General features: G+C 38.0%; 1 protein-coding gene and 1 long non-coding RNA gene across 6 annotated transcripts; both read left to right on the top strand.

The window, feature by feature from the left end:
• Positions 1–40,851: 40,851 nt before the first annotated feature.
• Positions 40,852–103,762, top strand: Mi-2 (chromodomain-helicase-DNA-binding protein Mi-2 homolog). Of its 5 annotated transcripts, none has more exons than XR_011701734.1 (35): positions 40,852–41,025; positions 41,775–41,902; positions 42,013–42,141; positions 42,226–42,409; positions 43,266–43,411; positions 54,128–54,577; positions 55,392–55,658; positions 57,070–57,269; positions 59,311–59,434; positions 59,812–59,997; positions 62,269–62,429; positions 62,545–62,719; positions 64,603–64,715; positions 65,353–65,522; positions 66,256–66,341; positions 66,875–67,186; positions 67,443–67,682; positions 68,213–68,335; positions 68,538–68,725; positions 69,058–69,358; positions 69,965–70,153; positions 70,800–70,952; positions 71,430–71,667; positions 73,054–73,199; positions 75,438–75,529; positions 76,599–76,785; positions 76,866–77,123; positions 77,937–78,587; positions 80,777–81,021; positions 81,189–81,354; positions 81,780–81,974; positions 83,852–84,200; positions 96,133–96,274; positions 97,703–97,741; positions 102,274–102,345. XR_011701734.1 is itself a non-coding variant. In XM_071590439.1 (34 exons), the coding sequence occupies exons 1-33, from the start codon at positions 40,989–40,991 to the stop codon at positions 97,714–97,716; spliced, it is 6,603 nt and encodes a 2,200-aa protein (XP_071446540.1). In that variant the 5' UTR covers positions 40,852–40,988; the 3' UTR covers positions 97,717–97,741; positions 102,274–102,376. The 5 variants fall into 5 exon arrangements, 3 of the variants coding, with proteins under 3 accessions (XP_071446540.1, XP_071446539.1, XP_071446538.1); XR_011701733.1 differs by having other exon boundaries at positions 96,133–96,303; positions 102,274–102,338; XM_071590439.1 differs by lacking the exon at positions 96,133–96,274 and having other exon boundaries at positions 102,274–102,376.
• A 12,398-nt stretch (positions 103,763–116,160) lies between these two features.
• Positions 116,161–116,937, top strand: LOC139691774 (uncharacterized). The gene is made up of 3 exons (XR_011701685.1): positions 116,161–116,327; positions 116,419–116,577; positions 116,862–116,937. It is a non-coding gene; the product is annotated as an uncharacterized lncRNA (long non-coding RNA).
• The last annotated feature ends 27,242 nt before the right edge of the window (positions 116,938–144,179 follow it).

Genomic DNA, 144,179 nt, shown 5'->3' with positions numbered 1-144,179 from the left:
AAACTTGGTTTTTCAATCTCCGTCCATAAATCTTCCCACACTAGGTCATTTTTAACTATTCTATGCATCCCACCTAACCTACTCCTTTTTATTCTATTTTTCAGTCTTTTATTTCAGAATACCCAACATCACTATTGATATTAACTTTTTTACTTACCCAAAAGGCAATAAAATTATTTATTTTCGTATTGGGTGTTGAAGAAAAGATTTTGAAAAGTTCAAATTTGTTGAATGAAGTAGTCCAATGATAATATTTATCATTCTGTTTTATCACAGTGCCATACTAGCACAAACTATAGCCATTAGAATGTGACACTTAATGCTAGTATACAAGTATTGCTCATTTACCTCAATTTTAATGCTTAGTAATTTTTTATTGAAAATACAATTATTACATATACATACATATATATATATTTACATACATTTACACACACACACACACACACATATATATATATATATATATATATATATATATATATATATATATATATATATATATATATATATATATATATATATATATATATATATATATATATATATATATATGGTCCACAAGTTTGGTGTGCTTGGTGGGGGTCTGCACTCGTCTTGAAGGTAGAGGGAGAGCTGCTGAACTAACGAAAGTTTTTGGGATTAGATTGGGAAGAGGTTTTAGCTATGGTTTTATTTCCTCGCGTTTTGCTCAATAAATAGTCAAAACGATCGCTCCCAAATTAACAATACGATTTCTTACCCAAATTGTTCTCCTGTCCGCATGTTTCCTCCTTTTATAATAAGGATTAGCTAGAAGAATATTTATATTTCAAGGAATTCAATTCCTACAGTTATCTACTGACGATTTCTAAAAATTTCTCTTGGCCAAATCGGCTAATTCCATGTACGGTGTAAATTTTGTTTCGAGTCTTTTAGGAAAGGAAGCCGAAGCATCGATTTCATTTTATGGGGTTGTTGAGCGGTACGGAACGGGAGTTGACTGTTTAGCAATCGCCCTTCCCCTTCTCATTAACCCACCCTGCAAATACGCATGGGATTATCGTTTCCGTTCTCGAACCACGCGAAAACGAGTCTTCACTCATTCAGTGTATTGGGAGTGGGAAAATCAATCCGTTTTTCGATTTCGGGTAGCCACTGCTGTCGCACTCATCAGTTGTCATCAACAGGCCCGAATCCCAGACATACCTGAAGGACCAGCCTACGCGGTGGAATGTCGCAACGGAGTCCCTCGGGAACATTGACGACGCCACGTCCATACATTAATCGACTGCGGTTTAGAAAACGGACGGTAACCTAAATACTGCACTTTTGCAAAATTTAAACGTGAATGTACTAACATATCATATGCCGTTCCCTTATTAGGTAGCCGTAGAAAAGTTTGATTTTAGTTCGGATTTAGAAACACACAAAACATTGAAGAAGGAGGGAATACACTAGAGCAAGTGCGGGAGTTCATAAATTTAATCATTATTTTAGAGGAAAATGGACGTAACTGTGGAAACATTGGTAGGAGAAGCGCGCGAACGAAAGAAGTATTTACGAAAAGAAAATAAATTACCTATTCGCGGCAAAAAATAATGCGCTATTCCACTGTTAATAAAATATTTGTGAACCTAGGGTTCAACGTTCATCTTTCGGTACATGATGCTGACAGGTTCAAGGTTTTATAGTTTCCTCTAAGATAGACGAAGTAGGAGGGGGTTGGGAGTATTTGGGGAGGAGCGGGGTGAATGGGAAGGGAAGGAACAAAGCAAGGTTGGTCAAAAATTGCATAATAATATGGAATGTCGGTGCGCGTTACTGGCCCTCAGTGGTCATCAAGCAAAGCTCTACAATCAAAATAAAGTGATCATCTCTCTCCCCACGTTTGGTTGAAATTATTTCGGACACGTTAGAAGAAAAACTCTTCAATTCCTCTGACTCGACAAATTATTGAAGAAAATTTTATATAGGTACAAATACATCGACGATGTACCATGCTGTTGAATCGATTGTGATAGGGAACTGGACATATTCACGGTAATTTAAAATGCACTGCATAAATCCATCAAATTCCCCAATGAAATTAAAATTCACTGCATAAGTCAATAAAATTCACCAATGAACACAGTAATAAATTTCTTAGACTTTGCTATTCAGTTACAAGAACGAAAACATGTATTCTAAATTTATAGGAGACCCAACTTTACGGATCATGTAATTCCTTCCGGTAGTGAGGTTTATACAGGTACTTTTGTCGGCTAAGAGAGGAAGTTGCTTGGGAAAACAGAAAATCCGAGCGAAGGCAATATTGAGAGGCAGTAAACTTAAAATGAACGTACCTACGGTCGGGAGAAAATAGAAAACGAAAAAGCCAAGACCGTAAACTTGATTGGCACTGGATTTGTTTAAGGAAGTAGGTAAAAACAATGTGATAAGTCAGAGGAAAAAGGAAAACACACTCGGTCACGTGGGTGTGTTTGGGAAACACGGACTCACGTGTACCACAATAATAAACAAACGATGCAACAATAAATAAAGGAAACAGACTTACAACCACTCGATCACTAGGTGTGTTAAGGAATAACAGTCAATCTTGTGAATCGCAATCACGTACACACTGAGGGTTTGCAAGGATATCGCGTATGCCAGGGACCCGTTGATCTCACACAGGAATTAAAAGTTATCAAAAACAAAATTAAAGAAATCAAAAAGAAAGGACCCGAATTCACGTTCACAGTCACTGTCACACTCTGGTGTGTTAGACCTTTGTGAATCGGGCTCACTCACTCGCTCAGAGTTAACAAAAATTCCTCCTATGCCAGTGACCCATAATGTGACACAGATGAATACAAAAATATAAAACGGATGGACCAACGTTCTCGCTCATTCACTCAGTCACTCGGATGTGTTCGGAATCAGGGACCTATGTGAATTGCACTCACTCGCTCGTTCAGGATTAACAAGGATTTCTACTATGCCGGTAACCCCTCAATTACACAGAAAATACAAAACGAAAATGAAAATAATTTTGTTAACGCTCAATCACTCAACAACTCGGGTGTGTTAGACCTTAGTGAATCTCACTCACTCACTCGCTCAGGATTTTCAAGGATTCCTCCTATGTCAGTGACACATCAATCACACAGATTAGTTAAAAATACTCGGGAAGGTAATAGGTAGCGGGAGTAGGTAAGTGCCTGGAGAAAAACTGTCACCAGGTGTTTCGCCTGCCAAGCAGGTCTCTTCAGAGAATCAAAGAATTCAAGAATCTTACTTTCGTTTTTCATTGAGAGGCAGAACCGAAGGCTGTGATTGAAGGGAGAATGTTAGGTGAGAGGGGTAGGGGAAGGAAAATAGGAGGCTTTTTAGATAACATGAAAGCAGGAAGATGTTACCTTGTATGTACCGTACAAAGGCATGAAGTGAGTAATAATTTAGGATAAAAAAAGGAAGTTCACGTGTCGCATGAACAGTGTTCAGGGCTCATCTAAAATCAATATTTAGGAAGGACGAATACCTTTAATGAATGGAAGAAACACACTCTCGCATTTCTTCCACTCTGCTCTATAATTGCAGTCGTCATTCATCTCTACCGCATTCATACTCCAATACGCTTACACTCTTCTCGTGGCAATTTTTTAAGAAATCTAGTGGATTTTTTGTTAACCTTTTCCGATTCCTTAATTAGCGCTTTCTGTCTTGCATCCCAAAATGCTAAGACGCTTATGGTCGTCCGAGGTTTATCTCTTGACAGTAATAAGTTAATGCCATTTATGGCTTGGAAATGAAAAATAATAACTTTGTGATTCCACAGGATTTTTATTGTGATACGACCCGGGTTTCGACGTTCAACGTCATCTTCAGGAGATGACGTTGAACGTCGAAACCCGGGTCGTATCACAATAAAAATCCTGTGGAATCACAAAGTTATTATTTTTCATTTCCAAGATGAATCGATTCCATAAAGTCACGCCGGAAACCATTAACCATTAGCCATTTATGGCGTCAAAGGTCACCCGCCTTTGACTTATATACCATGCCCTGAGGCCCTGCCATCTCCCCTGGCATTCCCTGTCAACGGTTAAGTCACTCCACCGCTCATTTTTGGCACGTAGTCTGCCACAGTGCGACATGCAAAACCAAATCTGTAAGCCTACCAATGACCGCTTTCGACCAAGGGCCCCTCTCACTTTTCAAGCAAGCCAGTATCCCTTCTGGAGGTTCTGATGGACAGCACACCGCCACAGGCACTGAAACGGTCCAGGAGGCAGCGATGCTCCAACTCATTGCTCAGATTACACATTGCCCAAGGGTAAGCCGGCGACATTTAAAAGATACGAGGGCTGTCCAGAAAGTAAACTCCTCTTTTGTCTAGCGTGAGAAGAAGTGGAATTAGCCGAGTGCTCGCTGTATTGACGCACACAGTAGGTCAGTACACCTCGATCTGCAGTGGTTGGAGGGTAGTTCTTGCTCTAGTAACGCATGTCGTTTGTTTACAATATCGAGTCAAAATGAACAATACAATATAAATTCCCACCAAATGTGAAGTTTGTTCAGAGATAAGGTTTGTACTGATTAAAAAAACTTCAAAGCTGCTGAAATTCATCGGGAAGTTTGTCCTCTGTTTGGACCAAATGTGACGAGGGACAAGAGTTGTGCGTCAGTGTTGCTATTTGTTTAAGAGGAAACATACATGTGCATGATGATGATAGTTGTGGCCACCTGTCGGTGGTGAACAATGAACTGCACCTGAAAATTGATGAAAAAGTTCGCGAAAACCAGCGATTCACGATATCCCAAATCTTTAGAAAGTTTTCCACAGATTTCTGCGACTCTGTTGAATAGAAACACGGCTGAAAAGTTAGGCTACCACATGTTTTGTACCCGTTTGACGAGAAACTTCAAGATGCCGTCATCGGTTGGCTGCGATTTCAGGCGGCAGAATTTTATGCCGAAGGAAATTGGAAACTAGTTCAAAGATTTGACAGGTGTTTAAATCTGTTTGGCGAATATGCATAAAATAGTAGAGATATTTAGTTTTGAGATAAAAATAATAATCTTTCTGTATCTATTCCAGTGTATATTTTTATAGCATAACGGGGGTTACTTTCAGCCCAGCCCTTCGTATATTCATGGAATTAAAATATTTTTTTAAGTGATGCATTTATGAAGCATTCATTTTTTTTTAAATAATCCAGGGAATCTCGCTGTGGTTAATAATTACTTAATTTATAACCTCTAATGGCGAATGTCACAAATAGTATCTTCGCGGACCGGGTTGAATCGTGCCGCGGGCCGTAGTTAGGTCTCCACTGTTCCAGGACAAGGAGTTTATAAATACCAGGTTGCAATCACCACCTGCCATAACTCCTAGCGGTGCCTTGCAGAATATCATGTGGATATATAGATAGATAGTAGAATACGAAAATTACGTTTGGTCCCGCGCAATGCAATCGCCGCAGTGGTGATTGCATTGCTGTGCATTGCGCCTTACTTGACGTAGATGACCTCTTTTCACGATCTTATGATCGTGAAAAGAGGTCATCTACATCTACATAATGCCCCGAAAACCGCCGCAAGGGCGTGTGGCGGGGAGAGTTAAGTCACAAGCCATGAATGCACAATCCATCATGACACCTCTACAGAAATATTAGTTTGATCATGCACTCGAAGAATGTTAATCACACGAAAAAAATTAGTCACGCAATAATAGTAAATAACGTACATTCAAATTAGGCGGGAAAACTCTTAAATAAACAGTATACCCCTGTATACCTTACCAATGCTAATTTTCTCCTTTGTGATTACTGCGATATCTATTTTGATCTCTAATGGTACAAGGAAAAAACGGCATTTTAAATATATCCGTTCCATTATCTATTTAATTTCATTTTCTATTTGCAAATTGCAGACCACATTACGAATTTTGTAACGAAATAAACTAGCTATTTCTGGAATCTCGCAGGGAACTCCACGTGCTGTCCTTACTCTATCAAGTACTAAATAATAAAACCCCTCAGTATTTCACCAATTACTTCAATAGCCTTGAAATAATACATTAACTAAATACCAGAGGTAATCATAAACTCGTTATCCCTCATCATAGATCAACTACATACAACCAGTCATTGGCAGTCACAGCATGTCGTCAATGGAATAAGCTATCATCCATTATAACTAATGCGCTATTTCTCCTATTATTCAAGCGCGCACTTCATAAAACACTAATTTCCCATCAAACCAACCAGGAAAAATCCAGCGGTAAACAGATTTCGAGATCCTTCCTTTTTCTTTAGCAGGAGCATCATACTTTGTATTGGTGTTTGTAAATGTAACCAGGAATATGTTTTTACAAGTATTGTTAGGATGTATTGGTATGCATAGCATTTATATGTAGAGTTTTTGTATGTATTCTATATGCGTATACTGTATAAATTGTGTTATAGTTATTAATTAACTAGTCAACTAATGTATTGTGTTTCTGTATGTTAGTCCTAAGATATTGTATGTATTAATTTTATTGCTATTTATGTATAATTTGTAAAATTTATCTGCAAGTTGAATATTGTAAATGTTTGATTAGGGACTAGGTGGTAGAGGAGAGTCCATAGTATCAATCTCGCCCCAAAATAAATACGACTACCTATTTATCTCCCTGATTTTACGCACGTGATCTGATCTACAATAGTAAGTCGGGGCCCGGAATATGATTTAACATCCTCAGATTAAGTAACATGTCTCAAATTTAAGCAGAATATTTAACCTATATTTAACCCTACGATCAATTTGTGGCTCCCATCCTAATTCTTCGAATAGTGTCATGCCCCTACTACTTTGTTCATAAGCAATTTTCACAAACCTAGCTGCTCTACGTTGCACTCGTTCTAGTTCCAAAATGAAGTCTATCTCATGAGGATCCCATGCACTTGCATCACACTCAAGGTGGGGTCTAACTAATTTGAAATAACAAACCTCCTTGACCCTTCCATTACAATGTCCAAGTATTATTTATTTGAATCCTAACTTTTTATTAGCTATTCCGGAAATTTCACGCATTTATTTTCCCCAGGACATATCCATAGTTGTCGCTACACCAAAGTATTTTACCGATCCTACGTTTGCTATGATAATTCCCTGTAACGTGTGTTTTCTGGTGAAATACAAATAATTATCGAGCGAAGTCCCCAAAGTTGATGCATGAATTCGCTTGTTCTCTGGCAAAATCTGAAATAAAATGGCAAATATTAAAAGACAACATTTCGTTCGCTAAACTATTATCACACCTTTGCATTTTAAGTTTGTGACATGCACTGGATTTTGTGGAAGAATTTTTCTGAAAAGTCAAGATTGAGGTCGCGTGGGTTGCTGGTAACAAACGAATAACGTCACGAGGGAAAAGGGATTTCACGTTCCGTGACGGGCGAGGTCGGGAGAGGGAGGCTGGCTATCCGTCACGCCACTCTAGTATGTAGGTGTATTGCAGGGCTAAAAATAAATGACCGACGCTTTCCGTACTTCTAACAAAGCCTTACATCAAAGATGTTATTTTGATAAAAAAAATAGGTATATTCCCTTTACATCGTTCCCTTTCGGGGTGGGCAAAGTAAAGAGATAAATTCCAGGTTATTTCTGTAAACTTGCTCCCTGTCATTTACTAGGGTTGTCGAGACAGTAACCTCCGTTATGCTACAAAAAATGCACTGGAATAGAAACAGAAAGTCTATTATTTTCATCTCAAAACTACATACATCCACCATGACACATGTTCGCCAAACAGATGTAAACATTTGTCATGTCTCTGAACTAGTTTACAAATTCCTTCAGTATAAAACACCTGAGATCGCAGCCAACCGATGACAGATCTTGAAGTTCCTCGTCGAGACGAGCACAAAACATGTGGTAGCCTAGCTTTTCAATCGTGTTTTCATGCAACAGAGTCATAGAAATCCGTGGAAAACTTTCAAAAGATTTCAGATATCGGAAAACGCTGATTTTCACGAACTTTTTCATCAATTTTCAGCTGCAATTCATTGTTCACCACCGACGGGCAGCCACTTCTGTCATCACCATGGACATTTGTGTTCACTCTTAAACGAACGACAACACTGACGCCGCACAACTCTTGTCACTAATCACACAGAACACAGATTTCCCGATGAACGTCACCAGATTTATAGTTATTTTATCAGTATAAACCTTATCACTGAACAGACTTCATATTTTGCAGGAATTACAATTGTATTGTTCATTTTGACTCGCTATTGTAAACAAACGACAAGCGGCGCGACCTGCTAACAACTGCAGCTCGAGGCGTACTGATTTATTTAGTGCGCCCATTCAGTGACAATTCGCCTACCTCCTCTACTTCTCACGCTTTACGCAAACGTAAGTTACCTTCTGGACATCAATGGTATTTATTCCATATTGCCATGCCCTCCCGCCCTTATTTTTGTACTTTCACACTTTCGAGTATTTTTTCATGGTATTTGCCCTGCTATTCCGTCTATGAGACTTCGAATATCTCTCATTATGAGGGTCTCTCTCACCTCACGTATTAAGCCGTGATTATCTCTGTCCACCCCCTTCCTCACTTTCTCTATATTTCTCCAACCACTTACATACATATAATAAATTTGAAACTCCAATAGCCGTAAACAGTTTACCTTTCTAAACAAAGTGAAAATGAAATTAATTGGCTAGCGCCACAAGTCAAAAAGGGGTAAAGGTAAAAAAGGATAATGAGGTAGGTAAAAGGGGTAAAAGGTAAAAAAGGAGAGGATAAGAAAGGTGAATACGAATACTTACTTTACGAATACGATTACGAATACACTTACATACACTCTTCTTATCGCTCATGTTTTTATTGATTCAAATCTTATGCATTCTATCTCAGCATTCCAAAGCCAAAGCAGCACACCCCTGCCGTGCTTCTCCTTTAACCGACGAATTCACATCTCGTTATTTCATAAACTGTAATTTGCTAACCGTCCTTTTGTCTCCTGTTTTGACGTAAAACGTTGTTTCAAGTGTCCAATACCCGACCGATTTCAGTCTGTACGAGGCGTACCCTGGCAAACCCAAGTTCCACTTCCGTACGGTTATGTGAGGAGGAGTACAGTTTTATACACCGCCTCAGGCAAGCATACACGTATTAATGAACGATACATATATATAAATATATATATATATATATATATATATATATATATATATATATATATATATATATATATATATATATATATATATATATATATATATATATATATATATATATATATATATATATATATATATATATATATATATATATATATATATATATATATATATATATATATATATATATATATATATATATATATATATATATATATATATATATATATATATATATATATACACACACACACACGAGGGTCATCCGGAAAGTAGTACCCGTTCGTGAAATAAAGACACAAAAGTAAATATTAACAAACATAAAAAATTTTATTTGAAAGAGGATACTTTAAACTACTTCTCAACATAATCTCCAAGCAAATTAAGGCATTTGTCATAACGTGTGACAAGTTTCTGTATTCCTGCTGCATAGTCCTTCGCCGCCAGCTCATTGAGATACGCGAGGGACCCATCTTGCACAAATTTTTGCATAATGCAGATGGTGTTTAACAATTTCATGAACAATTTTTCGAGAAACATTGGGAAAATGCTCACAGATGTCATCAATTGTGACGCGCCGATCGTTCCTCACGAATTCGTCAACTGAGCTCACCAGTTGGTCTGTAATGACAGACGGTCTCCCCGAACGCTCATCGTCGTGTGTGTTCCCCCTCCCCATGTTGAAGTTGCGACACCACCGCCGAACAGACGACTCGTCCATTACATTGTCTCCATACACCTCCTTTAATTGGCGATGAATATCACATGGGCGAACGTTTCTTGCATTGAGGAATTTAATCACTGCCCTCACTTCACAACTGGCGGCGTTCTCAATTTTTTTAAACATTTTAAACAATCACAGAAACAACACAGGCAATGCTAGCGTCACGCAACTTGGCTCAGAGAAGGCAGACAAGCCACTGAAGCTATCTGACCTCGTCCAGCGGCTACTCGCGTCGTCAGAACTTCATGCGGCACGAACGGGTACTACTTTCCGGATGACCCTCGTATATATATATGTATATATACGAGGTGTCGATACGGTGGTGTCGCAACTTCAACATGGGGAGGGGGAACACACACGACGATGAGCGTTCGGAGAGACCGTCTGTCATTACAGACCAACTGGTGAGCTCAGTTGACGAATTCGTGAGGAACGATCGGCGCGTCACAATTGATGACATCTGTGAGCATTTTCCCAATGTTTCTCGAACAATTGTTCATGAAATTGTTAAACACCATCTGCATTATGCAAAAATTTGTGCAAGATGGGTCCCTCGCGTATCTCAATGAGCTGGCGGCGAAGGACTATGCAGCAGGAATACAGAAACTTGTCACACGTTATGACAAATGCCTTAATTTGCTTGGAGATTATGTTGAGAAGTAGTTTAAAGTATCCTCTTTCAAATAAAATTTTTTATGTTTGTTAATATTTACTTTTGTGTCTTTATTTCACGAACGGGTACTACTTTCCGGATGACCCTCGTATGTTTGCGTAGACGTAACACGGAAGTGCCGAATAGTACAATACACAGTAACACACAATGTAGAAACAAAAAAAAGAAGAACACTCACACGTTATTTCTTGATATTTCGACGGAAACAATCCGTCTTCATCTGAAGATATAGAAGTAATGAATGACTTCATTCATTACTTCTATATCTTCAGATGAAGACGGATTGTTTCCGTCGAAATATCAAGAAATAACGTGTGAGTGTTCTTCTTTTTTTTGTGTTTCTATATTGTGTGTTACTGTGTATTGCACTATATATAAATAAATAATATATATATATATATATATATATATATATATATATATATATATATATATATATATATATATATATATATATACATATACTTTATTACTTCTCTATCTTCCGATGAAGACGGAGTAGAATTCCGTCGAAATTATCAAGAACTAACGTGTGAGTGACCTTTTTTTTGTGTTTATATATTGTTTTGATATGTATATACACATATATATTTATTTATTCTATGCACTCAGAGCAGTCACTCTCCCAGAATTCGACCGTATTTTAATATTTCCATCCATCCTGCCATCTTTAGCGAGTTTAAGCCAGGAAATGCCATATAATCCATTCAGTCAACATTTGATCAACTAGCACTCACTATGCAAACATCATTTTTATTTTTGCAACGCATGGAAATATACATGTTTATTTTTAATTTCTTTTGCTCTCCAAAATAATCTTTTTGAAAATTCAATATTATTTGTAATTAAAAGATATATCGAACAGAACTAAACGCTCATAAAGATAAAAATGAATAAAAAGATAAGCGCAAAAGAAATGTCAACATTTCATATTTGATCGCCATTGATTTTTCAAGGGAAACGGTTTATGTTGATGGAAGAATGTTGCGAGAAGAAGGCTGAGAGAGAGAGAGAGAGGGAGCACAATGTTGTTGCTGAGCGATCTGAAAAGGAGCAATAAAACACTTCTGAGATGGAGAGTGGCTTAAAAAGTTATTCCTAAGCGCTCTCGAGAGGTTTCGAGATGGGATTAGGATGAGAGGCCCGTGGCCATCGTGCTACCTCTGAAAAATGAACAACCAATACCCTCCGGACGCAAAACTGATTCTCACCACGCCTAAGGGCTTGAGATTTACCCATAAATGACGTCACCCAAAATGGGGGAGGGAGTGAGGAAGAAGCTGAGGGTAAGGCGACGCCGCCTTGTAATTTGGGTCGTGTCCTCGAAAGACATCCGCAATATTGGCCCACCCATTGTCGCACCCATTATCTTCCGACTTCTATTTCGCGAATGGATTAATAGTTCTTTTGCTTTTCCATCTGAATTTTACCATCAAAATATTGTTTTATTTCAATACCCTGCCACTAATTTCATTGTTTCGATAATTTTTGTGCCTATTCTAATCTATTGAAATGTTATTTTCCACAATTATGCATTTCCATGGAATATGACTAGTGTTCGACCTCTTAAAAGAAAGGCTTGATTTCGGAGGTTTCCATTAAAAATAAAACACGGTAACGAACCCGAAGATTGATTTTGACGGGTGAGAGCGGATCTCCCGTGGACTTAAAACCCCTGTTGCATTTGAGATTCTCTCGTAACTGTATCGCCATCAAACCTTTAAAAAATTCATCATAAAATCATCTGCGAATCTCTTCCGAATTCGGGACCAAGAGATGCTGGTGGCATTAGGAAGGGGGCCCTCTCTATAGGCCACTGTCATTGAAAATGAATGAAATAATTCATTGTGGAGGAGAATAAGAACTCCTAAATATCAAGATGGTATCAGTGGCGGATGGATCCCAGTTCCGAGACGACTCCGATTCCACGAACCACGTTCAAGTGTACCATGGTTTCTAATCGCTAAAGAAAAAAACCGGGAGGATTCGTTTTTCTGGAGACAGTGGAGTGTTCAGAGGCCATAAGTTTTATCAAAGGTAATCTAGCGATAAGGCCGTCCGCTGATGGGAAATGAGGTGGAGCGAAATACAATATACATACCTAAGTCTGGTTGTTAAGTAAAAGAATGCGGCCTTAGATTAGACAAGCAGTGAACCTGCATAAAGACTGCAAGATATTAAGACATTAATATTTTCTGAGGAAGCCTTCTCTAAAATATAGTACTGAAAAATATATCTTAACATGAATAATCCGATCAATCTTTTGTGTAGTATGTACTCACATCTGATAAAGGTTTTCTTATAATAAAAAGTATCATTCACGAAGACGATAACCCCGTGATTAGTATCTTCCGTGGTAATTCTCTGGTCTTCCCTTATGGTGATCATTCTGCACATCATTTCGCTCGTCACGGCATTCACCTAAGTCTGTCTTTCTTTCCAGTTTCACTTTTTCGCCAGGCCTCCCGCTGCGATGCTCTCCCGTGAGCACTAACTGATTTCACAACCAAAAGGTTCACATGCCGTTATCATCGGGTACTCCCAATTTTATTTCATAGTCCCGATTTTAGTATCACATTCCCAGATTTAAAATATTTCGGCCCTTTTCCCCATATCGACCCTAATTTTTAATAAAAAGGATAATTCCTGACTGAGTGGACACCTTGTAGCACCTCCTGTGAAATCATCAAGTCTTTCGCCAGAGTCTTAGGGTTCAAGCTTCTTGCTCTGGTCTCGCTATATCGCCCTTGTTGGTTATAACGAGCGCCCGCTGCATCAGGAACACCGAAATGGAAAGTGTAGACTCGATTAAATACTAAGGCGTTACCCTCACTCACGATCTCTCCTGGGTGAAACACATACGCGGAAAATGTGGGCAAGCTAACAAAAAATTAGGATTTATCAGAAGAGTACTTGGTAAATGTGATGAAAAGGTCAAAGAGAAATGTTATCTTTCATGGGCTAGGTCTCGTTTAGAATATGCTGCTAGATAATGGGATTCTCACGAAGTTGGATTGATTGTCGAATTGGATCGCGTGCAGCGTAGAGGAGGTAGATTTGTAAAATGTTCTTAAAAAATGTCATGATAAACTTATTAGCATGTCCTGGCGCAGCTAGGCTGGGAATCACTCTCCAAGCGCAGGTTCAATTGCAGATTGAAGCTCTTGCATAAATTGGAAGGATGTCTCATTAGCAGTATAGTTGAAAATGTATAATTACCCCAATCGCACTACGGTAGGAGAGATCATGTCAATAAAGTTAGAAATATTAAGGGTGTAACAGATATATTTAAGATGTCATTTTTACCAAGAACGATAAGGGACCAGAATAACATTGTCCGACCGCAGTAGGGGTAAAAATTTTCCGTTCAAAATTAGTCTGGTGGGTATTCACCCTCTGCCACACACCCTACCCTAGGTGGCTTGCAGGGTAGTAAAAAATACTGTAATGGCTTGGGGCTGGCTAGTTTCCGAAAATCGGCTGCAGCACCACTTATGAAACGAGAAATGAACGAGGGTTTATATTATTGAATCCGAAGATAAGTTTCTTCACGCGTTGATGTTCCAAGTTTGCAAACAATTGGTAATGTTCAATTGTTCCCGGCTCGACCTTATGGAAATTCATTTTAATAAAATTAAAAATACAAAGTAACCTGATGATGAAGGGTACCTGATGATGACGCTTGAGCGTTGAAACCGGTTGGACGCTATTAAAGGACAGTGAAAAGTTACTTTGTATTCTTAATTTTATTAATTGGTAATGTTTTGGTAGCATATGTGGTAATAAATCTATATTGAGTCTGGAATGAATATTCGCCAAATTATGGACGTGGCGTGTAATTGCAAGTGGAAATGGAACACGATCGTCCAGTTTATTACATCTGGGGAGACTTCTGTTAAATGCGCTTCACCGCGTCATGCGTACGCTCTTCTCACGTGCGGTCGGCGTGGTAGCGTAGTGGTTGCAACGATACGCTGCCGAACATTTTCCCCAAAGCCTCTTCCCCCAAACGCCTTTTTCCTAATTTGCTTTATTCCTGAAAAATGAAAAACTCTCATTTCATTAATATTTGATAACAGTTAAATAAATAATTATTAGCTTAGAACCGGCGAATATCTCAATCGATATCACGATGGAATCAAAAGCGATGCAACCGTGAGTTCTAAGGCAATACAGACATAATTGCATTGTGATCAGCGCATAGAATTCGGCGAAAAAGTCGTTTATAAAAATTGTATTCGGGAAAAAGTTAATTCGGGAGAGTGGATTCAGTAATATGGTGGAAGGGCATTAGTTAACTCGGTAAAATTATCTTTCGGGACATTGTATTCTGGAAAATGTTGGGTAATCAAAGCAATAGCCTTCCGATGTCGCAGGGTTCCTGTTTCAAAGCCGAATGATGCCACTCGACACTTCCTTTAAACCCAAACCGTGAATGTATTTCTGGGCATTGGAATTTTAAGACAACCCTAAGTGGTACAGGGAAATCAGCTCCCCCTCCTCTCTTATCCTTCGATTAATTACAATCTTCAATTAAAACTTCGCCGGCCTCGGTGGCGGCGGGTTAACGTCCTCGCCTACCAACCCAAAGGTCGCGGGTTCGATACCCGCCTAGGTGGATTTACCTCCATCTAGGGCTTGGTTGTATGTGATTGTCTTCAATATAATGTCTGTAATGTAAGGTTAGGTAGAAGAAGTGACTATTAGTCTCAACCTCGCCCAATTAAATCGATAAATAAATAAAATAAATAAATAAATTACAATAACACGTGCATTACACGCCCCTTAGGGCTCGGGTCGATGAAACCCCTGCACTTATCTTTCACCTCGTCAGGTCATCACAAGGCAATTCTCATCATCACTCCTTCAATCAGAAGATTGTTTCAAACTGCAAACCCCCCCTCCCATTCTTCCCTACCTCATATAAGGGTTATCTGTAGTGCCCTGTTAGATCGCCTCTCTGTCCAAATCCCTATTTGGCAACTGTGCACCTGAAATCGTGGGAGCTTTCCATTCTAATATCTTCCCTTCTATTATACCCGTATTCTTCACACATTCGTTGTGCCTCAAGGCGTGTCCAATCTGTATTATTCTTCTTTTATTTAAGGTGCTCCCTCCGTCCATACTGCTGCATGCTTCTTCATTGCTTTATCTTTATTCTTCGAGGGCCAAGTATCGAAGGCCTCAATCATCCCATGGCCTGCGTTTCCTATGGCTCACGTTCCTGATTCTCCACACGAATATTTTCGCAAACTGCTTCATGTATTCAAAGACAGCATTAGAATGTAATGCCGTTGGTCGCTTTATACGACGGCTGTTCAGAAAGTAACCTCCGTTTTCGTGTAGCGTGAGAAGTAGTGGAGGGAGCCGAATGTTCGCTCTATTGAGGCACACAGTATATCAGTACGCCTCGAGTTGCAATGGTGGGAAGGTCACGGCGATTGTCTTTTGTTTACAATAGCGAGTCAAAATGATAATTACAATTGTAATCCCCGCCAAAATTAAAGTCCGTTCAGGGTTAAGGTTTTTACTGATAAAAAGAACTTCAAAGTGTGCTGACATTCATCGGAAAATTTGCGCTCTGTTCGGACCAAATTTGATGAATGAAAATAGTTGGGCGTCGGTGTTGCTGTTCGTTTAAGAGAGAATACAAATGTCCATGATGATGATGACCGAAGTGGCCGACCGTCCGCGGTAAACAATTAACTGCATCTGAAAATTGGTGAAAAAGTTCGTGAAAGCCGGCGATTTACAATATCCCAAATCTTTTTAAAGTTTTCCACAGATTTCTACGACTCTGTTGTATGGAAACACGAATGAAAAAATAGACTACTACATGTTTTGTGCTCGTCTCGACGAGGAATTCCCAGATAGCGTCATCGGTTGCCTGCGATCTCAGGCGGCAGATTTTTATGCTGCGGAAATTTGAAAATTAGTTCAAAGATGTGACAAATTTTTGCATGTGCTTGGCGATTTTTTTATCGTAGTAGCTGTATGTAGTTTTGAAATGAAAGTAAAAAAATTTCTTTATCTATTCTAGTAAATTTTTTGTAGCATAACGGATATTACTTTTTGGACAGCCCTTGTATTATGTGTCTACATGTTGTAGAATATATTGCTTCGTACATTGCTGAGAAAATAATATACCATAGAAATGACCTTAAAAGGGAGGGGACAAAAAAAGGTTTTTATGTATTCGTCCAAAATTTAAGTTTTCAATGTTGTTTGTAAATGATCCGTACGTGATGTTGATGCCCAAATATTTTTCCCACGCTAAAGTGAAATGTGAGAGTGACGAAAATTAAAATATGTTAATCGACGGGCAAATAATGAACTGTGTACCTCGAAGGGCGTGATGGACGTGCCAGTTATATATTCCTGTCAATTATTTCCCCTCTGTAACCCAGAATCGGAGGGAAATAACACGTGTCGTGGACTTATTAGGTTATGCTGGGAAATTCCCGCCTGCCTAGCCCACACTCAAACATTATTATCCGGACGATAACGACGGTTCTCTGTCCGGCGCAGTGCAGTCCGGAGTTTTTTATGACCCATGAAATTTCAATTAATAATAAAAGCACTTTTTTATTAATCACTGTTCATAGTCTATTGAGGAAACGTGCTCCTTAGTGTTGAATTCGCTTAAATGATCCATTATAAAAGTAAAACTTCGCACGTTTGCTCTTTTACGTGTTCTGCCTAACAACCTGTCTCCACGTGAAATTAAAAATGATTAGTCCAGCTTGAAGTGCTAAAAAATCATGATATTAGGACGAACATTGTATCTACTGCACTACACTACATTTGAATTAAATGTTAAATATATTTTGCATGTTGGCGTGGCATTGCCTTTGATATTTTTAACTGCCACGATGTACGTACCATCTAAGTTCCGAGTTATCTTTTTATTAAATTTACTCGAAATGAACCTATTCACTGCCGAGTGCGTGATGAACAGGACGTGATTCCACGTGCCTTCGGTATTTCGGTGTTTGCTTTATCTCTTATCTTTAGCTCAAATGCAGTGGAAGTTACTTCAGGTGTTCCCCAGGGAAGTGTCATCGGCCCTCTTTTATTCCTAGTTTAATTTAACGACACCTATTCCGTAGTCACTAGTAAGATAAGTTTATTTGCCGATTATGCAGTGGTTTACCGTGATATCCGTCATCCTAAAGAGACACTAGATTTATCAGATGACCTTAATATTATGCAAAGCTGGTGCGACACTTGGAAATCAGATTAAAACTTTAAAAAGTGCTGTGTGATGAATTTTTGGATAAAGAGCAACTTCCTCCCGAACGCCTACTGCATTGGGAACACCAAAATGTAATGTGTGGACTCAAGTAAATACCTAGGCATTACCCTCCCTCACAATCTCTCCTGGGTGAAACACATACGGGGAATATGTGGACAAGCTATCAAAAAATTAGGATTTATTAGAAGAGCACTAGGTAAATGTGATGAAAAAGTCAAAGAGAAATGTTATCTGTCGCTGGTTAAGCCTCATTTAGAATATGCTGCAAGTATATGGGATCCTCACGAAGTTGGATCATTTTCCGAACTGGATCGCGTGCAACGCAGAGGAACTAGACTTGTCAAACGTTGCTATGACAAACTGAGAAGCGTATCAAAAATATTAGAGCACCTAGGCTGGGAATCACTGACACAGCGAAGGTTAAATGACAGATTAAATCTCTTGCATAAATTGGAAGGACGTCCCTTCAGCAGTGATGTTGAAAATGCATTATTACCACCCCCATCGCACTACGGTAGGAGAGATCATGTTAGTAAATTAGAGATTAAGAGTAGCACAGGTTAAAATTAGTTTGGTGTGTATGCACCCTCTGCCGCACACCCTAGTGGTGGTGAGCAGGGTACTAAAATATCTATCTAAAATAATTATCCATGTTTTATTTTCATCTATTTTTCTAAAAATTAACCGCACTCTGCCGCACACCCTAATGGTGGTGTGCAGGGTACTAAAATATCTATCTAAAATAATTATCCATGTTTTATTTTCATCTATTTTTCTAAAAATTAACCAATGACTTGAGTAACTCGCATTTTATTGTATTATAATCTCCGTTCCCAAGTAAATAAATCCTTCTTTTAAGCTGCTAATTCCTGAACCCACGTAGGGGATAATTAGCATTTACTACACTCTTGTCGCTAATTCCTGGTACGGACTCCTGATCTTTGTGACACATGGATGAATGATTCGAGAAGAAAGCTGAGAGAGAGAGAGAACAGTGTTGTTGTTGTGCAATCTGAAAAGGAGAAATAAAATACTTCTGAGGTACAAAATTGGTTAAAAAAGTTGTCCCTAGGTGCTCTCAATAGGTTTTGGGATGGTATTCGGGTGAGAGGCCCGCGGACGTCGTGCTGCCCGTGGGAAATAAACAACCAATACCCCCTGGACCCGAAACTGACTCTCACCTTGCCTTAGGGCTTGGGAGTCGCCCATAAATGACGTCTCCCAGAAATGAGGGAGGGAGTGGGGAAGGAGCTGAGAGTAAGGCGACGCCGCTTTGTAATGCGGGCCGTGTCCTCGAAAGACATCCGCAATATTGGCCCGCCCATTGTCACACCATCTTCCGACTTCTATTTCGCGAATGGATAAATAGTTCTTTTTCTTTTCCATCTGATTTTACCATCAACATTTTTCATTTTTTCAATACATCGCCAGTAATTTCATTGTTTCAATAGTTTTAGTGCCAGTCTATTTAAAAGTTATGTAAGTTAAGTAAGTCCTTTGAATATGATTAGACTTCGACTTACCAAAATTGAAGACTTGATTTTTACTATTTCAATGTAAAAAACACGGTAGTGAAGATTGATTTTTATTGGTGAATGCGAAACTAACGGAGAGATGCATGTCAAAGTAAATTCTTGCAAAGTCTTGTAAAAAAGTAAAGCCAAGTAAAAAAGACTTGTTAAGTCCCGTCGCACGCGAGATTCCATGTTTTTTACGTTATTCTTTAGAAATGTCGGCAGGGAAATGAAAAAAAACCCAAGCGCTCCATAAGATTGAGAGGTAGAATTGAATCATAGAAATTCCAACTTAGTGATTTTTTGGGATATAAAATTTGGAAAACGGCGATAAGTACTCAATATAAGATTTGCCCAAGTAATTGGAGAACGACAAAAACTTTGGATTCATTCCTACACCAGCTACGTTACACGGAGTTCATATATCAAGAGGATATTATCGGTCACCTAGAAGTAACATCTTTTCATTATGTGAGTTAAAGTAATTTTAGTTCAGTTAGGTCTTGCGTATAAAAATATACATATTTTCAGCAGTTCCCGCTGTGAACTCTTTCTTACCTGAGGGGAACAAGACTAAAAAAGTGTTCAGGTGTCAGTGCTGAAATTTGCTTCTAAATTAAAACCCAATGCGGTTTTTCCTCCGAATTCTGGATCATTAAACTCTCTCTCGTTTCCATCCTCCAATCATTCACTCATCGCTGAATCCGCAAATTGTCCAGGACGCCGAATTCCTCTCGAAATGAACATATTTAACATGCCGGATCATTTACACCGTTGATAATATTGGCACGCATGAATAATTTATTCATTCGACGCACGAGCAATCGTAAGTACTTGACTGATTATCAGTAAATACGTGCCTCCCATTTCCATCGACATCGCGGCAATGATGGCGGTAATATTCAATAGGTCTATTTCAGAGCGTTTTCTCTTTCAATGGATGGATTCTAAAATTGGCACGAGCGAACGCGTGGGGTTGGGTTGAAAGTCGATGACAGACAATGTGCCATCATTCACAGAGGGCGGAAGGAAAATGAGTTTCAAATTAACTTGATTTTTTTTCCTGAAAATGTAACGTTTATTAACTTTTTTACATTTCGCAGAGGGTGATGAAAGAACTTCTGCGTATCATAATTATACTTTACATGAACCAATGCTGAGAATTACTGATAATCGTTGACGAATGAAATGAATTTTCATGATAAGAGAACAGGTCAAATACTCCACAGAAAGTACTTTTTAATGAACCTATTGCATTGTTTTGCGACATCGTCAATTACAAGGTATTAGATGATCCCTTTGAGTATAAACACATAAAATAGAGGGACGGGAAGCAATTTGGAACGGGAGGAATCCAATTACGTGCAAACTTTGATCAGAATTAGTGCCCAACCATCATAAAAGTTAATGCATAAATTTGTTTCGAAATACAAAATGTATAATAAATTACATGGAATGCCGTACTGTTGTTTATTTGATAGAGAAAAACTGATTAACATTAAAAAATAAAGAATTGTGACAGAAAATCGAAGGCTTCCTTTGCTGAATTTATGGATGTTATGGATCAAGGCGAAAATGTTCCTGGATCAGGGCGAAAAAATCGTGTCGAGTTTACTATGTGGGTATTAAATGTCTCTTTCGCCAATGCATTTCTTCTAACATATCCATTAAAATTCATCTTTTACTCTAAAATACCGCCCAAAATCATGAACCGCTCCAGTCAATTCCCTTCTAATTTAATATTTAACTTATCTTTGCTACTTCTCGAGAATCCCATTATTTTTGTTTCCTTGTGATTTTAATACTCATCCCATAATTTTTGTACCGTTTCTGTGAAGAACTTTTGCATTGTTCTGCTTTGAATTGTTCCTGAAAATAATGGTAACCGTATATCCCTTGGATTTCTGACTAAATATTACTTAATCATTTACAGAAATAACTGACTTAATCACACTCGCCGCCCACTTTTATTCCCAATTCCATTCCTTCCCATGCTACCTTTGACATTTCCTCAGTATACTATACATGTACGAGGTTTTTAAATTAAGCAATGAGACTGATTTTTAAAAATTTTATTCATTCAAATAGAATTACAATTTTATATTGTCACCCTCAAAATAGTTTCCTTCTGAATCCACGCAGCGCTGGAGACGGTTGTTCCACTCCTCATAGCAGTCCTGGAACTCCGATACTGGAATAGCTTTCATCTGGTCAGTTATAGCCGTTTGAATGTTTTCGACTGTTTCAAAATGAGTTCCCTTGAGGTGATTTTTCAACTTCAGGAAGAGAAAAAAGTCACAAGGGCTCAAGTCAGACGAACAAGGAGGCAGAGGGGCCACAGGAATGTTTTTACTGGCCAAAAACTACTGGTCCTTTTGGTCTTGCGAAAGGTTTTTTGGAACCATTTTTGCGCAAATTTTTCTCATCCCCAATTCATTGGTAAAAATCGGATGGACGTTGGTGTGTGTCAAATTGAACTCTTCTCCGATCATTCTGACTGTCAACTGACGACCTGAACACACAAGATCCCGGATTCTGTCGACACTTTCATCGGTTCTTGAAGATGAAGGCCTTCCTCTTCGCGGTTCATCTTCAATCGACTCTCTTCCCTCTGAAAAATGCCTTAAACCACCGAAAAACGTGGGCTCTTGACAAAATACTTTCTCCGTAGGCCTGCTGAAGTTTAGCGAGAGTTTCCGTTGCACTTTGCCCAAGTCTGAATCAAAACCTGATCGATGACACCGTATGCTCATACGTGTACCAGTGATAAGGGGGAACCCTGTCTCCCTCCCCCTGCCAATCACTGCCCATACCCATTCTCCCTCTTATACCCTTATCCACGACTGAGTCGTGTACAAGTTTCGAATATGTCGCCTACTTTCAGTCGACTGGTCCAATGCCTTCTCGAAGTCCACGAAACACACGAAGACATCCTGAATATATTAGATGTTCATTTTTACTAATGTTCTCGCCACTGGGTTGTCATTACGCGTTCCACTAACCTTTCTGTTGCCGCACCATACTCGAATTTCAGTATCCTGTTAAATCTCTCCTTGGCCTCTCATCGGTTTTCGAATCGATGATATTCTCGAATTGGGAAGGTGGACGGAAGAAAAATGGTCAGAATTGAACTTCGTATTTTCCACGCGTTCCAACTTTTCATGCAGGGTTTCACTTCTCATCGCATACTAATATGCCCGTGTTTGCTGTTAATACTACATGGCTGACACAAGTAGTTGCCCTGCCAATTAATGTCTGTCTGCACTCGAGACCCCACCTGTGGTATTTTCCCGAGTGAATGCTGGATTTACCCAGCCCCCGAACCTTGCCCGACTCGCACATCCCAGGTTTGGGAGAATGCTCGAAGGGGTGATTCATTCCCGACCCCTGCGATCGCGCCGCCGGTAGTGAATTCGAGTGGACATCCAGGTGGAAGAATGACGAACCCGGCCAGGGCGTCCGAGTGGAGGGGTCACTTCTCTTGGAAACGCACGTGAGCGGCGTCTCCGAGGACTAAGATCGGGCCGGGACCGCGACTGACCAGAAACCGTCCTGGAGACGGCGGGAATTTGGGCTGCGAATAGGAATATTGGTCGCTGAATTTTACATCGTTTCTTAAAGCAGTGTGTCCTCCTTCGGACGGATTCGACCTCCCGCCCCGTCCAGCCTGGCGGTCCCTTGTGTCGGGACCTCGTGGCAAAAGAATATGGGTCGGTGTTGGTCGGCCATGCCCCTCGGCGGGGGGAGGGAAGGAGGAGGGAGGACGAGTTGGATCCACGCGCGGCGGCGTTGCAAACGTTCCCTCAGTCCCACCCACCACAGGTGGCTAAAGACGCTTCGAGGTATCCTGTCTCTCGCACGCCACTCCAGCCGCCATCATCGCCATGGGCGGCCACCATCCGAAGATTAGCGCCCCGCGCCAACACAAGAGAATCATTAGGATAATGCATTGCATTCGAACGGATGAAATTCTTCGCATTTATTTTCAAGAATATAACGTGGAAACAAAATGTCTTAGCAAATAATGAATCCAAAATATTCTGTTTACGGTCGTCTGATACTTAACTATTTATGAAAACGCTATTAATATTATCTGAGAACCAAGTTGGTGGGATTCGGTGTAAAATCTATGAAAATAAATCACATAATGTCGTGCTCTTCAACATAGCTTAGAAAATTACACTAAATCGGCCTTCAGCTAGCGTCACACTCCCTTCATCCCACTGAAATGTTCATTCTCTTCCTCCGCCTAACTCTCGCTTGTCCATCTTTTTGAATTCTTGCAAATTTTTTCAATTCTCTTCTACATATCGGTTTTATTTTGCATCCCAATGGCTCTAAAAGTGTCTTCCATCTTATTTCCTTGCTTTCTTGGATTTCTCCAGCAACGTTTTTTTGTTTTCTCTCATGTTATTTTTGACATTTCATGAATAAATCAAGGTGCTTTAAATCATGTATTTACGAAAAACATCTTTCATTAAAATGCTAATGAGTGGACTGTCCCGTTTATACAAATTCTTGAGGAACCAACCATAAAATAATAAAGTCACCACTAAGTGACCCAGGTTCGATTCCTCCAACGATTTCTTTGTCGTGACGGAATATACCGAAATAGATTTGTGTGCATACCATCATTCTTCACGCCAAGAAAGTGGAATGAGTGATCATTAGTACTCGTGAGATCATGCTCTACATTATCCTGCTTGAGAAAATATAAAAAAAACCGTAGTTCAGCGTTTTCAACCTATTTTCATTTATTGACACAGCAGTGACAATGATGACCACATTTTTAAATGCAAGCGAGGACGTCACGATTGTCGTGCCGACGGCTTCGGAGACTCTCGATGAAAGCAGACGGGTTTCGACCGTTCACTCCACAAACTCGTATTAGATACACGACTCCGTAGATTCATAAACAACTAAGCATTACTGACATTATGAGCCTCGCTTAACATTACACACAAATATCCTAAACAGTTAATACACTAAATACTGAACAGTATTTTTCACACCATGCCATTCTTCAACTCCACATGCTTTATATCTCTTTTCAACACGTCCATAATGCCTATTCTTTTCCTCCCTCAACCTTAGCATTCTTCTCCTTTCTCTCAATCGCCGTATTCAACCTCTATCGACATCTCCTGCATCCACTTGTACCGCCTTCTTCAAATTTCTCCCAACAGCCGTCTCTCTCTTTTCCCCTCTTACAATGCCTATAACTTAATCTTTTGTTTTCCAATCCCTCCATTTTATTTTAGTCATCCTTCTCCACACACACACATCTCGAAATCCTCCGATCTACGCATACCCTCTTTCCCCAATGACCACATTTCTGAACTATGAAGCACTAAGCTCAACATAAAGTTTTCACCTAATTACCAGTATTCTCTTCGTGTTTTCAAACGAGATCCCTCTGGGTGATTTCTTCTCGATTGTTAATGCTTTCTTATCTAACATGCCTTTTTCTTACGCACGAACTTGGTACCTCGCGCATACTATATTTGTCTGAAATGGTCCCTAAATAAGCGAAGCGTTCTTCTTGCTATGAAATTATGCCATCCTCCTTTGATATTGATCTATTATTTTCAATTTCTTCGGAATCGCATTGCTATTTTTTAATCATTGATTTCCATTCTATAGTGTTAAAATTCTATAGTCGTCACATAAAATGGAGAATTTGAGTCAATACGAAAAGAGGAAACGCTTTTAGATGTCTTTTGAGGAGGATGAAAAGCATTCACGATGAAAAGGGAATTGAAGCCCGGCGATCAGATGTCTATACAGGCGCAAATATGATAGGGATGTACAGGAAGATATGAAGAAGGAGATGCCTGTAGATATGAAGAAAAATGAGTGAAGACTACTATGGTACTTCAAATAGTTGAAAACTCACCAGTGCTCAAGTTGGACGATTAAGTTTGCGGGCACTAACTAGAGCGAGTAGTATAGTACTCACACAAGGGTTCTATAAAAATTATAGGGAAAAGTTTCGGGAAAATAGATTTATTTCAGATATTGCTCCTACAACGCCTAAAAATTCTTCAATCGGTACACCCCTTGGGCGTTGACACACTCTTGCCAGCGGCCTTTCCATAACTCGAAGGGTCCCTGGTAGGTGGATTTCGGAAGGTCCGTGCAAGCTTATTTGACAGCACTTATGGCCCCATGGTGGTGTCCTATGAGGAAGGGAGGATTTCACTTTTGAGAGTAGGAAAGTCTGCTGGTGCCAAGTCGGGGCTATAATGTGGTTGGGAAATCGTCGCGATGCCATTGCAGGTCTTCACAAATAGACACTCGACTCTGTTCTTGGTCGTCCGTCCAAACACCTTTGGGACGAGTAAAGCGCAGATCTTGCTCATTGCTGAATGTTCAGTAATAATTGTGTGCACTGTCATCTTCTCATCAATGTCAATATATGATCTGCGATCTGGCGTACACTCAAACGACGGGATGAATTCAGCACTTCACGCACACGTCCGGAAAAAATTGCAACCGATACTTATTATACAAATCTTGTATTTTCGCCATGTTTTAGAAGGTTGGCAAAGTAGTAATGGTATTAAGAGAAGAATTACGCTAGGCAAAGCTTTTGCCAAGAGGAGGGAGTTGATGGTATTTTTAATTAGCAAATATGTAAAGAAAAGATTGGCGAAAACTTTAGCATACTCGACAAATCGGTCGTTGTGGCAGAAGCAAGCGTAAATGGGAGGCTTTTGAGTTGTGTGTGGGGAGATTAATTTATAAAAATGAATTGACGGAAAGGGAAACAAACGAAGAAGTGTTGCACAAAGCGGTGGAGAATGTTGATGGGAGGAATTTCAAAGAAGGCAGGGCAAGTGGATGATTGGACCTATGGAGTGGTAATGGATTGTTGAAGACTGTGATAAAGGTGAGAATCTTGAGAAAATGAGGTAGAAGGAGGGAAAATTAAAAGAAAACACTAGACATAATGAAGGAAGACAGAATATATGAGTGGTTACTTAGTTTTAATATACGTTTATTATTATTTTATTGATATATACCCAGCCAACCACCGCCAGGATGTGTGGCAGGGGGTGAATACACGCAAGACTAATTTTGATCCGAATATTTTTACCCCTACCGCGGTCGGACGTATTTCTGATTCCTTACCGTGCGTGGAAAAATGACATTTTCAATCTATCTATTCTACACTTAATCTGTCTAATTTTATTGACATAATCTCCCCTACCGTAGTACGATGGGGGCAATAATACATTTTCAACATGACTGCTGAAGAGACGTCCTTCCAATCAATGCTAGAGATTTAATTTGTCATTATCCTTCGCTCTGTGAGTGATTCCTAGACTAGCCCCTCTTATATTTTGGATACGAAACTAAGTTTATCATAGCAACGTTTTACAAATCTAGCTCCTCGACGCTGAACGCGATCCAGTTCGGCCATTAATCCAACTTCGTGAGGATCCCATATACTTATATGCTTGCAGCAGATTCTAAATGAGGCCTAACCCACGATAGATAACATTTCTCTCTGTCCTTTTCATCACATTAAACTAGTACTCTTAAATTAAATCTTATTTTTTTGCTAGCTTGTCGCAACTACACCCTGAGGCAGGCCCTCCCGCGGAAGAGAAACCTCCCCGTCAACCTTAGACCAAAGCGCAGCCACGATAGCCTCAAACGCAGCGATACGGGCACTTAGAGCCACGTACTCGCCGGCGCAGGCGTGCACCGCGACAGGAGAACCAGTAGAAGTCATCCTAATTCCATCAAAAATGCCAAATTTACATAAAGAGCAAAGCTAAAACAATGAAAGTTACAAATTTAATAAATTAAAAATATATTTGGGCTCAACGAAGGCTACTTAATCGTGCAAATTGATGTCATTGACCTGCTAAGCAAACAAAAAATCCACTAGCTATTTAAGATAATGGGAGAAGACACCAAATTTGAGATCGATTACAATGTATGTAGACGGCGCGCAATTGAGAGCGATTACAGTGAAGCGCGGGCGACGCTCGGCGCGGCGAGACTCACACGAACGACACACTTGAATACAAAGTAACACACAAAGTAAACTCTCCTCGCCGCTAGCCAGCTAATATTTCGCACATACGAATAACAAACGACTGTTATGCACTTTACTCTGTAAAATAATAATATATGAATACAATAAAATATAAAACACTTATCGCTGCAGCTACAGAACAGCCAGTAGTCAGTCACAGCCCCTACACAACTGGAAAGGGCAGGAGGGTGGGGGATGTTTAAGCCAAGCCAGAGCTCGCCCAGACTAGTCCGTTCACATCAACAGCCAAGAACAGACTGACAATTTTTTTATTCGAGGTATTTATTTACTGTCGTGTTAGGTGCAGCTTATAAATGTAGAAATTCTCAGGCATTGGATGAATCAAAGATCCACATTAACCGGCTGTCTAATCTTAATAAACCTCTTAAGAATATAGGCCCAGTTGGACAAAGAATGGAGAAGCGGATGGAGGATTTATTGAAAGAGAGTAGTGGGGATGTTGAAGGCCGTTTTTGGAGCGAGGGTGCTGGGCTCATTGGGAAGGCGGAGGAAGGTAAACAGCTTTAAGGAAATGGTAACCATGTGGGGTTGGAGAAGAAAATGACCTGCGTCAGAAGTGTTTGTACGTATCATGCAGAAAGGTTTCAGAAATCTATAAATTAACAAGAGAAATCGACAAAAGAAGGTTGATTGAATAGGTAAGTATTGAGAGCTGACCAAAAATTGAGCCCTGTGTGGCATGTGAAATTCACTTATCAACAGGGCGTTAAGGATCCCTCACTCACGATCTCTCCTTGGTGAAACACTTGCGGGGAATATGTGGGCAAGCCAACCAAAAATTAGGATTTATTAGAAGAGTACTTGGTAAATGTGATGAAAAGGTCAAAGAGAATGTTATCTGCCGTCGGTTAGGCCTCATTTAGAATAAGATGCAATTATATGAGATCTTCACGAAATTGGATCAATTGCCGAATTGGATCACGTGCAATGTAGAGGAGATAGATTTGTAAAACGTTGTAATCATAAACTTAGTAGCCTATCCGAAATATTAGAGCAGCAAGGATGGGAATCACTCACGGGGCGAAGGTTACACTACAGATTGAAGCTCTTGCGTAAATTATAAGGATGCTTCTTTAGCAATGATGTTGAAAATGTATTGTTATCCCCATCGTACTACGGCAGGAGAGATCATGCTAATAAAATTATAGGGATTAAGAGTAGAAAGAATAGATTTAAGATGCCATTTTTTCCACGAACGATAGGCGAGCATAATAACATTGTCCGACCGCGGCAGGGCCATGTTCGGGTCAAATTATTCTGGTGTGTATTCACCCCATACCACACACCCTGAAAGTCTGGTACAAATCACACAGCTAGGCCGAAGAGCAGAGGATTCCCAGGGGCGTCACCCAGTATCGAACCCGGGTGATCCTCCACCCATTTCTTTATCGACTCCATGTAATGAATTGATAAAAAGCATCCAGTGGTGTGTTTCTATAAAATTTACTAATTTGCATGTGCATTAAAAAAGGGATAGTTGACTGCATTAAAGAATCTCCTAAGTAATACGTGGTAAAAATATGAAAATAGAGAGAGAGAGCTGTTCGCACTTTTCTCAGAGACAAGGATAGTTGTAAATCCATCGATGCGAATGAAATATCTTTATTTGTAATGAATTGTTTCGTAGTCACATTTTGTGTCGTATTTTTCAGAAGTAAGTGGCGCAAGGCCGATTAAAATTCATTGTTTATTCATAATCATGTAAAATACTTTTGATGAATCGTGCAATGCTCCCGCTCATCAGCTTTTCATATCGGTGAAAACAATCGCGGTGGCGATGATCACTCTCGTCAATTCCACAAAATTACACGCATAACTCGGCACCCCTTTCACTCCCTCCCCACCCTTACCCCCTTCTCATATTTTCTATTTGGTGCGAGGAAGGCATCGCCCAGCAGGGCGGAGAAGATGAACACAATCTCTCTGCGTCCCCCTTCACCTAACGCAAGGAACACTTTTGATATAAAAAGAATCCCGTGTTCGGAGAATGTCTCGGAGAATTTTTTTGTTAAATGATTTAAAACGGTGTGAAATTATAATGCTTATCTTTATCAACACCATTCTTTAAACAGTATGATGGCGAATTAAAAGCTTTCGTTTCTCTTGATTAGAAGACGATTTGGAAGTGATAATGGTATGGAAATAATTGGAAAATATTTACGGACCACAACCGTCAAAGAGTCGAACGCACGACCCCTGGTGTCAATGCATTACTATCTGGTGAGGCATTAAAATCAACGACTGTCTTATGCAATCAGTGAGGAGGGGTGGGAAAAGAGTTCGGGAGGAATACGGGAGGTAAATGAGAAGAGAGGAGGGATTCTATTATGTGAGCGCTGCATGGATGGGGGAAAAGGCAGGATACAAGTACGTATTCTCCGGCAAGGGTCACGAATGAGCCCTTGTATCCAGCCTTTTCCACCCATACATGCACAGTCACGCGATGGAGTCCATCCCTCCCTTGCTGAGCTCATAAGAGAGTTGTTGTTTTCATGCTTGATGATGCCCATGCATTGAAACCGAGTGACGTGTGTGTGACTTTTAAACGGTGGTGAGTAAGTAAAAGTTTTCCAACTATATACATCGCATTGGAATACCATTAAGCCTCGCTAATACCAACCAAGTTTCACTCGAGCGAGTTTTGCATCATTTATTATTTTCCTCCCGTTTGCGCAAGTGCTTCGAACGTAGGATTTTAAAATTTTAAATCTACGTACGTTTGGATCGGAATGAATCCGCAAGGCCCTCATAAAAAGTAGTTTCCAGCCGCTCACCAGGAATCGGGTCGTTGGGACGTCACCGGGGATCGTGGGAATGTATCTGGAACTGAAACCACTTTGCAGATCGTTATTAATTTTGGTCGAAAACCAGCATATCGAGGAAGTCTCCGAAAAAACCCCAAAATGTTCGAATACTCCGAGATATCACTAACTTTTGGATCGCGGTCTATGTCTCCAAGCGATCCTACAGCTTGCATTTTCTAACATAATTGTTTCGTAAATGTATTTTGTTAACTTTTATAATGTTTCGCTGTAACTCCCTCTCCCCTCTTCCTCCCCATCTCGTCCCACATACAAGGTTTGCATAAAAAGTAGCGGTAACAAATTTTTCCTGTCGTATGCGTGAAATGGTGAATTCAGACCGTCGGTTAAGTGTGCGCATGATCGCAGATCGTTTTGACATTGATAAGATGACAAAGCACACACCATTATAACTCAAAATTTGGCGATTCGAAAGTTCTTCACTAAAATCGTCCCGAAGGTCTTGACGAACGGCCAAGAAGAGCAGAGTCGAATGTCTGCTTGTTAATATGCCTTCTGCGACGTCATCGCGATGATTCCCTCCCTCACAGTCCCGACTTGCACCAGCAGAGTATATCCTAAACCCAAATCGGAACTCCTCCCTCCCTCAAAGGACACTACCAGGGAACCTTAAGTGCCATCAAATAAGCTTGCACGCGTACCCTAAAGGACCTTCCGGAATCCGCCTACCAGGGAGTCTTCGAGTTATGGAAAAGCCGCTGGCAAAAGTGGTTCGACGATCAAGGGATGTACTGATTGAATAATATCGAGGCATTGCAGCAATATCTTAAATAAGTATATTTTTCCAAATATTTTCCCGATATTTATACACACCATGTACTTATATCAGATCTTCGTGTGGAACCGAATGGTGGCGTATGGTGCTAGGTCCGTTTCGGCAAGAGAGGAAGAGTACAGGCATTGAATGTAACTGATAGCAATGAGAGGTTAAAGAAAGTAATGACTGACCCCGGAATACATTTTATCATTCAGAAATGTATGATACAGGAATGTGCGAAAATAACATAGTGATCAATATGAAGTTTGGTTTGACGGGTGAGGGTCACCTTGCACTGAGCCCTATATACAGGGTTCGTCCGGGAAATAAGTGTACTGACTCCTGGGCTGGGCGCGCCGCTCCAGGCGCGCCCAGCACCGCTCTGACGGGCTGCGATTGGAGGGGGTATGTTGGCAAGCGACGCTGAAAAAGGCAGTCGGCTCTGAGCTATGGTGTAGTGAGGAGCTCTGTTAACGCGAACCTCCACGCTTCGACCCACGTCACGGAACGCGATGCCGAAGTTTTTGGAGCAGCGTTATTCCATCAAATTTGCGGTAAAGCTTGGGAAATCGTCCACCAAAACTGTCGGTATGATTAACCAGGCTTACGGGGAGTCAGCCATGTCCAGAAACATGATCTTTCGGTGGCACAAGATGTTCGTGGAGGGCAGAGAAGAGGTCGACGACGAGTCTTCGAGAGGTTCCCGATGATGCCTTCGCGGGAGCGTTCCAGGAATGGGAACGCCGCTGGAACAAGTGTATCGACTCACAAGGGTCCTATTTTGAGGAATATTAGCTTAAGATATGTAAAAGTGTAATAAATATTTTTTCCTGAGCTCAGTACACTTTTTTTCCGGACGAACCCTGTATGCGGCGTGTGACATTCACAAATGGACAGGGTATTCAGGGGGCTCAGTTCTTTATTCCCTGTACCTCCCTGGGCTTCCAGGAAGATCTGGTACACGAGGAAAATTACACGGTATAGGTCCTTCTACGCTGATGTCTGGATTTCGCTCACCTAAGCACGAGGCGAACTTTAACCTTGTATCAGGTGTATAAGCTTAAATACGCTGTTTTTAGCCAGAATTAGCACGTTTTTTCCATAGAAAGTGAAAAAATTATATATTGAAAATATTTTCTCTTACTAGCTACACGTTTTCCCGTCTTTCGGGAAATTTGTGGATACCGCGCCAAAAATATTCCTTCTCTTTCGATGCAAACCATTCGTCAAGCCATTTTCGGACGTCTGCGCAAGTATCAAAGTGCAGCTCAGCGAGCGCGTAGCCTACTGACGAAAACAGGTGGTAGTGCGAAGGAGCCAGGTCTGGTGAATAAGCGGCATGGGGTAGCACCTCCCAGTTGAGTGTTTTAAAAATAGTTATAGACCATTTTTGATCTATGGCATGGTGCGCTGTCATGGAGTAAAATCAGCTTCTCATGTCTTTGCTCGTATTCCAGTCTTTTTTCACGCCGAGCAAGGTGCAATTTGATCAATTGTTGGTAGTAACGATGGGCATTGGCAGTTTCACCAGGTTTCAACAGCTCATAATAGATGACACCCTGCTGATCCCACCAAACACACAGCATGGCCTTCCGTCCGAAGCGATTTGGTCTTGTGGACGATGTCAATGTTTGATCGGGATCAACCCACGATTTTTTGTGTTTAGGACTTTCAAAGTAAATCCACTTTTCATCGCCAGTCACAATCCGATGCAAGAACGCCTTTCTTTTTTGTGTGGAAAGCAATATTTCGCATGTGTTTTGACGTCGCTCCATCCCGCGTATCGTTCAATTCATGCGACACTCATTTTCCGATCTTTTGAGCCTTTCCACTTTTCCCATGGCACGTAGCCGCATGGAAATGCCTGGTTGAGTTACACCCAATTGCTCGGCAAGCATTTTTGACGATTGTGTATCATCTTTGTCCAAAAGAGCCTGCAATTAATGGTCCTCAACCTTCCTAGACCGATTTTCACGTTCCTTATCGCTCAGGTCAAAATGGCCGTGTTTTAACCGACAAACCAATCTCTGCACCTTGTTTCCGATCAAGCACTGACACCATAGGCCTTATTAAGCATTCGATCCGATTCGGCAGCCGATTTCTTCAAATTAAAGCAGAAAAGCAGAGCTTCCCGCATAATCTCTTTTTTGGGCAAGAAACTTGACATCATTACCATACGAAAAATTTAGATTGTTGTATGAAATGGCTGGTGATGTGCACCGATTAATTTGTTAACAGATGTCAATTTCATGAAAACAAAATAATGACGTGTCCATAGTAACTTAATACCTTACTATCACCATCTATGAGTAAACATCGGATGTAAGCTTATACACCTGATATACTCTGATTTATTATGAGGTGGTACATTCTCGTGTCCAGACAAATTCCAAGTCACACCGATTTCATTTGCATGATTACAATTTGAAAAAGTTTTTTCTCTGGACCACAAAAATTTTCTTCTGTTTTTGGATAGCAAAATCGAATGTAATGATAACATATCACTGAACAAATAAATTAAGTATGTATTTTCATAAAATCTTTAATATGCCAATACCGGTTTTGACGCATATGCGACAGCATCAGGTAGATACTACGAGATTAGGCTGAAAACTAATACACACATGCTTGTAGACCACGAATAGAAAAAATAGCAAGATCAGGCAAAAAGTATATTAAAGTGCAATTTATGAGTTTCAAATTCATATATTTATTTTTCAACACAGTCACCGTTAAGGCTAACACATTTCTCCCAAAGTGTAACAAGTTTTATCATTCCGTCACTGAAAAACTCTTCCGACTTTTCTCGAATCCAGGACTTGACAGCTGCCTTCACCTCATCGTCCGAGGTGTAATGACTACCCTTGAGGTGTCTCTTGGATTGAGGAAAAAAATGAAAACCGTAAGTGGCAAGATCGGGGGAATAAGGAGGGTGTGGAATCGGTTCAAATTTCAGGTTTCGCAGAGCCTCTCAAGTTGCGCGCGAAGTGTATGGGCGAGCGTTGTCATGTTGCAAGATTATTCGCGCCAGGCTGCATTTAATACGACTAACTCGTCTTCGGAGGTGTTTTAGAGTCTGTATATACTGAGAAGAATTTACCGTAACCCCTCGTTCCAGAAAATCGGTCACATGAACTCGGTGAGCATCCCAAAACACAGTCAAAAGAAGTTCATCAACAATTATGGTTTTGCCAGGCTCGCAACCACGGAATTTTACTACCCATCGATAAGCAGTAGACCTACCAACAGCATTGTCACTATAAACAGCCTCTAAATGACGATGAATCTCAGTAGGAGTCACTTTTCTAGCAGTTAAAAATTCGATAACAGCACGCTGTTTATTAACTCGCGTTGTCATAGTCCTAGAACACGTCTCCATACTTCCGCTTCTCGAAATACACTGGATGCAACAACCTCAAACTTGCGCATGCGTGTTGAGGGGGAAGTTACTTCCACATGCCACCAGGAGTGCTTCTGAAGGTCATTTCGTTTGTGGTCTACAAGCATTTTTGCATTAGTTTTCAGCCTACCCTCATAATAAGGTAGTGGTAATAAAGTTTTTTAGTGTGGAAATATACCAAGTTTATTTATTCAGTGATCATGAATTTTCACTAAGTAGAGCCTCAAACTATGGAATTTGTAGCAACTTCATTTTCGGCTGGTACCCCTTTCTCTTAAAATCACTCCTTTTCGAATTCTATGCACTCCTATTGACCGAACCTTGGTCGTTGGGGCAAGGGATTAAGCGAAGATTTGGGTGCTGTTGGGATGTGGGTGCGGTGTAGAACGGAACCAATATGTAGAATGGACAACAGAAGGGAAAACAATCGAAAAAGTGCCCGCGCCAAGTGGTGGTTGGGAGAAAATGGGCTATTGCCCCATCCACTGGCGGCGCTAGTTGACGGACCCAATGAGGCGTCTGTGCTTGGCGGATCGTTGAGCTGTGCGTATGGTGCCAGTTATGTTAGTTTCTGTTGTCCTTGTTTTCACTGTTTGTCGGAAATGGAAATTGACGAAATCACGGAGCGACGAATCGACATCAAGTTTTTTGGTGAAGTGCGGTAAAAGTTATCAAGAAATTACTGAAATGTTGACAGCTGTTTACGGTGATAATGCTCTGAAGAAAAGATCTGTTTTCAATTGGATTAAGCGTTTTAAAGACGCGACAAGACGCCTTGGATGATGAAAGGCGGGGACGACATTCAACCACCTGTGTTGACGACAACATTGATCGTGTGCGGTCCCTTGCCCTTACCGATCGTCAAAAAACTGTCCAAATGATAGCAAGAAATAATGAGCTCTAAGGCCTCTTAGTTAAATAAGAATGGGTAAAATGGCGAATTTGGCTGTGTGTGGTCCCTGACGCGGATTAATTTCCCTAAAACCACCACAGAGGGTATTCTGGTCGAGAGGTTGTGGTTGGTCCCTGACGTGGTTCCCGTTAAACCGACACAACAATAGGTCTGACGAGAGAGCTGCGACTAATTATTATGGCCATTGGAGTTTTTTCCCCATTCTTATTCGAATGATAGCTGATGAACTAAATTTAGGAAAATCAACAATGCACACTATTTTAACCGAACATGAAGGATGGATCCTTTACCATAACAATGCACCTGCACATTCAGCATTGATTGTTCGCCAGTTTCTGGCAAGAAATTCAATCGCCATCCTCCTTATTCGCCAGATCTTGCACCCTGCAAATTTTTTCTATTGCCTAAATGCAAAATGTGATGACGGGACATCACTGGGAAGATGTGGACACAATAAAGCAAGAAACGACAAGAAACTAAAAAGTCTAACTGCCGAGGACTTAATATAAGAGACTGTTTTAGCCGTTACTCTGTGGAATTTTTCCATCGTATAGAAAGAAAGAAAACACAGCAATTCCACATTTACACGTTAAGTGTAAATGTGGAATTGCTGTGTTTTCTTTCTTTCTATGCCGAGGACTTCCAAGCGTGCTTTAAACAGTGGAAAAGAAGATGGAATCAGTGCATAACCTACGAATGGAGAGTACTTTGAAGGGGACAAAATCGATGTGGACTAAATTTTGCAAAATAAGTTTTAATGGCCTCAGTTCGCGTACGCATTGGACAGACCTCGCATATGTACGAGGGTCATCCGGAAAGTAGTACCCGTTCGTGAAATAAAGACACAAAAGTAAATATTAACAAACATAAAAAATTTTATTTGAAAGAGGATACTTTAAACTACTTCTCAACATAATCTCCAAGCAAATTAAGGCATTTGTCATAACGTGTGACAAGTTTCTGTATTCCTGCTGCATAGTCCTTCGCCGCCAGCTCATTGAGATACGCGAGGGACCCATCTTGCACAAATTTTTGCATAATGCAGATGGTGTTTAACAATTTCATGAACAATTGTTCGAGAAACATTGGGAAAATGCTCACAGATGTCATCAATTGTGACGCGCCGATCGTTCCTCACGAATTCGTCAACTGAGCTCACCAGTTGGTCTGTAATGACAGACGGTCTCCCCGAACGCTCATCGTCGTGTGTGTTCCCCCTCCCCATGTTGAAGTTGCGACACCACCGCCGAACAGACGACTCGTCCATTACATTGTCTCCATACACCTCCTTTAATTGGCGATGAATATCACATGGGCGAACGTTTCTTGCATTGAGGAATTTAATCACTGCCCTCACTTCACAACTGGCGGCGTTCTCAATTTTTTTAAACATTGTAAACAATCACAGAAACAACACAGGCAATGCTAGCGTCACGCAACTTGGCTCAGAGAAGGCAGACAAGCCACTGAAGCTATCTGACCTCGTCCAGCGGCTACTCGCGTCGTCAGCACTTCATACGGCACGAGCGGGTACTACTTTCCGGATGACCCTCGTACATATGCTGAAGGGAGAATGTTTGAGTGAGCGAGGCAGAATGAAGGAAAAATAAAGATCATTTCGGTTGGAATTAATGGAGGTTGAAAGTAAAATGCAGAGCTGAAAAGTGATTTCTTGCTCTGAATCTAATGGGTAGTTTATGGATATTTAGTGCCATGTCAGGCATGGCTTAGAAATACAGCTTTTTGTGGTGTCTGTGTCCATCGGAAACCTTATCTAACGGATGGACTACTTCTAAAATACTTCTTCGTATACTAAGCAGGATAGAATCTTCAAAATTTAAAAAAAATCCTCTCCTCGTGAAAAAAAGAATCAGGAATAATAATTACTTATCGAATGAGAGAAAAATAATGGAGGGGTCTACCTCCAAACTACGTATCGTGTGTATAATGACCCAATGCCCTTTTCAAAATGAAATACTATATTTTCATTTAAGAACCTTCGCGACTTTACGAAAATCCGTATTTAAAGATTTTCGATGCTCATCCAACGATGCATTATTGCTAAAAGCTATGAAGATTTTAATAGCGTGATCGGAAATGGCTTATGTTTCCATGGTTTCAGGTTTTTGAGCCTCCACTCCACCTTAATACCACGCTTGTTGCTTTTTTTTAGATCCGCGTATCCCATTTCCGCTCGGCACGCAGGCTCGCCACTATTTTTTATGCGACCGGCGAGACCGCTTTTATCGATTAAAATTTTTTAAAGACATTTAAACATTTTACCGTCATTTTCGATTATCGTTTGCCAGGAATTTGACAAAAAAATGCTTAGCACCATATTCCTTCCCGAAGAATATACTATATCTTTAACGGACATTGTGATCTATCAGTTGTATCAATTTTTTACTTAAAAATAAAATACCTATTTACTTTGCCCTAAAATTTGATACTACGCTTTATATATGACACTAGATGCATTAAAGTATAATTGTCTATTTATTACATTATTTTTGCGACACTAATGGTATTTGAGTCATTTGCACATCTCAGAATTATTTCCATTGTCACCATATCCAATAAGCATTAGGTTCTTTGCATTAAACTTATTTTTTCATTTGATTGTTTTGAGTGCTTATTCAAGTCGAATGCCTAGTGACAGCCATGAAGATCATAACATCACATATCCATATTACGACTCATTGAAAAAAACTGAAAGCGATGCCCAGCTTCGAAAATCTAAGGATTCAAGCTCAAATCTTTCCCGTAAACTAACCTGATTATTTAGAATGAGCCCATCTTTACCTCTATGCATCACGGCTGAAACTGTCATCCTGTTACTAGGTAACGTCTCGAAAATTTAACACAGAGTGTAAGGTGTAAAACAAAATCCGGGGCCCCCCAGCAGATGAAAATGTTCCGAAAAAGTCTGTGAATGTGGTTTTTAATCTGCTCTTGGGGGTGATGTCCACACTTCAAAATGAATTAACTAAACGAGAAAACTTTTAGAAGACAGCCGGATGTTTTTAAACCGGAGGTTTGCCCTTTTATTTTTTAACGTGACATCAACCTAGATTAATCATTAATTAACAATCAATCATGCAACTAGTGCATTGCATAATTAGTATTATGGAAATGGGATGAGAATTAATCAGTAAAAATAAGAAAGTAATGAAATTCTCAAGAAATGGGAAGACTAAGATATATATTAAATCTGGGGGGTCACGAACTAGAACATGTAAAACCATTTGCCTATTGAAGAAATGTTTTGGGTGAGGGCGGGAAGTGTTGGAGACATTGGATAAAAGTGTTTACAAAGAGTAGGTAGTTGATGACAAGCATATTAAGTAAATATGTAAAGAAAAGGCTAATGAAAACTGAAATATGGAGCGTGGCAGGAGGACCAGCATAGATTGGAGACCTTTGAGATTTGGTTGCGGAGGAGAATTGAAAAAAAATGATGGAAAATAAAACAAGCGATGGAGCCTTAGGTATGGTTAAATGGGAAGAGAGACGGCTCCTGGGAATAATTTAATTGCGGTATAGGTGAATGCAGGAGATGCAGAGAGAAGCATTGGGATACTGAATGCGGTAGTAGAGAGAGGAATGGATGCTGGATAAGCGAGGTAGAGAGAGGAAGAGAATAGTCATTTTGGATGGAATAAAGAAAGGTTGAAAGCAATGGGAGCTAAAGAATGAGTTCCTGCAATATGTAGTACGAGGTATGAGGATATTTAGTGCGATTTTAGTTAGGACTTAATGAGCACAGAAGAGTATCAGCCCCTCGAAAGTCTACACTGAGCCGGTAGATTGCTACCATTAATAATAGTTAATTTGGATGCAAACTTCAGCGACGGGGAGAAGGAGTATGTTGTTTGTATAACAAATTAAGTGTTTGGCTCCTTTATGTTTACTTTGCGTTTTACAATGGAAACTTAAGAATGCATGTCAATAGAAAAGCATGCGTAATGAAACGTGGCTGAACAATGAAAAAAGAAAATGCATTCTCTTAAGGGGACATCGCGGTAGACTATGAAAGACAAAAACAAGGCTATTTTATTATTACTCCAAGTAGGCTTGCCTACTGTCATTTATAATTCACGGAATGGTGGGTTGGTAATAATAATGGTGAACATATGTAATTAATACAATTTTATCTTCCACCCAACGGAATTCACACGGGAGGAGAACTTTTCGGAATCATTGGTTGGAGTAGTTGGAAGTTGTGGGAAGGGAGGGTGGAGAGAAGGGTAGGTAATTATCATAAATATCGTCCTCGGAGCCCCTACGGAGCAGATTCTAACAAAATTGAAAATAAAAAAAAGGAAACAAAAGAATTTATCAAAGCGATTTTTGGATGGGAGGTAACCCCACCTGAATCCCCTCTGAGCCTCCCCCTAGAGAGGCGCCCATCCAAAGGGTCAAAGACCCCTTGGGCCATATAAGATTGAAAAAAAATGCAAAACCACAACATGCAAGTATCGAATTGCAGTGCTGCTCAGAGAAACGCAGAATTTGAATGGATCCACAACAGAATAAGGGAACAAGATACCAAAGTACTTACTTGAACCGTACTTGCAAATTCTCCCGAATGAATTTCCTTCCTCTGCGTTTGGCGCGGATGTAACTAGAAATGAATTCAAACGGCAGAATGAATCCATAAGAATTCCTTCGTGAAATAAACTCATGCATTTTATTTTAATGCATGCTCACATTAACAATGCACTTGTCTCGGGCAAATCATCATAAAATACCAACTTATTAATCAAGGTGTTGTTGATAATTTTCAGATAAAACATACATGCTTGTGAATCAGTTGAAGTTACTTATGCTCGTTCTCGGAGTCAAGCGGGTCCTAGAGAATTTCTATGAAAATCATGCAGAAAAATAGCGGCTATAAATTCGTTCATTTACTTCTTTGGGGGAATTTCATATTAGAATGAAGAAATATGCATTACTTAATATTTTGTATTTATTTTAAAGCTATTGTAATAATACTGCTTAGATGACTTAAACAACGAAAAGTTTTTGAGCAAAGTGCAACTAGCTAAGGTGAGTCTAATCTTGAGATTTCATACTTGATGAGGAATTCAATGTCACAGAATGTGAAAGTGTACTCCCATTTATTTGTGAGATTATAGAAATGCGACATTATATTTGTTTGAATTTAAGCACCAAAATTTTCCTCAGTAAAATATGTCTCTCCGAACGATATAAGCCACAGCATCCATGTTGAGTGTTTAAAGCTACCTCAAAAGTATATTTCATCCAATCAATCAATATTTGACCTGCCCTGGGAAAAACTGCAATGCTTAATTCCACCGAAATTTTACATAAAATATAACGCTCCCAGGCAAATACAGACGAATATCATCCAACTTTGGTTGAGTTTAAATTACTAAAGCATGAATTCCCAGTAAAACAATGATATCTTTGAATAAATATTACATTATTCTACTGAAAGTATAATCTTCTTTAGGCAAAGCGCACTTTTTCTTCACGCTGGTGAATTAACCCGGGTCATGCGATAACGTCACACTGCGCATGCGCTGTTCAGTCGATTTGTCGCTGGTCCGCTGGTCTTCCTGCGAGGAACTGAAGGAAGCATAGCGGTACCGTGAACCGATAATGATAAGTGGAATTGATATAGAATACTCATAGGTTTGGTATTGTTTCTGTTGTTAATAAGAATCACTGTGCGATAAAGGATACGTTACAATGGCGTCAGATGATCCTGAAGAAGAGCAGTATGCCGGTAAGTCATCACTCTAATGTTCGGAAATTGTTTCACCGTAACATCGTAGACGTTGACCGCTTGAGCGGGACTACAAATAATGTTAGTTTGTATTGTATATACCATCTGTGTTCCCAATGTGGTCCTTAATTTGTTAAATAATGCTCTCAAGTTGATTCTGGATAGAGTGACGGCCAAGTAGGCATAAATATTCTGGAAACATTTTTCTGATTTGGTTGATCATAGCAAAAAAATGAAAGTGGCGTGGTGGATGGGGAACGGTGTCATTATTTTCTGACAGCGCGGGCTTGCATTCTACAGAATGGGCCGACCCCTTGACAAAATGGATGCCATCAAATGAAGAGATTGACCCTATCTACAAAAAAACTAGTTTTTCTTTGGGTAGTTTGTCATTAATTAGTGTTATTTTATTATTTTCATTGAAATACTCCGTGTTCACTGATGTGCATTACGGCATTCGGAAATGTTCGCAAACTTGCAATTTTGGATTTATAATAATTGTTTAGGCATATTATATATTATTATTATTACTTGATATTTTTCTTGTGATCGTAATTTCTAAAGCAAACTAATGTGCATATAATTATAATTCTTCCGAAATTCTTATATCGGCCGAAACTCATGCATGGATTTTAAATGTTACTGTCGGATCTTTTCTCTCGCTTAGAATTAATGTGTTCTTGAGTATTTGTTTCCCGTGTTTGGTGGCCATTGAACATAATTTAATTCGATAATGCGATTATTAAAAGGTGAAGAAGATGATGATGAGCAAGACGAGAATGAGGAAGATGTAGCGTCCTCTGTTCAACTTCAGCAATCTTCAATAGGTGCTCCTGAAGAGGAAGAAAATTCTCCTGAATCGGAAGAAGGCCCGCCGGTATTATTTTTTTTTCTAAGTTTCTTGTTATGTTTTGTGCCAAAATTATGTAGTGGATTTTGTGTTTGTTCGGCATGCTAACGTATATTTTTGTATTGATGACAATGTAGCAAGAAGAAGATGATGAATATGAGCCTGAGGATGGTCGTAAAAAGAAAAAGGGGAAGAAAAGAAAGGCAAAAAGTGAAGACAAGAAAGGGAAAAAGAAAAAGAAGAAAAAGAAAGCTGATAGTGAGGAGGTACGGTTGAAGTTTGCTGGGAGTGCTGCGACGGAATTGTTATTTTAGATGAAATTTCACCTTGAAATTATATAATATTTATAGGAGAGCGATTTTGGATTCGAAGAAGATCAAGCTGGCAACATTTCTGGAGTCACTGGTGGGGCAGGAAATTCCAGCAATTCAGTTGGTGGTAATGACTCAGATTTTGGTAGCAGTAAGAAAGGACGAAAATCCAGGAGTACTCCAAAACACCAACCTCCTCCACCTGTTCAAGATGCTAATGCAGGTATGCTTGAAATAACCAGACCTAATGCATTTCGATGTTAAGTGAAGTGGTGAAGGTCATAATTTTAGTTTTTACTCCCCATGATTTGGTGGAGTTCAGACGGTGTGATCCATAGCATCTCTTTTGTAATATGATACAGGTTTTGTTACACCATGGATCGATTCATTCATAATTACGACATATTCATTTATTTCAAAGTCTTGGATTTGCGATTGTGTACAACTATGCTTTTAGATTTAATGTTTTAACATGACGAGTGAGCTTACAATTCTAAGAATTTGTCGTATGTTGTTTTTTGCTGAGCAGTTGCTCAGATTATTTTTGGCATTTTGGACAACTTTGGGGTAGTATGTGTGTCAACCGGTGCAATTTGGCCAAGAGTTGCAGCTGATGACAATTTATCTATTTGTCGTTCCTTTGTTCTGAAAGTCTTTTCTGAAGTAGGAAAATGTCTAATCAGTAATTCTTGTGCCCTTGACTCTTTGACTTTGGTTTTTAGTAACGTAATGTACAGAATGATCCTGTAGAGAAGTGAGTGTATTAATGTTATCACATTGTAAACTTTTATCTTTGAAAAGTAGCACACCTTCATAAGGTGTTATATCTGTTAATAATGTAATGAGTATGCATTTTGTCTGACTATTGGATTATTTTAACAACGGCATCAATTCATAATATTCAGCTTGGTGTATTTGGCTTTCAATTCTGTATATTTGAAGCCTGTGTTAGTGAAAGTATTAGTAATGATTTATCTCATGTGCATACTTCTTAAAAATTTAATTTAATTGAAAAGTTGTTTTGTTTTTAATAGTTCAATACTATTCTCTTTGACTGTTTAATTCGCTCATTTTTACAGGAATGCCAACAATTGAAGAAGTGTGTACAACATTTGGTCTTCAAGATGTTGAAATTGAATATTCTGAGTCAGATTTTCAGAATTTGACTACATACAAACTCTTTCAGCAGCATGTGAGGCCACTTCTCTCCAAAGAAAATCCTAAGGTATGTGCTTTGGAAACTGTGCTTCATGTTATCTTTTAATGGTGCCTTCTTATAGTGAGAGTATTCTTGTCATGGAAATGAAACATGTTGAGGAAATTTGTAAGGAGACTATAATCAAATTTTTAGGAATGTTATTGTGAAATAATGATAGACCTATACACCTCTGAATAGCTGAATGCTTTCCAACATTTTTATATGTGAAGTTAATTTTTAACTTTTCTGTAAGTTCTGATAATTTATTCATTTTGTTGCCACTTTGTATGTGTTAGATAGGTTATTATCAGTTTGGTGTTCTTATTAGGTTAATTATTAAGACTCAATTATATGATAGTGTAGGACTACATGCTGCCAATGGGTGATTTTCATCTGTGTTATGCTTCACAATTAGACAAGTGTAATTGTTGTGTTGTGAATTGCAGTTTGGTCTAGGTGTTATAATTCTGTGGTGCTATTAATTTCCTGAGACCACTAAATAGAGTTAGCCCATGACCTGTGACTACTCTTGTGACATGCTTTCTGTCCTTATTGTGCTCATATCATCAGCTCATCATTTTCTTTTTCCATGTGAATTATCAGAAATAACTTTTATTATCCACTATCTGCAAACTGTAGTATGTACCAAGCACTATCTACCTGTATCTGCCGTCAATTTCCATTGGACTGCCCTGTCACCTGGTTACTGCATGTGAGAGGGTGACATATTGTTATATATCAGAGGATGCAAATGTGAGGCTCAAAATTCATTTCCACCTATTTTTATTAATTTCCATGGAGCTACATCTGACTGTTGATATTATATTCCTCATTGTATCAGTATTTTGAAAAATATCATTGAGTAACAAAGATGAAGTGGCAATTGGCTTTAGGATAGGTTTAAAAAAAATCATAATATGCTCTTAATTAACTAATGCGATTAAAATTAAATTCCGATTTCATAGTAGCACATTTTCCCTGTGGCTGGTAGAAATTATAATTCACTCTAGGAGATATTCTCTTTTCAAGATGGTAGTGCAAGTATTTTCTTACTAGGCATTACTGAATTTTCAAGATAATGTAAAAATGTTCTCTTTCTAAAAATTTAGCCAGTGCCTTGTAATGGAGTATGGTAGTTGGAAATTCTGCCATAATGGGATGACAAAATTGTCCTTAATAGGGATTCTCCTGACCAGAAGCTATTTTATAAAGTGTGTTGATATCGTTTACTGAAGAGTTATCTCACATGGCAATATGTCCAAAGCTTCTTAGTACTCAATATCTATATCTGAACACTTTTAATTAAAAGAATGCATATCGTCATTCAGCACATATTTTGAAATTTCAACCTCGGACACATTCAAATGCATTAGCTTATGATTAATTCATTGTGCATTTGTCTTTTTGCAATAGTCTCTCTTTAAGGGCACAATTGGTCATGGGGATGCAATTTCATGTTTTTTTGGGTACTTAGGATTTTGACTTTAGTCAAGTGATGTGTGGCACATTAACTTCTAAACTTTTCAAAATACAAACTTATACCATGTATCATTTTGGCCTTTTATGCATTAAATCATTCTTAAGATATGGAATGTGATGCTTTTCTCATGCAGTGACCAAAGACTACTTAAAACAAGTGGTAATGAGCTGCAATCTGTCTGAAGGTGGGCATATTCAACAGTGCTCATGGGTACACCACGCATGTGCATTTAATGCTGTGTACTTCAAAACAATGCTTTTCCGTTCTTCCTCTGTATCATTAATTCCCTTTTAGTACTCTCTAGTCTAATGATAGTTGTTACTTTTAAGATACGTATGTAATGTGTTGCAATCTCTTTAACATATTTACAGGTGTAATTTTTTAAATATTGTTAAACTAGTAATCCATATCTAAAGATATCTTTTAGATATTTAGGCTAATCCTTGACAGCATCTTTTTGATTAAACAACTGGATACTTGTTTTAAAAGTTTGTGCTGTTTAAAAAATGCAAATTAAACAAATTGGTAGCTTTGATATGGATTAGGATTAAGGATGAAAGTCCTAAAAGTTAAAAAAAAATTGTGTTTTGTGATGTAAACTTGAGGTACAGACTGTGGACAAGAATGAATTACCATGCATATTTGTAAATAATTAGACCTCCCCATTTTTATTTATTTTTTTAATGTAGTTATAAAGTTGTATATAATATTTGTCAGTTAGTTCAGTTAATCAGTGATTATAATTAATGGTAAGATTTTGAGTGTGCTCATAAATTCACTGCCAGTACTGCTACAGCTGTTAGATTCAGGTAGTGTTAGTAGTTTTTGTGGTAAGAATAGTCAAAATTGTGAAGTTATTATTACCTGGTGGGTAATGGCAGTAAATTTCAGGATGAGTCCTTTAAGAAGTTTATTTCGCTTCTAAAATTACATATTTTTTAACTCACTACAAATATTTTTCTCTCTTTTGTGTGTATAGTTACATCCTTGATTTTTTCCAAAGAAATTTCATAATCAAAGGTTGCCCTCTACATTAGTGTAAATAAATGTTGGCAAGTCAAGGTACCAATGTAATTAATAACAAGAAGTCATAATGTGATAAGAATACTCTTGGGAGGATATTATAAAGTGTACACATAATGTGGTTCTTTGGGTAAATGCTTCAGGTGGTCGGACAATTTCAGAGTTATAAAAATTATTTGTCTTACCAAAGCAAATGATTTTTATACTCTGAAATTGTTACATTGTTACATTGAAACTGTTTTATTCAGATAATTAAGTGGAAACCTGGAAACAGTGCTGTCTAATTACTGTAGATTAGTATGTTGATATAAAATGATCATAACAATACTATTTTCATTGTGAAAGTCTTGGTGTGCTACTTACCATATATTTTAAAAAAATCACATCAAATATCTCATTCTCACTCATTTCTCAACTGAAAGTTATTTGTGTGGGTGATGATCAAGAAATTGTATCAGCATTAGTCCTGTTTAATGGATGGAGTATTGGTGTCAATGAAGCAAGTTTTGGCTTGTGTTTTAAATCTGATGATTAGAAATACTTTCATGGTAGGTATTCAATGGTGGTACAATATGATTCTGGTAGGTCAGTCATTGATTGTATGTCACTGTGGTAAATTATTATGAAAGAGAGATTAGATTTTGCATGCAAGGAGTTGTCTTGAAGGGTATCCTTGGCATTAAGTAAAGTGGAGATAGAACATTATTGTATTTTTTTAAATTTATTTTTCAAATTCTATTCCTATGAATGTTGTTTTAAATTTGGTATTTTGTTTCCATACATACATTGTTCCCATGTACATCATACATCTTTTGTCTTGATTCTGTTTTTTGGACAAGAGCGGTAACTCTAGCTATGAATGTCATCCATATTTCCCTAAACTGCATTGGTCACTCTTCTGGTTAACCATTATTTAAAGATTAAATATCCTTACATTGAGTCCTTTTCAGTCCTTTTGTTTCACATAATACAATACCTTACAATACTCAGGTACTCTAGTTCTGTGGAAGAGTTCTGTAAACATAATTTTAATTTGCGGTGCAGTTCAACTTGCATTTCATTTATTCCATTTGTGTATCACACACCCCAACTTTCTATCCTGGTTTAAGTAAAAAAAATCAATTAAGTGTACATACATCAATATGATATTAAGAGTTGAGCATGTAAATGTGTTGCATACACTCTGAAGGCATGCCCCCTCGCTGAGTTTTCATATTGAGGGATTTAATTTATGCAAATTGATGTGTTGATATTGGCAGATCACTAATAGTGTTACTTATATTTTATTAGTTCAATTTTTATGTGATTACTAGTAGTTAAAGAGCTGGCTATGATACAGCAGTTCTTTTTCATGTTCTCCATGGAACCTGAAAAATGGAACACTAGTTGCCCTCATTTACTGTGAAGTATGTATGGAAAAACATTTCAGTTAATTGTATGTGGTGGTTAATTTGTTTGTTGTCTTGTGGAAACTGCTATTTGTTTTAAGGTTATGATCAAAAGTGTAAAGCGGTTACACTCAAATTTTCTTATGCTCAGTGGTTACTTTGTATTTTAATATGTTTTTGTAATTGTAGCTTGTTGCATTAAATGTAATTGTCTTGCTGAGAGGATATGCTGTACATAAATATTTGAACTGCACTGTGGTGCTGTGTACTTCAATGTTGTTTTAGGGGGCTATTTGAACTCCGTATTGCTTGTGGTTCAGATCAATTTTACCGATTAGAAATAATGGAAAGTGAATCAGTCTGTTCACAGACTTTAGACAATCCTGTGCAAGAAACTACGAAAAATGTGTAATATTAGGTAAATATAATTTACCATGAATAATGTCGAGCTTTGAAAATAATAATTAATGTTAGTACTGTATAATAAAATGATAACTGAATGTACTGCACGTTAGGGAGGAGTGGTGATATCCTTAGTGACTGGTGGAGAAGTAGAGAAAGGTGATATTTAAGGGAGGGGAGTTACCTTCCATAAGAACACCAATTAACCCTGCTTCTGGTCACTTTTGCCTTCCCAATTCATGCTGGTGTTGGTGGCTTCATTGGATGTTCATAAAGTCTGCCATCACATATTCACTGAAAAAGTTAATGTTCACATTCTCTGTGATCCTGTTAGCCTACCACTTTTCAGCAGTGTCCCCCAAGTCACAATACCTTATTTTCATATCTGGAAATGGTCCTTTTGGCTCCCTCTTTCTCCTCTGCTGTAATTTTCTCTACCACTTTTCTTTGCTGCTGTTTTTAAAGGTGCTGAAGTTCTTTTACAGTTCTGTCTTGTGATATTCCAGTCTTCTCCATTCCTCATTACTCACCACCAGCCGAATGGACTTACCCAAAAGCTGGGAAGTCAATGAAGCAGGCTTAACCCATTGAATCCTCCTCTAAGCTTGAAGAATGAGCAGAAATATTGTTTATATTTATAAGAGCCTCCTGTAATAGCTTCTTTTTGGTAGTCTAAGCCTTTACACAAGCTTTACTTGTGTGCCCTAAGCACACTCTTCATAAATCCACTCTGTAAAGTACTTCCTGGTAATTTATACTTGCAAGCTTGCCCTTTGCTTAACTTTCAGCCTACTCTGTATTATGTAGTTATTCTTTTTAAATAAGCATTGGATTTGGGGAATATTACTCAAGTGAAGGCTTTATCATACAATCCCTAACAGTAGGGCTGCAAAGCAGCATGGAAAGCCTGCCATTGGGAAGGGGGCTGGCCACATAGATATACTGGTTCTTATTTGATCACTGTAGTTAAGCAATGTTGGGCTCGAATTGTAGTTGGATGGGTGGCCTCCACACCTTCATTAGTGCCCTTACCTGTCACCTGTATGTTTCAGTCAGGTTCCAGCATTGCAGCTCTCATATTGCTTCCATGTTTGTGAGAATGTTGCACTCTGTTGACTGGGACATCTTGAGCATGCCAACAGATCTGCCACTTGTGTACTGATTTCATGCTTTGCAATAAGTTCCTTTATTGCCTCAATGACTGACACTGCAACATGCTGCTTAGCCTTTGCTGATTCCATGTTCTTGGTTGCCATCATCGATACGTGGCGATTGTTTGTACATATATATGCAGAGCCAAACACACCAAAATTAAAACCAGAGAGCCTTGGAAGTAGATGAGGGTGACTAGTTGTACCCCGCAAGTGCATGTGCTCATTTAAAGGTCAATTTTAAAATACTCTTACTGTTCTAATTGGTCAATATGTTTTTCCCTGTGTGATGTATGTATACTTTATTTGTATATCCTAATCAACCTAACCATCTGTACAACGTATTACCTCAAAGTGTTCACTGAGTAGTTTGTATTAGAATACCTGAATGATGCAAGTAAGGCTCCAGATGCAGTGGTTGTATCTTTTCAGTGTGTGCATCTGGTTTTAGCAGTATCCTTCAAACTCTGGATCAAATTTCTCTTTAATTGAGCATTCAGAATGTTGAATGTTTGGAGTATTAGATACCACTGTATTAGTTGTATATTTAGTTTTATACCTCTGCATTGTATATAGGTGTACCCCATTATGCCTGAAGATGGACTCTACACATATTGTTTGTATAAAATTTGTTGGCATGTCATACTCCAATAATATTTGTTGAGGATGTGTAATTTATTTAAAAAATAATTATGCAATTTAACTCTACTATGGGAGCACTATATTGATAGTATACGTCTATATTTGTCCATTCTTCATGAAATAATTAAATTAAATTGTGGAATGGTTATTTTAGGGAATTATATTTTTACACTGCTTCCTGCAAAAGACAATAGGTCAGGGCGACCTTATATTAATGTTACCGTTTTTCTATTTTTTTGCTATTGTACTTAGGTGAGAGTGGAATATACTTGGTGAATACTGTTGCTATTATCATTATTTCAAGTTAATAATTATATGGAATTCTTGTTAAAAATCATTTTAAAAATCCACCGTACAAAGCCATGCATACCAAAAATTCACATATGTGACTAAAGTGATCATCACTTGATTTTCAGTTTTGTCTCCTTCATCAGAAAGTTTAGATACTTTCACTCATTACATCCTCTTGATAAATTTTGTTTGTGTTATGCTTTTAAACATTTTCTTTTTTTATAATATTAGACTTTTAACAGTTCAATAGCAAATGAATGTGTGAATTTCAAATAAGGGGTTAATGTCAGAATGTTATTCTTTGAGCTTTTCACCATACTCTTTATTCTCCTGTAGCAAAAGTAACCCCTTAATCTTCCCAATTATACTTATAGAAAGCATTTGAACTCCAATGGCCTTGTTGGCATTCATTTTAGTCAATTGTATGAACAAGCGGTTTGCTTTAAGAAATAGTAAATCCACAAAAGGGAAGCCGAAATTGCCTTCACATACTGTGTGCATAGTGTTTTGGCTACTAGAATAGATTTCATATTGATGTTACGTCATACTGTGTGATCAAACCTCCCTTATAATAAAAATTAATAGTATCACTTAGCCTAATATGCTATTAATTCATAGTCCCCCATGTGCAGTTTTTTTAAATGAAATCCATCGGTTAAACCTCTTTTTGATGATGGCAAAATCTAGGTTCATTTTAAATATGTACGACTGAAATTTACGTATCGTGAAAATAATATTGAGGATGACAAGCTTTCTTGATCAGCATTCTCTTGGACTTTTTCCATTTCTAAATTTCACCTTTAAATTCTAAATAATTTGTGTTAGTTTAAAATTGGTACGAAATGCAAAAACCATTTAACGAGTTAACAGATCTTGGCTGCTTGATCCTGCAAAAGTGAAAATGGCAAGAGAAATGTACTTAACCAGGTATTAACTCCATGTTAGGCATTAAAATTTTCGTGATAAGAACTCTTTTTTTAACTAGTAAATGTGTTTGGCATTAATTTTTTTAATTTGACAATTGTTAGCAAATGATTTTTGTTAAAATAATTACATATATGCGTATTAATAGAGTATTGGAGGAGTTTGGGGTTTGAACATTAATTTCAGATAGTGTAAGATGGAGTGTTAGAAATAGGAAATTAATCTTTTCTGAGAGGACGTACGCAGGATCAATGTGTGCAGTCATGGATGTGCTAACATTGAATTTAAATGAAAAATTCAGAACTTACTGAAGTGGAGCATTGGGCAGAAACCTTTCACAAAATGTACCAAATGGTCCACCATTATGTACTAACATTGGGCTCATATTCCATAGTGAGTTAGTGTAGTATAATTTCTCATGGACTTGAGTTGCTCATTTAATTGTATGCTTGATATGTGAAGTTATGAAAGATATAAAACATGGCATCATGAGCAGTACACGCTTCGTTGTGCCGCACAAGATTTATTAAACATTAACCATGCTTAGTTGTAAAATTTCAGCACAATGTGAGTCACCTTTCAGAGATTACCAAGTGTGTACAGGCTGTCTCTAGGTTATGTACCACCAGTCTTAATGGTTTTCTGTAATTACAAGCAGGTTCAAAATCTCACAAGTGTAATTTAAAAATAAATGAATAAATGGTTTATTTCAGATGTATAAATGAACCCCTCGCGGCATAATTGTTTCACACTGTCATATTCCTAATTGTTGGAGAGCATCCAGCCAGAATTCACTTTTTGAATATTAGAGCAATTTGTACAGTGATTAATTTGTTCACTAGGTTTTTCTAGTTCAGATGTTGTTTCTCTTGTGTGTGATGTGTTGTTGTTCAGGCTTGATGTATTGTGAAATGCTACTTTTATTGTATCCTTTGGCAATCTGTTGTCATCTTCATTCAATCATTTTCTGTATTAAATTTCTTAGGGAGGGACTTGGTCATCATTTGGTTGTGAAATCCTGTATACCAATGAAGTTTTTTTTCAGAGCAAACTTTTTAAATTATTAATAAGTGTATTTCCAACTAGCTGCATTTGATAACCATTCCTTAGTGCTATTTAAAAAAATTAGTATCCCCAGCATATATTCATTTTAAATATAATTTTTTCCATTGCGAGTGAAATTCCTGAAGAAAGCTTTTTACTCTTATTTTGCATGGTATTTAATGGTGAATGCAAGGGAAATGCTGTGACTCTTGTAAGGGATAACTTTCATGCAGCTCTAATAAACAAGCAGTAATTTCTCGTAAAATGAATGTACTTAAATCCCTGGCCCATGTGTTTCACTTTTTTACTCCAAAATGTGCTCTTAAATCAGCCAAATGGGTTACTCTGGTATAACTTAGATCTATAAATGCAAGCTGATTTGTTAGAAAAATACTTAACTATTGCATATTTTTTCCTGCGTCACGCGTAGAAGATAGTAGCCTTCATTACAAATGTGGATAATAATATTATTTTGAGTTAGTAGTAAGCAGCAGTGTTTTAATATTTCATTGAAAGAACTTCCTGCAAAAATTCCTACATCGTAAATATATTCAATGAAGCCCGTTTAGTTGATATCACATGTAGTGCTGATAGAGGGATGATTGTCGTAAAGCATTTCATTTAAACCTGAATTCATGAATTATGCTTCAGAACATGGAAACAAGGCATTTGAAAGGCACTTTGGACCGGTGATGAAAAATTTCTGGGATTCTACCATGAATAAATGTTGATGAGTGCATAGCTGTTAATTTTTTTACGTAACAATTTCATTTTCTTTGTATTAAGTGGTAGCATCCAAATACTTTCATCTTTTTTGTCTGATCCAAGTATTTTTGTGTAAACTCTAATCTGAAAAATCACAGTTGATTTGGTCATGCAGAGTCTGAAAAGATTAACTTCGCTGACTAACTGTGCTGTGTTGTTTGACTAGTTTTTTCTTCCCTAATGAGTAAAGATAAATATGAATGTAATTGAAATGTAAGATATTTTAGAAGACTTGAAGTGCAAAGAGGGCAAAAAAGGAACCTATTTTGTGTAACAGATTTACTGAATTGAAGGTTTTGCCATAGTGTGTACTTGTGTTTAAGTATGAAATCACTTCAGCACAAAGGGGAAATAAATATTTGAATTAAATTACTTGAGCCTGATGCTGCTTTCTCATTATGATTATTTGCTTTTTTAGTTTTTTTTTCCTAAGGGAAATTAACTTCTGGTAAATTCATGATCCTGTCACAGCTTATGTCAGGATTTCACTTTAAACGATGTATTAATTAGGTATGATAGGGAAATACAGAGTACTGCAGTATGGCGTTTGCACTGAAATGGCAGTTAAGGGAGAAGGAAGTTGATATCTGGGACTTCGTAAAGAAAAAAAATGGTAAAAACTTTGAAATGATTGTATGGCTCTGAAACAGTCCTTGAGGATTAAAGATGGGTATGTTGAACGCTTATGAGATGTTGGTATAAGAAGGATGGAAGGTCTGAAATGGACGAAAAGAAAAGCGAGTTAAATGTTGAGGTAGGGAGGAAGTTGTTGAGATAGATCTGAAGAAAGGTGGAAAGCAATGCTGTGTTAAAAACTGTGCTGCAGGGAAAATCTAGGGTACTGTGGGAAATAGGAGGAAGAGGCATTTCATGTGGGATGAACACTGTTGCGAAGCAGGACCTGAAAAATAATTTAGTTAGTACAAGTGGTGTGTAAGTTATGCAGTAAATTGAAGGGACTAAATTCTTAAGAAAATCACAGTTTTGGGTAATGCTGTTCACTTTCAGTTAAAAACATGTCTCATTAATTGACTGGTACAAAAATGTATCTAGTTAGGTGTTTATTTTAGAGCAGATTCATTGTGTAGGCATCTTTAATATGTGTTCTCATGTCATGAATGAATATTGTTGGGTTAAACTGCATCATTTTGGATAGTGAATTCTGAGAACCAACCTATCTTGTAATTTGTGTGATACTTGTCAATGTAAGTTGTGTTGAGAAAATGAAATGGTTGGCCATAAGATAACCTCTTAGGTGGTACAATGCTTTGCTGTAGGCAGAAGCACAAAAGTATAAAGGTGATTTGCTTGCAGAGTCTTTATCTTAAACATTTAATCAGACTAGTGCACTGAGATATAGTCTGGTGAAGTTGTTGTGGGGTGTTGTTGTGGAATGTTGGAAGGTGACAAGACTCCATCAGTTTGCTTTTTACAATGTTAATGGTATTGTACTTGAAGTGCAATAGGGTAACAGTGTGTCCCATAAGGATGAGCACTACTTATTTTGCTTTCCTGAATATTGAGAAAGTTTTGTTTGAATAGTTATTTTAAATAATTGGTTTCTTATTTTTTCATGTCCATGAATATATGATTGTTTTTTTTTTCAAGTGAGTGACCTTAATTCATTTTTCAGGTACCCATGTCAAAACTCATGATGTTGGTTGCAGCCAAGTGGCGTGAGTTTTCCAACATCAACCCGAACACGCAGCAGGAGTTGAACCCGGTGACAGAGCCGGTGACACCCGTGCCAGACTATCAACCCAAGGCAAGCCGTTCACGTGCCCCCAAAGAGAAGGAAGAGCCGGCATCCCCAAGTGCCGAAGCCGGTGGGGAATCCCCATCGGCTTCTGTTGGTGGTCTCTCGACCACTGCCATGACCCCGGGAGGTAGTGGTGCAGGGAGTGGGGGCGAGGGTGGGCCAGATGGCAATGAAGGGGGGAGTGGCAGTGGCACGCCAGGTGGCGCTGGTGATGACGACGACGATGACAAGTCAAAGAAGAAGAGGGGACGGAAGAAGACCGGCAAGAAGGCAAAAGTTCCGACACTGAAGATCAAGCTGGGCAAGCGGAAGAGGGGAAGCTCAGTAAGTGTCTTTTGCTTGTTGCTTTGGTTGCCCCTGGGTTGTGACTGGCATTGTGCTTTCCCCTTGAAAATCTGTGGAAGTGCAGAAATGATGTTCCTCATTTTCCTGGACTAAAATGTTCAAACTATGGTGACATACAGAGTGTTAGTGAAAGGAGGGCCTTTCCAAGCTATTAAAAACCCGTTTTATTCGTCTGATTTTTCTTAAGAAATTTCATGCCTTAGCCGGTAGCCCAAGTTCCAAATACCAAAAGTTGTGCTTTTGTGATGTCAAATAATTTGTTTTTACCATTTGCAGTAAGTTTGAGATATAATGGGCAAAATCTATTTTCGTTTAATGTGAAATAAAGGCTTTTGTTTGGCATCATGGGTTACTCGGACAAGTAAACAGGCTATTAGGAATTAATTAAAGCATTGCATATCAACTCTGAATGTGGTGGCAAACTTGTGTATGCTGTGCCAATCAAAAACTGGAATCTGACTGCATTTGTGACACGTAGTTTTGAGTAATTGGTTTAGCTTTAATAGTGAGTCAAGAAATACTTGACCTTCCAGTAAGTCCATCTCCATGGAAGTAGATTACTATAATAATTGTATTAGGTATTTAATAGCTTGGAGAAGACATCTTTTTACTGCAGGAATCTTTTAAGTCTAATTTTTGACTGAAACCAAAGTTTATGAACTGTCCATCATCAGATTTTCAGTGTCCCGCTATCAAAAATGTTTGGAATTTGACTTGTTGTTTCCATTTCTTTATGCTCTCTTACTGTGGCCACTGTATTTCTAAACTAATAATATTATGCAATTATTTACAGATAGAGTTAAGAAAGGAAATGGTTCCTATTTCTTCCCAGGAGGAGGAGCGTAGTGGTAGTGAAAGGGATTCGGACATGGAATTTGAGCAAATGCTTCAGGATGCCGAAGAGGCCTCTAAGACAACGGAAGAACCAGAGGTAGCCGCTCCTCCTGTTCCTCCACCTCGCAGGAAGGCTAAGACAAAGATTGGAAACAAGTCGAAGAAGAAAAAGAAAACCAAGACAACGTCCAAGTTCCCTGGTGGTGAAGGAGAGGATGGCTATGAGGTATGACCTCCTCTTAATCATTCTCAATTTTTATTTTAATCAGATAACATAATTGTTTTGTGCCTTAATTTGTGGACTGTTAAATTGTTTCTTGAAAGAGCCTCCAGTTTTGAAGATTGCAGGTTTCAGATATGGTTAGTGAAAGTTTCTTTAAGCATAAAAATACCTCATGCATGTTTACAAATGTCTTTTTTCATGCTAACAGATTTTTCTCCTATAAATACCGACTGTAAAATATCACGGAGGAGCATTCCAATCATGGGAAAACAGCTACACAGTCCAATTTCATTTCCCAAAGATATCAAATTTTTATTAATCATGACACTATTTCAAACAGCTTGGAGTGGAGGAAGAGGTTTAACCCGTGTTTGAATTGAAAGCAAATGTCAAAACAGGAGATGTGTAGAGAGACCGACGCTGAAACCATCGCTGGTTCATTTTATTAAAAATTGTTTGCTCTCATTCTGTAGATTTTGTGGAATGGATAACTAATGGGTGCGTAGTATGTTGAGTTCACTGTATTACCACGTATGCTCCATTGTTCAAAATAATGATTGCCTAAATGAATTCTTGTTAGATTGTGGGGTGCTGCGTAAAGGGTCTGATATTAGGTATAACTACACTCCCTGTTCGATTAGTGCCATTGTACAAGGATGTTAAAAATAATGCAGCCCTTGTAAGTTAATTGAGTTGTTTAATTTATATTTATTTATAAGCTAATTGTAATACTCCACATAAACTCTATCCAAAATTTTGGTGAATTCCTGAAATTTGTTAACAGTCATTCTTGTGAAATAAAAATGTCTGAATATCGAAATGAACCGTGAGAGTTGCATTTAAGTAGCATTATTTATTGCAAAATGGTCAATGAATGTTTGTAAGTGGGGATAGTAAGTGCATCACATTTCAGTTGCTATTATTTTAGCTTAAGCTCTAAATAGTAGTTTGTTAGGTAGTGGAAGGATAAAAGTCATCATTGAATATTAAACAGCATGTCATGGGAACACAGTGGCTTTGCAAGTGATGATTAATGGAAGTAAAAGCCATGGTGAAAGCTGATCGGTAGTGGACCAAGAGCATTGTTTCTTCAATTGGCCCTTGTTATAATCACTTAGGTTTAAAAGCATAGAATATCCAGTGAATGTCAAAGCTGAGTTAAGCAGAGAAAGACGAATTAGTGTGAGAAAGCTTTTTTTTTAATAAATACAGGTAACATTCCTGTGTAGTATATAGAAAGTCATCATGCACTTGTGTGCATGTTTGGGCCCATGCTGGTGGTAGGTAGTTACTTCAAAGAGGGCTGGCTCACTTGTATTGGGTGTGTTTGGTGTATATAAATGATTTGAATCCCTTCTATCCCTCAATTTACTCTATCTCTCATAATTTTCTTGTGTGTGGTTGGGTATTATAGCAGACGGACCATCAAGATTACTGTGAGGTTTGCCAGCAAGGTGGTGAGATCATTCTGTGTGACACTTGCCCCAGAGCATACCATCTGGTGTGCTTGGATCCAGAGTTGGAAGAGACGCCAGAGGGGAAGTGGTCATGTCCCCACTGCGAGGGTGAAGGTGTGCAGGAGCAAGAGGAGGATGAGCACATGGAATTCTGCAGGTGGGGCCATGGTGAAGTGTATTGGGACCATTAGGATTGTCTGTAAAAATTACTTTCCCTATCATAATCATTATATGCTATTAGATATGACATAGTTCGTGGCGTTACTCTGTGGAATGTCTCCATTATTTGGAAAATAAACAGAGCAATTATGATACACACACATATAGCGAAGTGGTATGTCAGAAACCTAATAATGCCACATAGTGGCCAAACCATGGCTGGCAATAAATATTAATGATGGATTGCTGGGTGTCTATTTTCTATATAATGTCTCATTAGATGGGGACATACCCCAATAGATGTTGCCAATATTATTAAAGGTAAAAAATAGAGCACCTGTATACATATTTATTTACAATTTACTTCAATTCCATGTCACTGGCGTGTTGCAAAAAATTCATTAATGGAGTAAAAAGACTTGGTTGATAGCCAATAATAGTTTTTTTTGTGTTAGATTGTTTGTGCTCCATGCAGTCGCTGGTAGTTGATTAAATGATGTGATGCCCATGCATTTCAATGAGTTATGGCTCTTAACCAAACGAAAATATGATTTATGTATATAGTGTTTCTTTTTCCATGATTATGTACATTGGATCTAAGGAATATGGGCTTAAGTTGCAATCTTTTAGTATGAAGGGCTGATTCTGTCTAGATCAAGTGATAGCTAGATGATACAGTTAAACACTCCTTTAAAAAAGTGTATTCCTAGTGTTGATGGAGTCATCTCAGATTTTTGCATTTCTGAATGCAAATACATGTGGTGATTTCATAATGGACTAGAGTAAGGCAATGATTTTTATGTTTGTTAGCTGCTTTTGATCTTGAGTAGCCACTTCTGGCCAGCAATCACATATTCCTGGAGTCAAAACCACCAAAGTGGAAAGGGCACATCTGTGCCTGACTTTCGGCTTGCCGGGGGGTATGCTACCTACCACATTGATGTCCAACGTTAATCATGATGTTACTTAGTTGTATTTAGAAAAATTTTTTGGCTACTGAAAATATGAATATAAATGCACTTCATTCCTTATATCTAAGCTTCTTTTCAGTCAAGTCTTTTTAGTGTTTTGTTTCATTTCATTAAATAAAATAGTTTCTGGTGTCACTTGGTGGAAACTCTTCATATTGAAATTGAAACTAGACAGCTTTGTCTCGTTTCAATTTCATTTCATTACTTGATTATGAGATGCACCTCTTACTTAAGGTCGCATGGTACATGACTATGTACATATGGTGTATATGGTAAAGTATCTAAGGAAAAATTTAAAATGATTAAAGATAATTGATGTCCTTGCTATCCAGGGAGGGAGAGGTTGGGGTGTGTGTAATTAGTTCATGGTTTTAACTGCTGAATAACAATAAAATAAATGATGGGGAATTTTTAATCTGTTTGAGATTATTTATTAAAAAACGGATATTTTTCATCCAAAAATGTTTTAATTTTTCTTTTTTTATTTTCTTCTATCTTTAGGCACCCTGCTATCTTAGGATTTTTAACATGATTCTTGCAGTATGCTAAAATTGAAGACTATTTAACCTGAAAAATCTTTTGAATATGTTGAAGCAAAAAAAGTTGTGTCTTGCACTTTGGCTGTAAAAATTTGGGGAAAATATTTACTATATACTCTCAAAACTTAATATTATTTCTGCATTTTTTGTCGTAGAATGTTTTAAGAAACCAGATTTGCATTATACCGTATTATTATTGAGAGCAAAGTTACTTTATGTTGACCCTGTATGTGGAATATGAAATTATGATCCCAAATTGTGTCAGTTTGTCTGAGCATTCAGTTTGCTCTGGTCGATCATGGATAAAAATAGTGAGCGACAAATAATTCATAGGGCTGATTTGCTTCAAAATGAAATGCCATTCTGATACACTATTCATTCTGATATAGCGCCCAAGGGGTAATACTTTTTGGCACCATTGTGTGTTACTTATTTTTTCCTGCGACACTTTAGCCTGTTTGATTTATTTTCACACAGTATGTTTTCAAATATTTCATTTAATTACCAATGTAAATGTTTTACTTTCCAGGGTTTGTAAAGATGGTGGAGAATTGCTGTGCTGTGATTCCTGTCCATCTGCATACCACACTTTCTGTCTGAATCCCCCTCTAACTGATATCCCAGATGGCGATTGGAAATGCCCCCGTTGCTCTGTGAGTTACTTCTTTAGGCTTAGAATGCATCTATCATGGTTTGGCACTTAAAATTGTTTTTATGTACTCAACAAAATGATATAAATAATGTTGGTAGGTTAGTGTGAATAAAGTTCATAATTTTTACATAAGAATAATTAAATCAGTAATGATCTATTTTTGAGTGATAGTCATGTCTTAAATGTATAAACGTCTTTTTGTATTATTCACTTATTTTTTAAAATTTGAAAAAAAATGCCTGGTCGTACTTGATTGAAGTGTAATATAGTCTTGCATTTTAACTTGCGTGGTTGACATTTTCAAACAATAAATGTTAAGACTAGGGATTTAAGTGTGTAGTTTTTGGTATGGTTGTTGAGTCTTGAATGTCTCTTCAGGCTGAACCCTTGCCTGGAAAAGTTGGAAAGATCTTGACGTGGAGGTGGCTTGAACGGAAACCTGACGAGAAGGAGAAAGAAGAGGAAGAAGGCTCTAAAAAGGGGCCCCCTAAACCTCAGAGAGAATTTTTTGTCAAATGGCAAGAGAAGTCTTATTGGCACTGTGACTGGATATCAGAACTACAGGTAAAGTATGCCAAGGTTTTCCTGTATTTCAAATATTTAATAGCTTTTGTTGACTCGTGGGCATTCCTATTAGAATGTATAATAAAATTATGTTTAATATCTACTGTTCTTCGGTTGGTCTTCCCCTGCCACACACTCATGTGGTGGTTGTTTTAATGTAGTATAGGCATGCCTTTTTATAAGGCCACAATGCTCATAGTCATCAATAAATTGAATATTGAGTGATATTAATGGATTTGAAGGAATTTTCTATTGTGTGTATGTTGATTACTTGTTATAGCCATGTCAAATGGGTAAACTTAACGTCTCACTTAATGCGAAAGTATATATTGTGCAAGAACTCTGACGTAATTGTTGATAAGTTTCATGGTGTCTTTACAATGTTCTATGCAATTCAAGAGTAGAAGGCATCCTATTTTTCTTTGATAGTTTTGAAGGGACAGCCAATGAGAGAAAAGTGTATGAGACAGGGGAGCATTGCCTTTGGCTTCTGAACTGAAGCTATTGCAGGAATTTTAGTGACTTTAAATAAGATATTAACATGAAATTAACCAGAACCTGATAGACTGAAAACATAAAAAATATAATGAAACTAATCAAAATGAAATTTACTAAGTAGTTGAAACTAAATATTTGGACAGAATTTGTAGAAAGAATACACAAAATGTAAACAAGCAATATAAATAGAATAAGTTTCTTCTTTCTAAGGGATCAAATTTTATTGTAAATAAATATCTGTTGGTCATTCTTTTTACCCAATAGCATTATTTAACATGGACAAAGCCTTCAATCCATCTTATCGCTGTCTAACCCCAAGGCCTAGCCCAGGATTTTCATTTTATTTCTTTGATTAACACATCTTTCATTTAGAGATTTACCTTCCTTGTGTACTCCGCTGATTATTAGTACAACTGCTTCCAATAATGGGCCATTGAGGGTCAACATTTAAATCTTACAACCACAGCAGCACCAAACCTTAGCCACAATCTCAGCAGACTCGCGTTCAATTTAAATTGGTCTTTATGAAAGAACTACATGGTTTGTGTTGCACCAAGGTGCACGTGAGTTGGCTGTGATAATTTTTATCACAGAACTTTAGCAATAAAGCTTGATCATGTGACACAGCCTTTAGGTATAAACTTTATTCGTTCACATCTGGACTGAAAAATGTCCTTTTTTTCCTATCTGGATGCCTCTAGTGGCCTATGCACTTCTTTGTATCCCAAACAAGCCACTTTTGTCTTGTCATCATCAGGTGTCCCCCAGAGGTCAAACCACCACATTTGATGCAACCCATGTCAAAGGTGGATTGAAAACAGACAATCTCTTGGCTTAAAGGCCAGTGCTTACTTAACTCGGCTAGCTTTGGTGAAATATAGTAGCTGATGCTTTTTCATAATTTAATAGTTAATCATTGCAAGATCCTCTTGTTGCTTTTAGTACCTTAGGTGTTACCAGCAACACATCAGTCTCCTAGAAATGTCTCATATGAGTGATGGAGTTAACTCTCGTCTTGAAAATTTCTCAGTCCTCCATTAAAATGCCATGATTGGGTATGACCCCTTGCCAATTAGTGGATTTTGTAAGGAACTATCCTCCCCTATGTATGTCATCCTTAAATGCTATTATTCAAGTTTTTCTTATTTGGAGGGTTCTCATGACTTCTAAGATTATGGTATGATATTAAAGTAATAATGTAGCGGATGTTGTTTTAGTTAAATATCAAATTAAATTATGGGGCACTTTTCATTTTTTTTATTAAGAATGTGAACTTGCTACAGTGATAACATTATTGGTGAGAATATGGCTGAGAGTCCATTTAGAACTCACAAATTTCTGTGCAATTGCAAATGCACTGCCATCTAAGTTTGTTTTATTTCAAGTATTGCATTGAGTTTATTCCAAGTGTTTCAAGGAAGTATTGGACAGTGCAAATATTTGTTTGAATTCTAACTTGTAAACAGCCATTAGGCTTTGGGTCAGGTAGTTTTAGTTCACAGTCAGTTATTTTCATGAGGGTGTTTCGGTGAAAAATGTTATCTAACAGCAAATTTCTTAGACTTATGGAACAATTTATGAATTATAATTTGTTTATTCATTTTTATTTGGTGTTCCTTTTATAATTTTATCTCTTTCCTAAAAAAGATTAAAAAAAACTTATATTTAACAAATATATTTTGTGATTTTTTTCCCCCTGAGATTTAAGGTGAAATATAAAGTATTTTTGCATTTTCCCTGGTTTTAACAAGTAATTTTTTTCCTTTCTTTCAGCTTGATGTCTTTCATCCTGCCATGTATAGGTATTATTATCGTAAGTCTGACATGGATGAGCCACCAAAACTAGAAGAACCAATTGACGAGTACGACCTTAGGATGAAGAAAATAAGGGAAGCCAATGCTGATGAACAGTCATTGGAGGATAAATTTTATAAGTAAGCCATTCACAGATGCATCTCATTTTTTGTCAAAACGAAAGGACAATTTGTTTGGAATAACATTTTTACTAATTTGTGTATGATGAGTAATTGTGTGCATTATCTATTTTAGGTATGGAATCAAACCTGAATGGCTAATTGTTCATCGAATCATCAACCATAAGACTTTGAGAGATGGGAGAATGATGTACCTTGTTAAGTGGCGAGATCTTGGCTATGATCAAGCCACTTGGGAGGAAGAAAACAACGATATACCAGCTTTAAAACGTGCAATTGAGTATTATCAGGTTAGTGACCTTTCCCAGAAAGTAATATATATTTGTAATTAATTTTCAATGTTAAATCATCAAATTGTAACATCAGAAAAATGTAGATTGTCGTCTTGGGAATGCCTCTTATATCTAATCAGTAAATTGTCATGGGTTTCATACTCAAAGAAGTATCTGTTTAGAGATTGTGAGAAGGAAAAGAAAAAAATTACAGATTTTCATGCGTCTTAAAATATATGACTAATGCAAGTTGAGCAATATTCAGGTGAAGATAAAAAACATATAGTTTATCATTGCTATGTTGAAGCCATTTCATTAAATTCTATGAAAACCCAGGTGCCTTAATAGATTTATCATGGAAAAAAAACCAAATTTTTATGCTGAAACTGAAAAAATGCAATGTTGTTTGAAGATATTCATACCAAAAAATTCTAGGAAATAGTTTTCTGGGTGCTAGTTATAAAGTGGCCTCTTGCGCAACAAAATCATGAGTTTGAATGGTAACCTATTTCTGTCCAATTTACAAAATCAATTGATGAGGTGAGGATCAGAGAACCAAGAAGAGAATGTAGATGATCCTATTGTAACCATTTCTCCTCTGTGCTATTTGAACACTATTTCAACATTCTTTCCTTGGGTGATTTGTTCAGGGAAAAGCAAACTTTGAATGCATCATCGCTTATTACCTCAACTGTTGCCATAGGCACACAGAGTATGTTTCAACTTGCAATGACTGCTGCTGATGGAGTACTGGAGTCAAAACAATGAAACTAGTACCATGAATTACATTATGTATTTGACTGATACTATGAAAAAATCCTATTTTTGAACAGTACACTGCATGATTTGTAAATCTGAAAAACTTGGACCATAATAGCCTCAAGAGAGGTGGAGATTTAAGAACCTGAGAAATAGAGGAATTATAATTTTCTGACTTGGCAATCACTTAGTGAGTGACATTAGGATAATTTATTTGAGAATCAGGCGAACTAATTTTTCAAAATTTAACCCCTTATGAATGATTTGAATCGGAAGAATAAAAAAAAAGTCTGAATCAGAATATTATATTTATTTGACAATTTTGCTAATATTTCATGTATAAATTTTGAAATATTTGTGTATACATGACTGTTTTACACGAAATGAATTTACTCATGAACTTGTCAATACAGTCACATCCCATGTATGCATTATCTGAATTTGTTTTTCTGCAAATTCACATTTTTATCATATCCCCTACATTTTCCTATTTTACAAATGTGTGTGGAACCCTGCATTTACACTATTTCATTTTTAGTTTTCCCACTATTTGTAACACTATGTCCTCGAATTTGAAAATTTCACATTTTAAAACTGTTACTCATGTATGTCTGCTATTATAAAGAAATTTTTGTGACAAATTCCAATAAACTGCAGGGAATGCTATGATATCAACTTTTAACGAAGTCATCTGCTAAATGTGCATTTTAATAAAATTTTTTGACTTCATTTTGTATTAAAAAAGACGAGCGCTGGCAGTCATGTGAATGGTTTTAGTGAAGAATTTGAATGTGAAGGGCACTAATGATGGAAATATGAGCTACTTAAAACTTTTAATCTCAATCTGCCAGGACATGATTTGCGCAATGAAATTAATACATTGTATGACTAGGAGTTTGCTTTATAATTTATACATTGTAAGAACACCTGAAGGAGACTTAATTTCGCACCTAAGTTGACAATAAAAGGAATAAAGACTCCAACCTAGTGTTTGGTTACCGTGCCATCTGATGTTCAATGGTGATCTTTGAAGTGTGGATGAATGGATAATGCTAATGTAGAAATTGATGCAGAAATTATATTGCTACTGAGATGTGGCTGGATTTCATAATTAAAGGTAATAATATTTTTAAAACTTGCAGGACCTTCGAGCCTCTTGTAATGCTGATCTACTCGTGTCGAAGAAGGGTAAAAAGGGCAAGGGGAAGAAAACGAAAACGAAGGAACTGCAAGAGGAGGAAGGTGACCGCACTCCGTAAGTGTCGTTTCTTGATGTGACACGTCTTCTGGGGCATATGTTAGCCATCAGCACCTTGCATTCTCTTCTTTGTTGAACTTTTGGAGAAAACATGAATAATGCATTATTTTATGAATTAACCTACAATAATATACCATTAAGTGTATAGGAATGGCTATCATTTCTCAGCTTCAGGAAAGGATTTTACTCTTTTAACAATTTATTTGGTACAAACATAATGAAATGAGTGTAAATTATAGGCTAATGGAAGTTGAAATACCGGCAGCAAAGTTTTATTTTTCTGCATGCTAATTCATGAAGTTATTTAATATGGCCTTTGGAAAGTGTACAGTCGCCATGATTCAAATGAGTGAATAATGCAACTCCATTGGTTTAATTAACAATAAAAGTAACCTACCCTGGCTATTAATTTGTTCCCTGTGGAATGAAAGTGTATGTGGTGCAAAGTTTTCATTTAATCTTTCATACAGTGCATTTGTGGCATTTCTATCTCATTCATTTGTGCTCAATAACTTCATCAATTTTCTCTAATAGTTAACTTGTAAATATTATAAAAATGTTGGTTGTGTTACTCAACGATGTCTAATTACTTATTCTAATGGGTTATTATATGTTAAATGTGGACATTGAACAGGCGTCGCTACACTCCTCCACCTGACAAACCGTCGACTGATCTCAAGAAAAAGTATGAAAAGCAGCCAGAGTTTGTGGATCAGACTGGTATGGCTTTGCATGAATACCAGCTAGAAGGTCTGAATTGGTTGAGGTACTCTTGGGGACAAGGAATTGACACAATTCTCGCAGGTATGTTTCAGAGTTAAAAATAATTGCAATTTCTAATTATAAATTCACTTTTAAGTTTAAAGTTTACCTTAGTAATTCATCTTGTAGTGAAATTGTTGTCCCATTCATTCAAGTTTTCATGCATTGACACAATGTGCCTACAGGTGCTAACTGTTGTGATAAAAGTTCTTTATGACTATAAAGGATGGGTATTATACGACACAACTACATAGATATGTAGTTTTACTGTAAAATCTGTCTTGCATGGTCACTTTGTAATGACTTAGCCTTTGTTTTAAAGATAAAGGCAAATGTATTAAGGATTTCCTTGAGTGTTTGATAATGTAACTTCATTTATTTGCAATTCAAATTTTTTTCCTAAACGACTGCTAAACCAGTATAATTGCCTTGGCAATTTTAGCATAGTCCTTCAGATATTGTTGGCACTTAAGGGTTAGAGATAGATTTTGATATGCCTAATACTTAGCATGATATTAATGTATGGAAAGAGTTCATTTTAAAGCTATGGTTGATGGAAATCATCGTGAAATTAAAGTGTGAGAAAAATATACCTCTATGAAGGAAGTTGGTTTCTTTTTTGTGTTCTTTTGTGGTGTGGTAAGATGTAACGATTACAGTGATTGTAATAGAATAAAAAGTATTAGAATTTTCTGTCCACTTTCTAGCTGGTTTCCATATTTTCATTTATACGGTGTTGATGCACTGTGCCTCATTTACTGATTATTCTTTACAGATGAAATGGGTTTGGGAAAGACAATCCAAACAATCACTTTCCTGTATTCCCTGTATAAGGAAGGGCACTGCAGAGGACCATTTTTGGTACGTAAATTTTGTTAGTAAATATTGTTGGCTACTTTATTAAAAACAAGTTGTTTATTTGTTGCAATTTGAAATCCTTTAAATTTGATCCAGAAAGCTAGTAGAATTGTACTCAAAGATTTTGCGCCTACTGGTTACTTGCATCTTACTTACTGGTTTGTAGAGGTGTATATAATGTATTTAAAGGTCTTTGAAATTAAATGATATTTATTATATGTACATTTTTGATTTGAAAGTTGTCATTTGATGACGTGGCTCCACTTACTAGAAAGAAAAGCAGAAGTTGTGAATAAATAATTACTTTAAACTAAATAAAACAGTTTCTGATGTCACTTGGTGGAAAATCTTCGTATTGAAATTTAAATTAAACCACTTGGCTTTTCCACATACCAACAGATTTATGAATGTAACTACCCGGATGTTCTGTCACTGTGATTGCAGCAAAATCTGAGGATGTCTGAGATTTGTTTACAATTTTTTCAAACTTTTTGATGCATGATATTGATAATTGAGGGCATTTTTCTAATTTATAGGTCAGTGCTCCTTTGTCTACAATCATCAACTGGGAACGTGAATTTGAAACATGGGCTCCAGACTTTTATGTTGTGACGTATGTCGGTGACAAAGACTCCAGAGTGGTCATTAGGGAGCATGAATTGTCTTTTGAGGAGGGTGCAGTGCGTGGTGGTAACAAAGCTTCAAAGATTAAGTCTTCGTCTGTGAAGTTCCACGTCCTTCTAACTTCGTATGAATTGGTTTCAATTGATGCGGCATGTCTTGGCTCCATTGATTGGGCTGTGTTGGTTGTGGATGAAGCACATCGTCTGAAAAACAATCAGTCTAAAGTAAGCAACTAATACATGCTAAGTCAACGAAAACTTCGGGAAATATTGTGACAGTAACTTAGCACAGTCACTTATTGATGTGCACACAAATGGGAGAGATTTGCAGCAAAAAAAAATCATTCACCTTGCCAAGGCAAATGAATTTTTCATTGCAAATCTTACACATTTGTTGTACATTTGGGGTAGTGAGTTTTTTGTCTTCTTGGCTCCATTAATTGATATTGCAATCTCAAAATAATTTCATCTTTCATTTTAGTTTTTCCGCATACTGAACAGCTACCACATTGCTTATAAGTTGCTGCTCACTGGAACTCCTTTGCAAAACAATTTGGAAGAATTGTTTCACCTTCTTAACTTCCTGTGTCAGGATAAGTTCAATGACCTCTCAGCTTTTCAGAATGAATTCGCTGATTTATCAAAGGAGGAACAAGTGAAGAAATTGCATGATATGCTTGGGCCTCATATGCTGCGACGACTTAAGGCTGATGTACTTAAGGTAAAATAGTAATCTTGAGAACTATTAAGGTGGTTTTTACGGTTGCCCAATTATGTTTGTTGCTAAAATGGCTACATCAAGAGTAAATACTTAAAAAAGTATGCCAGAATCATGTGCAAACAATTAAGCCACAATCATGTGAATAGACTCAATATATTGACATTGAAGCCATTTTTGTCTGGCGTACAGTTTAGTTCTAAATCTTGTTTCTTGTTTCGATAGCCTTTTTTTGTTGTTTTTCTTCCCATTTCTTTCTTCACAAATATACTGTAGTGCACTCCAAACACATTCTGTTCTGGACTAGTGGGAGGCTAATTACTTGAATTGAGGTTAATTTTAGACTTTATTTCAAGTTTTTATTCGTTAAAGTTAGTCCTAAGTCTCTAACAGTGGACCAGAATTCAAGTAGATTCAAATAGATGGCTGAAGTCTGGTAGAGTTCAAGGATTGGAATATTAATCAAAAACTCTAGTGAATACAGTACTAAATTATTGTAAATTAATCAATCAAACTTGTTTTTATACTTGCAGAACATGCCAGCGAAGTCTGAATTTATTGTTCGAGTGGAGCTGTCACCAATGCAAAAGAAGTATTATAAATATATCCTTACTCGCAACTTTGAAGCTTTGAATGCTAAAGGAGGAGGACAACAGGTGAGATAAATGTTTTCTGCAATCCCTAAAGATGCTCATTGTTCTCTTGAAGTCGTTTAATTCTTAGTAATAGTAATACATATAAATAAAAATTCTTTGATAACTAGATGTATGATTCATGTTTGGGTTACTTTATGCTCACCGAAGGAATTTTTTCAGAATTTCATAAAGTTGCTTTCACAGAAATCTTTTGTTCCTCAAGGTCTCTCTTCTGAACATAATGATGGACTTGAAGAAGTGTTGCAACCACCCGTATCTCTTCCCGGCTGCTGCGCAAGAAGCACCGACGTCTGCCAATGGCACGTATGAAGTTAGTGCTTTAATAAAGGCTTCTGGAAAGTTGGTGCTCCTTTCCAAAATGCTTCATACCCTGAAGGAACAAGGCCACAGGCAAGTCCCTTGTGCTATTTTCCAAACATTGTGATATGCTATATTGATAGAGAAGCATTGAGTAGAATGATTGAATAACTATATGAACTCAAAACTTGGTGCATGGGTACAAAATGACATTCACTTTCATATCGAGGCCGACTTATTGCTCAAAAGTTAAACCAGCTGAGATTGGGGGCATGTGGGTGTGCTTCATTCATATCATTCGAACAATGGAGGAATCTGAATATTTTTTCCAACTGTAATTATTATAGAAGATTATGTTATTAGTCAGTAGATTGTGGAAATTGTTTGTGATTTCAATGTTTAATAGTGTTGCTGTCAAATTTCAGAGTCCTGATCTTCTCACAAATGACCAAAATGTTGGACATTCTTGAGGATTTCTTGGAGGGTGAGGGATACAAGTATGAGAGAATTGATGGTAGCATCACAGGGGCTCAGCGACAGGAGGCAATAGATAGGTTTAACGCACCTGGTGCCCAGCAGTTTGTATTCCTTCTGTCCACAAGGGCTGGTGGTCTGGGTATTAACTTGGCCACAGCTGATACTGTTATCATTTATGACTCGGACTGGAATCCACACAATGACATCCAGGCCTTTTCAAGAGCGCATCGAATTGGTCAATCTAACAAGGTGGGTAGAACAGATTATCAGAGACTCTGCTTAGTTCGAAATTATTTTTCATGATATTCTGCATACTGTTAATGCAAACGAAAACTGTTGTATGTAATGACTTCCTATCTGCTTTGTTGAAGAAAAGCAGCCATTTTTAATTTTTGCTTTCATAATTGTAAAAATAAGGACAAGCTTACTACCTTCATGGAAGTAGGCTAGTTTTGTGCATCTAAGAACATTGAATTGGATTAATAGAATTTGTTTGGGTACATCAATGTATGCACTAAACACAAATAATGTAGAATTACTAATGAATATCACTAATCTAAAACTCAATTTCTTTTGTGGGGATTCGGAAATGATAATAATGAGAATGTTCTCCGGTCTCACTCTACAATGCAATTGCAGCCACACGAGGTGTAAAGTTTGGCCTGCCATTTGCGTATATACCTTGCACCGTGTCATCTGTTTCTGGTGCAAAATTACATTGTATTTCAAAACTGAAGATAAAAATATGCTTGAGAATGGGTCAAAAATATTTTCTATTTCTCTTGTGTCTTTACATGAAAATGGAGTGTTCCATGACAACCCTTTGTTGTTACTTATTTATTCTACTTTGAATAGGTGATGATATATCGGTTTGTCACACGCAACTCAGTGGAGGAGCGAGTGACTCAGGTGGCCAAGAGGAAGATGATGTTGACTCACTTGGTTGTGAGACCCGGGATGGGTGGGCGGGGGACCAACTTCACCAAGCAGGAGCTTGACGACATCCTCAGGTTTGGAACTGAAGAGCTCTTCAAGGAGGAGGAGGTGAGAGATTTTTTGTTGCTTTTAATACCAGGAGGAGTTGAACGGTAGACTCTTGAGGAACTCTCACTGTACTCATTTACAAAGAGAATTTGATTCCAATACTTAATGCTGCAATAATCTTTTTTTTTAGTACATTTCTCTAATTTTTTGGTGACTCTTGATTTTTAAAATTTTGGAATTATCAAAAGTGTATCGGCAAACTTGTGTATTTTTTAAAATTTAAATACATATTTCGCTTATTCAATGAAACTGTGTTATCTTTATCATACTTGAACATACATCTTCTTATCATGATGTTAGCAAAGTTTAGTTTGAAGTGCTGTGGACAAAATTTGAAGGCCGCCACCAAAAGTAGGTTTTTTGTTAGTTATATTTTCTACATTCCGATTTTTCACATTCTTGGTGATAATGGTTGCTGTATTTATAAATACTTGGAGGAAATGTTGACTTATGCTGCTCTGTGTTGAATAAATAATTATTATTTTGATAAAGCTTAAAGTAATTGCTTTATAATAATTAAAGCATCTTGGATAGTAGTTGATCTGCCTATATAATTGCATGTTTCTCCTCAGTGTAATATTTTACATTATAATGACATGTATTTTGTTCTGGTTTTAGTGATATATTTTTTATTTTAATATTTCAGGGAAAAGAAGATGAAGCCATTCATTATGATGAAAAAGCAATTGATGACTTACTGGACAGGACCAAGTTAGGAATTGAACAGAAGGAGAATTGGGCAAATGAGTACTTATCTTCTTTCAAAGTGGCCAGTTACGTAACAAAGGAAGGAGAAGATGTGAGTATTGTGAATTTTGGGTTATGTTTTCATGGTACGTTTTTACTGCGCCATTTTTATTCATTTCAACTCTCAGTACTTTGTGTGAATTTATACTCTTTTTTTTTTTTGTTAATGAATCTGGTTTGGTTTGACCCTAAGAGATGAAAGTTACATTATCATCTGTAGTTATTTAATTTCCATATGGACTCTTATGACTAAAAATGAGTTAAAGGCTATGGCAAAGTTAGATTATAGCCTTGTAAACATTAGTGTAGTAGTTCAGGTTTGCATCATATCTGTTTGAACAGGAGTCTGTTGATTTTCTCAAATATATAACTAAACTCTGTGAATGCGAACTGATGAAACTTAATGAAAAGGAAGTAAAAAGTAAGACTTCGCGGTTCCGGAGAATAGAATTTTGGTGAAATTTTATTTTCTAAGTGCAAGCGATGGGAGAATTTACTAATCTTTGGTTCGCATATTGCTTGCTTGCAGGAGGAAGATGTAGGAACTGAGATTATCAAGCAGGAGGCAGAAAACACGGATCCTGCATACTGGGTCAAGTTGCTTCGGCATCATTACGAGCAGCAGCAGGAGGATCTTGCTCGCACCCTTGGCAAAGGGAAGCGTGTGAGGAAGCAGGTTAATTATAATGACGCAGTTGATGGGAGAGATGATGCATCTTGGCAGGACAATCTGTCTGATTACAACTCTGACTTCTCTGCTCCATCTGGTTAGTTCTCTTTGATTTTAGACATGTTGAAAGTGGAAATATATGACTAGGTTATTTTTCAAATATAAACTGAAAAGCATTGAATGCAAATATTTGTGTATGTAATAGAACTGTTGATGCTCATAATTTTAGATTATTTAGTTTTGTTTTGAAAATGTAAGGCAGTGCATCTGGCAATATTTTTAGGCCAAAGAGAAAATGAACAAGTTAATGTTCTAATAATATACTCTATTAAATGTAGTATTCCATCACATTGATAATTATTTATCTAGGCTTTTTCCTAAGTTTAAAAACTTTCATTATTTTAATGATGGATAGTCTCTGTGCCAATGAAGGGTGATTTTATTGCATAATTCAGGATTCCCCTTATAATTCCCAGTATGAAACAGAGAAACTTCAATTCCATATCCTTTCCTAGAAATCTCTCAATATGCCGGAAGTCAAATTGCATTTAAGTTTTGACTAAAGTTGAACCAATGCAGAATATTAGTTGGACCGTGTCACTGGTTGAAAGCATTGGAAATAAAGGTTATTTGTGTCGTAATTATTACTACATTGGTTTACGAAAAAACAATTCAGTAAACAATTCAATCATGAATCATTTGCTGCGGAAATACGCAATATAGGGATAGAAGTTAACGTATAACATATTAAATTATTAAATTTTATTACTCTCGTGATATTTTTGGACTTAATCATCATTGTTCCTCTATATTTAGACTTATGCATGAACTCCTTGGGCACATTGGGTTAAGTTTAGGAATGAATAACTCATGAGGATATGGAGTTGAAGACCTGCTACTTTGCCCCTGCTCTCTCCCAAAATCATTCTGTTCCTTCTCACCCTTTCCCAGTTGTCCATGTCCTTTCGTCCACAACTGCCTGTATGTTAAATGCTAATCAGAATAATGGCTTCATGATATCCTTCTAGTTATTAGTTCTTACTCCCTTTATAACCCTTGAAATGCTTATTTTTTCCCTACCCCCACCCTCTTACCTATTATTTACCTTCCCACAAAAGCTACAAGTGTCCGGCCACCACTTGGTACTTGTCAATTCACTTTGATGTGCTTTAGTTAACAAGTATAACCTGCCCTTGGGTGAACTACAATGGTTAAAATTTGGTAATCTTTTTGATTCATGAGGCAAAGATTTTGAATGTGGTAGGAGTATATCATAATAATGTATTTGGTCATCAAATGTTTTTTTAGTAATTGTATTAATCATGGGTGGCAATGCTAGCTTGCTTGCCAAACTTAATTTTATGAAGCTGATAAGATGAATAATAAGAGGTGTAGGTATTAAATGGCTGCTGATTGGGTGCTACTCAATTCTGGAGCGATTGATGTGAATGCTGGTTAATTATGTGACCATTTCTTTTAACAGATGATGATAAGGAGGATGATGACTTTGACGAGAAGGCCGATGGTGTTGAGGGCAGTCGCCGCAGCAAGAGGAGGGGCATGGAGAGGAGAGATGACAAGGATCGACCCCTGCCTCCTCTCCTTGCCAGGGTTGGTGGCAACATTGAAGTAAGTGACTCGTTATTGTACTCTGTTCTCAGATATAATCATTGGATTGGGAGGGGCAAGGAACAAGAATGTTCTCAAAGGAACTAGGAATGTACAGTCAACCTATAAATGCAAAAGCATGCTTCATTTCTGTGCACTGCATTACATGTCCATTCTTTTGATTCTGTGCACGTAGCTGTTTCTAAAAGTTTATGCCTAATTTTATTTAAAATTTTAGATTTCCAACTGTCATTAGTGCAGGACAATTTTGGTATGGACAATAAGTGAATGTGAAGTCCTGCTAACTATGTTTTAAAAAAGGCTGCTGGAGTCCCCTGATTTGAGCAGGGGGAATTTCTCCCATGTCCTGTGCTTGCTTCTCAAGGGAGAACTTCCTGGAGGCCACTAATCACTGCTCATTCTAATGGTTGGTGCCAGAGTGCTCGTCTTTCATTGTGGTGTCCTGTAGGTTAATAGCTGGGCAGTGTTCTAGGCCCAGGTGGAGGAAACTTGTGGCATGCTTATTTTTGTCACAAATTTGAAACCAGTATTGATGCTGGCTATATCACTATGAATTATCTTAAGTCAAATGTTGGCTCACTCAAGCATTTCCTTTTGCTGTCCAATGCCCCTTTGCTTACCTATGGGGTACTTATCTCTTAAACATGCATAAAAAATCTGACATGTAATTTTATTGATTATGTCAGGTGAGTTTGTATTTTCAGCCAGCCATTTTCATTATAGGAAAAAGAGATAGAAGGGGAGAGGGGTGATGATAGAAGAGGTGGGAGCAAAGGATCTAAATGGCAGCGTTGGGAAATTTGGACAAGTAATCTGACAAACTTATTAAAGATTATTCATGTTGGTAAATTCAGCATTTATACTTGTTTCAGCTTCATCAAACTTATCTCATCTGCATTCGCATAGAGCACCCTCAGATACTGCATTGGTTTCCATTTTGATACACCAATCTATTAAAGATTTTAAGTGAAGAATTAAGTTTTTTAGATGGTCAGAATAGAAGGGGAAACCCATAGCCTACAAGGGAAACTCTTCTTGCTATCAGCTCATAGCTTTTGACCCTTGCTAAGTGCCAGCTGGTCAATCAATCTGCTCTTTAGTATGAGAGAAAAATGCTGTGTTTTTCTATTTTGGTCACATTTGTTTGACACTCAGAACCTCTCTTCTCTCTTTCCTAAATTTAAATTAAGTGAAAATAGCACAATTAAATTGTTACATATCTTGTAAGTTGAGAGTATAAATAAAAATATTTGCCCTCAGAGTGTTAATGTGAGATTATGTATACATTTCTATGTAAAACATTCTTATTCATCAAAAAAGTCCTGGCATGTTTTGTTTATGCCAGATATTGGAGGCTGGTATGAGAAGGTCTAAGATGAGGTGTTTACCATATCCAAGACTACGATAGAACAAATGAATTGACAGCTCTTGGAATCTGTAATAGTGAAATGCTTATTTTATGTCGCTTTGAGATAATCTACCCTGCCTCTTCTCCCTTGAAGAAATAGGCAGTTTAGCTGTAAGTTAGATCTTTTTCATGTGGAATTAAAAAAAAGGTTTATCATGAGTATATGTATATGGAAATGGCCATTATGAAAAAGAAATTATTTCTTGTGCAAGATTTGAATCAAGTGATATTGCTGGATTAAATGATAATGATACTGAATGTTTAGCCTCTGGTGTTAGTTTAAAGTTTTGGTGGGTTGTCTCGCGAATCTCAGTTAATTGGTGGATGCTGAAGTGGTATGAAATCCTAACCTTTGACTCAGCTGTGTTGTCAATGGCCAATAAGTTTATAGCATCAAGTTTTGCCCTTGAAACCATTTTTACTTAGATTATTTAAACATGCCATTATGGGTAATTATATTTCCTGGGTGTGTCAAGTGATGTATCACCTTACTCATCTGAGCATGCGAGTTTGTCAGTTACGTGCAGGGGGTGGGAAGAATCTACTCTCTGACTTATAACAAACTCGCTACATCAATTTTAACAGCGTTCACTGTACATTATGTGTAGTGTTGCTGGGAATGGAGAGGTTTTAGAATGGAATACACCTTCATTTATTAGGCTTCCATTAAAGGCCCTCTTCAACAGATAATAGTATTCCTAACTGGGACATCATTGACCGTGTGATAGACTTTATTGAATTCTGATGACTGTAGCCCAGGCTGTATTTTTTGTATGCACATTTGTGCTAGTTGTTTCCCTAAATTATTATTATTTATTATGTTTCTGCAGGTCCTTGGTTTCAATGCTCGCCAGAGGAAAGCCTTCCTCAATGCTATCATGCGTTATGGAATGCCTCCACAGGATGCTTTCAATTCTCAGTGGTGAGTACCTGGCTCTTGAAATATCCATATTTTTTCACTCACTGAAAGCATGTGTGTCACTTGTCTTAAGCCTACAAAAAGATTACTATCCACATCCATGCATAGTGAGTGAATGATGTGTGGTTGGATAAATAATATTATGTACAGTGAGTACCTCTCATTAATAGTAACATGATTTTTTAATAAGTAATATGCCAAAAATAATGAAAGAGATACAAGGTTTTTTGAGAAAGTAAATACCTTTCGGTTAAATAAGTCACTGTAATCATAAATTATGATGTCCAATTCTAGATACCGTTATCCGCTGGTCAACATACATAATTACTTCTAAATTTAAGCATTCATTTTAATGGGGCAGATTTTGTTTACCCTATGCATAGAAATTGGCCACCATGGTCGACATTTGGCGATTTCCTTTTTCTCATCTTTGTCATGGAGATATTGATAAGAAAGAAAATTTTCTGAAATGTAAGAAGGCTGATTATTGCCATATTGGAAGGATTTTCTTGTCAAGTGTTTGTAAGGTCTGCATGTTTGTAACATCTACATAAACCTTTAGTCATCACATTTTGTCTGCAAACTTTACAAGCCTTGCAATCAATTCTGTTGGTAATTATTTTTCATGTTCAGAAAATTTATTGCTTTATGTGCACCATGAGTGGAATGCTAATCACATGTCTTGAACATGATTAATGGAAGGTTGCTACTCTCAAAATAAAATAATCCACAAAATGACATTGCATTTTTTCCCTTGAACAAGAGGAAGTAACTACAAGTGTGCAACTCCAAATTTACAATTTTTGTATGGGATTAATGCACGAATTTTACTTATCATCTGAATGGAAATTGTTGATGGCTCAGGAGCCATTGAGAAATTTCATTTCATTCGCTTGGGAGCCATTGAGAAGTAATTTCAAGGAAAGTTAACTCATGGGATTACTTTCACTGAGGAAATCCTCCATTTTTATTGCATTACTGTTAGAAAATACATTCTTATTGGAGCCTGTACATGTCAAATTCAGTTAATTTCTGCCGAGATCACATGTGCTATTATTAATGTCGATAACAGGTTGGTACGAGACTTGCGAGGGAAATCAGAGAAGAATTTCAAGTCGTATGTGTCCTTGTTCATGCGACACCTTTGTGAGCCTGGTGCTGACAATGCCGAGACATTCGCCGATGGCGTTCCTCGAGAGGGATTAAGCAGACAGCATGTCCTCACACGGATAGGTGTCATGTCCCTGATTCGTAAGAAGGCAAGTACCTATCTTATGATTTTGTGGTAAAATTAGCATTAAATTTTGTTGCGGCTTGACAGATTTGTTTCTGTCCTTAGGTACAAGAGTTTGAGCACATAAATGGCTACTACAGCATGCCGGAACTCATCCGCAAGCCAGTGGAACCTGTGATGAGGCCCCAGATGGAAGGGGATAAGGTGACGAATGGTGGTGGGGAGGTCCGAAGTGCCGCAACCAGTTCGAGTGCCACTCCAGCAACTAGCGCTGCACCTAGCCCTACACCAGCGACTGCTGGGAAGGAAGATGATGCAGCTGGCACTGCAAATGCCACAGCACAACCAAAGGAAAAGGAAGAGGTGAGGGCTGCATGAAAAGTATTGGAAAAATATACGCATAGCATGAAGGGCAAGAGTTCTTTAGAATATTTTGTTTAGAAAAATTATTATAGATATACACCAAAACAATACCTGTAACCAGGTATTTCCCTAATTTATATTCAGAATATTAGAACAGAAGAATATGGTTAGTGCATTCCTGTCATGTTTCCTTCTTTCTTACACCAATTTTTTGGTTCTGATTTCATCCCATTGAAATTCAAGCCAAGCTCTTTGGTTTGTTCATTTTTAGTTATTATGCTTTCATTGTTAATACGATCAATGAGTCATGACATAGGTGATGCTAGCATCATCAGAACTAACAATGAAATTTTTTTCATTCAGTTCGTACTGATTTTATTAATTGCCTCCGCTTGAAGTGAATAGGAAGGAAGAAATATGGTAAATGCTGATTATAATAATGTAAATGTGATAAACACAAATTGCAATTATTTTAATCATCTTTGTCTTAAGTTCTCTAGTCAGGATGTTTTGCTGGTTAACATGTTCATGTTTTGCCCCTTGGTAGAAATGTTTCAATGAAGTTGTTAACTAAAGGCAACAATTGCCTTTTTGGACATTTCTGTTGCTGAAAAGTTGTGAAAAGGAAACATCTTTTCATAAATATACTGATTCCTGGTGTCTTTTAATATACTGTCCTCCCAAGTAAGAATTCTGGTGGGAGGTTTAGGTTTGGTCTTCTGTTGATAGAGATGGTGTGGTGGAGGAAATAGAGCAGCAAAAAAGCCATCGGGTAAGGAGTGCTCTTTCACCTGGGATCTTTTTGTTGTTCAGGCTTTGGAGGGAGCAGGAGGCAAGGAGGCGGCAGGGAAAGAGGATGGAGTCAAGGAGGAGGGAAACAAGGAAGAGGGAGGCAAGGAAGCGGTGAAGAGCAGCGAGGGGGTGGCAGACGAGAAGGAGAAGGCCGAAGAGGAAGGTGTGGCCAAGGAGGGGAAGGGCGAAGGAGGGGCCAAGGAGGTGGAGGAGAAGGGGGAGAAGGAAGAGAAAGGGGAGGTGCCATTGGCAGTAACAGCCACCACAGCTGCAGCAGAGGAGACTGCACCCGATGCCAAGGCACAGGAAGAGGTGGGGGAGGAGGCGAAGGAGGCCAAGGAGGGTGGGGGAGAGGAGGTGGCCACAGAGGAGGTAGAGAAGGGGGATAAGGAAGTGGTGAAGAAGGAGCCGGAGACGACAGCTGAGGAGACTCCCATGGAAGTAGGGGAGGCAGTGGCGGGCAGCAGCACGAGTCCCAAGAAGGCGGAGGGGGAGGAGAAGGAAGCAGCGCCAAGCCAGGAGGTTAAGGAGGAGCCAGTGGTGGAGAAGGAGGAGGAAGAGGGCAAGGAGGCAAAGGGGGAGACTGCTCCCAAGGAGGAAGAGCGGCCAGAAGTGGCGGTGGAGGCTAAGGTGGAGGCCAAAGAAGGTGGCACGGAGGAGAAGAAGGAGGGGGTAAGTTGAGGCTGGCCCTCCCTTACTGTGTTCCATCGATACCGATCAGACCTCTCTTAATATAATTGATGGTTTCTGGCGTAACTTTATGGAACCGATTCATTATAAATAAATGAAAGGACTAACTTTGTAGTTCCACACGAACGATTTATTCACACGACCCGGGTTTCGAAGTAAAACTTCATCATCAGGTAACCTACCTGATGATGAAGTTTTACTTCGAAACCCGGGTCGTGTGAATGAATCGTTCGTGTGGAACTACAAAATTAGTCCTTTCAGACCTCTCTTGACAATGCCAAACTAAATTAATCAGGACTTTATAATATTTGTAAGAACTTTGATTTAGCGAGAATTTTTTTTTTTAGATATTTATATTGCAAATAGTGTGACATGCAAATTAATTCTGCTTGCCAGAGCGATGAACTAATGCATTATTTTGTAAGGAGTCTCTCCGAGTCATGTGTAGAAAATATGGTAGTTGTTGATTAAAACTAATCATTTGCTGTGATTTCAGATTAAATTATGATTTAATCATAGAGATAGATTCATTTAATGAGTCATTTAATAATGAATTCATAATGTAAAGAAATATTTATAGATTGGTATTAATTTTACAATAAATTTGAAATTGAACAGTAAACAAGTACATTGTTTTGCACGATGGCATAAAAAAATTAATAAGGATAATTACAAGGGTAAGTTTTGCTTACTGCCTGTATCTTCAACTTGTGATTGTAATTACTGACTGACTTAACTTCTTGCTTTTTTCGGTAAATTAAAGTGTCCAGATCCAACGTTTGATGCTATGATTTACACTTGTAATTTATATTCTCTGATTTTTATTCTTTGAAATATTCTCTAATCTGAACTTTTCCCATGTTTGAATCGACAATTTCTTAGTGTTTGTGGTGCTAAAACTAAAAAAAAAGTGTTTTAAATTAGATTTACATGTATATCTAAAAAAATTTAAATTTGGGTTTGGACGGATGGAAGTGAAGTGGATAGAAAAGAAAACAAAAGAGAGTGCTAGGGGTAGGGGAGAAGAAGGGATTTTTGGGAGAAATGCTGAAGAGGCAGGAAAGATGGATGCCTAGTAGTTTGATTGAGGATGGGATGTTGAAGACTGTGATATAGGGGAGAACGCTAGGCAAATGAGGAAGGGTAAGGAATAGGATGATGAGGATGTTGGACAGATAATTGTTGGTGTGTCCATCCAAAACCTAGCTTAACTGGTAGATTACTTATCATAATAATAATTATCTAAATTATTGTGGTCTCTTCTTCGAAATAACTGGCAGAAGTACACCTGTGGAATAATTTATTACAAATCACTGCATTTGTTTGCCCTGTAATGTAGGAATTTGATATGAGAAGAAAAAATTAAGATGTCATTAATTATTATACATTAATAACAATTTAAAAAGTCTTTTCATGGGGAACATAATGATAATGATGAAACTAATTGGTTTTGGCTAAGATCAACCACAATGGGAGTTTTTGTTTATTTTTTCTTGGTTGCTCCTGCAACATATAATTTCCTTTCAAAATGTTATGCAATTTCCATAAAGTTACATCTGAGATGACAAAATATATTTTTATTGAATTTTTAATGTTTGAAACAGTTTTCAAGTGCCATGATTCATGATTCAGGACACTAACACGATTTAGTTAAAAGTTTTTGAAAACCAGGACAAAGTGTTGTTTGTGCTTTAGACCACCTGCCCTTATATATAAGTTTTTAATAAAAAGTATTGGGAAAAGTTTCTGAAAAATAGATTTATTTAAGAGATTGCTGCAATGCCTCAAAATTCTTCAATTAGTACATCCCTTGAGCATTAGCACAGTTGAAATTACTTCCTCAGGCTTGTTTTAGATTTATTTTAGAAATTTAATTTTGATCTAAGCATTACTGCTACAATTTCCACTGTGGCGTTTTTATATATTGAAGTAAAATATTATTTCAACTATGCTTCAATGTGACTGAAAAAATTCTTATGAAATAGTTCAAACGATGATTTTCTGTTTTTAGTCCAATGCCTGTGTATGAAATTGTTTTTTATCTAGTGAAATATTTATGGAATAAGAATAATCTTTAATTTGTGAGTTTTCAAAGGTTTTTGGTTCTGGAATAATATTTGAATAATAATTTCAGTGATAAATTAAACTCATGCTCAACTTCTTGCTCGCAGGCTAAGGAAGGTGGGGAGGATGCCACGGCTACCAAGGAGGAGAAGAAGGAAGAGGGGCCCAAGCCCATGCTGGCATCCCCGGCCATACTTGCTATGACAGGTGAAGATGCTGCCAACCTTGAGAAGCTGAAGCGGAAATTCATGTTCAACATTGCTGATGGTGGATTCACCGAGTTGCACACACTCTGGCAGAATGAAGAGAAAGCTGCCGTTCCTGGTCGTGAATATGAAATTTGGCATCGAAGGTTAGGGCTCCATTTACTTTAATGATGGCGTTAATCTTTTTACCTGGTTTATATTGCTGCTTTGTTGGCACATGTAATTTGTATGTAATTCATTGTCCATTTTGTGTCCAGTGAGCAACCAAATGTGCCAGTTTTATTATTGACAATGGTACTTCTTCCTTTGCCAGGCACGACTATTGGCTTTTGGCTGGCATTGTTACCCATGGCTATGGCCGCTGGCAAGACATCCAGAATGACATTAGGTTTGCCATAATCAACGAGCCATTTAAGATGGATGTGGGCAAGGGAAATTTTCTGGAAATCAAGAATAAGTTTTTGGCAAGGAGGTTTAAGGTAAGCCTTGACTGGAGCCAAAGAAAAGAAGTTTTTATATTTTTTGTGTTCAGCAATATGAAACAAAACATTTGTATGATTATAATTTGGCCAATTTGCATATTTCAAATATATATTTAGATAAAACCACTGATGTAGATTTTTAAAACATAGACACTCAAAGAAAGGACACTCACATATGTAGTTTTGACTTTTCGACAGCACAGTCATCATCTTCAGAATCTGATGATAGCAGCTGTTCTATTGAAATGTCAAATCTATATGAGTGAGTGTCCTTTCTTTGTGTTTCTGTTTCAAAAATCTTATGATCTATATTAATTTTTATATAATTTGTTCACTGCCGAAGAGTGTTCTATTTCAAAGATATTTATCTCTATATTTACATACATTTATATATATATGTGATTTCCTTGTTTTGTTCACAGCTCTTGGAACAGGCACTTGTGATAGAGGAACAACTTCGCCGAGCCGCATACCTGAACCTTACACAGGATCCCAATCATCCAGCAATGTCTCTCAATGCTCGCTTTGCGGAAGTTGAGTGTCTGGCTGAGTCTCATCAGCATCTATCCAAGGAGAGTTTGGCAGGGAACAAACCAGCTAATGCTGTGCTTCACAAGGTAAGGGGATACTGCGTCAGAAATATTTAAGGATCGTTTATTCAGTCGATTTTTTCATCGCCCAGCTAACTCTTCTCTCTTTTGTGCAAAAAAAAGTTTATGTTGACAAAAGAAATGTGGACTCTGGGAGTATTGAAGGTTAGATTGTTTGGCATCTGAGCATTCTCTCAGAGGATTGCCACTCTAGAGACATTAGGGATCGAAAGACAGAAATCAGTGTTGGGACAGTCAGCATGTTTTAAGCATAGGGACAACAGTAATTTTTTTACACCTTCATATTTTTCCAGTGGACCATTGGGCTGAATTGTTTGTTGGTTTTCCGCGTGGACAGAGTTTATGCTGTCTATGTTTTGCCTCAATGCCCTGTTGACAATGATTGAGTCAGCCATCAAAACATCAGCTGCTACAACCTGACCTGGTGGAAAACCAACAGAGTTCACTGCCACAAAAAGATATTTAATTTGCAAATGGTCTTGTTTTAGTCAGCAAATTGTGAATGAGCCAATTCCGGTGAACTTTGTAATTCATGAGTTCAATATTTCATAAAGGACACTTCCATTAAGATAATTAGTACTGTTTTCATACGCTTGAAATACTCCTGAATTTTTGGTGATGATGTATGTGATGCAGCCAAAAACAGGATCAAGTGTTTCAATTAAAGATAAAATCAAGTACCATTAATTTGACAAGATATTTTCGTTGCTATTGATTGTGGTCACTCCTAGTTTTAATCAGGGTTATCAATATATACTTCGTCGTAATTTTTTTCAAAATATTTACCTGTTTATTAAAAAAGCTATAAACAGTAATGAACCCGAAGGTCAGTTCGGTAGGTGATGTTTGAGTTCACCTAATACTAAGCCCTAAATAGCAATTGAAACTTGTACACCAGCTTGGGGGGGGGGGGGGCAGTTCATTTACCTGTGCCAGTTTATGGTTTCCCAAGAAGATCTGGTTCTAGAAAAATTGCACAGATTGTGTGAAGTTGAGAGTGCCCAGAGAGGCTTGCCCGGAAATTGAACCTGGGCCCTCTAGTCAGTAATCCAATGCGCAACCCTTGGACTACTGCGACCTCACTGTATAATACATCTGGATAAATTACTTATGCTAGATGAAGAGAACTTTTTGAGTAGTGGATGTAGGACAAATATCACAGTGCTTTTCCAGTACTCTTATTTTAAAAGGAAATTTGCTCACATTCAGAATATGCTCCAGAGGGTTTACTTTTAATGAGTAACAAAATTTTGAGTTGTGGACTCTCTAAGAAATATGTAATACCATGGTTTCCCATTGCCTTCAAAACAACCTTGAAATATATAAAATAATTTTTTTACTCTTGCTACAATTGATATTACTGTAATATTGGTGTCATCATTCATCTTTAAAATGTGGCTATGTACACTATTACCCTCTCCCAAGTTACTTGTAGGAAACAATTAACATGTCGTGACATTAGTTTTCTGTTCAGTATTTACATTTGTTGTCAATAATGGCCTTTCAATTATGAAAATTGCCTAGTTTAGCAGGTAATCTTGTTTCCTTCCTAACCATTTGATAATTTCTTTATTTCTTGAATGAACTACCACCATCTACAAGCTAGCTGATGCATCTATTGATTTTCATCATGGCCCTGAGTCATATTTTATTCTTCTATGTGTATACTACTTACGCTCACTATTGCGTAAAGTTGTATCAACTTGTGTTAACCTCTGTCAATAATAAAAAAACTTACAAAAAACAGAGGTCCTATGATTTAGTTGATCATTGAGGGTCAGGTGGGATTTGAGTCAGTTTTCAGATCTTGGGAGGGAAATCAAGTTAACCAAGATTTTGGTTGTTGGTATGGCTCACTTAAATCTTTTGTCTGGTTGCCACAGGTGCTGAACCAGCTGGAAGAATTGCTCTCTGACATGAAGTCTGACGTGAGCCGTCTACCTGCGACTCTAGCACGCATTCCACCCGTGGCTCAGCGCCTCCAGATGTCGGAGAGGTCCATCCTCTCACGACTGGCCACAACGGGTAGCACTGGGAATGGGGCGAGTCCAGGTGGGGCCATTGGGCCTCCAGGTGCCCCCTCTGGCAATGCCTCAGGGCAGGGCATACTCCCAGGCCAGTTCCCGGCAGGCTTCCAAACCGGACAACTCCCAGGCTCCTTCCCTGGTGGCAATTTCGCCAACTTCAGGCCTCAGTACTCTGTGCCTGGGCAGCCACAATCAGGATTCCCTGGTAAGAAAAAGTGCAGTCCTGGATTTTATGGAGATTGAGTGCAATGCTATGCGTGCGTTATTTTGTTTATGCCACTGGACAAAATAATTTCCATTTCTCAAAGCTGCAAGACACCATACGAGTCTTTTTTCATCATACTAGGCTACAGACTTTTTACATGCTGTCATAATGAAAATGTGACTATGCATATTTGCACTTGACATAATTAGGCTAAGAACATCTTTGTTTTGCTGAGATAATATTTGTTGGAAGACTTGAAAATTATCTTGCAGTTTTGAAAAATGGGCTCCTGGTGAACGAAAGTGACATTTTTTTGGTGCATATATGTAATTAATTGTTAGGAGAAGTATGTTGTAACTCTCTTCCATTCAACTACACTCGTGCAGGATTAGCATAATGATAACCACTGTAGTCTGATGAGAATTAGAGAATTTGGAAGATTAGGCAACTTATTTCAGATTTTTTTGATGCAAGTCTTCATGGATGGGCAGTTTTATTACAAATTGTATTTTTGCTTGCGCTATCCACTTGGTTTGTTGCTTTAGTGGTTGTACGGGAAAACTCCTTTACAATCTTCTTTACTAGCATGTGAAATTTTGTATGAAATTTCATGAACTGTTTCCTCAAAGGAGCTGTAAGGTGGGGTCAGTTTTATGTGGTATCAGATTCATGTTATTTTATACATGAAATTACATGGTAGAAGGGTTAGTATTCTGGCTTTCAATTTTTTCATGAAAAAAAATAGCGGACCTTACTTTTCGAATCGCCCCCGCACATCGAAGTATTGAATGAATTGTATAGTTTTATATAGTGTGAATCTATTAAGTTATTAAGTTCATGTTAGGGATCCTCTTTACGTTATTGTAATCTAATTGACCTGAGTGATATCAATTTTTTTCTAGTATTATAAGAGTTGTGATTTGAGTTCGAAGATTTTTGGCCATTTTCTGCTATTAGCCAAGGCCAAGGAAATAGTTTTCAGAAAATATTTTCCACATTTTTACAAATATTTCTTGGTTATGCCATCACTAAAAAATGATTGAAATTGTTTGCCCCAAAGTTGTGTGCTTGATGAACATTAGATTTGTTCAAAGCTCTAGGATATTGTGTTTGTTTCAGTCATTGCAACATTTGAATGCAGGAAAGAAATTTAATTTTGTAGGCATCAGTTGAGAACAGAAAAAAGAGAGATTAATCTTTTTTGAGAGATTATTTGATATGGAATTTCAATAGCCCATTTTATCTGTTTCTCAAATCTCGTACCATAGAAATCAAATATGATAGAACTTTTTGCACATAAAAATGCACAGATGTTTGTTCCATATTCATCCACCACTGCATGATGTTCAGCTTTTCACTTTTAGGGAGGCTAAATGCTCATTTGAATTGCTCCTGTTAATTTCATTGGTTTTTTTGTGTGACATTCTGTTTTTCTTATTATCAGATTTTTATTTTTGGCTGTATCTGGTTTATTTTTCCAATCAAAATTGAAAATAAAATCAGGAATCTTTAATTTTATTCAAGCAATTGGAAAAGAGAGAATATCATCTTGCCATTGAAACATAATACATGTAAGTCGATGGGTGTCTAGGAGATGATCATTGTGGAAAAATTGTTTTAGATATGAGCCAGAAAGCGTTACACTTCTACATATGTTTGAAAAATATTTATTATCAAAAAGACTTGTTTTTGTTCCTGCTTGTCTTCAATTCCAGCCATAATGTCATGTGCTTATTCTTTGTGGATATGTTTTTCCTTGCTACCCCTACCATTGATGAAGTGAACTCCTAAGTGTAATTAAAATATTTTTTCATTGATGGAAGTCCTTATGTGCTGAGATGTAGCCTTAGTTCCTCAACAGCTGGTTTAATATACATATAAATTCAATGAAACCTCACTTTTGCTCTATGTTTTCCCACCATTGATGTCATTTTCTCCTTGCCCTTAGAATTTCTGTTTCTTGGTTATTTAAAACAATTAATTACATTTTAAAAATTTCAAATTTCTGAAAACTTGGGTTGATCAGTGGAAAAGTGGAAAAGGTGGAGCTAGGGTCTTGCCTGCTGACAAATATGTCATTTCCATGTTTATATGGTTGTATAAAAATGTATCCCATCATTTATGGCCATGCATCAAGTCACTAGTTTTTCAAAAAATGCTTGTTAATCATTGTCGTAATTCCCTTGGTGATATTTCATTTTTCAGTATACAAATTTCAAAGAATTGTATCTTTCATCAATTTTATTGTTGATTTCAAACACTAATTAATGTATTGCTAACATCTATCATTCCTTTCCTGCACAACAGCAAAATTAGTGAATATCAATACTCTCCTCATTCCATAAATCACGCAATAATGCATTTCACTTGAGTTAAAAAAAAAACAATTCTTTTAGAAGTATCTTTTTTGTAACCCTGGGTTGAATTATTCATTACAATATAAAAACTAATTTTTCATTAAAATGATTAGGAAACGGAGAAAAGAGAAATCATTGGAGCAGCTATATACATGTCTTTTGCAAATAATGGGCTCTTTCTCATTGACTCTTATCAGTCTTCCACTTCAGACAAAATTTAGTAAATGTTTGCATGAAAGCAGTGCTCCCGGGCGTGACAAACTTGAGAAAATATTTAGGGACTGAATTCAGTTTGCAAAGACATCAAATATCCTTAGTGGAGTTCCAATAAAGGAGAACAAACATACATTTCAGCAAAATTGATGGTTTCAGAGAATCAATTGAAGGGTAGACCAATTCAAGGTCTGGCTGGTACAGGGCGCTACTGTTTGTGGTATAACCTACAGGGTCGTTTGATAAAAACCTCTGCACACTATAAAGAGATGGTTTTGTGTGGCGTGGATGGCTCTTGAGCTTTAGAGATTGTAATGTGGGGAAGACATTATTTTTTTGGTAGGCTAACCTACATGACCCAATCGTTTACAAGGAACCTTGCTACAGGGGCAAATGTATCAAAGGTCAAGGGACCTTTTTTATCATCTCAAGGGATCCTTTGGTCCTTCCAATCTTAGAATTGGCATGTTATCTCTCTCTCACTTCCCCCCACTAGGGCGAAGAAGAGGTATTTCAATGTATATTACTGTAGATGAACTATTATAATCAATATAATGATCAATCAGATTCTAGTCCTATATTCAAATGTACTTTATATACAGCTTAATTTCTCGGCATTATGCACACGATAGTTATACTGGTGCATAATTAATGCAGTGGTGTGATAACATGATATCAATCAGTGGAGTTTGGTTGCTTGCAAATTGTTATTTTTTCAAGAATTCATGGATATTGTGATTACAGCAAAGAGTGTTTTAAGTTAACATTAAAATCTTGCGTGCATTTGGTGGAGAGGACCTTAAGGTAGTTGCTGACACATTCTTACTGAAATATGGTCAGCTCATTGGTTGGATCATTTCTGTGTGTATGCATTCCATGTTAGGCTGTTTGTCATCCTTAAAAGGTGTTGAATACTACGCCATTCCACAATGTTGGATTGTTGAAGTTAGGGTGGTGTAGAATGGACTAGTTGGAAAGCTTTTGCCATCTCCTTAACATTTCAATGGTCATCTCAGCAACCGATGGTACAGGATTGCCTAATGCTCTGGGTTGTGCAGGGTTTAATGTGAGATTTAGGGTAGGTTAATTTTTCTTGAAGAGTGTTCTCAAGCAAGGTAGTCTATCAAAGTTGGTGAAACATCTAGGCAGAAATGTTTTCCAAGTGGAACAGATGATCATTGGCTACTGTGCAAAACTGCTAACCCCCAAGTCCAGTGTGCTAGAAGGTTTAGTTCAATCCATAATAAATGTTTTGTCTTATGGCCATCATTTTCCATCTTTGCGCATGGCAAATTTTTGATGCAAAATGAAATCTGATAAGCAGGTGTAAATTCATTGACACTGGAAAGACCTATAAAATGCTGTGCCATTATTCAAAATAGTGTTACGAGAATGATGTTTGTGTTGTTCAGATTGCACGTATGAGCTAGCTCTGATGGACATTCAGAAACTTGAATATTTATTCTATGGGAGACTACCTTTAAGCTGATGCATGTGAAAATGCTAGTCAGCTTATTTAACTTTTTCATGTAAAGAAGCAATGCATCAATGGAATTCAAATGAGTCACTCCATAATTTCTTTGGACCGTCTTTTCAAGCAGACATTTCATAAATTGGTACCTTTGTGAGAATTTTTTTAATATTTTGGTTCAGAGTCAAGTGAATTTGTTAATCTATTCTTTGATATTATGGTAGTAATCAGAGCTGATGTTTGTCCCTTCGTGCTTACTTTGAAATGTAATGAATACCTTCATTCATTAGTTTCTCAATCTGAAGGTTGGTGATGCAGTTCATCGTTCTTCTCAATTATCCCTCCCAGTGACCACCCTTCATTGTAGTAAGTATTAGCCCCTTCCTATTGGAGGTCATCCTTAAAGCCTTCTCTTCAAATACATACCACTTATTCATAATCACTTTTATGGTGTGTGAGCATGGTAGTATGTAACATGATCTTCTGTGTACAACTCATTGCTCACTTCACCTGTTGACTTGATTTCCATCAATCATCATCAGCGCTATATTTGGGAAAAAATTTTGCCATGTATCCAATAATTCATGTTTGTAATCCAAATAGTGTCATGCATTCCACATAAAGGTTTTCAAAAAATGGTTCTCAATTAATTCCCAGTAACTTCAGAGCCAGGGAATCCTCTCCTCATCATGCAATAGACTCTTAAACTGGGACTGTTCTTTACCAGTTGTATTATTTTGTGATGCTTCCAACCCGCGTTAAATCATTTCCAAATTAGGGTAAGTAAGACTTCATTTGTTCTAATTTTTCTCCTATTTAAGTGCAACCCATGCCATCAGTTTTTTCTGCTCCACGTTTTGTTCTTCTGAGTCCTCCTCTTTAAATATTATTTTCTCGTAGGCTTACTGCACAGGATTTAATTCATTACCAATGGTGTAACTTGGTGGAATTGCTGTACAGAGATTAAAAAAAAAAATATTTTGTTTCTTCATATGCTAAAATAATTGCCTTGGACCCAAAGTTGCGAGATTAGGAACATAAGGAACCAGGTTAAGTAAAAGAGTGTCGATGATTCGCCGTTCATTGTTTGTGGCTTTAAAAGTACTCAAGCTACTCAGCACAATAGAAAATACATTGCCCTCACCTACTCTCTCCTCCCCACTCCCAGTTTTGCCTCCCACACCACCCCATTAAATTTCTCTTTAAATTCGCATTCTCTCTGCTACCTCTCTCCTCTTCCTCCCACTTGAACATATTCACTTGACCGTGGACAGTACTTCAAAAATGTCCCACTCCATTTGATGGTCACCTAGTTGACCAAAATATCGGTATAGTTTTTTCCTTAAATATTCAATATTAGGGATAGGACTAGGATAGGACCTTACATATTCACAGCCAATAGTTCTCACAATCTTTGATCTGAATTTATAATAGAATGATTGGATTTTAGATGAAAATTTCTGGTTGTGTAAAGGGTGACAAAAGGCTTGTGGGCATGTAGAAATGATGCCAGTGCTCGATTCTTGGCTTGATTTTAAACAAGTTAAAGAAAATATCATTTATTTCATCCTCATGTTTCGTTCTCCTATTGCTTCATTTACGCAGGTGTTGCATGTTGGTGGTGAAAGTTGGCATTTTATGACCGGCCTTTTCTTTCTCCCATCATTGCTTCCACTTAATTATTCAATGTAGCCATTTTATAAATTTGGATGATTTGTCAGCTGCTGCAATTTGTCAAGAAGCTTTTTATGCAGTCCAAGCATCTTTTTCATTAATACTTTTAATGTATTCATTGGTCACATTTCAATTTACCGATTAAGCTATCACTAAATTTGACCAATTTGGAACATGAAATGGAATGGAATGTGAAATGAGAGGGAGCATTGGACAATCTCAATTTCCGTGAGACATAACTGAACACTTTGGACAAACAGATAATAAAATTGCTTCAAAGCCATTTATAAGCCTTCCCTAGATGTGATGTTGACATCCACAAACTCTTCATCAGTTATTTCACTCCAAAAAAACAAAAGTTATTTCTTTGAACAATTGTGACTTTCCCTCATACACTTAGAATTTTCATTCCTTAATAGATGGTGGAGTGGCAAAATTCTGGAGGCCTTGCACGGGGAAAAGTTGGCGGGAACAATTAGAAGGAAAGCAATTTACAAGACAGTGGCTGACGAATGCATGATGGAAGCTGTTAATACTTAATCTGCTATATCTTAAGTAAAATAAAAAAATCTTAAGTAGGATATATCAAGAGGTTTTTGTTAATAAAATTGAAAAAAAAAGCCACAAAAATATTTGTCTGAATGTACTCTTCCATTCAACTGCAAAATTCAAATTAATGCTGATCAATGAAATAAATTAAATCATCCCTTTTTATGCCCGCTATATTTATTTTAAATGATGAGTAGATTCTATAAATTTAGGTCTTTTATCTTCCTATGTTAATGTGTGATTACCTCCTTATAATAAATAATTTCATAGTATAAGGGCTGATGTTGGTGTTCCAGAATTTATGAGATAAAAATCTCCAGAAATGCATTCAGTTTCAATTAATCAATTCTTGAAAATTATTTCACAAAATTGGAGTCTCTCTTGTATTGGATATATTTTTAGGGGTTGTCTTTCAGGCTGAGGATAGGATGAAAGAGGAACTCATGCAATCAGTTACTGAAAAATTTTTAATTTGTGATAATACAACCACAAATCATGCTAAATATTTCCATCATAGGAGTGTCGTCTGCAACCTTGTTACATTATTGGTAGTACTAAAGAAATAGGTAGTCAATTCACCTCTACGATTGCATCACATTATAAATCTCCAGATCATTTAAGTTTGGAGTTAGCAAAATATACAAGGGATAACATTTGAAATGGACACTGGGAGCATAAATGTAATTGCTATGTTTAACTCAAGGATGTGCTTTGAGTTGAAGTATTTAATGGCCCCCACAAATTCAGGAGCCACATTTCTCCTTACTCATTGGTATAGCATCTCTAGGGCACTGGTGAAATGTTTGCCATGGTCTGCTCTCTCTCTCCCTCTGTGTGTATATATATATATATATATATATATATATATATATATATATATATATATATATATATATATATATATATCATATGCATATGTAAATCTTCTGTTATTATGGTTCAATATGAATGTCCTTCAGGAATTTGTTCCGGTTCACACAGTCAAAAACTCACTCCAGATCATTTGAAGGAATAAAGGTAGGTTGGTCCTTTTTTACTCTCTTCACTATCATGTCTGAAAGCAAGAATAGATTCTCTTGTTCCTCTCCTCCTTAATACAGATTTATCTCATCTTAATTGCCTTTCCAAATTTATATCCATTCTGTGATGGATCATTGCGGTTGTGACCTGAAATTTATGGGTCTTCAGTCTTACTTGCTCGTAAGTTCATATTCATCTCTTTCCCATTCAGGATAGTGACATTCTTCTGATTATTATCAGTATTTTTCCCATTGTGTAGGTGATTCAGGTAAAAAGTGCAGCTGTTTTATTTGGTCTAATGTCATGTATTTTTTTTATAAATATCAGTTGTAATTTTCTCATTCCTAGTGTTGATATTTGCCCATCCATCCATCGGTCCATTACTACAGCAAATTCAGCCCTAATTATGGCGTGTTCTTTATGTTCATCATCGAAAGTGTTTTCGAGGAAGATATCATATTTTTTGATATCCTCCTAATTATTATATTCCAAATGTTATTCTTTTTATCAATTTACAAGTCTTCATGAAGATTTTTTTGGTTGCCTTGAAAAAAGTCCCTTTGCACTTATTCCATTCATCAGAGTGATTTCTAATGATTTTATGAGATTTTTACTCTGTTATTTGCTCAAGATTGTTTGAGTTAATCGTGTAGTTTTTTGTTTAATCTTTCATCATTTTCTTTGTTAATTCAATGCCAACGTAATGTCTTTTGTGCTTTGGTTTTGGAAAGTGTATTTCCTCTTGTTTCTATTGGAGCAATCTCTTCATTTGTGACCCCCTCCTTAAATAATTTATTGTTGAAGGAGGGGTCGTAAATGGGAAGTCAAGACTGAGTCAATGTTCAGCTTGTTTTTTGACTCAGTGCATTTAGAATCTTCTGCTCTTGAAGTTAGTGACAGCTTACCTATTTGATTTCACAAAAAAAACTCCAAAAAAGAATTGACCTGTGTATTTTTGGTAGATATACATAAGCAGGTAAACTTCAGGATTGAGCTCTAATTGTGCCTAATGAACTCTCATCTTTCCCTGTGAATTGCATTGTCGAATCAACTTTAATTAGATTATACATAGTACTCATATAATTCATAAACACAGTAATCAACCCAAAGGTCAGTTTGGTAGGTGATGGTAGAGTTCACCCAGTACTAAGCCCGAGGGCATGTGAAATTCACACATCAGGGTAGAGGGGCCAGTTCCTTTCCCAGTGCCGGTTATGGTTTCTCAGGAAGATCTGGTTCCCGAAATATCACATAGCTTTGGTGGAACTGCAGGTGCCCAGAGAGGCTTGCCTGGGAATTGAGCCCGAGCCCTCCGGTCAGTAGTCCAATGCTTTACCCCTGGAGTAATGCTATCCCTTCTGTCAATATATATCTCCTGAAAATATGTTGCGAAAACAACATTGTGTAGAAAATAGTCATGAGTAAGGATGGCTATGGGAGTGTTCATGATATTTATAGCTTTTGCCATTAAAAAATACTTAAATGGGTTTTGATAGTCTTGAGTTGGATTAAAAATTCTTATGATTACGAAGGAAAGATTGAAGGGGTAATGGCAATGCCAGGTTATTCATTAGCTGCAGTAACAAAATTATAATTAAGGCAAGTAATTTTGACATTACTTCTGATTGAGAATGTTAGCCATACAAGAATAAATACAAGTCACCAATTTCAATTTAAAACATGCACCTCTCTGAACACTTTGACATGAAGCTGCTTCCATATAAGTTAAAGAAAAAGTTTGAAAGTCTCTTGAGCATATTGCAGTGATGTCTGAAGCAGTTGATCATTGTTATGCAGAGGCTGTGCTTACCTTGTTGGGAGACCAGTTTGAGATCCTCCATGCCTCCTCAAGCGATTAGACCAACTAAAGTAATTTTGGAAGAATATACTGAATTGGGGTAAAAAGATAGGGATGTGGGCTGCGGGAGATTGAAAGATAACTGTTAATTAGAAAACATGAAATATTCAAAATTATATTCCAGTTTTCCCAATCTCTACTAGGTGAAATAAATATTTTTTCAGTTTCCAACTAAGTGTAAATGAAGGCTATTAGGATTTTGTGAAAGAGGAAGGTTTTGTTGAAAATTAAAATGCAACGGTGAAAACTATATCAGCAGAAGATTAACTTATCCTCTAAGTATTTTTGATTAAAATAGTCATAAGTAGTTTGGACTTGAGGAGGAGAATTGTGTTAGGCAAAAAGCTTTTCACAGGGAGGATGTTGATGACATGGTATCAATGTTGGGTAAGGATGTAAAAATAAAGATAAATGAAAACTGTGATATTGAGCGAGGTTTTTCACGGCATGGAAACGTGGTTTTAGAAACATTAACTTGTAGTCTGGAGGATTTTGAGATGCATACGGGTGTCGAGAAGCTGAAATGGACAGGAAGTAAAGCAAAATTAGAAATATGAAGCAAAGGGGTGAAAGAAAAGGGATTATTAGAAGGGTAATCCAAAGGAGGTAGGAAGATGGATGCTGAGCATTTTGATGGGCGATGTTTTGTTGAACACTGTGATATTAATGTGAAGGGGAGAATGTTAGGCAAACGAAGAAGTCGTCAATATAGGATAAGTGGGTTGGACAGAGTGAAAAGGGCAATGAAATAAGTGGAATTGAAAAGAGGAATAATACTGTTATATGTAAGGTTGGATTTCATCAAGAGAAGCAGGAAAATGTATTGTGGTTCAGCGTGTCCATCCAAAACATATCTTTAATGGGAGCTGAGAGGGAATTTTTCTTGTCACCTCTTTGTATTATTAAAAAAAATGTTATGGTTTATTAAGTGTTTTCCATAACTTTGAACAATGGAAGAAAATATTCCAAGGATCCATAGCTTGATTTTGCTTCACCTTGTGAAAGATTATTATCACCTCATGAATTCATTCTTCACCTTATGAATTAGGGTATCATCACATACTCAGGGCAAGGCGAAGGTTAGGGCCATACTTTGGGCAAGAACGAGAGCCTGCAGCGGTTTTTAACTGAGGTATCCAACATCCTTGAATGTAACATAAAGTTTGCTGAAGTTTGATTTTTGTAATTGTCTTGTTTTAAGGGAATTCATGAATTACATGTAGATATATTCATTTTCAGCTCCAAAATCAATCATTCTTTTTTAACCTCCTTTTGGTGGGAACAAAAAGAAATATTTGATTCTTGTTTAAGTGAAACTGTTGCTAATTCTTGTTATATTGATGGGTTTCATGTCAATCATGTTGATTTAAATTAAAATTTGATTCAAGGGAGAATAGAGCTTTGAACAAGAGTATAGTGTAGTATTGTTAGTTACCAGAGGGATCTTTTCTTTGCTCATAGTTTGCCAAGTGCCAGTATTGCCATTTAATGGGTCACATCTCTAAGAATTTGGAATAAGTAGTTAAATAAGTAGTTACAAGTGAGTTATGTGCTCTGGCTTCTTTTATTCTGTAAGGTGTCATTGTTATCAGTAGTCCATGCCACAGATACAGTGCTACTGAGTACACAAGTGTAGCTAATAGAGACTGCATGAGAGCCATTGCATTGCTGTCATTAACTAACTCTGATGAGCGGCTAATAATAAGGTTTGCATGTTGGATCAAATATGGGCATATTTGGAGATTGTTTTATTTTTATGAGCAGAGTCAAATTGGAGTACTCTTGAGAAGCTTAGATTTTGCATATTAATTAACCTGTTCTCATCTCAGTGGAGTAAGAGTACTGCTTGGTTAATTATAGATAATTGATCGATTTAGTGTAGCATGCTGCTGTCAGAAACTTATTATACTAACAAATCTGGTAGATCAGTGGTGCTCAACCTGCAAACCAATTCAACCCCAATTTTTTTCACGATCTGTTAGTAATCATCAGAAAAAGTTGAATCTTGTGGAGGAGTTATAAAAAAATACTCTTAGTCTTTTTATCTCTAGGTGAAATTTAAAGAAACATAGTATTTACATTTATGTTGCATATTTCCAAATGACAGTACATCATCATATTTAGCTGCCTAAGGTCGTGTGTACACTGCATGATACCTAGAATAATTGTGCTAGTGGCACTTGATTGGAGTGATTAAAAGTGACTAGCAACAATGCAATTTTATCTGTACTGTTGCCTAATCTGTAACCTCTCCAGGAAGGCATTATAGCTGCAATGAAGCCCTAAACCAAATGACTCTGTCAGCTGCAAATACCTTTCTTATTTTTGGCATTGTTATTTCTTGGCTCCATAATGGAATCCAATTTCTTACCTCTGTAGTCAACCATTCAGAATCAGTTACGAATGTTGACTGAAAATGACTCTGCAGCGACATCACCTGGAGATGCTCATGTTTGCATTGTTGCTAAATTGATGGGTGAAGCACCCGCTTAGACATGGGGAGGAGGTTTCACATCCCCTGTTTGTTTTGTTTGCCAGCTGTCACTCTGCTCTCGGTTGCTCTAGGTAGCCAGGCACTGTACATGCACGCATTCAGGCTGAGCACCTCTGAGGTGGGGCATAGTAACTCAAAAAAGGCAGTGCGAAGAGGGCATGGGCTTTTTTGAGTTGTCTTTGAGGGCTGTGTTAGCTTTGTTTGCCTAACAAAGAGGGTAAGAGTAAGGAAGGAAGGAAGTGGTGTTTGGTGTGTGTGAGAGAGGGCTTTGGGGGCTCTACTTGGTGTTTTTGCAGAGGCGTCGCCCGATATTGACGTCTCCCGTGTGCCGTTGTTTCACGATGGCAACTGGAGGGAGTCTTGGTAGAGAGGCTGGATGGGCTGAAAGGCGGGTTGACGCGGCCTCATAAGTGACTGAAAAAAATTACTAATGCACATGTATGCTCACTTGTAGAGTGTCTGCTCAGGTTTGCCTCCATACAGTTTCATTTTGTGTCCTGCATAATGAATGGTCTTGTTTTTTTTTTTTTAATGTTTTTAGTTTTGCAAACATGGTAACACTATTACTGTAATTATTAATTTCAGTGGTGGTCGTATGTCTATTTTATGATTTTGTTGAGACATGCACTGCATTAACATTAGTTAAGTATTGTGTTGTCAGCCCAGCTATTGTTTCCCATGTGCAGTTTGTTTGTCATAACTTGAGTGATGCATGCTAGTCCGCAGTATTGGTGGGACTGGTCCATATTAGACAATGGGACGGTTGTGATTATTCTCGAGGCAGCAGTCCAGAAGGGAAGGGTTTGAGGGATATGGGGAGGTTGGTTTCCTCTCTGCAGCTAGGCATTTACCGCAGAGAGACAACCATATCATGCCAAGGAACCCATTCCCACAGTGGATATCCTTGTTAGACCATGGACTAGTTTAAGCTAGAAGCACTCACCATGCATGAAATGTGGCAAACACATTCCCTATCACCCTCCTCTGCATTTACAATGTTGTATGTTGTCATGAGACAAGTTAGGGCGATCAAACTGTTAAGATCTAGATAGAATCATTGAATCATTTTCGTGAACAGAATTAAAAAAATGTGATGGCCTGAATGATAAACGTGCTTATGCATGCTGCATGCATAGAGAGCTTTTGGCAGGCTTCCTTTAGATTTCTTTTTCAGTTCATTTTGTATCGTTCTTCAAATTTAAGTTGGCTCAAATTCAAAACATTTTAATTAGTTGACTGGTTACTGGGTGTCTGCTTCCATCCCTTCATTATACCCTTGTTCACTTTGCCCTTAATTAGAATTCTGTGAGTATGTAACTTATTATTTAGTTACTGATGTTCATCATTACTGCTTGATCCATATTTTGAAATTCTATTTCATTGTTATCAAATTTTTCACCGACATTTGCTTGATAAGTAGCCATTTGGGAATCAATTTTTATTGGATAAAATAAGGGTATATTTAAATTTTGTGTGCAGAAATGCATTCCTCATTCAAATATTAAATGCTTATTTCATAATTTGTTTTGAGAACATGACCATAAAAATGTACTTTATATTCTGTTGACTGCCATGAATTAAGCTCTCACAGGAAGCAGCTAATCAAGTTTTAATTTTTGCCAAGAAAGTAACCAATTGTAATATAATTATTTTAATGGCGATTAGCTCTTACCGTATGATGTTTTCAACATTTTCATTAAGTCAAATGATTTCTTTTTATGCTTAATGCTGTTATGGCCTATTTTAATATTGCATTTTAATGTATTGATTAACAAATAGAATTTTATTGTGTTGATAGTTAAGGCTTTTTCATAAATGTGTGTTTTTTCCTCTACCCCGTGTGCCTGCCTGTGTCTCAATCTGCAGTGAATTCAAGCTGATCCATTGACATGGAAGGGGAGAGAGGTTAGAATCTTTCCAAAACCTTAAGTAGCCTTAATATATGTTACAAAGGGGGTGCAGAATGTTCATTCTGCATTCTTGCATTTTATAAATTTAATTCAGTAGTTTTATTATTTATTTATTGCTAATTTTAATTTTAAAACCTTGACCTGCCTTGCATCATGGCTTGAAAAATGCCACATGTGCATGTTACACAGCCACAATACCCTGCATACTGCATTTTATTTTTTGAAATGCTTTGTTAAGTTAAATATGTGGTGCTTGTTTATGTTAAACTAATATGTAAGGATATGCTCATTTGTAATTTGCCACTCCTCTATAATTATTCAAGTTGAGGATCATTGTTGGCAAGGATTATAAATCACAGCATTTTGGCATAATTTTATAGAAAATCCTGTCGATGCAGTTGCTCACAATTGCAAAACATATTTTAAAGCTATTATATAGTTTTAGACATTAAAAATAACTATCAAAATGTAATGGATATCCTCCAGTTTGCTTCATGTCAGTAGGCAATGTGAATGTGATCCAAATGTAATCCACATTTTTTTAATACCTACTGAGTCTATGCCCCTTCTTTGAGGAAAATGCTTTGCCATTATACCATAATAAATCCATTATAATCCATACTAGAAGTTTCTTACATTAGGCTTTGTTAATCAGGGTTCACAAAGAAAAGTTGCTTTTCATCTCCTGATTTTATTAAAGCAATTATTTTGCAAATTAAGCAGTCTACTTCTAATAATTGTAATAGTACGTTAGGCCTTAGTTATAATCATCGAGTAAGTAATTACCTGCGTTTGAAAAATTTCCATTTTGGTTTGCCTATGGGCACTAGTAACTTGACTTTGCGCATCCTATTTATTCCTTCCAATGAGTAAGTAAAAATAAAATTCCTAAGACACCTCAGTGACTTTTTTATTTGTTACTATGAGGTAAGGTAGGTATTGGGTGGACACATTCTGTACACTCCTATGCTTCTCAGCCTCACTGAAGAAGACAAAACATGACACACAACGCTGTAATAAACTGTTGTCTTATGTAGCATATATTGTCTCCCTTTATTCCATAGAACATCCCAATATTTTCAGTGCACTTGCTACAATTTTTCTTTATTATTTGTAATCGCATTTATGTGTGTTATGAAAATTACACGGCCCTTTTTAGGCCTATTTAAAATTATTTTGACAATTGTCAATCAAGTTGTTGACTTTTCAAATGTTGTTCATATCCAGGAGAATGATCATCCTTAAGGAAACTATCTTAGGATGCATTAAGGTGTGCAGAAATGTTTGTCCCACATGCTGCACATTTTAAATGTTTTTCAGTGAAATAATGAAGTCCACGTGAAAATATCAAGTCATAAAATTGGAGAAGCAGATTTCTGATTTTATTTAACAGCCTAATCTGAAGTATTTTTCGTACATTCATCTTGAGAGGCTCAGACTTATTTGTTTTAAACAAACATTGTAGGACTGGAGAAGTGCTATTTTCTTTGCTAAGAAATATTTACTTTATGGAATTTTGACTATAATTCTGCACTAATTTTTTTGCTTAATGTGATTCCCGATTATTAAGACTTTATTTCTTTTAGACACTCAGCTTAATAATTAGTTATTATTATTTGATACAATACTAATTTTTAAAAAGGTTAAAGATATGATTTTACTTTGTGTGTAGAAGAGTTGGAAGGAGTGGTTTACTTCCGTGTACTGGTTTTTATCAATTTTTATTTAAAACCTTCCTCCATTTGGTTGAATAAATCTTTGAATGCCTTAGTGAATAACATGAAAAGGTATTAGATCAAATTGAAATCTTTAAAAATAGTATTGCTCTGGAGCCTTACATAATTTTTTGGGCTGATTGCATATGCGATGATGGTAAAGGATGTTAGCAGATTGGCCTAACTATGCAATCTAGTCTTGATATGTTTTTCTTAATTAACGAATTTGAGTTTATTTTTGTACCATTGCTGTGGATGACAGTAGTCTCCAAACTGCATTAGTTATTATTACAGGTAATCTACAGGTTAAGGTAGGTTTTGGGTGGACGCCGCTACCAAATAAATATCTCGTCTCTCCTAAAAAAACCTGGCCCATAATCATACTTCTACAGCAGGATCCTCTTCATCTCTTAATATTTCTTTCCTCCCTTCATTCCATCCTATATCCTTATCCTATTTTTACCCCTTCCTGGCTTTCCTGACATTCTCTCCTCTATCACTGTCTTCATCATCCCATTGTCAATCAATATGTTTTGCATCCATTGTTGCTATCTCCATATGATTTCTCCCAGCAATCTCCTCTTGTCCCCACCATCCTCATTTGTTTTCCATTCTGTCCACTTAATCTTCTTGATCCTTTTCCACTCCCACCTTTCAAAAGCCTCCAATCTAAGCCTATCATCCTGCTTTAATGACCATGTTTCCGTGCCGTACATAACTATGCTCCATATCAGTTTTAATTAGCCTTTTCTTAACATCCTTACTGAAAGTCCCCCTCATCAAAATCCTCTTCCATGTGAAAGATCTTATCCAAATGCAATTCTGCTTCTTATGCCTCACCTACTTTGAACATTTTGGTCCAAAATACTTTTGGGATAGGTAAAATGTTCCATCTGCTCTAGTTTTTTCCCTCTTATGTTAACCTATATCTTAGCCTTTTGCTTTCTGGAAAATCTCATAAGCTTTTTATTGTTTATATTTATTATCATCCCATATTTATCGCAATAATCTTCCAATGCACTCAGCAATACTCGCAACCCCTTCGCTGACTGACAAATGAGAGCTTGGTCATCAGCAGACCTAACTGACTTCAGTAATTTCCCTCCGATTTTCATTCCTTCCTCTAATTGTCCTTTTGCCCCTTTAATCATTTCCTCCATATATACGTTGAACAGAGCAGGCGATAATGGACAACCCTGCCTTACTCCTCTTCTGAACACTGCCCATCCAGACTCTCCATCCCCACTCGCACCTGAACAATCTAAGACATGTATAGATTGCGGATTGGTCTCCTATTCCTCCAGTCTTATTCTTATTTTCTGTTATATATATGCATTAGTTTTTCCCATTCCAATACATCAAACACATTTTCAAAATCTACAAAACTGGCAATTAAGTCCTGATTGTATTCTCAATTTCTCTCTATTAGGGATCTCATTACTACAATGGCATCATGCGTGCCTCTCCCTTTCCTGAACCCAAATTGCTCATCCCTTAAGTAAAACTTAACCCTGTTCTCCATCCTTTAGTTGATGAACCTGAGAACCACTTCAGCTGCATTCAGTATCAAACGTTTTGTTCTGTAGTCCTTCCATGATGTAGCCTTTACCTTTCTTGGAGCAAGAACTATCGCTGATCTCTCTAAGTCCTCTGGCCAGATTCTTTCGTATAAATGCAACAAATTACTGTCTTAGTTATTTTGGTGCATTTTTGTATAGGACACAATTAATTTTGGTGCTCATTTTGTTTATGCCATAAAATTATAAAAATTTCACAATTTAAATCTTAATGGGAGATGTTTTTTTATGTGGTGACCATGGATGAATGGCTCTTGTGCTGCCCTTTGCTTTTCTTTTATTAATCTGTTAATTGTCACTGAGCCTTGTTGCTGCTATTGAGTAACTGCACTAAATTTCCCTTGCTGTATGTTATTAAATTCTTCTACATTTTCATGTAATTGAAGCCTTACAGGTGAACTTAATCACTGAACTGTTATGAAACAAATTGCAAATTCATGTATCAGGGTAGGGAGGCCAGTTATTTTCCCTGTGCCAGTTATGGTATTCCAGGAAGATCTGGTACCCAAAAAAGATAGTTCGGGTGGAGCTGAGGGTGCCCAGATAGCTGTGCCTGATAATTCAACCAGGGTCTGGTCAGTACTGTAACACTATCCCCTGACTACCGCGACACACGCACATATGTATACCTACGCACTTTCACACACATTCAATTATATCTTTTATGAAAGTTTTAGGGATGTAAATAATATTTTAAACGAAGGAGCAAAACTGTGCTAGCCAACAAAAATAAAGAAAAACACAAAAAAGAATACTCACTTTTGTTCCGAAATTTTCGGTGGTAAGAACACCTTCCTATATAGAAAGAAGGAACTGAACAGAAGGTTTCAAGAGGAGAGGACAGGTGGATGAGAAGGCTGGATGGGAGGTGAAGGTTTGGAAGTGTGGTATTGATATGGAAGGTTTTGGGAGTGAGGGGAGAAATGAAAATATGTCAAGGTTGGTGTAATTGGTGTCTTATATTCATTAATTCCTGGCCCATTCCAGGGGATTGAGGAGCCAGGTGTATGCCTGTTCTATTGCCTTGAGTTTGAGTGGAGGGTTGGAGGGATGCTAGAATAGAGACACTTCCACCCTCCACATTTTGGCCGAAGCAAAATCGTGAAGGAGAGAGGGGATAGATAATTTGTTTGTTATGCTTGCTTCCTGCCTTAACATAATGTGGGTTTGCTTATTTGGACTTTTTTGTCTCTTCCATGTCCCCCCTGCTCTTATCCCGTGTCACATGGCTAAAGGGATCGCTCCGGGGAAAATAGAAGATTGGATGGTGGCGGCCGCCGCCATGGGTACAGTGATGGGGCCCAACAAGCTCGGGAACAGCCAGCAGCAGAATTTGATTTTCATCGATGATTGATGTACTCACCCATGCACTGACATTGGAAACCTAAAGGAAATTTGAATTTTTTTTCTACAAGGGATCATGAGGACAGTGGAAACAAGATGGCATGATTCGGACCATATGCGTGTGTGATTGCATAGCTGAGTGAAAGAGAGAGCGTGAGTGTGATCCTGTATGTGTGTGTGTTAGCGGGTAATGGAGAGAGGGGGGGGGCTAGTGGTGGAATTTTAAGAGCCTGTCATTTGGTTTTTACTCCTTTTTACACCTTCGTAGAGTATGTTTTTTGTAATGGATCTCAATGGCTGCTATGAGTGATTATCCTTCACTGCTGTCCCTTTTCATGCTGGTGTTGCTGTTTTCTGTTTTTTTTTTAATTTTTGGTGAATTTCTGACATTTTTTAAAATTATTTATTATATGTTTGTACTCAGATGTGTGGTAGTGTCAAGGTTCCTCAGTAAGCCAAAGGAATCCTACTGGCACGTTTTTGTGAGCATTGTTTGGTTGCTGGGCAATGCAATAAAAAAAAGGAAGTTTTAAACATCAGAAATTCATTGCCCTTGTAAGGAAGTTAGTAGTTTAGGAACGTTTTGTCAGAAGTAAAACTTGTATTGATAAGGCATCTGTATTATTTAGATACAAATGCAGGCAGTTCAGCCTTTTTTTTATTTTTAGCTGTGTTCAACAATGTATTGTAAAAAAATATCCTGAAGAAAGTTGAAATCCTAATACAATGCATTTCCTTATTGCTGTCACTTTGTGAATTGTTGAATTTCTTCCATTTTAACTTATGCATTTGTTCTCTGGCATTGTCTGTGAAGAATGGGGGAGAAATTTTTCCTTTTGGGCACACTAAAGGTAGCCAGCCGTTGACATAGAAGTGGATGCTGGTGTTAACATTCCTCGATCTGTTCTCAACTAGCAGTACCTTTTATCTCGTGTTCTTTGCCCTACAACAGTTTTCTAATTATGTAAAAAAAAGGTAATTTTTAAGTGAAATGATAAGCAGAAGATGCTTTTCTGCACTTAATTGCTATAAGAATATCATAACCTGGTCTGATGGTTATATGCACCTATTATTTTTAAGATAATAGTGTTCAAGGAACTCTTGATAGTGAAAAGTACAGTTTTGAGAGTAGATGTGCGATTTTTAATGCTATTACACGTATAATCAAAAGGAGGTAAACTGTTTCTTGGGCATTTTTTTGAGTACAACTTAAATTTTGAATGGTGCATCACGTGCTCTTGAGATTTTGAATATGACCTCTTGGCAACACAATTTTTGTATGACATAAATAGCAATCTTTGGAAGAATTTTTTGCAGTATGAACATGAGTTTATGGATTTATCATTAAATCAATTAATAATAAAGATTACATGATGTCAGTTTCATACTTTTTTATTCTAAGGTTGGTATTGTCAAGATTGCGAAGTATGTGTTTACTTGGTCGTGCTGTAAAGTTTCAACAAATAAATGAAAGACCCATTGGTTCAAAAAAAGCCTTGTTTCCAACAACTTCCATTTCAATAAGTTTGCCTGACACTATGTGTACCAGAGAGCTGCAACCCAGCCAGGTAGCAAGAGCCAGCCCATCCTGATATCCAGGTGGTGTGTCCCACGAATACGAAAGACAACTGAACCTGATCCAGTCTTTAGCTGGTCTTATCGCAACCCTGCACACTATGAATGAGCCCAGTGTCCTTGTCCAATGGAGGGCGAGGTTAATAATATTTTATTTGTCCAAGAATTGGTATGTAACAGCAGCGGTATAGGTTAGAATGATGGTCATTCTGTGCTTCTATTGAATGTAGCCAGGCTTGTGAACATTTTTAACCTCAAAATTTATGCATTGAATTTTTCTCAAAATGGATCAAGAGAACCTTTTCTCTTGATTTACTTGCTTATCGTATCAATTTAGAATTCAATGCTTGCAAATTTTATTAACGCCGTCAAAGATCTTTTTCTCAGTAGGTACCAAAGTTTAATACCCATTCTTAGAAATAACAATGAGTCGCATAATTTACACTATACTTGCAGGGAATGGGTGGAAAATTTCACCAGGGTCTGTATTGCATCTTACCACTCAAACTACTGATTAGGCAATGTAGAAGAATGCTATAAGCCAAAAGTGTGATTAGTGACATTCTGGAAGTTCAAATTAGCTGTTTCCTATTGTTTTCTCAAATTGTGCGGGAGAAAATATTAGATCTTGCTACCTAAGTTGGAAAAATTCTTCTTTCTTTTACCATAAAAAACCATAAACACAGTAATCAACCCAAAGGTCGGTTTAGTAGGTGATGGTAGAGATCACCCAGTACTAAGCCCTGTACGGCGTGTGAAAATTCATGCATCAGGGTAGGGGGGCCAGTTCCTTTCCCTGTGCTGGTTATGGTTTACCAGGAAGACCTGGTACCCGAAAAATCACTTTAGCTTGGGTGAAGCTGCAGGTGCCCAGAGTGCCTTGCCCGGGAATCGAACCCGGGACCCTCTGGTCAGCAGTCCAACGCTCTACCCACTGGACTCTTTCTTTTACCATCACATAAAATTTACCGTTTGTCAATTTTATTTATATCTTATGTCTTCAAGAATTTTTAATTCCTTGTAATGGCACCTTGCTGCCTTGAGACTCATTGCAGGAAGCATTGATGATTCATGGTTTTACACTTGGGCTTGACTAATAGGGTGTGCAACCCACCTTCAGTCCCCAGCCATGACAAATTGGCCTGAACCAAACCGTGATGGCGACTCGTGGGGAACAGTGGGGTGAACATTTTTAAGCTGGGAAGTCTTTCACAGCCTGCTCTGTTGGAATTCTAGGGTTTAGCCTCTTTGGCTCGTGGGTCTGGACTGGTGAGCCTCATCATTTGTTGGGCAGTTACCTGTTTTGGACCTGTGTTGCAGGTCTTTTAATGTATATAGATTCGGAAAGCATTAGGGAAAAGCAAGAGTGTTTTTGGAAAGGGGCAATAAGATGTGACCAAAACACATTGAAAAGGGAGCGTTTCTTGAAGTGATCATTGGTGGTGTTCAACATGAACCCCCTGGGCCGTTTAGATCTCTTGATCCATTGGGCCTAGCCTTTCTATTAACCTGCCTGCCCCATGCTGACAAAGAGTACCAGAGCAAATTTGTAGGGCATCACCCAACCAACAGGTGTCTGGGATCTGCATTGCTTAAGTGATCTAATCAGATATCTATTTAATATAGGATGGCTAATCTTCCCCTGCATTTGCTGCCTCAAAAGTGTCCCTTCATTGCAGTTGTATTCCTAAAATGGATGTAGGCTGTTTGCTTCTCTTATTTTAATCTCTGAAATATCATAATTGGCTGTACCCTTATTTCATCTTTCTAAAGGGAACTAGATATCTTAACTTTTTTGATACAGGACTGCTCATTATTTGTAAGTTAGTTTTCAACGGAAGTCCTGAGGAGCTTTTGATTCAATGACACATTTATGGGTGAATGACAATTTATTCAAGGTGAACATCTCCATGATTCAATAACATTTAAAGTAAGTAGACCTATCCTGTCAACTATACGGAAATTATATTGTATCAATGGTGGTATTTGGTGATTTTGCATTGTCCTCGTCATGATAATTTTTTAAAAGTAGTTCTCGTATTCCTCGTCCTTAAGTTAAATTCGCAATTAGTTGTATTACATGACATATGAAATCACCTCGGTATTCCAGGAACATTGCAATTAATATATGGTGACATTCTAACATGGGAAAATCTTAATTTATTGCATTAGCATAATAAAAAAACCATAAACACAGAAATCAATTGGAAGGTTGGTTTGGTAGGTGATGGTAGAGTTTGCCCCAGTGCTAAGCCTGACGGCTTGTGAAATTCACACATCAGGGTAGGGGGGCCAGTTCCTTTCCCTGTGCTGGTTATGGTTTCCCAGGAAGACCTGGTACCCGAAAAATTAGATAGCTTGGGTGGAGCTGCAGGTGCCCAGAGGCTTGCTCGGGAATCGAACCCAGGACCCTCCGGTCAGTAGTCCAATGCTCTACCCCCTGAACTACAGGGACCCACATTAACATAACATAGGGGAGTAAAATAGTAATTATCCACTAACAAGGCTTATCTCTTTAAACATTACTAACCGATCTAATAGATAGTGAATCAAAGTAGTTGTCATAAAGCAGCATCAATGAGCATTACTTCTTAAATTCCTGGAATCATACATTCCAGGACCTTAGGTTCTGGAATACATAGCATGAGCTACCTTTAGAGAGCCGGTACATAATGTGATTGGTGGACTATCTGCCTTTAATTTTCCATCGAAATTGTTCAGATTATATATAAAGTAAGCAGTCAATCCACACTGTTTGTTGAGGCATTTTTCCTTGCCTGAGACTATGGCTATTTATGTGGAAGTCTCATTTAAAAAAGGTGTGCTGGTATCTTTTCTAATTGCCAAAATGATGCACTGTTATTTTTTCTGTTTTCCATCAGTCTGCTGCCAGGTAAGGTTTGAATAGTATATAAAAACTTATATGCACTAAATATTTGTCGACTTACTAATTTTACACTTCTGGAAAAATGATAATTTATTGGAATTCTTTGTACCCTTCGATAACGTTGGGATTCTGCATTCTAGTCTAGTCTCCTGTAATCAGCAGGAAAGAAAAATGGGATCAAGCTTTTCACAGGCTGTATATTTATATAGTTATAGAAAGTTGATAAAAGTGCTTCCATAATCATTGTAAAATCACTGGTTTAGAGCCACTTAATGGAAAATATAGTAAGGAAAAATAACCAGTAATAAATAAATTTATCACAGAACAGGGAAAGAGTAAAATAATTTAGAAAACTTAACCTTTGAAGAAATTTTACATAGTTCTCATTTGTTTTTGAAAATGCATATGAAATCATGAATGATAGTTTTTATAAGCTCATTAATCACAATAGAATAAGTAAAAGTCCTACTGAACAATGCAACAGTTTTAGTGTCAAAATCATTCGCCTCGACCAGGATTGAACCCGGGTCCATTGGCAAAGTGCTTTAGCTAGTTAAGCTATGGAGACATGCACTTACACTCAGAAATTTAGGGGGCTTAAAAGGGTCAAGATGTTGTGATGTTATGCCATACATACAATGTCGCAGACATTCGTAGTTGTGTGCAAAGTGCCACTGTCTTGAGGTTAAAGCCAACTAAACACTGGGGTGTTTTGCCTTTGACAAATTCCAAGAAACTGCGGGATACGCTGCAACAGTAACTTTTTTAAGGGAGTCATCTGCTGAGTGTGCATTATGATGCTACAGTTTCAGAGTGTAAAAATCATTCACCATGATTTGGATACGAACCCGTATCCCTCAATGTCTGGCCGACTTCTTTGGCCAGTTAAGCTATTTAGGTGTCCTCTTACACTCCACAATTTAAGGGGCTTGGAAGAAACAAGATGTTGTGATAAAATACCATCAATGCAAATGATTTTTACGCACTGAAATTATTTGATTCTTGAACCGTTGTTTAATGATGATGAAGTAGGAATCAAATAAAATCCAGCCACAGTTATTCAAGCCTAGATGTTGACAGTGATCATAAATTTGCTATGGCAAAGTGCCACCTAAAGCTGAGGAAAATTAGAAGAGTAGTTAAAAAATAACCCCTGGAAAAACTGAAGGAGGAAGTTTGAAGAAAAGTCAAATGAAATAGCTGAGAAATGGTAAGAAAGAGTTAAGTGCAATGAAATGAAACGGGGAATAGTAGAAGTGGTAGATAAAGTCATGGGTAGGAAGAAACTTGAAGCTTGGAAACCTCGGGTGACGGAGGAAATTTTAAACCTAATTGAGAAGAGAAATAAACTGAGATCAAAGAAGGAAGTAGACAGGAGAGTAAATAATGAGATAACAGACAAATGTGGAGAAGGAGAGATGGACAAAACTATGGGTGAAAGAAATTAAAGAACATCCAAGCAGGAAAACAAGATCTAGCGTATTGGAAAATCAAAGCTCTACATTATCGACTATGAATAAGGTCAACGGTGATTAATTATAGAGTGGGAAGGTTGTAAGTAGATAATGAACGAGTATGTGGAATGGTGGAAAGAATACTTGGAGTTAAACCATGGCGAAGATAAAGCTATAAAAGAAAATAAAATTGAAAGTAGAGAAAAAGCAGGAACAGAAAGTGGGCAAGGGAAATCATGACGAGGGAATTTGAGCATGCCCTTTAAAAGCTAAATGCTGGAAAAGCAATGGGTGTGGATAATGTGCTGGCTGAGATATTAAAAAACCTTGGAAATAAAAGGAAAGAAAGACTTCTAAATAGTGTATGGATGTTATAAAAATGGGGAGATACCCGAAGACTGTTAAAAGCAAAACTGTTATGACACCAAAACCAGGGAAAGCAATTGAATGCATGAACTACAGAGCAATTGCTATTTTGTCACATGTTTCCAAGATTCTTGTTAATTCAGTACCACTTTCCATTTCATTCATTTCAGATACATCATTAGCTGTCACGTGTAATATAATTGTTTCCATTTACATTTTGTGCATTTCGTCGTTATTTTATGTGCTGATATTTTTCTGCTTCGTTCCATATGATTATTTCCCTTTCTCTGTAACAATTAAAGAGAGAAATGACCAGAAAATTAATGAATTTACATTTAGGTGACATTTGCGCTATTGGTAGTAGTTTTTTAGGGGAGGCGACCGACAGCTAAAGTCATTTGCGCCATAGGGGATGGACAGGAAAGGATGAAGGGTGGAGAGAAACCCGGCGTCGGCATTAGCCTACTCTTTACGAAAGGCGCCAAGGGGTCCGCAGTTTAACGTCCCATCCGACGGACGGCGTACTCACTCAAAGTGCCCTCCACAAAGCACCTCAAGTAGGGATCGAGATACCTCTGAAAAATATTCAACACCGCCGGGATTTGAACCCGCGCCCTCTGGGTGGGAAGCCAGTACGTTAGCCCCCGCACCATCTCGATCCCCCATTTGCGCTATTTCCTGCACGTGAAAGTTGATATATTTGGAATCGATCTGCAACATTTCGGGTCTTAATTATTTTAAAGAGTTGCAGAAATGCGCTACGATTTAAGAGATTATACAATATTGTATTGCAATAAAATTGTATAAAACAAAAGTGCCAGCCAGTACGTTAGCCCCCGCACCATCTCGATCCCCCATTTGCGCTATTTCCTGCACGTGAAAGTTGATATATTTGGAATCGATCTGCAACATTTCGGGTCTTAATTATTTTAAAGAGTTGCAGAAATGCGCTACGATTTAAGAGATTATACAATATTGTATTGCAATAAAATTGTATAAAACAAAAGTGGATAAATGCATTAAAACTTCATTAATAGTGAAATAATGGATGTAGGCAATAAACTGTGCGGGGATTGGAAACATCTCCTCTCAGAACAAGATCGTATAAGGAAGTCGATGAAAGCTGAAGAAAGGCATTTTCTTCCATTATCCAACAATATATCCGTTTACGTTCATCGATGATTATTAAATTTTCAATCATTTTGGATAAATGAAATGACTTGTGAGTGTGAGTGACTGGGAATAACCCTTGAATCATTTAAACCTGGGTTGAACACAAAAAACGTTTAAAAATAGTGGAGTGGGAATCGCGAAATGGAAAAAATGGGAGGAGAAAATTCTGAGAGGCAGCGGGATTTGGAATGCCGAATAAGAAAGAAGAATTTTAGTTAGAGGAAAGAAGAGGATAGTCCCCTTAGGCGAAGCGGAAGCAGCAGAAGGTATGAAGGAAATGTGGGGTAAATGAGAGTAAGTCCACGTGACACATGGAACATAATTGAAACGTGGAACATTATACACGTACACTACGGAACATTATGATATTCGAAAAGTACCGTTTAATCTAGGTTTAATGTATAGTATAAAACTTGTGAAACTGAAAATCGCGGGTTTAATCTGAAATTGTGCGAGGATTTCGATTTTTGAGTTAGAGGAAAATTAGAATTTTACAATAAATTAGAAAGAACAGCTTCGTTACATAACTTTGAGCATAGAAAATTAGTTTTTCAGTGAAAAGATACTTTTTAATGTTTCTAAGGGAATTCATCTATTGTGAATCAGTTCACTGGGTAAATTATTTGCAAAATTTTCTTTATTCCTATTTTTTTTTAAGTCCTCGGCGAAAACTCTTAAAATTTTCATAGATACTTAATGATAGTATAATTTTTCGTTCTCAAAAGCGATCAAAAGACGCTTTCAAGATAATGCACGCAAGTAATTTCTAAGCATGTACAAAAGATAATGATGGGATATTCCCGAAAAAAGCTAAGACTTCGATTTAGAACCACATATTTCCACAACTTTTTTTTAGCATTTCCTCATTTCCTGTTATTAGCATCTCGAAGATCACTGAATTAATGAAAATATAATGCTTGACTTTTTTTTAATTGCTATTACTCTAAAAGATTATCGTAATATTTCAAAACGAAAAATTAGCTGAATAACTCCGTTTCAGACCTGGTGAGGTTCCGTAAGCTGGCATCTCATCACGAGATGCCCTGGCAAAGCTCGCCGCCGGCTTAATTAAGCGAAACCGTGCGGCATTACAGCAATTGTTTATGTTTATTGACGGGAGCCTCGTTGTCTCCTTGGTTACGGAGGGAAGCCCGTGGAATGAGAGACAATACACTCGCTTTGCTTGCGGGGATATGGAAGCGTTCGTCTCGAAGGGGAGGAGGGTGGGGGAATAAAAGCGGCGCACGCATATACTCGTAATGAAAAGCCAGGGTACAGCGAATAATGCTTTCATCTCCTCAAGTAAGAAACTGAATCATTAACGCCGGAGGTATATGGGGCGGAAACCTCTTACAGGTTCCTCCCTTCCTCTCTGTCTTATCTTTCATTGTCTTTCCTTCCCTTCCGCCTCTCTCCTTCTACTCTCGTACGTCGTTCTCGTTCGAACTCCCGTGCTGGTTCTCATCGATATCGTTATGGCTTAGCTAACTTCGTAACGGAGATGTGCTCACACCGGAATCCCTAGGGTCGAAAATCAGCAATATGTGCGGAGAAAAGAGCGCTTCGAAGGCCTTCTTCCTTTTGCAGCTACGCTAATAAGATCAAGGGAATTTTCCACTTAACTGAACTTGACCCACGGAGCCCACGACTACTTAGCGGCCGGTGATGCTATGGATTTTTCAGTCATACCATCATACACATTTTCGCACGAAGTAACTAAGTAAAACTCCTAAACCATTGAATTTATCTCACTAAATTGGACATAATATACTCAGTAATACTCCCTGCAATCACTACCAATGCCAACACCGATATTAATTACGCATATGATATACGTGTAAATCCAAAGCACTACTTCTTCTATCTGCTGGCCCACGATTACCCCATGCTCATTGCCTAGTTTACGATCCAGGGCCCACTATTCGTCACGAGAGTCGTCCTTTCACACCAAAAATCAGAAAGTACTTAACAATATCTCCTAAACTAGAATATTTTTCCTTGCAATACTTCTTGAATCGGTCGCTGCACTTCATAATACTAAATTATGATGAGTCCGCATCCGCTCTCGTGAATCTGTACAAATTGATCACTCTGTTCCTAAATCTTTGTCTAACCACAATGTAATCTAACTGATACCTTTCAGAGTAACGCTGCATTTTCCATGTATATTTACGTCTTTTGGGGTGTCTAAACTAAGTGTTGGTGATGACTAACCTCATGCAGAATCCAATTGCTTTCTCCCCGCGGTCATTCCACCTACCTAAACCGTAATATCCTACCTAATAACCATCTTTTCCTTCGCCTACTGTTGCATCCTAATCCCCCATCACTATAAAATACATCCCTCCAGGAACATCCGCGATTATATCCCCCAACCGATCGTATACCTCATCGGCGTCTTCCTCCTAATAATTGCTTGGTGACATGTATACCTGAGCAATGACCGAGTTCGTCGGTTCTGCCTTTAATTTACCTGGGTAAAATTCTATCCGTTGCTTGCTCTTTGTTGACTACGATCCTTCCTACCCTTTTATTCAATATTACTGCAACACCTCGTCGGCTCTCGTCCCCTCCGCTGTAAATTACTCTATAACTATTACTCCAGTGATCCCCGCTATCCTTCCATCTCGCCTCCCAAATGCGTAGTATCAAATTGCACAAATGGAATGCGTAGACTCGATTAAATACCTAGGCGTTACCCTCACTCAAGACCTCTCCTGGGTGAAACACAAACGGAGAATATGTGGACAAGGTAACAAAAAATAAGGATTCATTGGAAGAGTTCTGGGCCAATGTGATGAAAAGGTTAAAGAGAAATTATATCTGCAGTTAGTTGGACCTCATTTAGAATATGCTGCGAGTATATGGAATCCTCACGAAGTTGGATTAATTGCCAAAATTGGATCACGTGCAGCGTAGAGGAGCTAGATATGTAAACTGTTATAATAATAAACTTAGCAGCGTATCCAAAATATTAGAGCAGCTATTTTGGAAATCACTCCCAGAGTGAAGGTGAAATTACAGATTAAATCTCTCGCATAACATTGAAGGGCGTCTCTTTAGCAGTGATTTGGAAATGTATTGTTGCCCACATCGGACTACGGTAGGAGATATCATGTCAATAAAATTAGAGAGATCAAGTGTAGAATAGATGGATTTAAAATGTAATTTTTTCCACGAACTATAAGGGATCAAAATTACATTGTCCGACCGCAGTGCCATTTCTTCTTCAATACTAGCATTCAGGTTTACGTAATTCTTGCTCCCAGGCTGAAAAGTATGCGCCGCCAGTCTTTGAGATGGCTGGGCGCCTCTTAGGTAAAAAATCACGACTTGAATGATAAAAAAAGTACTATATTTCCTCCACCGCAGAATAAATTTAGACCTCCTCGATAAATTAAAGGTAATAAATCTGTAGGGATATTCGAGAGGTGGTAACCGTAACACTATAACAAAGATTAAATGAAATAAAATTTTTGGTGTAAAAAAGTAAATTAAGGCAATTATCATAATGAAGTGTATTAATTGTTTCCTCATATTCTAGTCGGTGGACAAAGGGGAATGCGAGAGAATAATGCTCTCGCATTCAGAGCAGTAGGCTCTCACTTGTACTTGTATAATAAACTGTGAATTCTGGTTTTGATTGCATTGTAATGGGCAAAGCACGATTTTTTCATTCCGTCCTTCGTAACATGCATTGGAATGCTCAGAAACGTTATGCTTGGTTTTTGAAACGATGACTTTGGAGTACCAAAGTGAAAGAATTTCGGAAAAAAGAGGCTCCACTTCCAATCTTCTTTCCAAATATATTGAATGCCAATTGACTGGGAGTGGAGATAGGCCCAGGAGACCCGTTTTTACGAAATCCAGGGCCGAAAGGAATATTACTCCCTGATTTCCATACCAGATTTCCGAAACCTAGTTGGGAACCAGAGCGCTCACCCTCCGAGATCCCCTTCCCTCACTTGCGGGTCTCCAAGCGCAGCACACACCAATGCGGATCGCAAGCCGGATGCTATAGCCGTACTCAGACAGTAAATCCATTAGACTGTTTGGAAGTATCCCTTTCTTACAAGGGGTTAGTCTCCGGTATGTCTCCCCGCCTTTTTAGTCGCTTCTTACGACAGCCAGGGATACTGCGGGAAAATTGCCAATCCCCTAGCCCACATTAGGGTAAGGGGATTCAGACTAACCAAAGAGATGATAGAGTCACCGCGAAAGAGGAATTGAATGCTACCCAAGGATATTCAAGTGAACTGTACAGTCCGTCGGACGGGACGCAGTTGACTAATTGCACTTCCGAGGCGGGATTGGCAATGCTGCTTCACCTGCGCCTCAACCCTCCCTCCCCCTCTCCTCCAACCCTCCATCCAACCCATCCTCCCCGTAATGAACAAGGTGTCATGCCCTTATGTAATAAACTCAAAGAAAACTAAAGAAATATTCAGGTCTATACTACCTACGGAGTATAGAATAGTAGTTGCAACACATATTCAACCGTGTTCCTGATGAAATTTTCCTTACATCAATTTATCGCCAATTTAATTGGACCTTACAAATTATTTTCTGCGTCGTGAGGCATTAGCATCATCATTTACTTTCATGTGTGTTACGGCATGTATTTTTATAGTTATGGACTAACAATGAGACAAAAGCCTAGATTCACTGAATGGTCAAACGATGACTCGCTTAATGATGCGCGCGTATTTCTGGAGGGGCACGCTATTGCATCGTTAGCTGGTGGTCTTGGAGGCACTGGACGCTCGGCACTCAAGCTTTCGGCGAGAAAGGGAGCAGTTAACGGCAGGACCCCAGTTCATTCCAGTGCAAAGCCCTGCGAAGATACGTGAAATGCGCACTTTCGGAATTGAAATGGGCAAACAATTCCCCCCGCCCCCTTTTCCATCGTCCCAATTCGATTTCACTCTCTCTTGTGCGAAGTATCCCCCCTAGCCTCCCCCGCCTTCCCCCCAAAGTCCCCCCTTACTTGCCGAAGGGCATCTCGTCTCACCAGTTCGCTTTGAGAGCCGGTATGAGCCAGCCGTTCGAAGCGGATGGACTCATCGCTATCCCGGAGTTCGTGTAACCCGCTAGGGCACATCGTCGAGGTACTCTGGAGAAGGCTAAGCGGTCGAGATCACGGGCAGCTCTATATCATTGGTGAGTAGCGATTTCATACGAGCCCATGTGCAAACATACAGTAATAGATTCAACATCTTCATAATGTGTTCAGTGTATCAAGTTTCTAATTGTCAGGTTTCCATTATCTAGATCTTGGGGCCTCTATCCAAAATTGACGGTTGCATGTTGCTACGTATCTAGTCCCTCTACAAAAATTATTTTGACATGTGCTTTCCTCTGCTGGCATCCGTATATAAATACACCGAGCAAAGGGTTGAACTACGGGGTAAATCCGATCATTAGCTTGTCTCAATTGCTGTTGTTTATTGTCCTGAGGATAGGTTAATGATAGCCCCGTAATTGTCATCACCGGGGATCGGGATTGTGTGGTGGGTAGCGTACTGGCTTCCCACCCAGAGGGTCCTAGTTTGAATCCTAGAGGCGGCAGATATTTTTCGGTGGTGTCTTGATTCCTACAATGAAGGTGCTTAGTGGAGAGCACTCTTGAGTGAGTACATCGTCCGTCGTTTAGGACGCATCACTGCGGACCCCTCGGCGCCTTTCGTCAAGAGTGGCCTACTGCTGACGTCAGGTTTCTCTCCACCCTCTCTCCTTTCTCACCCACCCCTAATGGTGCTGATGACCTCTGCTTTCGGCCACCTCCCATTAAATTACCAATATTGTCGATCCTCGGCAATACTGATTTTGCGATTACGGCCGCGGTAGCTTCCAACTCTTGGGCGCGCGTACATTGTAATTTCGATGTGCGACGTCCAATTCTTCGTCATCGTAGATGCTCCAGAATTTATAATCTGATTACCTTCTCGACTATCCCTCGCTTGGCATGTGATTCGAAATCGGGAGATTTCAAATGCAGGTTCGATAGCGTGTTAAGTGGATAAAAATTCAACCTGAATTGTTTAGTTCATTTCCTTCGTACGCGACGGTGGCACCCTAATTAGTATCGCGCTCGCCATCCAAGCACAGAGGCTGTCCGCTCAAATCTAGCGTCGGGTTTGCGAGCGACTGGAATGCATTTCCCAGGAATCCTTATAAGCAAAACAAAGCAACCGTTCCGGCGCGTTGTAGGTCGGTGAAATTAGACACCAATTCGTTAATTTTGTTAGTGTTAAAGAAATACTATTTTGAAATTGCTTTCTCTACAGATACGCATCAGATGAGATCACGCCTAGGCTGACACATGTCAAGCTTCCCTCATCATTTCATCTTAGGCCTATTGCAGGAAAATCACCTGAAGAAATCTCCACCTGCTGCTGCCGAGAGGAGAAAATATGGGTACAATCTTATAACTTAAGGTTGCTCTGGCTCTACCGAGACAATTTGCCAAATATTTTCTCTCACTTCCCATGTATAAGTACGATGATGAGTTATTTATATTTAGTTTTGTTGGCTGTGACTTTGGAAAATTCCCAGCTTCACCGTAATTCTATTATTTTTAGGGTGCTCAGCATGCAAACCACAGGCAGCCCAAGGAAATTAACTGCCTCATCTCTGGTCCTTAATTTTGGCATGATGGTCTAATTTACAAACACCTTTGCAGCATGGTGTGAGGTATTCTGTCAAACTTTTTAATCCCACATGTCTTAGGCCTTTGTGAGGTGAGCTGCACTCTCATATTTATAAAAATCAATCTTTGTGCTAATCACTGTGGTTACTCTTGTTTAATCATTTGGTTAGTTTGATTTTCAAATTGTTTTATGATTGGACTTGTATCATGGATTTGGGTGAAACCATAGTACATACTAAGCTTGTGCTGAATGGAATGCTATTTTCATTTTATCCAGCAACATTAATAAATTCATAGGTTGGCTTTGAATTTTGTGACATTCACTAATCAACAGGGTAATAATTCCTTTTCTTGTGTCACTTTGTGGTTTTCCAGGTAGATATGGTGGTTGAAAAATCCCACAGCATGGATGAAGGGCAGGGGGTCACAAGAGGCATCAAATCCAGGCCCCTAGGGCATTAAACAAACTCTCTACCCATTGGACTACCCTGCTTAGCTTGTGAGAAGCATATTTTTGAAAGAGTTAAGTTAAACAAAACTAAAATAATTTCAGTAAAATCAGAATTGGCTTTAGTTCCTCGCCTTAATGTTACAAAGTATTTTTACCCACAGTAAATTTTATGTTTTGAACTTTATCAATTTTCTATGAGATAATTAAATCACCATGAAAGCTAATGAAAATTTAAATTACTCTAAATAATGTCATGTTTAAGTTGCTCTTATCATTATTTCATATTTTATTTGTATTGAAAAATTATTTCAATAGGAATCACCTTTTGCGAGATGGATTAATTATTGTCAATTTTTGCCTAGTTTGTTCTTATAAAATGCATTTTGACAAAATGTCAAAAGAAAAATAAATTAATCACTTAAGATTACTCAACTAGGAAAATTTTAAACACTTTCATCTTAGATGAAACTATCCAAGTCTCAGCATACTTATCTACTAGTTTTACAAAATGACAGAGGTCCTTGCATTACATTGTGCATATTACAGGAGGATATAGATTTCAATCTCAACAAGAAATAATTATTTATACATTCAATGCCAAGGTCTACATGTTTAATAAACTGGTGTGTGGAATATTGATGTTAATAATGTGTTCTGAACAGCACCCTAAGATGGACACCATTTGGTTCCTGGATAAGTGTCTAGAGGTATTAAAACTCATGTATCATTCTACTTTTTTCTCCAGGAGTATCATATGGAATAGTGTTCTGGGGATCATCTGTATGCATGTCATAAAAAGGTATCTTGAACCATATTATTTGCCCTTATTCAAAAAATTAAATATTCTTACCATTCCTTCAATGTAATATATATTTGCCAGGTCTATGATTAATAAATAAAATCCAGATCTTTCATGCAACTAGCAATATTCAGTCCTATTCAAATACAAACCATAACATCCACATAAGTTATCATAAATCAGCAATTTCATATGAAACCCCGATGGTGCAATGGATATAATAACTTATAACACAATACCAAAATCATTGAAAACGAGTGGTAAATTATGTGGTTTCAAATTGAAACTTGGAAAATTCCTTCTAATGGAGAGTTATTTTTCATTGGCTAAATTTTTAAATTACAAATAATTGTAATGCTTGTCCTTGCATTTCTGGGTTCCCCATCTGTGTTGGTTGTCTTTTGGTGATAACAGTTTAACTGGCCATCCTGCTTACATCTTGTCCAAGACCAAGAAATATTGACATGGACGATTGATATCCATTAAACAATATGTAGAAAAGGACTATCCAATCCTTGACTATCAGCGCTATATAAAAAGTCTTCACCAAAAGACAACCAACTCGGATGGAGAACCTGGAAATGCAAAGACAAGCAGTTCAACTCAATGGAAACCTTTGCATGAAGTAATTGTAATGCATATTTTTTATTACATACTTTCGTATATACACTCTTTTTTAAGTATGTTCATTGTGCCAAAATGAATTTTGTAAATTTCTTTGTTCGAAGAATCCTATACATAAGAGTATGTATGGTCTGTGAACAATAAAAATATTATTTGGGCACTCATTCCTTTAGTTACTGTATGCTCAATTTCTTTGTTTCATTTTTTTCTGTTTTTGAGGTACTCTGTGATATCACCAGATGGTTAAAAAATTTCACCCATGAATGTTATTCTTCTTGATGTTTACTAGTGGTTTTCCTCCTGTGATGTCCATTAGGTCAATTCTGTCAAAGCTGTTGTGTTTACTGGGTTTCAGGTTTTCCACCACACAAGTTTAACACCTACTTTCAATTCATCCAAAGTATCAATTCTTTCCCTTCATTCTGCCCCTATGATCTAAAATGCCTTTAAATTTACTAATAAGCATTATTTTCATAAATGAATTGATTGTTGCAAAATGACCTTAAAAGTTGATGCACCCTTGAAACTAACTTATTTCCTTCTACCTCGCATACCCAGCATTCTCCCTTCTATCACACACATCCAGTCAATATGTCCTGAAATAATTACTTCTTCCTTCAAATTATGCCCAAAACAGCTTCTCCCCCCTCCCCTTCAATACTGCAAACTGTTTTAATTACATTCACATATGATTTTTTTCCCATCTCCCAACAATTTCATAAGCTTCCATTAAATGCTTATCCACTGGCATTAGCAACTATTTTAAGTGATGATATAATATCACAATTTGTTTAAATAAGTGCCACTTTCCTCTGTTAAAGGATATTAAGCAATGCAGATATTATGCTTGATAACTGGTGAGAAATTTCCTGTTTACCATCACTGTTTCCCCACCTCACCTGCCTTGAACTCTCCCAACACACACTCCTCTACTTTCATTCTGTCCTTATTCTCATATCCCAATCTTCTTCATTCCTTTGGTTCATATTTGGTCACCTTTTGGTATATATAGCTCACATGGGAAGGTGAGGAGGGAGGAAGGGGAGGCTAAGGATTGGTGGGAGCTCCTCTAGAAAAAACAATGATTCCATCAATAAGTCTGCAAAAACATTGTGGACTTAATTATTACAAGCCCAGGTGATTTTCCAATAAATAAACCTATTTGATACAGTAAAATAGAAGTTTTTCCATGTTCCATTGTACCTCATCTCCCTGTTCTTCGAAAGAAAAGAGATTCCATTGTTCTTTTATCTTAATCTTATAATTTCCAAATTCATATGACAATATTTAAATATATTTTGAAATATGAATACTTTTCAAAAATTCATTTGATTAACATGCACAAACTTATAAATGCATTTTAGATTCAAATTTCTTGCATGTTATTTAAGTGATGATCAGTAGTTATTTATCTCAGCAAGCCATTCTTGACCAACGTTTATCACAGTAATATTAATTTAAAGGTGTTCTACCCATTGGTTTTAGAAAAATGAATAAAACGTTGAAATCGAGTGAAGTAGCTGCAGTTGTTAATCAAATAATTTCCGATAAATTATCATGAGTTAATTGCATGTTTCACTAAAATACCATTTCTGTGAAATTCATTTCCATTTTAATTAAAGCTTAATATTTCTGATATTTCAATGTGGTTGTATGCATAGATTTCAAGGAAAGTTTCAATTTTTTAAAACTTTTTAAGGGTAACCAATCTTCCAACAGAACCAATCTGAAAACAGAAAATATTTCTTTAGCCCTTTTGAGCACAAGTATTTATATTTTTGCTTAAAACATCCTAAAAGTAGTTAAAAAACCATATGAACTAAAAATTCATAATAATATTTCAATTTCTTTCCCTCAGGTCTTCCATTGGATGCTTATGCCAGGTGATAAGAGGAGCATCCATGGGAATAGAGGTTGATCAGCAAGCTTTCTCACAGAAGGAAATAAGGAACAAAGGCATAGATTTCCTTGCTGGTGCCAAGCTAGACATTACCATCAGCATCTAAAGAAGTGCACTTCATCAGGGTGTTGGCCTTAAATGAGTCATCTGAATAGACTGAAACTCCTCCACTGCTAACTGTGTGGATTGTGGCTGTGAGGGTATTTCAGTAAACTGCCTTGGTTAAAAAAGGATATTTGGAATACTGATGCAATTTCTGATACAGATTTGTCAACAATGTATTTATGAGTAATAAAGATAAAAGAAACAATAATGAATGTTGCCTAATTTTTAAGTATTTCTCCTTGCGTAACTTTTGGATGACTAATGTTGCCTTAATATGCTGTTTAAGAATGAAAAAAGAAATACAAGAATTCATCTAAAAAATAATCTTTTTTCTGAGGTTAACACTGCATGGAAATGTTGATTTGAATTGTTACTTCAAGTAAAATTAAATGTAAATGAATATATTCTAATAATCTCCAAAAAATAATGGAAGTCAGAATATATTTAAACCCTCAGTCATACTCGTATTACCTGCAAATTTCTATTTGAAGCATTGTTATCGAATTGATTGTTTAAAAGCCAAAAAAACAGAGAGAGGCAATATTTCAATTAATTATCAGCATGAAATTGTTAAGTAGTAGCTTTACTATATGTAAAAAATATTGCGTAGCATATGTAAAATATGAAAAGATATCTTAATCCGTACGATAGTAGCCTAAAATTTTGTCAAATTATTCTAAAGTAATTTTATCCTAACCTGCAAAGCAACATTGTGTGCACTCTGACCAATCATTCTTTTGTTTTTAAAGTGTAATTCGTGATTACAATAAACATATGAGCTACATTTGCTCGAACCGGGTCCAAAATTACGTCATGCATCGAACTGAACGAAGTCCAATAATTAGAGTTAATTGGTCTATCACATGCGAAAAAGCATGGTATTGAATGTTCTCCAAGAACCGCATCACGCTTCAAAAAAGAGTAGCTCCATCGGCGGTCAACCGCTCATGAGCCGTCTCGGAGTACCGTGAGGCCCAAGATGAGTTGTAAGCCTCCCCGAGGAAATATTCGTGTGTTCAAGTCCCGAGTCCACCCAGCGAAAAATATTCTAAGTCCAGAGCCCCTCGTCAGGCGAGAGAAGCGTCGAGGCAGGCAGACGCCTCGGATTCGACCGCTGAGAGAGCCTTGCTGAGTTCGAGTTGATTTTAAGAAAAAATCGGCCAAGTCCGTAGTTTTGCAGAACATAGTATAGTTCCGAACCCGAAAATTACAAGAAACCCAGTAGCCTGGGGGATAAGAGGCGGATTGTGGGGACGAGGCTATAGCACGTGTTACTGCACTTCACTTTTGCAGGCGAAATTTTTTTTTTGCAAAATATTTTCCATTCGCTAGTATGCACAAAAGTGTCACCAGAGATTTTGACGGTAGGTTCAGGATGCCGCGGAAGACCAGGAAAACAATTAAATAATGAAAATTTTTGTGAAAAGGGCTGCCATTTTTTTACGGCGCCCCGCCGCCCGGCCGGAAAAAAATGGCAGCCCTTTTCACAAAAATTTTCATTATTTAATTGTTTTCCTGGTCTTCCGCGGCATCCTGAACCTACCGTCAAAATCTCTGGTGACACTTAACTGAAAATTAATGAACAAAAATTAATTAACGAATAGGTTGAGGATCTAGCCAAAAGATGGCGCATGCCTTCACTTGCTGAAACAACCTCAAATACCAGCACATCCTAATACAACCTTTTCCCACTAGACACACCAACGTGTTATTTTGAAATTCAATTTTTTCATGGCCATACAAAATGAATTTGGGATTCGTTCGAACTTGGGTCACGGTTAATATAAAATATGACGCACCCTTCCAATTACTTATAGCACATTCTTATAGAATATTCTGGACCGTCATAATTATTTAAATACGAGTAAGTTTATATTTAAACATTAGCTAGTTAAATATTAGATAATACTAAAATTAAAAATGGGGCGGTAGCCCTAATTGGTTGCAATTTCTCCCAGTTCATATTCAGTAATTTATGTATTTTTTTTATTTCAATGAAATCTGGCAGTTTTGAAGCATAGAAAAGTTCTGTTTGATCCAAAAAACCTAAATACTAGTTAATAATAGCATTTTCCAAAATGTCCTCACGAACTTGATCTCAACACTGTTTCAATGGTACAGTTGATTGATGCAATTCCATCCACTGCCCTGGTTGCCACTTCCACATTCTCTTTATTACTGCAGTCATGGTAATTAACATTTTAATTATACACAAGGATCATTAATGCAAGAGTATATTCAAAACATTTATTAATTTCAAATTTATAGAATACAAAAGTGTCAACTAAGTAAGTCCAATTCTTCTCAAGCAATGCAGCAAACAAAACTTTCTGAAAACCCATGTTCCTGATATTTCAGGGATAACATTACTGCATCTCCAATTAAGTTTCTTCAGCTATCACCCAAATTTAAATCAAGTACATTTAAAAATGTTCTCAGAATATTTTGTCTACAAGAAAAGTTGAACGAATAATTTACTTTAACACCATGACATGGAAAAACTGTTGGGTATGGTTTCAAGTGCACCAGAACATTAACAACTCTTGTCTGCGAGTCACTTAGTACATTATATTCTTAAATTATTAATGTTTTGCCTATCAATGGAATTCATATTAAAGACTTGTTAAAAATTAATTTGCTTGGTTGCACAGGCATAAGGAATTTAGATAGTAATGAATTTACCAACTGCATATTATTAGCCCACTAACTAGGAAGTACTATGAATGAGGAGGGGGTATTTCTGGGAATAATCGGGCAGGTTGATGCTGACCCTTTTTGATTAGGGTACTGAAAATTGTAATTGAGAGGAGAATGTTAGGCTTATTAGGGGTAGTAATAGTAGAGGTATATTTGTCAGAATGGAATAAGGAGGTACTCTCAAATTGAAGAGGGGGTCTCTTGTAGTGTTGGATATTTGGTTGTTTAGTTATGTGAGGCAAGGAAGTTGTCTTTATTCTATTTAGTAGCTTGTTTTTATCAAAAACTTGCCTTAACCGGTATTTTAATATAATACTTATCAATATCATTAGACCTATATTAAAGAACTGGGAAAATGTAGTAATCAGATGAAAAGAAGATACCAAGGAATTTAAAATAAAAAGATTAAACAAGGTAGTAGGTTTCATTTGTATGGAATCTGACATCCAAACTGATTGTGAGGATTGTGAGGCCGTTAACTGATTATTAAAACTTTATGAACAGTAATTTATTGGACCACATTTACCAGCCAATTATAGAACTAGATAATATCTTATGCCAATGGAAGGATTTTAATTATAATATAATGGGAATTTTTTGGGAACTTGTTTGCCAAGACAAAAATGTGACCTAAAGTAGGAGTGGATAATTTTAGATTTCAAAATGTTATCAATGCTCTTCATATTTCATTAAACCTCTCCATTCATATTCAATTATCCAGTTTGAAGATTAAGAATTTGGACCTAGAGAAACTGATGTGGAAAAAAGGGGAGAAAAAGCCTTTGGGAGGATTGGAGAACATTAACCTGTATATACCTGGCAACTGTTAATTGGAAGGAGCATTTGAAATAAAGATCAAATAAAAGTAAGCCATGTACATATGAGTGAGTGATTAAAGGCTCTTTGGTTTTCACGGGTGTTAAGGGACCATTTCTAAGGGCCACTCAACATTCTTCACTTTGGTTACTGTATTGCAATTAACTCATTGGTGTTCGTTTCACATTTCAATTTAATCAGCTGTAATTCATATTTTCAACCTCAGCCACCTACCTACCTTTATGTTCATTTAGTCTATTAGTTGCAGCTGGTCTCTGGCAGATAAAACAATGAATGGCTGCCTGTTAAATAGTGTTTAAAACATTTCATTACTCCACAAATAGATAGGAAAAGTCTTTATTTACATGTTTCATGTCAAAGATTGGATTACATCAGATAGGGATAAATCTATTAATTATGAAAGCATAAGAATAATCAAGCCACCTTATGAAAAATCACTAAATACCATTTGGATGCTAGGCACCACTATGATATAAACAACAAGAAATCACAGTAATCAACTGAAAGGTCTGTTTGGTTTGGTAGAATTCATTCAACTTAATTCACTCGCCTGATGGGGTGTTAAATTCACACATCGGGAAGGGGGGGGGGGTCAGTGCCTTTACCTGTGCCAGTTATGGTTTCCCAGGAAGATCTGGTACCAATAAAAATAGCTTGGGTGGATCTGAGGGTGCCTTAGAGGCATGACTTCTAATTGAACCCGTGCCCCCAAGTCAGCAGTCCAGCACTGCTCTTAGAATTCAAGTGCCATGTCTCCCACTGATATGTTTATTTGATCTCTTCCTTTACCACCAAAGCAGGGCAAATTTTTGACACTTATCACAAATATTGGAAGCAAATACCTAGTTTAAAAGCTGACACTAACTCAATTTCAGTGAATAATACATTTTATGAAGATTAAGAACAAAATTTAGCAAAGCAAATGTGCATATTTCAAAACACTTCCATTCAAAATTCTTCATAGACCGTTACTGACTGATTGATTACATGTGAGATTTGGCAGTTAACCACATCTCCCTGGGAAAACAGAGTTGGCTTAGGGAAAGGAACTAACCCTATGTTATTATCCTGTTGTGTGAATTTCACACATGGTAAAAATGATATTTATTAATCAAGTAGATCTCTATCAAACCAGCCTACAAGTAGAATGGCATTGTTTTGACTTCAGATCAATGAGGCAGTTTCTTGCACAGAAAGTAGAAATTATTGAGTCTGCCTGGAAAGAAACAGTTTTCAACCCCATGCAGGTCCACCCATCTTCATTTCAATTCATTGTCTATTATCATTTTGGAATACACATTTGAGAATCTCTCCTTGTTCATACTTGGGACCAATTGGGTTGGACATGGCACTAAGATTGTCAGATGAAACTTAGCATTACCACAGTTACCATATTTGCCATTCATCAGGTAGCAGAAATCAACCATTTCAATGACATTTATATCCTTCTGGAGGCATCATATGAGGAAACAACCTATGGTTCACATAATATAATTGTTAAATCCCTTGGCTGAAGCTCTCATCAATGAACAATATGAAGGGTCTCACCATGTATGCCCGTATCTTGGTTAATTTCATGTTCTAGTCAGCCCCTGAAATTTTACTCAAAATGTCCACTTTTTACATAACTCTGGTGTAAGTAGTGTTTGGTATTTCTTGAATGTTTACAAATTCTTTCCAGTGAACTAATTTCAATTGTAACATATTGAGCTTTCATGAAATGCATGCTCTCAATAGGAACTAAAAGAAATTTAATTGAGCTATTTCAATAGTGGTTATCAAACTATAAACAATCTTTTTAAATTTGGATTAATTTAATCAATGGTGAGACCCACTTCCTTCAAGAATGCACCATTGCCACGAATACTGCCCACATGCGACTGCTAAAATGGCTTGCTTTTATCACTGCTATACTGCAACAATCAGGATTCAGAAGCAGCTGTAGGACGAGCCATAACCATGACATCACTATCACTACAAAGCTACAACAGCAATGAATTTCAAAATCAGACCTTGTTTAACTCTGATCACAAATATTTTTATTAATTACTACAAATTCCCTCTTGACCATGTCAGTCAACCCTTTATTTTTTTCCTTGAAATTTTCATTCAATGGCCTATCTAGTGGAAATTTAGTAGTAGTCAGGGGAACAAGGTTGTTCAGAGAAATCATAGTCATGATTCCCAACAAGTATATTAGAAATCTAAAGTCAAAACTTTTCTCTGTCAAAGAGTCATTATGAAAATTTATCATGATCATATTCCTTGCAGTAATCCATTTGATGTGACAACAAACAATACCAATCCACTGCCTATCACCAATGTTCTCTCGATGGATTGTGGTGATTAAGGGCTTAGAGAACACAGGCAATGCAATAGAAGGGAGAAATGGAAGGAATGAAGAAAAATAACAGGTGATAGAGAAGGTGCCCCCAACTGCATCCCATTTGGTACCTTGGTAGCAAATCTTTCAACTTACCTTCTGCCTTCTCCATTCAGCCTTATACCAAAATAACTTAGGTCATGCCCCTCAGTCCCTAGGCTATTGAAATAAAACAACACTTCAGTGCTAAAATATTTAAGAAAACTTTTGGAGGATATTTCCAAGGCGAGTATTGTTGAGAGTAACAGTAAGAACTCTTTTCCCTCTTAGAAGCGACAGAAAATTTGCAATTGGGGTTGTTTGAATAGGTTTTATTGAATATTTTAAATTATGATATTATTGAAACCATGATGCTGATTGAAATGCAAATTGCTTAAAATCCATTATCATTTTTAGTATATTTCAGCTGGCAATCCCATGTAAAACCCTTCAAAGCCCCATTTGGGGTCACAATCCATGGGTCCACGAGAACCCGAATATTGAGATCTATAGAAATAACTGATTGGTAACTCAATGATCCCTTTGGGTAAGTAAGATTCTCTCAACTCGGATAAAGTAATAATTTTCACTCCAGGCAAGTCTGCGTAAATGTCAGTCAGAAGAGTTTGTTAATAACAGTGAAATTTCAAAAGAAGTAAGCTGTAATTAATCATTTCTTTCAATGCAGACATGTAAGTCCCAGGAAACATCACATGAAAGACAAAACATCTTGGTCATTTTAGATTACCATTTAGTGAGATTTTGCAGCGAGCGAACTGACTTTCTTGGACAATATAACCGAGCAAAACAAGTCAATGAAAAATATGCAAGTACAGAGAAAAAGCAAAGATTTGAAAGAAAGATGTGGAGAGAGGGGGCTAGGGCTGATTCAGAGGTGAGAAAATCGGTAACAAGAGGTTTGAAGGTGTTAATTGCAGTAACCGAGGGTTAGGCAATGACTGCAAAATGATGAATTAGTCATCTTGGGTTTTCCACTGCTTTGGTCTATTTAGTCTGAAGGCAGTTTTGCAATTAATCCACCAAACTTTATTATTAACAACATCCCAGGAGGTACTTGAAAGGTGAAAGGTTAATGCGGCAAGTCTTACATTGTCCATTCATGCAGGACTCACTTGTGATAACACAATAGAGCCATTGAAAAAACAAGCAATTCTCTTTGTTGGCGATTGCATAATATATACAGAGTGGCCTTTGCTACATATATAATTTGGAGAGGCAAAATTAATGGCCATTGAGAGCTGATTCCAACTTGAACTCATCATAGAAGCCTCAGAAATCATGCAAACAAGCTATGAGTTTCAACAGAGGATGCCCACCAACTCATTGAATTTAAAATTCAAACTGCCAAGACTAAGTAAAACAACGACCATCTTCACATCATCACTGTGGCGGCTCAACCCTTGAATCATCATTGAGCGCCATTGCGAACGCGCCTTCGCCGGCAAGTGTTTTGGCTTCCGGGAAGGCCGCCATCCGTTGCCACGGGACCACTCAGTGGGTGGACGTACTTCCTGCCATCCTCCTGGGATTCCGCGCCTCCTGGAAGGAAGACCTAGATGCCTCCACTGCAGAGCTAGTGTATGGGGAGCCTCTCCGCCTTCCCGGAGAATTCCTCTCACCAACCTCTCCATCGCAGCCAGCTGACACCGCCTTCATGTCCCAGTTGTGCGAGCATTTCCGGGAGTTGAGCCCTCGCCCCGCTGCCCACCACGGTTCCCGTCAGGTCTTCATCTTCAAAGACTTGCCAACGGCGTCCCACGTCTTCGTCCGGCACGGCCCCCCGCGGGGTTCTCTTCAGCTGCCGTATGACGGGCCGTTTAAAGTTTTAGAACGGAATGATAAGGCGTACAAAGTCCGCTTACCAAACCGTGATGTGTTCATTTCTCTCGACAGACTCAAACCTGCCTTCACGGTATCCAACCTACCAATTTATAACCACCAGGCAGCCCTACCGCTTCACCACACCGCGCCACAACTGGAGGCAGCAGAACCGGACGAAAGACGGCCTGCCGCCTTCACATCGCGCCCAGCTACGCTGCCTGCACCGCCAGACCCTCAGCCCCCAGGTGCTGCACTGCGCACACAGCGCAGCGAACGGACAACCCGATCTGGGAGACACGTGCGCTTTCCGTCGCATCTTGAAGAATTTCAACTATAATTTTCTCTTTTTTTTCTCTTTTTCTTTCGTTGTCTTGACTTCATTACCTAACCTGTCATGCTTCCACCACCCCTACACCCTCCTTCCTTGCCCGCGCACCCGTTATCACCTCCTGTTTCCACAATTTTTCCAATGTCTACTAACCACCAGGGACTATAAAACAACCAAGGGGGTGGTGTGGCGGCTCAACCCTTGAATCATCATTGAGCGCCATTGCGAACGCGCCTTCGCCGGCAAGTGTTTTGGCTTCCGGCGTTCGCCACCAGGGTCCGCCGCCAGGGCGCAACCACGCCGCCAGAGCCACTCTCTCTCTCACTCTCTCTCTCTGACTGGCTCTGGACCGTCACGCGCGCCGCCATCGTGGTCAACCCAAGGACGCTGCTTCCTGGTGAAGAATTCTCTCCTGGCTTCGCCACCGCACGGCCGAATATTTACTGAATAATTACTGTTCAATCGCCTCATCAAGGTTTTAATTTTCTGAGCACAATAAACTTTGTTAATTGTTAGGAGGTGTCATTATTTCCACCACGATACCTCCTTCAATCACTATGGGTCCATGCGGGCCATTAAATTTAATATATACTGATTATTTTAACCTTTTGTAAAAATAACTCAACCTAACCTGTTCCTTCATTCCTTAGAACAAGTGCCCCAACCATCCTTGAACTGAATGGAGAGAAAATAACCCAACCACATTCCCTCAATTAACAAAAGGTTTGTTGTACTTATTAAAATAAATTAAATGACCAAGACAGTACCACATCTGCGTTCGAACTTAAATTTATGCCAAGGTTCAAGAAAACTTCCATTTCACAGAGCATATTAGATGACTCTCATTCAACCAGTTAAAGGGAAATACAAGATTTTCCTTCGATTGAAAGATTAATTTGAGAAAGAAAACTCAATTTGAGTAGTAAGATGAAATGTTTTCAATTTATTGAAGAACAACTATTCATCTTTGGCTTGAGACATGCCATTAACTACATATAATGCTCACTGCCTCTTGTAGAAGCACTGCAAAGATCTTGAAATCAAACATTACCAAATTTTCACAGAAGGGGTAAAATATATAAAGATTGAAAATAGCTTACGTCACTACTTGTGGTGTGAATCTTGCTCTCTTCTCTATCCCCTCTTCTGCCTCAGCTGACCTCATGTGGACACATCAGAGCATGGCTTCTTTCAGTCGAGGGCTCACAAATAGAGACACCAAAGTTATGCTGATAATAATGAAAAGGAGAAGTTGCAGACATCAAAAAATGTTTCTTCCAAAGTGGAGTTCATTCTAGGCTTGGGGTGAGAGTTTAGGTCCAATATTATTTCTAGATAGGAAGTACAAATTTAGAAAAGTACAACAATGGAAGGGGTGACAGCATGGGGGAGTTTGTGATTAAAAAAATGTCATTCAACCACATTTACAGTTTGGGGCTCAAAGCAATGAAGAAAAAAATCAACAATAAGTTACAGAACTAGGAAAATTTTTTTTTTCTGTACATGGCATCAGAACTGGATGGCAGATGGTTAAATGGATTTGGTTAAGATAAAAAGACCATAATTAAGTAAGATTTTCGAATGCAGATTGATATGATGGGTATGATCATAGAGTTTTGATTTTTTTTCTCTAAATTGTTCAATACCATTATGAAAGTAATTTACCATTATAACTTTTTAATTTTAGAAACAACTACATGCTGATTACATTGTTTGTCAGTAACACTTTTCAATTACTATGAAATGCAATATTATGTAAATTCATTAAATTTTGATTTACTCTCAGTCTATGATTTGTTCATTAAACTTATTTCCACAAAATCTTTCCCAAGATGACTACCAAATACTTAAACAAGTACAATGAAGTACTGCACTTATCCCAGTTATATTTTGTGTGTGAATCTATATTTGTATTCCTGAAGTAGTGGGCATATTTGTACACATGTGCTAACATGTACCTGAAGACTGCATAATAATGTGAAAATACTTTGTCCATAGTAATAAAAGCAGTCTAGGCGGAATGGTACAAACCATGGGGCAAGCTATCACTTAGTACTCAAATTTGGGCTGACTTGAGTTCTGGTGAAAAAGAGGGTGCATAACTTGCACAGATTGGCACACTGGACATGATACATCTCAGACCTGATAGAAATATCTGAAATATTTCATTTTAAGCCTCATTGATCATTTCAAGAAAAGCAAACAAGGATCATTGAGTAGGTTTATCTTCATGACCAATATTGGAGGTAGAAATTCATGAATCTTCTCATTTGTGCTTGAATAAATACCCTAGGATATCAATCTGGGAATGGGGGTGGGGAGAGGACACATTGCCGGCATTAATCTACTATGAGGGAAAGACACCAAGGGGTTACACAATTTAATGCTCCATTTGATGGATGGACTACTCAATTATAGCATATGGCACCCATGTAGAGATCAGGATATCTCAGAAAAGTAATGCCACCACTGTGACTCAAACCCAGGCCTTCAGCATGGGAAGCTAATGCACTAGCTGACATGCCAACCTGATCTCCTTCATTGAAGTCATGTTATTCTACTAGTAACCAAGAATGGGAAAACATTCTAAAAATCTTCATATGATGAAAAGTTTGCTAAAGGTTACAAATTTTTCCCTAGGTCATAATTATGTGGCATCAATCTGAAATGACATAACTTGACTATGAGTAATTATCTTCAATTAGAATGAATTTTAAATTAAGTATATGAAAGAGATAAGAATGAGCAACTTATCTGCCTGGATCTTTCCATGCCAAGGAACTGCTCCAAACATTTGATATACATATTACATTGATACTCCTAATAGGATGATGCGACGTGGTCGTCCAGAAAACCAAAATTTTACATACTGTTAAGTGGTCCCCATAGTGAACTCCTGATTGATATATTTGGAGAAATCTGAAATTAAAAAAGGAATATTATGTGGTATTCATAAATTGAGGAAAACTATAAAATAGGGCATATGATTTGAATGTTCCCATTAATTGGATTCTAGATTTTCACGTGGGATAGGAGTTCATCGTGAGCTGTACAATTTTTGTCATCTTTCAAAAAATCCCTTAGGATCGATTACCAATATATAAATAGACAGCGAGAGTTGGTGAAATTCATTCAAGCCCACCTGGAATACGCTGAGCAGCGTCCGTTCGTCCTCCCTCAGCAGCCACGAACAGAATGCTTCCAGAGAGCTCCACTCACACCGCACTCGAGAGAAGGAAGGCTGCCAGGAACAGAAGAAAGCAATGTAGGCAAAAAGGCAAGATGAAGGAATGCAGGGAATGAATAGCCGGAAGATACGGGCACGTGAAGTGGTGGAGAGCAAGCAAGTGTAATGGGAGACTATGGTGCTCACCTGGGACAGGGAGGGGATTGACGGGGAGGAGGGTTAGGACGAGAGAGGGGGAAAAACTCTTCTACTTTAGATGACCTGGCCGATGAGTGCATTGGAATGGTGAAATGAGTGAAGGAGGGAGGGGATAAGTTTATTGGGGTGGGGGTCCTTTCTGTTTACCTATACAATGGCTTCAAACATGGAAGGGGAAATAAGTGGAGGGGAGGAGTGATTTCAATGAGCGTGGGTGCATTCGACCATGCCAAATGCAGTGACAGTGTGGTTCAAGCTGAGTCCTAAGTTAGTACGCTGTGCTTCCAAACTGATTGAGTTGGGGCTGCTGTACTTAAATTTGACAAGGCTTTTGGAGGATGGTGGTTTGGGCCATGTCATTAAATCTCAATGTGGACAAGTGTGGGGTGGCCCCTGCCAAGAGTATTTCCTACTAAGCAAGACTTGAGAGTATTTTTCAAAGCTTTGTTGTCCACTTTATGTAGGGCTGGTAGTCAAGTACTGCGCTCTGATTGGATAGTCCTTTTCTACATACTGTTTAATGGTATCAATCATCCATGTCGATATTTCTTGGTCTTGCATAAGAAAGCTTCGAAAAATGACTGACCTGAAAATGCAAGCAGGATGGCCAGTGAACTGTCATCACCAAAAGACAACCAACACAGATGGGGAACCCGGAAATGCAAGGACAAGCATTACAATTATTTGTAATTTAAAAATTTAGTCAATGAAAAATAACACTTCATTAGAAGGAATTTTCCTTAACTCTCTTAAAAATATATGACTCACAAGCTAAGCAGGGTAGTCCAATGGGTAGAGTGTTGGTTTAATGCCCTAGGGGCCTGGATTTGATTCCGAGTGATGCCTCTTGTGACCCCCTGCCCTTCATCCATGCTGTGGGATTTTTCAACCACCAGATCTACCTGGAAAACCACAGTGGCACAAAAAAGGAATTATTACCCTCTTGATTAGTGAATGTCACAAAATTCAAAGCCAACCTATGAATTTATTAATGTTGCTGGATAAAATGAAAATAACATTCCATTCAGCACAAGCTTAGTATGTACTATGGTTTCACCCAAATCCATGATACAAGTCCAATCATAAAACAATTTGAAAATCAAACTAACCAAATGATTAAACAAGAGTAACCACAGTGATTAGCACAAAGATTGATTTTTATAAATATGAGAGTGCAGCTCACCTCACAAAGGCCTAAGACATGTGGGATTAAAAAGTTTGACAGAATACCTCACACCATGCTGCAAAGGTGTTTGTAAATTAGACCATCATGCCAAAATTAAGGACCAGAGATGAGGCAGTTAATTTCCTTGGGCTGCCTGTGGTTTACATGCTGAGCACCCTAAAAATAATAGAATGACAGTGAAGCTGGGAATTTTCCAAAGTCACAACCAACAAAACTAAATATAAATAACTCATCATCGTACTTATAATACATGGGAAGTGAGAGAAAATATTTGGCAAATTGTCTCGGTAGATCCAGAGCAACCTTAAGTTATAAGATTGTACCCATATTTTCCCCTCTCGGCAGCAGCAGGTGGAGATTTCTTCAGGTGATTTTCCTGCAATAGGCCTAAGATGAAATGACGAGGGAAGCTTGACATGCTTCAGCCTAGGTGTGATCTCATCTGATGCGTATCTACAGAGAAAGAAATTTTAAAAATAGTATTTCTTTAACCCTAACAAAATTAACGAATTGGTGGCTAATTTCACCGACCTCCAACGCACCGGGGAGGTTGCTTTGTTTTCCTTATAAGGATTCCTGGGAAATGCATTCCAGTCGCTCGCAAACCCGACGCTAGATTTGAGCGGACAGCCTCTGTGCTTGGATGGCGAGCGCGATACTAATTAGGGTGCCACCGTCGCGTACGAAGGAAATGAACTAAACAATTCAGGTTGAATTTTTATCCACTTAACACGCTATCGAACCTGCATTTGAAATCTCCCGATTTCGAATCACATGCCAAGCGAGGGATAGTCGAGAAGGTAATCAGATTATAAATTCTGGAGCATCTACGATGACGAAGAATTGGACGTCGCACATCGAAATTACAATGTACGCGCGCCCAAGAATTAGAAGCTACCGCGGCCGTAATTGCAAAATCAGTATTGCCGAGAATCGACAATATTGGTAATTTAATGGGAGGTGGCCGAAAGCAGAGGTCATCAGCACCATTAGGGGTGGGTGAGAAAGGAGAGAGGGTGGAGAGAAACCTGACGTCAGCAGTAGGCCACTCTTGACGAAAGGCGCCAAGGGGTCCGCAGTGATGCGTCCTAAACGACGGACGATGTACTCACTCAAGAGTGCTCTCCACTAAGCACCTTCATTGTAGGAATCAAGACACCACCGAAAAATATCTGCCGCCTCTAGGATTCAAACTAGGACCCTCTGGGTGGGAAGCCAGTACGCTACCCACCACACAATCCCGATCCCCGGTGATGACAATTACGGGGCTATCATTAACCTATCCTCAGGACAATAAACAACAGCAATTGAGACAAGCTAATGATCGGATTTACCCCGTAGTTCAACCCTTTGCTCGGTGTATTTATATACGGATGCCAGCAGAGGAAAGCACATGTCAAAATAATTTTTGTAGAGGGACTAGATACGTAGCAACATGCAACAGTCAATTGTGGATAGAGGCCCCAAGATCTAGATAATGGAAACCTGACAATTAGAAACTTGATACACTGAACACATTATGAAGATGTTGAATCTATTACTGTATGTTTGCACATGGGCTCGTATGAAATCGCTACTCACCAATGATATAGAGCTGCCCGTGATCTCTACCGCTTAGTCTTCTCCAGAGTACCTCGACGATGTGTCCTAGCGGGTTACACGAACTCCGGGATAGCGATGAGTCCATCCGCTTCGAACGGCTGGCTCATACCGGCTCTCAAAGCGAACTGGTGAGACGAGATGCCCTTCGGCAAGTAAGGGGGGACTTTGGGGGGAAGGCGGGGGAGGCTAGGGGGGATACTTCGCACAAGAGAGAGTGAAATCGAATTGGGACGATGGAAAAGGGGGCGGGGGGAATTGTTTGCCCATTTCAATTCCGAAAGTGCGCATTTCACGTATCTTCGCAGGGCTTTGCACTTGAACGAACTGGGGTCCTGCCGTTAACTGCTCCCTTCCCCGCCGAAAGCTTGAGTGCTGAGTGTAAGTGCAGCTGCCCCCAAGACCACCAGCCAACGATGCAATAGCGTGCCCCTCCCGAAGTGCTTTCTTAGGAAAAATATCTTAGTTTTCTTTGGGTTTATTACATAAGGGCATGGCAACTCATACATAACGAGTAGGGTGGGTTGGATGGAAGGTTAGAGGAGAGGGGGAGGGAGGGTTGAGGCACAGGCGAAGCAGCATTGCCAATTGGAAGTGCGATGAGTCAACTGTGTCCCATCCGACGGACTGCGCAGTGCACTGGGATATCCTTGGGTAGCATTCAATTCCTCTTTCGCGGTGACTCTATCATCTCTTTGGTTGGTCTCAATCCCCCTACCCTCATGTGGGTAGGGGGATTGACAATGTTCCCGTAGTATCCTTGCCTGTCTTAAGAGGCGACTGAAAAGGCGGGGAGACATACCCGAATAGTAACCCCTTGTGAGAAAGGGATACCTCCAAACTGTCTAATTGATTTACTATCAGCATACGGCCATACCATCCGGCATGCGATCCACATGGGTGTTTGCCGCGCCTGGACCCGAGCGCTCTGGTTCTAACCTAGTTATGGAAATCTGGTATGGAAATCAGGGAGTGATATTCCTCTTCTGCCCTGGATTTCGTGAAACGGGTGTCCGGGGCCTATCTCCACTCCCAGTCAATTGCCATTAAATATATTTTGAAAGATGATTGCAAGTGGGACTTCTTTTTTCCGAAATTCTTTCATTTGGTCCTCCAAAGTCCTCGCTTCAAAAACCGAGCATAACGTTTCTGAACATTCCGATGCATGATACGAAGGACTGAATGGAAAAAATCGTGCTTTGTTCATTACAATGCAATCAAAATCAGAATTCACAGTGTATTATACAAGTACAAGTGAGAGCATACTGGTCTGAATGTGAGAGCCTAGAGACCATTATGCTTTCACGAGCCCTTTGTCCACCGACTAGAATATATGGAAACAATTAATACACTTTATTATGGAGATAACTTCAGGCGTCACTTTGTGGAAACGATACATATTGAAAAAGAAAACTTGGTTTTTCCACATAAAATATTTATTCACGACCTAGGTTTCGACGCTCAGCGTCATCTTCAGGTGAAATACAGGCCAAAATCTTTCTTTATATAACAGAAGGAATGGGGAGGTGGGGGGTGGGTGTATGGATGTAAGAAAGGATGAGGAGATAATGGGGGAGGGAAAGGAGCGGGATTGGGATCCAACCCTAAGGGATCCCTAAGGATCCAACCACCCAATTCCAAAGGTATTGTAGGGACACCATCAAATCCTGCCAGCTTTTGTTTAAACCGAGTGATTTATATAAATTAGTGCAAATGAATCCCTCTGTTCCCCGGTTCTTCGGACTACCTAAAGTGCATAAACCTGATGTGCCCATAAGGCCAGTAGTTTCCAACGTTACAGCCCCGAACCATCTCCTAGCTAGGAAACTCAATGACATCTTTAGGCAGCACTCCAAATTCTCCCCCAAACATGGGGTAGTCAACTCCTCAGATTTAGCCAACCGTTTATCCTCAGTGGTCCTCCCTCCTAAATGCATCCTGGTTTCCTTTGACGTAGTGAATCTGTTTCCCAGTGTTCCTGTGAAAGAAGCCGTTCAGCTCGCCGAAGACCTCCTCATACAGAAGGCGGTTTCGTTCCCCATTATAAGTGAAGTGTGCTCAGGTCTAAAGACATGCGTTGCGCAAAATTATTTTAAATTCAATGGGAGAATATATGAACAACCAAAAGGGCTGGCGATGGGGTCACCTCTATCTCCATTATTAGCCGATATCTTTATGTGTCAGGTGGAAAGAGACCTTTTTGCTCACCACAACTCCTTAGTGAATAACGTCTATCGCTGGTTCCGTTATGTCGACGACGTTTTTTGTATATGGTCAGGATCGGAGAGACAACTTGACAATTTTTTAATGTTCATTAACTCAATCAACAAATCCATTAAATTCACTTTAGAAAAGGAGAGCAATGGCTCTCTTAATTTTCTAGACTTAGTAGTAACTAAAGTCAATCAGAAATTGGAATTTGCAATCTACAGAAAAAAATCTTACACAGATCAAGTAATCCATGCCACATCCAGGCACCACTTTTCTCAAAAACTGTCTTCTTTTCATGCAATGATGAATAGAGTAATTAACGTGCCCATGTCTTCGCGCAATATTGCGAAAGAACTGTCTATTATTAAACAGATAGCGCACAGCAACGGTTTCACGCCCCAATTAATTGACCGTTTATACCAGAGTAAAAAGAAAAAACTAAGCACGCTGTTAATATATGGTTTAAATCATAATTTTTTCTCAGAAGCCAAGTGGCGCAGGCTTCCCTTCATAGGACAGTTGTCTCTCTCGGTCGCTAAAGTGTTACCAAAAAAACGGATAAAGCCAGCCTTTTACAATAGACGCAACTTGCGAAACATCCTCGCAAATAACAAAGACGAAATCCCAAAATCGGAAAGGAGCGGAGTGTACAAGCTAACCTGTGAATGCTCCGCCGTCTACGTAGGCCAGACGGGAAGGAAGTTCCGAGAACGAGTGAAGGAGCACCAGGCCTGCCTGAAGAACGGTAATGGAAAATCTCAATTTGCCAAGCATTTGATTGACCAGAACCATAAAAGTGATTTTAGCGTGGAGTTTCTCCATTTCGAAAGAAAAGGCCCCCGGTTGGACATTTTGGAAAATATGGAGATATTGGAAAGAGCGAATTCTACCTGTAATATAGTGAACGACGTGCTATGTAACTCCCGGTCACCCCTCCTCAACCTTAAACTCCCAAACTCTTTGTCCTATCTCCACTAACCCCAAGGCGGACCCCCGCCAGGCAACCCTTTCCCTACCATGCTTCCTTAACCTCCCCCACCCCTCCCTCCCCCCCGGAGGCTAACCTTGACTCCTCCTTCACAGTAATACCCCAATCCCGCTCCTTTCCCTCCCCCATTATCTCCTCTTCCTTTCTTACATCCATACACCCACCCCCCACCTCCCCATTCCTTCTGTTATATAAAGAAAGATTTTGGCCTGTATTTCACCTGAAGATGACGCTGAGCGTCGAAACCTAGGTCGTGAATAAATATTTTATGTGGAAAAACCAAGTTTTCTTTTTCAACACTTTATTATGGCTTGTTAAGCGAAATTCAGATCGGCCGTAGTTCAGCGTGTTACTTCTTGTCGTATCAAAAGCGGAAGAGTTGCGGTCAGAATATTGCTTGTCATTTTCGGTGAAACTATATGCTGAAAACTTGTATCGGCGCCATAACACAGTGCATCTGCGATCAATATTTAGGTTGCCCCGAAGGGCTTTGAGATAACCGCATATTTATGGTTACCATTTCCATCGGAATTCTCCAGGAATTTGGCCGTTGAAGCCATTCCTTTCAGGTGAGAGGTTCAATTAGGCATTGTAGGCTTATTTCCCTGTTTAGTTATGCCTGTATATTTAATCCAAATATCTAAGAATATCTAAATATAAAAGCTTTAATAAAATTAAGAATACAAAGTAACTTTCCACTGTCCTTTATGATGAGATACCTGATGATGACGCTTGAGCGTTGAAACCGGTTGTACGCTAATAAAGGACAGTGGAAAGTTACTTTGTATTCTTAATTTTATTCAAATGAATTTCCACAAGGTTGAGCCGGGAACAATTGAATATATAAAAGCTTTACTTCCTCGACGACACTGTACTTTTTTCTTAACTAGAGATGATTGATGACATTCGGTAATTGCCTTAATTTATTAATTTAGTTTTTTACTAAAAAATGTATTTCATGTAATCTGGTTTATAGTGTTAAGGTTACCACCTCTCGAATATTTCTACAGGTTTATCACCTTTTAATTTATCGAGGAGGTCTAAATTTATTCTGCGGTGGAGGAAATACTTTTTTTATCATTCAAGTCGTGATTTTTTACCTAAGAGGCGCCTAGCTATCTCAAAGACTGTAGGCGCATACTTTTCAGCCTGGGAGCAAGAATTACGTAAACCCGAATGCTAGTATTGAAGAAGAAATGGCACTGCGGTCGGACAATGTTACTCTGATCCCTTATCGTTCTTGGAAAAAATTACATCATAAATCCATCTTCTACGCTTGATCTCTATAATTTCATAGACATGCTATCTCCTACCGTAGTCCGATGTGGGCAACAATACATTTCCAAATCACTGCTGAAGAGACGCCCTTCAATGTTATGCGAGAGATTTAATCTGTAATTTCACCTTCACTCTGTGAGTGATTTCCAAAATAGCTGCTCTAATATTTTGGATACGCTGCTAAGTTTATTATTATAACAGTTTACATAGCTAGCTCCTCTACGCTGCACGCGATCCAATTTTGGCAATTAATCCAACTTCGCGAGGATTCCATATACTCGCAGCATATTCTAAATGAGGTCCAACTAACTGCAGATATAATTTCTCTTTAACCTTTGCATCACATTGGCCCAGAACTCTTCCAATGAATCCTTCTTTTTTGTTACCTTGTCCACATATTCTCCGTATGTGTTTCACTCAGGAGAGGTCGTGAGTGAGGGTAACGCCTAGGTATTTAATCGAGTCTACGCATTCCATTTGTGCGATTTGATACTACGCATTTGGAAGGCGAGATGGAAGGGTAGGAAGGATCGTAGTCAACAAAGAGCAAGCAACGGATAGAATTTTACCCAGGTAAATTAAAGGCAGAACCGACGAACTCGGTCATTGCTCAGGTATACATGTCACCAAGCAATTATTAGGAGGAAGACGCCGATGAGGTATACGATCGGTTGGGGGATATAATCGCGGATGTTCCTGGAGGGATGTATTTTATAGTGATGGGGGATTAGAATGCAACAGTAGGCGAAGGAAAAGGTGGTTATTAGGTAGGATATAGTATTACGGTTTAGGTAGGTGGAATGACCGCGGGGAGAAAGCAATTGGATTCTGCATGAGGTTAGTCATCACCAACACTTAGTTTAGACACCCCAAAAGACGTAAATATACATGGAAAATGCAGCGTTACTCTGAAAGGTATTAGTTAGATTACATTGTGGTTAGACAAAGATTTACATCTACATCTACATCTACATAATACCCCGCAAGCCGCCGCAAGGGCGTGTGGCGGGGGGTGTTAGGTCACCAACCGTAAAAACGAAAAATACCACATGCAAAAAACAACACGGAAAATTACACCCCAGCAGCGCACACACTCATGCAAAACTCCCTCCATCCAATACTCATGCAAACACATACACCGCAAAACAACAAAAAATTGCACCCCAGGATACAGCACGAAAGCCATCCTAAAACACGCAAGCCAGGACACAACAAGCAAGAATGTGAAACATCACTACCACATGAAAATGCACCACAAAACACTCAACCCCCCAAAGAGACAGTAAAAGGAAGGGAATTCGACCCAACGTTGCAGGTAGCAGGAATTTCCCCCCGCCGGGAGGGAAGAGGGACTGAAAGGGAAACTTAAAAACAGATGAACAGAACACGAATGATATCATGCGGAAAGAATTGGTTATTATAACAAAACACATAAGGTTAGTGGAGGAGCATGCATTTCTACATCTACATCTACATAATACCCCGCAAGCCGCCGCAAGGGCGTGTGGCGGGGGGTGTTAGGTCACCAACCGTAAAAAAGAAAAATACCACATGCAAAAAAAACAACACGGAAAATTACACCCACAGCAGCGCACACACTCATGCAAAAATCCCTTCATCCAATACTCATGCAAACACATATACCGCAAAACAACTAAAAAACTGCACCCCATGATGCAGCACGAAAGACATTCTACAACACGGAACAGAGTGATCAATTTGTACAGATTCACGAGAGCGGATGCGGACTCATCATAATTTAGTATTATGAAGTGCAGCGACCGATTCAAGAAGTATTGCAAGGAAAAATATTCTAGTTTAGGAGATATTGTTAAGTACTTTCTGATTTTTGGTGTGAAAGGACGACTCTCGTGACGAATAGTGGGCCCTGGATCGTAAACTAGGCAATGAGCATGGGGTAAGCGTGGGCCTGCAGACAGATGGGCTTTGGATTTACGCAAAATTACGAAAAAAATGTTCTGGTTTAGAAGATATTGTCTTAAAAGGTTTTCCTTTCACTATAAAAGACGATTTAACGCTGGGGCTTACTTAAGTTTAGTTATCCCTCTAGGGCCGTATATCATACTCGTATATTACGTAATTAATATCGGTGTTTCCATTGGTAGTGATTTCAGGGAGTATTACTGAGTATATTATGTCCAATCTAGTGAGATAAAAGCAATCGTTTGGGAGATTTAATTAGTTACTTTGTGCAAAAATGTGTATTTTGGTATGAATGAGAAATCCATAGCATCACCGGCCGCTAAGTAGTCGTGGACTAGCTCTCCGTGGGCCAAATTAAGTTGAGTGAATTTTCTAACTCCAGCGAAGTCTGCTCTTGAATTCATACAGGGGGTTCAATCAAAGTATTTATTTCTTCGGTTGAGAGTTCGCGTTCAGTTGACGATGTATCATGAGAGTGCCGGGTAATTTCTTCAGACAGCGTTTTGATGATGGAAATTGATATTTTGAATTTTTTTATATTAGTTTACACATTTGTTGGTCGTTTTCCTACTCGCAATTAACCTAAAAAAGTGTTCCATCGTTAGGCTATCGAAAAAAAAGATCATCTACATCTACATCTACTCAATACCCCGCAAGCCGCCGCAAGGGCGTGTGGCGGGGGGTGCTAGGACACCACCCATAATTTAGAAAAGAAAAATAATTAAAAAAAAAAATCGCATGCAATAACGACAAAATCATATATAAAAAAAAAAACATGGCATACATTCATGCATGAACACTTACACCCCACACACATGCAAACACTCAAACTACCAACTAACATACACATGCACCTGAAAGTATACCTAACATCTCTATAGTGTTTAATTTTGTTCCGACTTGTAAATTCAAAGTTTTTAATATTTCTAAAGTGACTTCGGTTTCTTGCTATTATGATTACTGATTGTTCGGGGAAAGAATGAGTATTTGTACCTATCTGTCTTGGAATCTATCTCCCTTAGTTTATCTTTGTGGTCTGATCTACCTAAGTAGTGTGGGGCCATTATAATTCCTTCAGTGTCATATTTAAACTCGTTTGTTCTGAACCTTTCTAAAAGTCTAAGCCTCGCTTGTTCTCTCCGCACTTCAAGTGGTTCCCAGCCTAAATCCCCTAAGAGACCTGTCACACTTGTGTTTTTATCATAACAATTTTTAACGAATCTAGCGGATTTTCTCTGGACTTTATCTAATTCTTTTTGCCAAATTTTCTCCCACGGATCCCAAATACTTGCGGCATATTCCAAATGAGGTCTAACTAGAGCAAAATAACACCTCTCTTTAACTTTTTCATTACATTTCCCCACCACCCGTTTTATGAAGCCAAGTTTCTTTAAAGCTGATCCGCATATTGTCCTGATATGTGCTCCCCATGAAAGGCGTGGTGTTAGAACAACCCCCAAATATTTAACTTGATTTGCCGTAGTCAATACTGAACCCTCTATTTTGTAGTTTATATCCTGTTCCTCGCTTCCTTTATTCCAAAATTTCAAAACTGCACATTTATCTATATTAAGTGTTAATCCCCATTTATTGCACCATCCCGAGATATTGTCTAAGTCTCTAGAGAGTAGCTCGCGATCTAGTTGGCTCCTTATTTCCCTGTATATCACCGTGTCGTCAGCAAATAACCTTAGATTGCTACTAACGTGTGTGCTTAAGTCATTTATGTATATTAAGAACAGAAGAGGCCCTATTACACTTCCCTGGGGGACGCCCGAAGTAACATCTCTCTCCGTTGAGCACAACCCATCTATGACTACTATTTGTTTGCGGTTTGACAAGAAGTCCCTAATCCAATTAATTATTTTCTCATTGATCCCATAGTATTTAAGTTTGTGTAACAATTTATTGTGTGGGACTTTGTCGAAGGCTTTTTTGAAATCCAGGAATACTGCATCGACTTGGGTGTTGTTTTCTCCCGATCTAAGTATATCGTGAATGAAGAGACCAAGTTGTGTTTCGCAAGATCTGCTTTTCCTAAATCCGTGCTGGTTGTGGATTAGTATTTTCCTACTATCAAGAAATTTCATAATGTTAGTGACAATAACGTGTTCCAATATTTTACAAGAGATCGATGTTAAAGAAATGGGTCGGTAATTGGTTGGTTTATCCCTATCGCCGCCTTTATAGATGGGAGTTATATGGGCTAGCTTCCAGTCGCGAGGCACTGAGCCTTCTTCTATCGATTTTAGAAAAACAATATGTAAAAATGGGGCAATGTCGTCAGCTAATTCCTTTAATATTCTAGCAGGTATTTCTTCCGGACCAGGTGCCTTGTGTGCTTTGATACTACGGAGCAGATGTACTATTCCCTGCTTGGTCAGTGTAAGATCGCTCATGTGTTCCCCGGGTGGGTGTGGAGGATCGTTTGGTGCGTTTGTGTTTTTGTTGTAGACGCTCTGGAAAAAATGGTTTAAAATATTTGCCTTTTTCACGCTATCTGTAATGATTTCTCCATTTTCCGTCTTCAAAGAGTGAACAGTGGGACGTTTACCCTGTATTTCCCTAACATAGGACCAGAATGACTTTGGATTTTCCTCAAGATATTCGCTTAGCATTTTAGATTTAAAAGAGTGTAGTGCTGTGCGCATAATACTTTTCGTCTTACTACGACATTCTTTTAGTAGCTGTTTGGTTGTATTCACAAAACTTATATCGTCACTTTTTAAACTCTTTTTGAAATTTGACTGTAGCTTTCTTTGCCTTCTTAATGCCCATCTGACTTCCCCGTTGTACCATCTAGGTTCCTTACTGTCGCATTTGAGTTTGGACGGGATGTACGTCTTTATTCCTTCGCGTAAAATATTTAAGAAATAATTCCAAGTGTTCTCTGTATTGGTTGTCAGTGTTTTTGTCTTGTATTCCGGTAATTTTATCTTTAAATATTCTCTTAGTCCGTTAAAATTTGCCTTGTTGTATAGGTATATTTTACGCTTTTCTTTGTTTATTTTGACGAACTTAGTTTTTAACTCCACAAGAATAGCCTTATGGTCACTGATTCCGTCTATTATTTCAATGTTAGTAATGATTTCGGGCATAGAAGTCGCAAAGATGTCTAGTATGCTTTGGCCCCGTGTTGGTGATTTAACTATTTGTT

This window comes from Hetaerina americana, unplaced genomic scaffold (assembly GCF_022747635.1).
Source record: "Hetaerina americana unplaced genomic scaffold, ioHetAmer1.1.p SCAF_4, whole genome shotgun sequence".
Lineage (NCBI taxonomy): Eukaryota > Metazoa > Arthropoda > Insecta > Odonata > Calopterygidae > Hetaerina > Hetaerina americana.
This window is presented reverse-complemented; position numbering and strand designations above follow the sequence as displayed.

Excerpts from the sequence above, each read along its gene's own strand:
- Mi-2 (XM_071590437.1), top strand. The coding sequence starts at position 40,989 with ATGGCGTCAGATGATCCTGAAGAAGAGCAGTATGCCG. Across the intron at positions 54,578-55,391 it reads AGCGGAAGAGGGGAAGCTCA|ATAGAGTTAAGAAAGGAAAT; the intron begins GTAAGTGTCTTT and ends AATTATTTACAG. Across the intron at positions 75,530-76,598 it reads GATGCTTTCAATTCTCAGTG|GTTGGTACGAGACTTGCGAG; the intron begins GTGAGTACCTGG and ends TGTCGATAACAG.